This window comes from Buteo buteo, chromosome 5, assembly GCF_964188355.1.
Source record: "Buteo buteo chromosome 5, bButBut1.hap1.1, whole genome shotgun sequence".
Taxonomy (NCBI): Eukaryota; Metazoa; Chordata; class Aves; order Accipitriformes; family Accipitridae; genus Buteo; species Buteo buteo.
In genome coordinates this window covers 46758888-46884154 of record NC_134175.1, presented here as the reverse complement: position 1 = coordinate 46884154, position 125267 = coordinate 46758888, and the positions used below count along the sequence as shown (strand labels likewise).

Below are 125267 nucleotides of genomic sequence, written 5' to 3'. Positions count from 1 at the left end.
TTTCTCTTCAGAAGTGCAGAACAGTTCATTGCAGTTGCATGCATCCCATATGACTAGGCTCGTGTGCTTTACCAGTAAGACTGAGAAATGAAAAAAAGCAGCAAACACTAAAGTGTTTGTGCCCTGGACCAAATTTTAATGCTTCTTAATCATCTCTTAAGCAAGATCCACTTTCAACCTGACAAATTTTGACAAAACAGCAAACATCGCAAAATGTCAAGTAGTTACAAGCAGGATAAAAAAATAAACCTTGCTAATAAGGAGCTGCCAAACACAGTCAGGTCCAAACTCCAGCCCAACAAGCCTAAACACACAAGGCAGACATTGAACTAAAAGGAGGCTCATGAACATAATTGCATACATTTTCAAGACAGCCAAGAGGCAACTTCATTTACATTGGACCTTGCATCTAAAGTTTTCAGATGTGAATAGTGACTTTGGTCTCAGGTTCCAGAATAAGAGAACTTAAAGGGACTTAATTTTCAGAATGTTTTGGAAATTAGGCCCTTTTAAGGGTTCTGGTCTACATCCGAGAAATAAGGCTTCCAAAATGAAGTCACGTTGACATTGTGTACTCTTAAGTTTATGCTTGTTGACATCAATAGCCAAAAATATCCAAACCCAAAACATCTGAAATGTTGATAGGAGCAGGACACGGAATAGAGGCAGCACGCCAACCTTCATGAAGACTGAGCTGTAGAAACATTGAAGGGATTGAAATAAGTCCTTTTTCAGCTGGAAGTACATAAAAATTCCAGCTACAATTATTTTTCATGACCTGTAATGTAAAAGTGGTTTGATCAATTTTCTCCAAAACTTCATATAAACATTCTTTGTCTCAGGGCTAAATACAGGAAATTACAGCCCGCACCAATTTTCTAGGGAAAAAATATGTTGTGGAGTTAAATAGATATTTATAAAAGAAGTTTTAATAATGACTCCCTTTCAGACATCCAAACAAGTTGGTACAAGATTAACTCAAAACAATAAACATCTCAAATGTGAAGTTTTAAGGCACAAATGAGTGTCATAGCGTGAGAATGTAACTATTTATGCTACCAGGAGAGGGAAGTGCATTGCATTACTAGATAGGAAAAGTGTATAGAGCTATTTGAATGGTACAAGACCAAAAAAATGGTCCTACTGTGAAAGGCATGTTGTGTATCAAAGTACCTTATTTGACTCATCAGGCTAAACACTTCTTGTGCTTTGACAAAACTGAACTCCCATTTATGTGCTGCTGTCCTGTACCACCTGGATCTTGAAACATAATGCGTGTTCTACAAAAGGCCAGCAGGATTAGGAATGGTTGCAGCTAGAAACACCTAACCACTGCAGTCTTCAGTACATCTCAGTGCTAGATTTCTTTCTTTGTAGATGTTCTCCTACTTTTCTTTTTATGTCATTTTCTAAGTGTATGTGTGTGAGTGAAAGAAAAGGATTTCAGATTATAATAGGTTAAATTTGCTCAGGGAGGAGTCTCAGGTAAGATGGAAGATGCCTATTACCAACGTTTCACTTTATACCAATCCAGTCTTACTGAAACATGAGGCATGTGAGGCTGTAGTTTGGCAACCATGTGGAGGCTGTGAGTAGATTCTCAGGTGTGCTGTTATGATCTACCTGAATCCAACCTCAAGTTCATGTGGTTTTGAGTGTTCCCAGACTATGGAGCTTAAATTTTGTTTCCTTAATTTTATCATCTTCACTGTAATATCAGAAATAACATAGAATCTGTTCACAGTTCAGGGATGCGTTTTATGCAGTAATATAACTTTATTAATTAGAAATTAAAATCAAGAAATAGTAGCCTTTAGTGGAGTATGTAATAGCCAGATTGGTTCAGCTTTTCGCGTTACTCTTCCAGTGCTTTTTCCTCAGCTTTAAAAGTTATAAGGCATGTTCCCAACCAAATGAAATGTATTAAATTACTGCGATATAATTTAAGTCCTCACTTAATTCCTTTTGCCACTAGTTGCTTTAAAAATGGCTCTAATGTTAAATGACAGGAAGCTCAAATACACTCAAGTACTAGAAAATTGCTTGAGAACGCTAGTTTTACATATGTCTGTTTCATGCCATAAAGTGCATTTATTTGCTTTCTAGAATGTGATCCAAATCTGTGGAACAAATGTAGCGCATGGTTTTTGTACACAGTCCCTAGGCTTGTGTGCTTTAAGGAACCAGAAGGGGCGGAAGTGTAAAAGCCAGGAAGGTACAAATGGTCTTGGTTACATGAGTTAACACCCTGCTCACTTACTGGAGACACTAGGAAATAGCACAAAATCAGGAATAAACAAGACTAAAGCAGAAATATTTGAATTCTTTGCCCACTGTAGAAATCGGAGCCCTCTGATGCTTCCAAAGTCCTGTTATCTGTGTGGCTCATATCAGCATGTCCAGATCAAAAAAATGTAACTGCCCTTGTTTAACACAGAGGAAAACATACTTGGAAAGGGTGACCTGCCTGTAACTGTAGGCAAGTTCAGGATTAGAATGGAACTGGCTTATTACATGTTGTAATTTTTTCTTCTAGGGCAATTTGCACTCCAGTTAACAACTTGATAAGAATTAAGTATGTGCTGGGCCTTATTCCTATTCAGTGTATCCCTCCCCTCCTTTTGTTTGGATTGCTTGTGTTCTCCATGCTTACCTCTCTCATTACGTTTTCTTCTCTGGTTATTATAGGGAAAGTTTATTAAACAAAGCAAGTCATGCAGCATCCTTTGGAAATGGTTTGATTTGAAGTTAGATTTAGGTTTTGGGTCGTTCAGAATAGATGGAAGCTCTCAGCTATTGACTACTCTTCTACATCTATGAAAAAATCTTATCCTGGAATGTGTTAGCCACAGGAGGCAGCTGCCTCTCTGGGCTTTGACACCTGTCATTACAGACCTTTAATCCGTTAGCTACTTTTACAGGATTAAAACCATAATCTTAAAATGAGCACTGGAATCGGCAAGAGGCAGTGACGGAACTTGTGCGTTAATCATGTTATCTCTGTGCTATTCAGAGGAGGGGAATATTATAATCTGCGTAAGCTTGTGTTCTTAATTATCTTTGGTTTTGGGTGTAATAAACTACAACAATCCAACCAGAGGAGGAAAAAATCTATCCCCTTGTTCAAGCAGCATATTCAGTCAAGTAGTAGTGTAAGAACTCGAATGCCAAGTACCATCCTTTTGGAAAAACAGACAGAGATAATTAGATTGGTCTTTTGGCTAGGGGCTTGAAGCTGAACATTTTCCCCTCTGTTTTAGGGGAGCATCTGAGTGTTAAGTTTACCTTTAGTCACGTAAATACCTGTTGCTGCAGCATTTTGCAGAATCAAGTCCCATATACCTGATTTATTAGGCTACCTTATTCCCAGACAGGTCAGTTTTCTTCCAAATACTTCGAATGATCACATGAAGGATTTAAAAATTGACCATGCATAGGACTGTCTTGCCACTTCATATGTTTATATGTGGTTGCTCAGGGATAGGATTTTTTTGTATACAGGATGAAAGTTAATGCTGGTTTAGGCACCTAAATTCTTTACTTCTCCTCTGTAAAATATGTTCTTAAACAGAACCTTTACCTTGAGTTTCCACTTACAGAAGTTACAAACGCATCTTTTACGAAGCGATAGCATTATGAAGGGAACAAGTAGTTGCTCGTCTACACAGTGAATCAGTGCCTGTGCTAAAAATAAAATACCAGCAGCAGTCCCTTATGGTGTCTGATCAATTTCTCTCTCTTTTTACTTATATAGGGAAACATTTAAAAATGATGAAGGGCAGGATAACATAAATGCTTCAAGAAGAGGAACAGCAAGAGTGGTTCTTTGAGAAGTTCTAGTATTTGTGTTATTTTTAAGTTCTTTTCTCACATTTGAAGGTATCTAAACCATTAATACATGTTCATCCAGGTTTCAGAAGACTCCTAGAAGTTTAAACAAGTGCACTGAAAAAGTTTGTGTTTGTAAACATTTATTTTCTTGAACTGAAAAAGGCTTGCATCAGCACACATTGTACAGCCTTGCAAATTACACAAATTGAAAAAAGTTTGTTTCATTTATGTGCAATGAATCTTTAATGTCCAGTGAGCATCTGCAAATGATGAAAACTTAAACCATTAAAAAGGTTTCCAGCACTTATCAAACACAATTATCTTAGCGTGAAAAGGAAGAGAAAGAGATCCATACTGGTGGGAACACAATTAAAGTGCAAACATTTTGTCACCTGTGAAGATACATTTTAGTCTCTTCACGCTTTTGCTGAAAAGAAGAAATATTAAAATGTGATTCAGTGAACATTCTTTGTAACCTATTCATATTTCCCTTTAAATAATTATTAAACTTGTTGGATCAGAAGCGAATGCTTCAAGGGTACAACCTACTCATAATTTCTTTTGACATTGCTTGAATGAATCTCGAAAGAAAATGACCATCTAAGGAGTTAGTTACTAAAATTATGGGTTTTTTTTCTTAAAAAAAACAAAAACAAAAAACCAAAACCAAACCAAACACAAGGGACAAAGAACAGGTTAACTTGAAGATTTGGGGTAGTTTGCTAGAAAATGAGTGTAATTCCTTGAAAATGGTTCTCTTTTCCCTTCTACCAATCCTCAGGTTCCTGCCTTGGAATGGACAGCTGTGTGCTGGCTGTGAAAAGGGATTATAAAATACAAATCTGAATATGGATTTTTATGAACGTTTGCTGTACAATAGAACTTTGGATCTGATACAAGAATTCAAAAATATAAAACAAAACTACTATAAAAGTAGGGGGCATTTCAACAGCATTCCTTGTAGAAAGCTGCCTGTCTCAAAGATGATTCCTTGCTATTGTCTGGGATTAACTCTGTATATTTTTTCTTCATCTTGCTGGATCACTGGGTTATTTAGTCTTCAGTGGCTAATGTCATATGACAAAACATCCCAGGAGTCTCTGTGAAGAGAACAGAAACTCCATAACATCAAACCAATTGAGGAGAGGAGGACATGGAAGTAGTAAAGGCTGAGTGTCCACTGATGTAACTGCTACTGAGAACTAGCCCTTTCCAGAACATGAAAGTCGTAGTGCTTCTTGCTTGTTCTCAGCCTGAACTTGTTCACTGAGGTACTACTTTGTTTCTTCAATGCATTCTGAGCAGCTGACATTGTAGGGAACGTAGCTAGAACTGTGTAAGTGGAAGCCAAGTCACTAGGTTTGGATGGCTCAGTGTTCACACTACTGTCTCCGCTGCCACAGTAACGACGATGGTGCTGCTGCTGTGTTTGTAGACACTGTGAATCCCTTAGCCACCGAATCTTGGCACCAACTTTTAAAAGTTCTCCAAATAGTTTTTCTGCTTCCATACGAGTTATGCCTTCTGGCAGTTCAGTAATTTCTAGAACTTTTCCCACAACTGAAACAAGAAGAACATTGAATCTAAATTGGTCATTGTCCTTAATGATACAACAAACACAATGGAAAATGAATTATTTCATACTTGTATCTCCAGTTGGCTGATACCAAATACACAGGCATTCCATTTCTGGTATTCTAGAGAGCCTTTTGCTTTCACATTTAGCACTGCTTACAGCATACAAACAAAAGCTGAGAATACAAAGAGGGCCCTCAAGAGAGGAGGAAAAATAATAAAATAATCAACACCTAATTTCGCAGCAGGTTTGAGAACTCACTATAGCATCTCACTGGCTTTGCCTGTTAACTCTTCACACATCACTGTGCTAAAAAACTAGTTTCTCTTCTCTCACAAAATCCTCTCCAGTAAATAGTTAGAAAAAGCTGATTTAACTGTAACTGTCTGCAAAGATTTGATAGTAGGTAACACTTGCAACAAAAATTCTTTCTGGTAAAGATACAGAGATAGATGATATCAGGTTTTATTTGGATGACATCTTTACTAACTTCAAGGAGCTAATCTGTAGATCTCTTAATATGTGCTTACTTCTATTGGGGGGGACAACTAAAAAAAGAGGGCAGCACAAACTAATTTGTAGTTTATTTTTGATTTCACATTTCATGCAAGTAAAAGGAAGCAGGGGTATGTATATTTACTATAACCATATTTAATGTAACAATATAATAGAACTTATGTCGAGTAAACTGACAAACTTGCTTTTCCTTTTAGTACTGTCCAATCCTGATCTTCTCTGGTCTTTTCTCCAGCCTTCAAAACTACGCTTTTTCCTCATTTAACCTCCCTCTTCTCTCTAAATCAAGTCTTCCTCTCCATCCTTATGTTTCCAGTGTTTGCCATGTCCATTTCTGTCTAATTACTCTTCATTCTGGCCCTTTCTCACCTCTGCTTGTCTTGTTACATTCCCAGCCCATCACCATAATTCATTTTTCTGGAGGACTGTGTCAACCAGCAATTCTATACCTGGTTCTCCTGCACCAAGATCTGCTGAAGCAGCCTTCTTTGCTGGTTTCTTTCCCCTGTTTCCATGTCTGTTTCCAGGTTGACACTGGAAAGATTGACATAAATGATGTACTTTAATGACAACGCACCAGTGTCTTAACATTTCTAGTTCAGTGAAAAATGGTGCAGAGGAATATCTGGAAAATAACCCGTGCTACCATGGTACAGAAATGATTTCCATGTCCAATTTTAGCCTTGGAGTTTAGCAGTTCTGCAGTCAGGCACATTCAATCCTTGGCTTCAGAAGAAAGGGAGGAGATGATGAAAAAAATCACCTTAAATCATCCTCCCACCCCCCACTACCCCAATCCATCACATCTTCTGGCTGATCTCAGGTAGAACTGAGCGAGGTAGGGGGTCTGTGTGTCTGTCCCAAAAATTAAATAGATGGCAAAACTTTTTAGCTTTGCTAACACTAACATTCTAGTTTTGTTTTTCTTGTAAGAAACAAACCCGCTCTTTGCTTAGAAATACCCACATGTATTTCCTTTTTTTTTTTTTTTTTTTAAATTGTTATTCAAATAAAATAAAATCCTTTTAGCAAACATTCTCTCTGTGATTTTTGGAACTGCTGGTGCATTGCTTAAAAAAAAAATAAATCCATAACCTACACTGTGCCTAAAGCTAAATTTCACGAAAATGTTCCTCACTTTTTTTTTAATACAACAAGAACAAGAACAATGGAAAGTATCAACACAGAATAAAACTGTTGTTGGAAAGCAAGCACCTTCCACTCATTTACTTGTCTAATGCAATAACATATTCCTCTATTCATGGTGGTTATAATGGTAGTCCTGAGTTGTTTTTTTCAGTGTTGCCAGGAGATTGTTCTTTTTAATACCTGTTGGCTTGTTACTTGTCCACGTAATAAAGATGGTGGATTGTATTGCAGGGGTTGGCCAAGCAGTGGGTATCTGGCATCTCCTTAAAGAGAAAGGTAATTAGAAGGGTTTTTCTGTTGTATGAAATCTTCTAAGTTCCTCTTACGGTGTATAACTTAACACGAAGAGAAAGCATATAACTATGCACAAAGTAGTGTATTTGGCTAGGCTAAGAAAATAAGATTTGGCACGATTAAATAAATCTCAGTCAGTCACGGGCTGATCACAAGGTGAAAAAGTACAAGCTTTCTTGCATTTAAGGATTACACTGAAAAACACACTGAAAGTTTTTCTTTACTGCAGTCTTATCTAAAATCCTCTCATTTCAAAATGAGCTGAAGGCTAAAGTTCCTGTCAGTGTACTAATTTAATCATTTTCATGGTCATATCCCTGATTAGCGCCAGGTACATCTTCACATTCATACTTGCTCCAAGGATCCACAAAGATAATGGAATACAAATTTCTAGTAATTGCAGAAGATTAAGAAAATGGAGAGGTATACTTTACAACAGGCAACCTGGAATTTTTACAACACTGGAATACAACACAATGACAAAGATTATGCAACAGGTAAGACTATGACAAAGACAAAAAAATAAGGTTTTCTTTATCAATAAGGAAGACATACAGAATTCTCTTCAAGTTTTGTTTTAAAGTAAACTTTCTGTAAATAGACCCATTAATTGTAAGTTTAGGAACTGTACCAGGATATCTTTGCTCACTGACAAAGGGTTTTTTTTATCTTTTGGTATTTAAATGTTACCAACTATCACATCTTGGTGAAAACTCCCTATTTTCTGTTTTTTTGTTAACATGGCAGCAGAGGACTGAAATTCTTCTAAAAGGAATTTTGTTCTGTCCTTGGGTGGGTACTACCTGAAATACTAATTGAAGTAGCAGCAGTATTGGCTAGAGGCTCTAGTCCCATCACGCTAGTTTTTCTACAAAGGAAGGGAGAATTCTCGCTTAGGCAGTGGCTTGATGCAGTGCATCATCAATAAGTGAGTTTGGCAGAATATTCATCTCGACATCGCATTTCTATATCCATTCCCCCAAAAGATAATAGGCCCACCTAGTGTATTAAGATCAGCTAGTCCCACATTATTTATTTTATCTTTGTAGCTCTAAAATTACATCCTTTGTGACACTGTGTGTCAAGTTCTTGATTATGGTTAAAACTTGAAGCTGAATTACATAAAATATTTCATTAATATTTTGAATGCTGAAATGGGGAGTTTCACATATGAGAAAGCTAGTGGGTTTTACAGAAGCTCTCACAATAGCAAGATCAAAAGCTTTTGAGAATACGGGGGACGGTATCGGTGCAGAGAGATAAGGTGAAATTTTACATGATGCTTGAGTGGGTAATTTTGATGATCCTGCTTCAATAGCATTACTACTAAAGTGAGCCCCAGTTTGTCAGAAAATCCTCACATAACTTGTATTTAAAACCACTTAAATTAGAAAACATACACGCATTTTAGTGAACTAAAAATATACCTTGTCCAGGGACAAAAGGTCTAGAAAACTGGGACACGATAGAAAGAGGTGTTAATGTGGGACGGATGTTCTTCATGTTTGATAGCTGAGCTGGTGCTGGTGATTGGGCCGGTGAGGTGACAGGACTACCTAGTTGAGGACTATGCTGCAACTGGAATAAACAATAAGTTAATGTTTTAAAAGGTACCTAGTTGAACAAGCTGAACAACCTACAGCATTCAAAGACTGAAGGAAAGTTAAAATAGTTATACTGAGTATTATCAGAGCAGATTTCTATTCCCCAAAAAGAACTGTTGAAAAAAAAATGTGCAGAGATGCAATTTATGCAAATTTTAAGTCATCCTGGAAAACAAAACAAAACCCTCATACCTGCGCAGCACTGTCTAAAGTGCTAAGTTCTGTGGACTTCTGCCCCCTTTGATGATCACAGTAATACTTATTCTGTTTCCACTGTGGAGGTGAATGGTTCCGAGGCTGAGGATTGTTAGGTATATTTAGCTGCATCATTACTACTCCTCCACCTGGTGGTGGTGCTACCGCTACAAGACAAGAAATCAGTAGGCTACAGTTAGTTCGTCATACATTTCAATGTTCATTTTAGCAGAACAGACATGAATTAAAAAGGGAAATAACATAATGAATGTTTTACTAAATAAGCTGCTGAATTCTGGAAAGCTAGAGCAGTACAATTACATTTCCACTATCAGATAAATCTGTGATAGTTCACTTAGGGCTTCCCGGAACTAGAAAAGATAGTGGAACCACTGAAACTCATTATTGAGAATATTTTTGAAAGGAATCATTCTATTTTATAGCAATTGAAAGTATTCAACATTTACTGTAGTTACTGTCAGTACAATGTGTTGAAGAGGATATGGTATTGAGCAAAAATATGCTTTTTTTAAAAATAGAAGTTACCTAGTTAGTTTTACATGATATACAGCAACACAGACTCAAAATGTTTTCTCTGGTATGATAGCATACATCAGAAAGACTTGGAATCAATCTTTAGTCTGAGGCAAAATTACCCCCATTTATAAGTTCTATATAGGAACATTCTTCTGGGCAGAGACTGCAAATTGATCCCCACATCCTGTACCACTTGGCTGCTGCGGTAGCTACAGAAATGCCAAAGTTGGTGGAGAACAGCTGAACAGCCAATGCTGTTCCATGAGGTTTCGCATGAGAAGTTGTGACGACAGCCTGCCCGAGAGAGAAGCTGCCTTCCCCCTTTGACTGGCTCTGTCCCAGGTATTTATATAACATCCTGTTTACTCGTAAATGGTTGTTTGCTATTTCCTTCTCTGCTCTACCCACCGTTCACAGCATTTCTCAGAAACCACAATTAAAACACATGGTTTAAACACCATTTAATCATCCACCTTTTAAGAGGGAGTCTACAATCTTCTCAGCTTACTACCTGCATCACAGCATCAGCTAGGAGCAGTCAGATACAGATCGTAAAATGCCTTCATGTTGTATTTTTTAAAATGGACTTTTGTTTTCACTGCCCCTGGGGTCCACAAAAAGAAACAGACTCCTTTGAAAAGCAAACCAAACTGTAGAATAATGAACTCAGAATATTAAAACTATATTAGCTTTTGTAAATTGTATTCTGAAATATTTACTATATTGATATTTATAAAAATAAATGAAGTAATATTAGCAACGTTTTCACATCTGTACTTTCTGTTTAATGGCAAGTAGTTCTACCCATGCGTTACAGATTGAAATGGAAGCATCAAGACATCTGGCCAACTTTAGCAAAGGATATAAATTTAAGAATCCCTGCTCTGTCCTTAAGGGCCACACTGCAAATATTTCCATTTCACTGCACAGCAAAATAAAACGTAACTCTGTTTATGAGTATCTACTACATAATCAGAATAATATATAACACAATAGCTTCCAAGTGGTAAAGCCATAAACTGATGTAATCCCTATATGTACACCTGAGATGTACCAAACATCTATATACACACTATATTTTACACATGAAAATTGGTTTAATTTTAATTTTATGCATACATTTATAAATATTAAAAAATATACTTACATCTTACTGGTTTTTAATATTACAATATTTTATTCTGCAGCACTCGGGCATGCTTTTTTGACTTATCTCTGTTCTGTGAGAACTGAACACCCAACAAAAACATGCTTGTCTTTTGAAACCATCTACAGCACCATTTCTAAAAAAGTGTCACAACCTGAAAATGCTATTTAAACTGCAAAAGAAAACTTTGTACATGCAGAAAAACTTGTTCTTTCTATACTTCTAGTTCCACAGCATTTCAGTAAATGAAAATAAATGGAATTCTTTTCCTAAACAAGAATCCTGACAAAGTGAAGCATCATAGAACACATAAGTCAGTTTGCAGACACTTTATCACCTGTCAAAACCCATGAGAAGGGAAACCCAGAAGAAATCCTTGAAAGGCTTCCCAGATTTGCAGTCTGGTCCTCTTAACTTTTTCAAATGAAGAGAAACACAACTCTGCTGCTTGTCTGCTTATATCCTCATTGTCCTTACCTCAGCAGCCTTGACTCATCATTTCAGTATTACTCACTAAAAAGCATGCTTTTCTTTCTCTCAAAATTTGTCCTCCCTATGTCATAGAGGGCTTTCCCCTTCCCCAAACTTCTTTAAATCGCTTAAGAGGTTTAAGAAGTTTGAACCAGGCCTTCAAAACTGCGTAAAACCAGCACTTCCAAGATAGATTAGGAGAACAGAAGAACATCCTGAAATGACAGTCTTCCAGAACTAAAGCCAAACAAACTTGAAGCAGAATGGAAACAAAACAAAACTAAACCTGCCCGTGAACTGTAATACACTGCTAATCCAGCTATCTTGCCACTTAACTGCATGTTATCTATTTACTAATAAACAGGCTCTAAAAAATATCTTGAAAGATAAATGTTTGTAAGAAACACCACATCTGTAGTGGAATCTAGGTCATTGACCTAGGTGTTTAATCTATTGCTTGCTTGCAAAATACTGAGGTAGCAGTATTTGAGACTACCCTTTTTTGGCCAACCAAACCTTGAACGTATCAGATTCCCTATTGGTAAAATAAAGACAGTACCGCTATGATCACAGGATCATTCTATAACCTCGTTTGGAGGCCAAGCCTGGTGCTTTTCATTTCCTGACCAGTCCATCAATTTTGTAGTTGGAAATTGAGAGTTTTTAAGTGTTTGGATATTAACATTTATAAACATTTCATGGATACGACAAGGTCTATGTCACCACTGTTGTCACACACCATTGAGGCTGCTATTTATACACCACCTAAAAATCATCCAAATATTTTGTAGATCAAAACATTCCAAACCGGACTTAAGTGCTTCTGCTAAGCGACACTTATCTGCTGAAGGCTGCCTCCTGGCTGCCCCCGTGAAGCCGGCTATTGTTTCACTTAAGTTCCAAGTTGTCATTTTAAAAGTTACAGTAATAGCAATTCAGATGAAGAATTACAAAAAAAGTAGTTGCAGAGTCGGCACTCAAGTTGCAGCTATTCTAGCAGTTAGCCATGAAGTCAATCTGATAATTTACAACAGATTCTAGACAGAATGGCTTAGATGAAAATCCCAATAAAATATACCTTTTATTGGCTGCATGATGGAAAGACCAGTGGGTGAACTTTTACATGATGAGGGTGGAGACACTATGCTGTAGTGCACAATGGAAGCAGCCTGTTGTGGCTTTGACTTTGATGAAGGTGGCAATAATGTAGGAGGTGATGGCTTCTGACTTGAATGGTTGCTATAAACTATGAAAGTAAAAGCAGTAAATAAGGCTACCATAAAAACAAAACCACAACACCCGACACAGCTCTGGAGTATCTCATTTGGCTTTTCAGCAGGTCAAAAAACTACCTCTCTTCTCTATCCAAACCCAGAACTCTTACAGTTTTCACCCTCTTCTCAGTAACTCTTAAGGAAGTTGCTACTCCTACTCCATGAAGTGAAATCTAGAATGCTTCTTGAGTGGAAGAGCCAAGTATACTGCTTCCAAAATGTACCTTGCTTGTTCTATCAAATGAAACCCCAAATCTCAACATTTTCAGAACCATGTAGCTATTCAGGAAGAGATGAAAGTCATTCTGCTGACAACGTATAGTTCCCATGTCTGTATCAACTCACAAGCAGACATGCAAGGCATTATGATGTACATTACTGAATTCTAAGAAAGTAACTTAAGAGCTTTCAGTGATAAACAAATTGAGATGTCAAGTTAACCTGCCTCAAATATAATTTCAAAAACAGAACACAGAAGGAAATATAGTACAGTAGTTAATTCTAAATCAAACCATTAATAGCAAATATCCAATCACCCAGCATAATAATAGCTAGACATTTTTGAAGTCTTATAAAAAAAAACAACTTTATCCCCCCAACCTGCGCACTGCTGTCCTTGAAGCTGCTGTGAGCTGCATGGTGATGATGTTCTAGGAAACTGTATCTGCTCTGATCCAGGAGGCTGCAAATATCCTACTGATGAACTGTAATAATAAAAAAAAACAAAACAGAACATGACTAACAGGCATTTATGCTACACTCATTTATTTAATCATGACTGCTGCATTTGCTGTCTACACGTACTGCAAATTGCTGAGATGTTGTTAATTTTAAAGTTGATAATATTCCCACCTACCCCCAAATCTACTCATACTTCAGAAAACTGAAGTTTCACATCTCTTCCTTAGCAAAACCTTATGCCCTGCATACACACTAAGAAGCTGTACTAATTCACCTGTTTTAATATACTATTTTTGTGTCGATAGTGCTGTATCAGTATAAAAACATGTAGATTAATAATAATAAAAAGAGAATTTGTTGTCTTGCCCAATTAACTAGAATTAGCTCTCAGTTAAATGATCACCATAGAACCTGCCATGGGGATTTCAGATGCAGTCCCTCAGCTGGAAGCTGGCCCCATGCAGCTGAGCCAGCTCATTCAGCACGCCAAATGAGCACACCTCTGCTTCAGTCTAAAGTAACACAGCTTAAAGAGATGATTGCCTTTACCAAATAGGCTGTGGGAAAAGGAAGATGACTCAAGGAGATAAACAACCTTTCATTTGTTTGTAATATGTAGGAAAAGGATAACTTTAAAAGTTCATTTATGCCAGGTATTTTTCAGGGCAATCAGGGGAAAAACAGGTAAGTAACAGACATAGGCAAATTCTATCATACCACTAACTGCTCATACTGCTAGAGGCAGAACATCAGGTTGGTGGACCACAATGAGAATGGTGCCTATAGAATCCTGTACTTCATTTCTGTACTAATAGATAAAGTAAACATTCTGAGGGAATAAGAAAAAAATACTTTATTACTTTGAATTGTGGAAAAAAAGTAGCTGTAATCCTGTTAGACTTACCATTTTTACTTATGTTGTCACAAAAAGTTTGTTCCATCCTTTGTCCCAAAGTTCAATTATATAATTTTAATTTAAAGATTCCTTTCCATTAAAGCAGACGAGACTCAGTGAACACTAAACCAGATGGTTTTATATCTGCATGGGATGTGTGCTCTCACACAGCTTTTCATCTGTCTACTGATTATAGTTTTCAATAGTGACCTGTATGTTTGAGACTATTCAGTTCCTGCAGAACAGTATTCTGGTTTCCTTGTCAAAGTGCTGCAACAGAACTATTTTAATAAAAGCAAGATGCTGTCATTAGTTGCTAGTCTGCTCTGAATTCCTAACAAATGTTTCCCTGTTCAAAAGAGAGGGACATTCTAAATGACACAAAAGATCAAGCAACAAAACTTCCTTCAAAAAAAGTCTGGGTTTATGTCTACGTATGACTTCATTGAACCTCAAATAGAACTACAGAAGAAAAGGATAAAAAGAACCTTCAGATACAAAGAAGAATAATTCAGATTTAAGTAGATTAAGCCACGCAGCGATGACACAAATACTATTTAAGTCTCTGCACTCACAAGAGGATGAAGCAAGCTTCATACTGTTGCTGCTTGTTTAAAAGCTGCAAGCAAGGTATTTTTAAATGGTGCACATTTCTAAGTTCAAAAAACTAGAGAAAGAAAAACTTGTAACAAGCATTAATCCTAATTAATACTTTTAGGTTATCTTCCTATCTGTTCTCTCAACAAATACTCACATTGTGCTGGGGACACAGATGTATACACAGGGAGGTCTGTACATGTAGACCAATTTGCTGTTACCAAGGTAGGTAAAAAAAGCCAGTTATTTACCAAACAAAAGCCGAGCACAGGAAAAAGTTCCTATACTTGTTTCATAGCCAGCTTTGTGCCAGCAGGCCTCGTTAGCAGCACAGACAAATTAAGCTGAGCTCCTTCCTGACAAAGCTCCAAAAAAGGCAGTCAGTCAGTCTTTTCCTGGGATTCAAATTCTCTTTTCTCTACACCTTATTAAAGTGGTATCTTTGACAAAACCAAGTGAGTACGGATAGTCATCTTAAATGTTACTGCAAAAAGGCATTGCTACTGAACATGCTGGTGTTTCACATGTAAGAAAGGAATGCAGAGAACTTAAGATATGGAACTGTAGTAAAGTATTGCTGAAAGTGATATGGAAACAATGTTCTCCAGTCTAACCGGTACCTCCCAATTAAAGCAGTACTAGTTGTCTCAGTTAATTGCATAAGAGCAAAAATAATTAGATAATAAAGTGTCTGTAAGTCTGCCTTTAAAATACATTTTAATATATGCAATACTATAGCAAATCCCGTCAGTTACAAGGCAATTAAGCCTAGTTGCTGAGAAATCAAATAACTGAGTTAAACTCACCTTAAATTATTCTGTTGACCTGATGGAATGACACTGTAGTAAACTGGCATTCCTGTTGTGGGTAATCCTTGATTTGACTGACTGGGAATTATAACAGGCTGTTGATATGTCTGCTGGGGCACTGCTTGGGAACCTTGAGGCACCGAAACCTAAAATTGAGACCACGTTACAATTTTCTTTCTGCCTCTTAACCATCACCTAGTTTATATAAGATTTTTTTAAGAAAACAGAAACTGAAAGATGTACTGGAGTTCTCTAAATCCAGAAAACTAGTGATAACAGTAGTTGAAATAATAGTGCTTTATTAAAAAAACCCCAAACTTATCTTCTTCCCCCAAAATGGAAGTGTCAGTTCCAAGCGACTCCATCAATTAACAAAAGAGATTTTCTCTATAATAGAAAGTGGGGTGGTGGGGAGGGAAATCTTACGAGCTTTTTCTTCCCCATCCTCTGAATTGCAATTAACACAGCACTTGGCTTTCAACAGGACTAGAACTTCTACATACGTGACAGATTTTCTTCTCCCTGCAATTGTGGGGTTTTTTGTTTGTTTATTTTTTTAATTTCTGTCCCCAAAGTCACCTTTGACACCTGCTTGCAGTTTTCTACCATTTACAAAGCAATGCACTTAAAATAACAATAACAACAACAACAACAACAACAACAACAAGCTATCACTCAAACATGCAGAAGAATGGTTGGAAATTTAAGAATAAATCACCCACCTGATAAGATGGCACTGAAGGATATGGAACAATCACACCCTGAATTTGATTCCCAACATTGTTGTGTTGGCCACTGACCAGATTTTGATTCTGAGACTGCTGAACTCCGACTAAACCCTGGTAGTTTTGCTGCTGGTTAGGCAAAACCTGGTAACCTGAAATTACACATTTAAGTCTTACTTTGAAATAATGAACACATTTTATACACAGTTGCCTATGTGAAAATGTATGTGTAGCATTTTCCAATGGCTTTTTAACTCTGGCAACTTCATAAGAGTTGAACTTATCATGCATATAAAAAGAAGACAACATTAAAATTAACAGATTTATTCATTTGGATCCAGCATGAAATACTTACTATCCATACTATTTGCAATGATGCTCTCACATGCTTGCAATATTTATTTACACTCTAAGTGAGTTACATGCATTAACACCTTGATTTGATAGGTAAAAGCTGAAAGCATTTGAACAAAGCATGCTAGATAATATCAAAACCAATTAATTGTCTATTATTATGAACAAGGCCACTCTAGGTACTTTAACTTTGAAATTCTGGTTACATTAAATTCTGCTACTACCTCAGGTGCCCTAGCAATAAGGGCATCTTGACTATGATTCAAAACTGAATCACACTTCAAGAAAATTCGTATAAGGCACATGTGCACATCTTTTTAAAAAGGGCAATTTCTACTGAAATCTGTAATGCTAAAACCAACTGGGAACCGAGAAAAACCTTCCAGGTAAAAGCCATGTTCGCATACAGTGGAAGACAAGTTATATTCAAAGTTATCTTGGGGAAAAAAAGATTTTCATATTCACCCCTCTGTAGTGCCTCTACAACAATTTATTACTGCTTAAACTGGTATCCTCTGCTAACTTTCAAAAATGGCCTAAAAAACCTCCAACCCCCCAAAAAAACAAAACCAAAAAAGCCCCCCAGCGTGAGTGCCAAATAGGAAATCTGTGTATTTATTATGTCCAACCTTAGCCTCCGCTTTATTTTTTTTATTTTTTTATAAAGCATATAGTAGGTAACTGCTACCTTGATCAAAACACATGCAGAACACAAGTAAAGTTCTTTTTGTCATATTCTGTTATACAGGTATGTGCTACTTACCACAACAGCAAAAAACCATCACTATCAGTGTTTCTGAGACAAAGCCAGTTATCGCTCCAGAGTAACAAAACTGGGCTTGTCAAGATGCACTGACGGCAAGAAGAGTCTGTATTTAACTTGGACACATTCACATTCTACTGACCTTGACATTCCCCATGCTCCCTACCTTGGTATGGAACTATAACGAAGCAAATGTAGCTGCAAAAACTCACGTGGATTTTTTTTAAACTGTGTTTAAAAAATTGCACAGTCTATTTTGAAAATAATTCAGTTAACATGAAACACTTTCTTTTGTAAAGAAAACCCACCAATGCTCATTGATTACATACAGTGTACAATGAACATTGCGAATTAACAGCCTCAGCTGGCTGTCTCTATAGAAATTGCAACAACAAAGACTAAAAAAAGACTGCTAATATAATCAACTATTGCTTCAGAAAGTTAAAAAGAAGGTTCAGTTTGTTAAAACCAAGAGAGCTATTCATTAGAAATGCACAACACACTATAAATATTTTCAGAGTAGTATACAAAATTTCAGAGCAATGCATGCTTGAATTAGGATTAGTAATTAGAATTTTTAATAACTCTTAAGTTTGAACTGTGCACAAAAATCCATCTCATATCTGTAATAAACAAAATGCGTAAATGTACTTTGCTATGAAATGATCTATGGCACCTAAAAAGCAGCAGAATGTGAAGTTGCGGTATATGAGAGATCCAATCAATACATCTGCAACCTAAACCCCTCATTTCCCAGAAATTGCAATGTAGCTGTGAATATTCTTCAGCTTTTTCTGGCACTTCTGAAGATATACATGATCAATTTTGCAAGCAGAGAGAACTGGAACGACATAAATTGACTGCCAAGAAGGTTCCCCACAGTGTTCCAAAGAATGCTCTATTTTTAGCTTCACGATTTCACCTCTGCATAGAGAGTGGTCTGACAGAAATGCAGCACTCAGCAGAAAACCCACACCTGCCGTAGCAAATTGTCTCATTACACAGAAATCCTCTGAAACAGTAGATAAAAAAAGAAGCATGCTTCTTAATATTTACATAATTAAAAAGAAATCAATGTTAATGTAAGAGAAGTTAACTTACAGAATATAGAGATACGTTTTCTGAATAACACACTAAGAGTGAGAAACAGCCTTTATTCAAGAACAGAAAAGCAAGTACAATCATTTGGTTAACAAGCTATGAGTATAGCTTGATTACAACTATTACAACTACAGCGATTATTGCAACTGTAATAGTTTTATCCCTGGCCGTTGTGAAGCAGAAGCTAGTTGAACTTTAGCTGATGTTCCTACAGTAATTGTAGTTCAGATAAGATTTTTAATCAACCTCTAAGTTAGGTCTCATGGTAACTGGGCCCTCATTATCATGGCAATCGGAAATGCCGCCTTCTTAGAGTTTTCTTCTCCCAATATCTTTTGGGCAACCGAAGCATTTTTATTAAAAGTGAACGCCCTAAATATTTCACCTGAAACCCCTTTAAAATGGAAGCCAGGAAGCAGCTGAAAAAGAGACCGGTTCACTGTGAGAAATGTAAACCTCTCAGACAGTGTTACGGCCCCGAATCCAACAGCTCATAAATAAAGTCAGGCCACTCCATATTATTAAACCAAAAGTGGCTTCAGTTGCCGTGCTCTCAGCAGCTGTCATCTTTTATCTAAATTTGCGTTTGGAAAGTTATTTCACAGTTAGTAATCACTTTATAAGATGAATAAAACCCACAGCTTTTATGTAATACAGGACTTGTCAATTCTCACTTTTGACCGGACACATTGCTATACTACCCAAGTAACCTGCTGCCTTTTGTCTCAAAAACAGCCGTTGCTAATAAGCATCAACCGTTTCGGATGTAGCTTTATGTCAACTTAATACAAATATTTACAATTTAAAATAAATCTACAAGAGAGATAATTTCGAAATACACCATCTCATGAGCAGTTTACAGAACAGAAAACATGACATGGAACCTTCCATCTCTAGAATGCCGATTCAAATTTGCCTATAAAGCAGTAAATGAGAGCCAGCAATGGCTAGGTAGCGATTTGGAGATCTTGAGTTAAACACTAATTATGCAGTTGCTAGTAAAATACTTCTCTCTACCATTAGTGCTAGTAAACACCAAGTAACCAAACAGGACTGAATGGCATTATTGGCTGGACCACCCCTTCACTACTTAAACATGATCCCTTGAAGTCAGGGTTACAAGTACAAAGTACATTATCAAAGCAGTAAAGTAGCTGTCTGCACAGCTTGCTTGTTTTATTTCTTCTAGGACATAGAGGGAGATTTTAGCTACTGATGCCTTTTACCCTGTCCACATTACAGGCAGTGAAATTCAGTTAAAATGTAAAGAGCTAAAATCATACAAGAAAGAAACTTACTTACCTAATAGCAACTGTTTCCTCTCTTTGCATCTTGGTGCTGACGCACCATCACCCCACGCTTTCAAATTCAGATTGTTTTGTTTAGCTACATACATACACTGGGCTCTCTCCGATTTAGAGAGTGTGTGTGCTATTCACAGAGGGTGTCCCCAAAAACAGGGAAGTAACCCCAGTTGAGCCTCAGACTTTTTGCTATTAAGTAGTCTAGGTATTAAAAATTCTGAGGAAGGAAAGCAGGTTGTATAATACAGTTGAATAACACATCTTTAAACGCCAGTGGATAAAACAAGTTGCAAAAATGAGTAGTTTGTTTTCCTTTGGAAAAAAACATCAATATACTTTCACTTCTGAAAAGTGGTGATCTATTTGCAGCAAGCAGGTACTAACAATACTTTATAAAATGATCTGACAACCCTACCACAAGTGGGCATCACATCTTCATGATTCTGCAATGAAATAATCCCATGTAAATTTGTGAACTGAACCCCTGAATAACAACTTCAAGTGTTGCTGCTATTGGAGCACTTCCTAAAAGAACTGCAGAAGAGGGAACCATCCCTCTCTTCCAGGCTACTTCATAGAACAGCTATAAAGAAATCCAGTTCATATTTGTAAAAGCTGATCTTTCATCCTATTTCTGTAAAGCAACACATAGTTGGGGGTGGGGGAAGAATTAAAAATCCTTCTTCCTGAAGGAAACTCAAAAAGGACACTAGGTCTAATGTATTCAACTAAGACATGGTATAAAAGCCTGATTTTTAAGGGTGTCTGCCTCCAAACATCACTAGTTACTTCTGAAAGTTTTGACTGTGAGTCAAGATATTACTGAGAAGTAAATTTGTTTCAGGAATCCAAACCTTACTGAAAAAGTCATAACAGATGATCAGAATACTGGTAGCTACAGTTACAATTTTTAAGGAAAAAAAGACAATAGGAAAGAAAGGAGACAGAAATACCTTTCTACAAATGTTATCAAGCTGTAACTCAGAAGCAGTTGAAAAGTCATTACTAAAAATGTAAGGAGCAGAAAACTAATTCTAACCACTTAAGTCTCATTATATATTCTATTCAATACCCAGATACCTTTAATCCTAGGACAGAAAGACAAATTAAAACAGTATCACCAGTATCTTCTGCACAGCACTCTTTTCATGCCACAACATCTAATATTAGTATCTTTTGTTTAGAACTTTAAGGTACATATCTGCAATGTTACATCATTCAAAGGTACTAATTCATCTTACTTTGCGAATTACTAAAAAGTTAGCAACTAAGTTACAAGTTTTTTAAATTATTCAGTTCAAAACTTTAAAAAAAAAAAGCATTATCCTATAATTAAAGTTACAGCATGAGCCACTCATAGTAATGACTCAAATCTAAAGTTTCACAAACAACTGACTCAGATTTTTTTCCTACCTTAGCTTAGTTATACTTTGCATCCCATATTTGAACTTCGACTTTTTTTGAAATTTTACAGCAAAATAAGTTTAAAAAGCAAAATCAGGAAAAAACGTACAGAAAGTATTCTAACAAAATGCTGAAGGAGTTCAACAAACCTGTCTGCTGTCCAGGCTGTGCTAATGGTTGGTTTTGCTGTGTGTTGTAATGGACAGAAACAGGTCGGTATTGTTGACTGGAGTGTGGATACTGATTGGGGGTACAATAACAAGCTGGCATCTAAAAAACGAACAACGGTTAAAGAGATTCACTACCTGCAAGTTTCTAGAAGGCAGACATCTAAATGCAAAAACAATCGTATGATAAAAGAAAGATGCAAAACTTATTAAAAGGTGCAACAAATGTTAAATAGTTTCGCAATTAAAAAAAACTTATACTACATAAATTCCCTCTTTAACAGCCAATTTCTTCTACTTTCACTGTAGAAGTAACAATTCCCAGTTTCCACAAAGAAACATCTGAGACACTAGAAAACTATGCAGAACGTGAGTTTTACCAGCTACAGGTAAACAGAAAAACCTGGGTGATTATTGCTCCTCACATAAACTGAAGTCATTCATTTCAAAGCACATACGGCAGAAAAGAAACCCCAACCCCAGAATAAATGCACACAGCTGCCATTTAACACACACCATACAAAAAGCTCAGTAATAGAACAGCACGATCAGTTGTTAAATACAGCTTGTGGGAGAATGGAAACGGAGCCATTGTACCTGTGGCACAGGTTGCTGCATATATCCCTGCTGCTGGAGTACTTGCTGGTTGACGGGGTGGCTAGATGTCGAGTAGCCCGGAGCAGAAACCGGTTGGCCAGAGGGTGGTGGAGGTGGAGCAGCTGCGATGATAAAACCAGACTGCTGCGGGGGCTGGAGGACTACGGTGGACTGGAACATAGCAGTATGAGGTTCAGCTGGATCAGCAGGTGGCTGACGGGCAAGACTCATATGGCTAAATTGTGATCCTAGGTTGTCTTGCTGTAATAGTTAAACAAAGGAAAAATTACATTCACAAGCGTACCTTCAACAACAAAACAGAATAAAATAGCCAAATATCTCAGTAAGTTTCAGACACGCATATCTTAAATTACTGTGCATTAGCAACATCAGCCAAAGAACAACAGGAAAGAACAAAATGGAACATGGCAGTAGATTATCTTCAGGGCTGACAGCAGGAGAGAACATCCACAGTCACTAGAGACTTCATTCATTTCACTGCAAATATTTGATTTTTGGATTACATCTGCCTCTATCTACTTATTGTTAAGAATTCAACTGTCAAAAATAAAGTCGGAATTTGTGTCACTAACATTTTCTGATTGGACTCCAAAGCTTGAGTGAAAACATCTAACCACAGTTAAAACAGCAGAAGGCATTAGTATTGCTAAAGTAATTTTTGGTTTTAAGAACTGAAGTTAATGAGGCTCTAATCCTGAATAATGAGGTACACTCCTCTAACTTAGCATTATACTACATGCAAGGATTGATTTTTTTTTAGCCTGAAATCAAGTAACAGCTGCAAGAAATGTATGCTAATGGTTACCTACTATCTGTATTTTATGAACATCTGAAACTATGATACTGATTGCACTGAGCACTCCAAGAGTTCTGTGAAATTTGAGCTTGGGGTTAGTGATAGAAGTTTCCTTCTCTTCACAAGCAATTCAGCATCAAATTATCAACATCCTGGCAATTAGAAGCGATCACCAGTATTGTACTTTTTTGCTAATCAGAGAGATCTGGTTCATACTTCAAAAGTGGACTCTCCAAACATGGAGGAACATTAAAAACATTTTAAGACCACTTGATCTTCTCTTAGATCATCCTGAAGAAGATAGGAGTTAATCAAGACAGAGTAAGTGTAAGCTCCGTCTTTTACTGATTAGCTACGTTCACATTTTATGATGAACTTTTATAATTCCCAGGCTAAAGATATTCTTAATTACTACTGGAAATATGAATTTGCACCTGAAACTTTATTTAGAATAAATACATTAAAAAAAATTTAAACACTTTATTTTCATTAGATCAACCACCTAACTATGACTTTGGCATTTCACTCTTTAATGATGCCTATTAACGTAACTGGAATGCTTTTCTACATTGGATTTTACATTCTGCTTTTTATAATACCTGGTTTAGAGAAGAGATACTGATACTTAATTATGAGTTAATATTAACTCTAAAAACGTCCAAAGGATAAACCCAAGGAATACACATTTATTTCTGTTACACTACCAACACGAGTAAATTCTGATCCAGTCAGTTTGTCCTACAGTGATATGTGTAGTACAAGCACGATTAACCACTGAAACATGGTATTACCAATAAACAGATAAAGCAAACCTTCCTGGTATCAACTACAGATGCGTTGGATTTAGATTATGAACCAAGACCATCCATCCTTTTCACTATGTTACTTTAGTTACTATCAGCAGGAATAAATTTTTGAAACTGCCAGCACACTTAGTATTTGAACCCAACTCCTGAATGTGAAATGCTTTGAAATTATGATAAACCTGGAAGGAGTTTCATTCTCTGCTTTAACAACCATATACCTGACAATGACTGTGATTCATAGCATAGAGACACCTGAACTAGCTGCTACTAACAGCAATTTAGTCATATGCTAAACTCACATAGGAAGCTCACATTGGTTAATTAACCATTCTCATTTCATTACTGAGGAGATAAGTTATACTGACTGCAGTCCACACGTATTCAAACTCTAAAATAACAGGAGAAACAACATCACTAGTAACAAAGCACCCTCCAAGAAGTGCATTTGCTTTTTGAATTGTATACCTAAAGCACAGATAACAGTTACAATATAGTTTTAATTATATCCAGACTATTGAATTCAGATAAATCTGTATCTCTTATTAGAAGACATTTCTGATTAATGTTGAAAATAATAACAAAATAAAAACTCTGACTACATACTAAAATAGCTATTGTATAACACTGTTGTGGGTTAACCTTGGCTGGCTCCTAGGTGCCCACCAAGCCACTCTATCATTCCCCCATCCTTAGCAATACAGGGGGAGAAAATAAGATGAAAAGTTCATGGGTCAAGAAAAGGACAGGGAGATCGCTTGCCAATTACCATCACAGGCAAAATAGACCCAACTTGAGGAAGATTAATTTAATTTATTGCCAATTAATAACAGAGTAGGATAGTGAGAAAAACAAAACTAAAACCAGCTTCCCCCAAGCCCTCTGCTTCTTCCCAGGCTCAACTTCAATCCCAACTCTTCTACCTCCTCCCCCAAGTGTCACAGGGGACGGGTACTGGGGGTTGTGATCAGTTCATACACCTTGTTCCTACTGCTCCTTCTTCCTCCCACTTTTCCCCTGCTCCAGTGTGGAGTTCCCATGGGATACAGCCCTTCAGGAAGAGACTGCTCCAGCATGGGCTCCTCTCTCCATGGGGCCACAGCTCCTGCCCTCCATGGGCTGCAGCTTCCTTCAGGGCATCTCTACCTGCTCTGGTGTGGGATCCTACATGGGCTGCAGGGGGAGAACCTGCTTCACAATGGTCTTCTCCACAGGCTGCAGGGGAAACTCTGCTCCAGCACCTGGAGCACCTCCTCCCTTTCTTCTTTCTGACCTTGGTGTCTGCAGAGTTCTTTCTCACTCCTCTCCCTCACAGCTGCTGCACAGCGTTTTTCACCCTTTCTCAAATACATTATCAGAGATGCCACCAGCGTCGATGACTGACTCAGCTTTGGGCAGCACGAGGTCAATCTTGGAGCTGCCTGAAATTGGTTCTGTCCAACACGGGGGCAGCTCCTGGTCTCTTCTAGCAGAAGTCACCCCTGCAGCCCCCCCATTACCAAAACCTCGCCACATAAACCCAACACAAACATGTATTTGTTAGAGTATCAGAGCAGTTTGGGGAGTTGGGAAGCCTCAATTTTTTGACCTGGACCCAAGGCAGAAGCTGAACTAGGATAACTCTTCCCCTTTACTAGGTTTCAGTTTCAATTTGGGGGGGGGTGGGGGGGAGTGTTTATTTGTTTTGGTTTTTAAACACAAAAGACTAAGATATTTCATTTCCAGCTTCTATTTATTAAACAAGGGATGTTAATGAAGTAGAAGTGTTAAGAGTTCTGGTAAAGAGGCTAGAAAAAGGTAACCTCAAAAAACAGAACAGCTGATCCCTCAAAATGTATTAGGGTTCAGCAGAAGAAAGAGCAGACAAAGAAACAATGAGAAAGGATGGGAAAAGGTTAATCCAGAGACATAAAAAGGTACTGACTGGCTAACAAAACAATGGCATTGAAAAGCTGTTCCTTTATAAAGGGAAATAATATATATCTAAATATTGAGATATATAGGTATAGCCTTAATTATATACAATTTTGCTGAACTTGAAATAAACACATTAAAATCTCAGGAACTATTTTTCCCCCACTCAGGTAATATTTCACTGTGATTGAAAAGCTAGCCAGTCATTACACTGGTATCACACACCACTTACAAACAACCAAGCAAAGGTCAGCATCCACTAAAGATTAACCCGTGCAGAGAGGAGATGAACAGAAGGTGTAATACCACAGAATATTGCTGTGTAGAGGAGACTGGCAGGAGCGGGGGTGGATAAGAGACTGCAGAGTACTGAACAGGCTGGGAGGAAGGCTGCAGAGGCCGCATAGGCTGAAGAAATAACAGGTTTATAAACATGGTTAACATCAGAGTAAGAAGTGAAAACAAAGTCAAAGTCTTTTGTACTAGGAAAAAGCAACTATGCTCCATTACCGGAAAGGGAATGGATACTTCTTTTTTCAAAGCTCAAGACTGCATAGAATTAAAACAGAAGTAATTTTCAATATCTCAAGTCTCCCAACACAAATATATTTGCTTTATTTGTTATACATTATATTAGCTATAAGTCAGCAAATTGCTTCTGTTTAACATTTACTGTTTCTTTTAGAGATTTTGTTTTTGAAATTATAAAAACTACACATGCATTCTAAATACAAGTTGTTTCAAAGCATCTAAAGACAGAATGAATTTACTACTAACCACAGATTAAAACATATTACTTTCATTCATTCAACAGTACTAAAATATTTTTTCTAGATTGTGGTTATCTGAACATCAGAGAGGTATCATTGCTGCTAACAGTTCGGGTAGGTTCAACTCCAGTATCCATTGAGAAGGCAACCATAGAAGCAGTAAAGAATTTGTGAAGAAAACTGCAAATACCACATACACACTTCTGTAAACTAGACAGGGAGAAAAATGAGCCTTTTTCAAAACAGACCATCTATACTGTGGCATATGCAGGTATCCTGAATAGAAGATTTAAACGGGGAAAGTGAACAAAGATAAAGGTTTAGATGAAGTTCTATAAATAACTTTTTGATGAAATTTGAGAACAATTTGAAAATACCACAGGAGACTATAGCCAGTAGCTTGGTGCCCAAAATAGCTGCTGTGAAAAGAGGTAGAGGCCTCCCTTCGCCTGCCCATATGCACTCTTTGCTTTTCTTCTCTTCTCCTTGAAGGGCTGAGGTCATCTTTAATCTGGCCTATTTTACTAAATTCCTCTTGTACAAGACGAGGATAAAATATATCCTGTACTTCAGCGTGCAGGTTTTGTGAGTAGAGCAAGCCAAAGTGCTACTAAAACAGTGTTCATACTCTACCAGTCCTAAGCTACCTCTTTTGTGCCATGAGTACTGCTTGTGCAGTACAGCCCAAGAATTCACCTGGCTGAAAAATAACCTTAAGACAAGGCAACAAAGATTTCAGATGGATTAACTCTCTTCCCAGATTGCTGACTGTATTAGTGTTAACGCCAGGGTTAAAACAACACAGCATGACTAAGGATGAAGGCAGAGCCTCTTTTCCAGAGCAATCTAGGCTTGGGATGTTCTTGATACGTAACATTTTCATACTAAAATATCTTCTGTATTTTTAAGAAAAGGCTGCCTACCGTGGTCAGTTACTAGCAGAACTGATAGTTTTGAGGACTGTGGGGGAAAAGTCCAGTTACCCGTACCTGTGTAGCTATTACTTCTTAACCTATGCTTCAGCAGAACAAACCTGCTGATCCCTTGTTATCAGACAGCAATGTGACAGTATCAGTGATCAATACCAGGATCATGTATTTGACATGTGCACCTGTGAGAGGATGTGGTTAGCTGCTGGCTGTTGCTGAGGTGGTGCGGGAAGAGGTGGCTGTTGCGGAGGTCCAGGCACTTGGGTCCTAACAGGTTGCTGAGGCATAGGAGGATTGTACACAACTGGAGTGCCATCTGGATTAAGGAATGGCTGACCTGACGAGTTGAAAGAGAACAAACACAACCAAATGACAACCAGCTACATCATCTAAGTTTGGAGAAAATAAAGACAAATGTATTTACAGTAGGCAAAATGAATAAAATACTAAAAATTTGAAAATAAGCAATCATACTGTTTTATATGACAGATTTATGCCAAATCCCCACAACTACATTTATAATAGCAATGACTAAAAAGGCCTCACTTGAGAAACTACATGCAGTTAAAAACCAAAACATTTAAGGTAAACAAAGATACCCCAATCTTTACTTAGTGAACACAGATTAATATTTGCTGTATCCTGCTTGTCCTGAAAACTCATTTTTAATTAAATGGATTGAAAAGGGCAGAAGTAATAAAGGAAAACCCTACTAAAAATACTATTTTAAGGACCTTTTAAAAGGCAATTAAATGAATTTCCATTAATCAGTTTGAGGACCAATCAGAACACAGGAGAGCTTAAAGGCAAATATTTTAAAAAAATATATACAAAGCAGTGGCTGCAATGGTATTCCCGTAACTGCTAATGAGATTACCGTTAAAGGACTCTCTTCCCCTATTCATAGATGAATTGGCTTTTAGCTTTCAAATTAAATAAGATAGTACTCTCCTATTTAATAACTTGCAACTTAAATATTACAGCAGTGGACTAATGAAAAACAATTAAAAAATGAACTACTTTAAAGTAAATTATAAACAGACAGTGATTTATTTTGGTGCCTGGGTTGGGAAAAAAACCAAAACAAATCAAAGGAACAAGAGATTAGCTAGCAAGGACCTATGTCTAGCTGCTTAATGACATGTGTCTTGCATTGGCTTATTTTGATGCTTAAGGACCAAATACCGATGTAAATTTTTCTCCCCTCCAGTATAAATATTTTCTTGTTTGAGATTCTTTCCAAAGGTACAAACTGAGACTAAAGCCTCTGCACCCTAGCCAGGGCCCTGTCAAAGTACACTAATGCTCTTTCAGACTTCTTCATCCCATCATATTTAAATGCAACTGGCCAACATAAAAGTGTGGAAGTTACCGACGAGAGGACTGAGGCAATTAATGCAAGAGACAGACAGGAAGCATGAACAGACTTGCAAAAATAAGCTACATATTATGCAGCTGGACTGCAGATGATCAAGCTATATTCAATTTACCTTAATGGATTTCTCTTTAACGTTCAAGAATTGGGAATGTTCACACAAACAGGGGGTCAGATTTTCTTATTTCCTTCTACCACCTACTGGTAATCATGGGAGCTTAACTTGTTTTCAGTAGTGGCTGAATAAGAACTGTCTTTTCCCAATTATTGTCTTCAACTACTGAGAAGAATGACTCTGTTGACCTAAGGTCACGAGATCCTCTGTCAGAAATGCTGAGAAACTAATCTATGTTATTTGAACTCTTGACTGTCACTTGGAACAATAAAGCCAGATGAACAACTACAGAATATGATGATTCAAGTACATTATAAGTCGAAAGTTTATCTGAACCTAGGTATTCCTTGTTCTGGAAGTGTACTTTATCTTCTATTAGCCACTCATTAGATACTAACATAATCTTCTGTTATGAAAGACTATTAATGACTGGTTTAAATACATTAAAAATGGATAAAACGTAGGAAGAATCACAATTTGGAAACAAAGCTAATTTTAATGGATATCAAACAGAGTCAAGTCTACAATTCTGCTGCCTTTTCTGAGGGGGTTGCAGGTACAAGATGCTTTCAGATGAAAAGCTTTCACAATCACATTTGTTTCTCTGCCCTTCCCTGTTGCTAAGTGGAAGTCCCATCAGTGTAACAGGGAAAATGACCAACAGTACAGGAGGAAGAAAGTGAAACTTATCACGTGCAAAATATTGACAAGCACATAACTGAAATGAAGATGACTCAAAACCTGCTATTTTTTAAAGGACAAAACTGTGTCATGTTTTAACTGAAATCACTTTCAAGCCAATGGTATTGTTTCAGTGCCTGCAGTATCCGTTTTGCTGTACAGTAACGCTAAAGATTTTAGCATGGTCATGCTATAAACTCATAATATGAAAAACGATAGCCAACATTCTTCATATTTAATGTAGAGTACAAAGTACTCTAGCGTATACAAACACTAAAACCACTTATTTTTCTAGCAAAACTTGTTCACTAATCATCATATTTGTCTTCAGATGGTCAACACACACAATGGAAAATTCATGTATAAGATGTACAAATATCACATTAGAATTAGAAAAACTAAGTCAATAATGCTCTTGTCCAGAACCTAGACTTAAGATAGCAAATACATCCTCCTCCAAATCCAGTGGTTATCTATGAAAATTAGATGCTACAGCTATTCATTTGTAACAAACTATTTCGCAGGGTTGGCTTAAGCTATTCATTTATACAGTAAGGCATTTAAGAGAAACCTTAGGCAGCATATCAATATGCAGAATCATTAAAAAAATCTCAATTTTTTTATACAGTAGCAATTGATTTATATTAAGGAAAAAGAGAAATTTATATGTTTCAATGTTAAACCTTTTAGTTATAGAAAAGAAATTTCATAAACGATCATTTTAACAACCTCAATGAGAAAAATTTAGTTTAAAACATCACATGCAGTTATATTCAAACATAATAAAGTCCATCTACAGAATGATGGGAAATATGTATTTTCTTTTCTACAAGGAAAACAAATCTTTAAACTAAAATTAAAATATAATAATTTTCCAAAGATTACGATGTATTACATAAAAGGTAAATTGAAGTTTTTAGGGTTTCTTAACTTCTACAATACAGTAAAAGTTTGCCCAGAGAATGCTAACTAGTCATTTAATCCAGAAAAGTAGTTAAACACCTCCTTGCGTCTACATTACGAAGTACCAGTTTCCTACCACTTACTAGAAGTATCAGTATAAGCCAATTACACCAACATTACTTTAATCCTGTTTTAAACTGACAAACATAAGTTTAGAAATAGCATGTAATCTCATGCTTATTTCTATGAAAGATGATAAATTCTTTCAAGTCAACGTGAATACTTCTTGAGGCTCTCCCCCCTCACTGCAACTGCTTTATAGTAGCACTGGGAAAGACTTTTCCCTCTCCCCAAAAAAGCCAAAACAATTAATTTAAGTTATTCTGCGTTCTGGATAATAAATCATAGGATTTTCATATTTTGTGCAAGTCACTCATTAAAATTTTACATATAAGTTAAAACTCTACTAGAGAAAATCAAGTGAATTTACTTATTCCTTTGATCCTAGAGTCATGCTTTCTTTTTAAATTAAGTGCACTGAACAAACACAACCACAGCAAAAATAAAGAGAAAAAGCAAGGACAATACAGACATTCAGTCTTATGTAAACACTCGTGCATTTTTCTCCAAGTTCTCAATTGTAACAAAAACATCCACAAGCATGTACCAACCTGTTTGAGGGTTGATCAGAATACTGCCAGGCGGTATGCCTGCCGCTTCCAAGGGAAGCAAAAAGAAGCTAGTGCTAGTAGGTGCCACTTGCCCGCTTATGCCACCATCAAAGGAAAGAGAGTTACTAGTGCTGACAGTTGGATAGACGGCAGGCGTGCCATGAGAAGGCTGGCTTAGAGCTGGCACTGGAAGAGGCTGCTGGGTGTGAGAAAGAGAACCCGTGGATGACCCTACACTACTAGAAGACTCTGAACCTAGGAAAGGAGTAATGAGAAATTGTTTTTACCTAGAGACAGAAACATCATGCTCACTTAAAATATATACTTGTAAATGCTTACCCTTAAAGCTCAGTGTTAAGTACATTATTAAACAGTGGCCTTTTCAATGAACTCCGCCCCCCCCCCCCCCTTCATCTCCCCTGGAATACCATTACAAGACTCCTTCTGTGACCCGAGGGTCAATTCAGCACTGCTTTGCACTGTAAAGTGAGGCTTTCATATCTAGCTCTGATTTTCTGGACAGAAAATACACGCCTGTACATATGCACATGTGCTAATGTTCAGTTCATCTGCAGTTCATTTCAGTGATTGGTCACTTACTCCAAAATGATGCATGCACATATATCAACTGGATACACCGAAGCAATGAACACACAGCCTACAACTACTGCATATGTGCAGGCCACGGGGTAGTGCAGATGCAGTGGGCCCAAAGTCCCTTCAGATACGCTAGCTAAATTCACATGCTCTGTAGACATAGCCTGCATGCAAGCAATGACCATTTTCTTTTTACTACCAGATGTCAGAGATCTTCTCTGACTCACCTGCTGGACTAATTGTAGAACACTAAAACCCCCAAACCTCTTTTTTTCCCTCCTCTGACAATTTTCAGACCAAAAATCAAGAATACAGCTGGAAAAAATGATGGCAACATGGTAGCTTTAGCCTAGTTTTATGCAACAATTCAAAGTTCAAAAGGACTATGAAATAGCTGATTGAAAGCAATAATCATTTTACAGATATGAATGACTATAAACATTGCAAGGCAGTGGAGAACTGGACCCTGAGCTTTCTGAAAGCCAATGCATGCAACTAAAAGCAATGTTCCAAAAGTTCAATAGGAGAGGTCTGTAAAACTGCACTGTTCCTGGATCACTGTATACCTAGGTCTCTAGGTATACAGTTTATCATACTTTTTATTAAGTCTTTGCTATGATACTTGCAGTACTTGGAAACAGAATATAGTTGTTTAAATTTAAGAACTCTTCATTAGCAGCCTCTATACAATCTAGAAGAGAAAGCAAGACTCAAAAAAGGCTGTGACGAAATTTATCTACTGTGTGAAGTTACTTTGCAGTCCTTCATAAAAATTTCTGATTGTAACCCTTTTACTTGTATGTATGAAAAGACAGCATAGCTTGAAGCATTTGCTGATGCTGACTATTATTAACCTTTTTTGTATTTCACTTCATCTAGCAATAGAAAGCTATTAATTGTAAACTGGGCAGAATAGCATATCCCAGCTCTGTAAAACAATCTTCACCTGACCAGTTACTTTGATTAGATTTGATTACAAGTGTATCCACTTCTAGATTATGTAGAGAAATTAGGCTGAAGCCATCACAATTAAGAGCCAATTACATCCTTGATCACAATGAACAAACAAAACCAAATCTCAACACATGCAAAATCACCACAACCTGTAACTGCAGTGAAGCAACAACCATCAAGATAGGCATTCTGAACTTTGAATGTTAACTCACAGGATGCCAAAATAAAGTTTCCAGGGAAATTTTAAGAATCCATTTATGTTCTTGCAATTCAGAAAACAAAGATTTCTAAGAACATATTTTATATATACACTATTGTCAGGTTGTAGTTTCTTTTCAAGCTGTGCCAAATATTATTACTGCATCACTAAATGAAATAACTCAATATGATGGCACAATTTTACAGCATACGCAGAAGTATCTTGGAATGTAATTTTTTTTTTTTAATACAAGTATACAATGGACATACAGAATTTGTAACTGGTTTACTGCAGTAAGATATAGAAGTGTGGTGATATACCTATAAGGTAGTGGTGGTTTAAGGGAAAGCAAAAAATTTAAACAGATCCTCATTAGAAACAAGTTTTATAAATGAGATCAAAGCCAAGCATAATACAGGCAAGCAATAATATTCTGCTTTTTTATACTTCTACTTCATATTCTGCAGTAGTGCATCCGTAACCCATCCATGTATTACAAGCCTCAAAATCCTCCACAACCAAGATTATCTATTGGATCAAATTACATTGGCATTTGGAATACAAATATTTACTAAATTTCATTTCTGACCCACAGAATATTTATATCGCCACTTTATGAGATTTTGTTTTGACATTACAAGTTAACACACCTTTGAAACCCAGACTCTTATGAGTATTTTCCTCCAACATTTCTGAACCTTAAAATTAAACAGTACTCTTTGTTCCACTGATCTGATTTTTCAGCAATCTAAAAATTAAGTAAGCTTTTTAGCCATATTCATTTAAATTTAACAATGGCACTGAAAGATAACATAACAAATATAACTGACAATTCATGGGCTTTAATGCTATTTTTTCCTAGCTAGTAGGATAGCAGCGCACAGTTTCCTAAGATTGCACAATGCAGCTTTCGCCAGACTGAAACTAAAGAGTTGAACTCTAAATTTTTATTTTGTATAAAGTACTTATGTTGGTGTTTTCAAATCCTTTATGAGATGAAATGTATTTAGCTTAAAGCCATCTATAATGCACTTTAAAATTCTACTTCCAAAGTCAAAAGTCTTCATTTAATTTGTTACCTGAATTCTAGCTCTCCAAGGCAGTTACACGGCTAGGTCTGTAGTCATTCTACCCACTGTATCCAGAGGGAGTTGTATGCATGGAGCACCTACGAGACTGAGGCCTCTACATATGTACACATCTGCAATATGCATCAAGTATCAAACCACCAGGTACTTCACTGCTACGTAACTATGTATTTGTACAGATTTTATTATACCTGTCTTAGACAGCCTGCCTGTGCTTTTGCTGCTTCCAGAGCTATCTCCTCTTGTCAGAACTGATATCCCACTGAAGCTGCTGGCTTTCGTTACAGCTGGCTTCAGATTGCGGATGGAGCTATCAGAGTCGGTGCTGCTCCAGGGACGGGGTTCACAATACTTCAGCTCATTCTCAGTACTGCTCTGATGGCTGTTGGCTGATCTCCCTGATGTTTCCTTATTGATTCTGTAAGTTATAAACTAAACTTTTAGCACAAGCATCAATTGCAAAATAAGGGAAAAGAAAAAAAAGAAAAAAGAAAAGAAAGAAAAGAAAAGGTGAAATGCATGCAGAATACTTTGGGATTTTTTTTTTTTTTTTTTTTTAAAGAAAGCATCAAATACCTAAGTATCTGTCGTCTTTGTTGTGTACTATTAGTTTCTTCCTCCTGGATTCTGTTGACATTTTAATAAGATAGCTTAATATTTATTAAGAATATAGGAAAATGAAACAGAATTAAACTGCAAATTTTCTTACCTTTTATCAGTGAAATAATTCTCTTGGGAACACAGGGACTGAGGGGCAAAGAAGTGTAGAAATTAATATGAATGGCATCTAGAACCCCTACTACAGCACAGTGATGAAACATGCTGCAATTTGGAGTCTTTTGTATATACGTGGACTTTACAGCATCCTCTTTATATTAAGCTGCCTGAAAACTTAACCTCTTTGGTGGATAATTTCCATGTTATGGGAAAAGACAGACAATATAAAAAGGCCCATCTGCAGAAAATAAAAGTTAGCATTAGAATAGTTACAGTGATGACCATTTTGTTCATATCGGTATTTTTCTGAAGTTACAATTCTTCCACTGGGCCTTTGCTGCCTTACATAACTTCCAGCTGATGTGTGACTTCACAAGTCTGTTAATACCACCTGAATTGCCTTGTCTTCTGCTTGAAAGTGTGAAGTAGAAGATGATGCTGGCTACTGCAATAATTGCACTGAATTCTCTGGGTACAAGTACATATATGCTAAAAAGCAGACAAAATATACAATCAAAAAGGCTATTATTAACTTCAATTATGTTGTCCTTGACTGTGACCTCTAACATTTGGCACAAAGCTTCTAAGGGTACAATACATGGTAAATGAGTATGCAAAAAGAAAAAGTAATTTTATATTCAAAAGTCCATTCTTTCTGTTTGTAACTAAGGTGAGCAAAAAAAAAAAAAGGCTTTTGGATAATATTTGGATATAGCAAATTAGCCTCTCAGAGCTCATTACTCTTTCTTCAGAACAAGAATCTGGTTTTAGATGTGTAAGAGCTACAGATAACTGCCAGAAAAAGTGGATTATTAAAAGTAATGCATATTTTTTGAAGACATATTTGTCCTGTTTCACTCAGTATAATTAAATATCATCACTACTTGTGACTGAATTATAGTTTACAATGTTGTCCTGCTTGATAACTCCAGCCAAGAGAGACTAGACTTCTAGGTTTCTGACTGAAATTTCACATATGGGAACTCAAATCATTTTACTGTGACCAGTCATAAGATGTGTTTGGTATAGACACAAAGGAAAAAACCCAACATTTTGGGGTTTTTTTGTTTTGTTTTGTGTTCCCCCCCACCAATTTTGTTTTGGTTTGTTTTTTTTTAATTATTATTGCTCTGAGCAACAACTGAAATGATTGCAGTACCAAAACTCTAAAATTTCAGAAAGGGCCAAAATAATGCATTGAAGTAGGTAACGCTAGATAACGCACCAAAATAATTCTTGAAGGTTGCTAGAGTCTCATACAGTAGTGATTAGAGAAAACAGGTGATTTCTTGGTAACTTCAGTATCATTTAAAACTCACTCAGGCCACACTAATGATTCTTATCTGTTCAGTCCCCTTCAGAAATAGACAATTTCCTGGAAAGAAGTATCTTTTAACAACAACCACATGTGCACGTATGCGTGTGAAGTATTCATACAAAACACCGTAAGGTTTTCTTTGATACATACATCTTGTGCAAATATTCTTTCTCTAGCTCTCTGATACTCTTCTTCGCGTTCTTCTATGGATTTACTTCTTCTGTCATCTTTTAATCGTATTCTCATCTAAATTAAGTGATACAGTGTCACCTTCTACAGGAAAATAGTATAAATACACAGTCAAATACAGCAAGTGGAAGGAAATAATCCGTATGCATTTTACCTGGTTGTCATCTTTGTCTAAACTAGAGTTATCTCTTTTAAGGATGTACCGCTTCTGGAAATCATCACTCTTCTCATCCTTTATATGCTCACAAAACTTTTGGTCAGGTCTGTGAAAAGTCGTTAGAAAGAAAAGATTTATTGTTTTGTAAACATATACTATACACAGTGGAACAAACTGAAATATACTCAAGATTAATGTTAAATATACTTAATATTCTAACTGAAGTGATAGATTTTGGTTGTCCAGGCAATAGAAAAGGTACCGAAACCATAAGATGATGTGTACCCCTGACAAGTCCTGTTCCTGAGACATAACAAACCTGCTTTTAAAAACCTCTTCCTCCTTCAAAGCTTTTGCTTCAATTTCCAATTAAGGTGGCAAGCAAACCACATGCCCTTGGGGAATCAGAAGTGCTCTTGAATCCAGACTGGTGCCATGCAATGGATACTGGGCATGCATGGAAGTGAAGATAGGTGCTTTCTGCTAGAGCTGTAATACCTCAGAATTCATTTCAAGGGAAAACAGAAGATAAGAAGATAGAGGAGAAAGCATTGAAACTTACAAATTTCTAAAGCAAAAGTAAGTAGAAATAAGCAGGAGCAGAACAACAGTACAATGCAGGCAAGCAAGAGCTTCACAAGATCACAGTGAAAGGATGAAGCAACAGATTATATATATTGTTTTGGTATTTTATCTACTTTGTGAAAGAAAATGAGATATTTTTCAAACTCTTGTTATTAAAAATAGATACCAAGCACCTCGACAATAAAACTACTACTATCATAAAAGAAGTTCTCAGACAATCAGGAAGTATTTGTCTAATAAAAGACAAAACATATGTATACTCTTCTCTATTTCTGTTTCTTTATTCATTACAGAGGACATCTGTATAGAGTCAGGAGATCTTTTTCTATAAAACAGCCAAGCCTAACTATTAGTTACTGGATGCCCAAACATAATTAGCAGGCATTTCAGAGAACCTTTAGACTGTCTTACCTCTTTCTTTTAAAGGTCCCTGAATTTACTGCCCTGCAATCACCAACTTCCCACTCCACTGAGACGTCCCAGTATGCACTGGGTTGTTGATGTCAGTAACATCACTGATCGGCGATGGAGCCGGGAATCTGCCTATGAGGAAAAGGTAAGTTTGGTTTTATTCAACATGGAGCAGATCTCCAAGGTTTTCTTTCTAAATTCTTATTTTATATCCAAAGTGATTTAAAATAAGAATATTGAAAACATTAAGAATCTTAATGTCTGCAGGTTAGATGAAATGCCTGCTAATTAGTAACTACACCTATAGGGGGCTTCCAGAGGCCATAAGCTATTTAAATACGGTCTAGGGAAAAAAACCAAAAAAGCATAAAAACGAAGAAATCATCTTTTAGTAGTACTTATTCCACACTTGAAGTGCTAGACTGAAGCTTCAGTCTAGAGATGCTGGTAGACGTAAAGGCAACAGATTTGAAACGTATGGCTTTATAAGTCAATTTAAATAGAGAATGTGTAGCCAAAGCAAAAAAACATACATGAATATGTAAGTAATTTAACATATATTTAGGCTCCGTATATTTTTCTAGAAACTTTTGAGGAGGAAACAGTTTACTTAAGTGAAATTTCAGTGTGGTATATTATTTCAGTTCTACTGACTCTAAAATTAGGGTGAGTAATAAGATTTTTTTTTTCTCCCAAAGCTATGGAGAGTGTACATAGAGACTGGGATTAGGATGCAGGCGCCGTAAACTCCTATTTTCTTGTTCAAATCATACAGTACTAAAAAAAATAAATCACAAACAAAAAAACAACCAACAAAAAATGGTGTCAGGCAAATGCTTTAAGTTAAAACTAGAAACTAGGCAGCATAAATACACCAACACATTAGTCCTTTGTCTTTGAGGCAGAATGAGGAGACAGAGAAGTGCAGAGGACAGAGAGAACAGCTGGGTCCTTTGAATGAAAACATCAACTATGCATGGGTTTTGGAGTTGCTGTGGCCCCAGTGCTACTTTTTTTGTAATTTGGATTTGCCTACTGGTTTCTGCTCGCCAGCCCTCACAGTAAAGTAGCATGCCACGAATTGTTAACCTGGTTGACACTTCCACTGATACGATGTCTGTCTTTCCTGCTACGTTTATTTTGTAAGGCCATGTGAGATCTGTAAGCAACATTATTCCAACAAAAGACTTCAATGCCTGAATTTTCCCAGTAGATTTTTACAGTACAAAAGCCAAATTTGTGCAAGTCTTGTCCCCTCCTTTCACCAGATCAGAAATGACCCTGTTCTACGTTAAGGCCTCATTCTGCTTTCCAAAAGAAACAACGAATGTACTTTGTACACTTTACTGGTGTAAACCTTTAAACAGATAAATAGTTAATATAAATCTATAATTCAGGGAAACAAAGTTAGAAATGCATTTCTGTGAGAAAAGTAACAAAAATTCTTAATTTACAGCTAACATTCTTTTTTTCCCAAAAACATTTAAGCATGAAACAGATTGCATTATTACCCAGCACTGAAACACAAACAGTAAAGGTCTTGCAACTACCTCTCCTTGATGCAAGCTTCCCATTGAATAGATAGATCCCTGATGCTACAGATGCATCATATAACCCAGGTGTTAAATCTATGCATCAAAAAAGTTTTTTCAAGACTTTTTACACTTACATTCTTGTATTGCTAGTTTTATTTACTATGACTGACTTCCCACTCTGGTCCACATTGTGCTCTAATCCAAAGTAAGCAGCTACCCTGTGCAACAGCATTCTATGGTAAGATGTCATTGGGGGAAACTTTTTCCTTGGAATTCTGGAAGAAAGGAATAGTAGCTTTATTTAATAAACAGGAATACTCTTGAATTCTTTTTTTCCTATAAGAGTACAGTACTTACTCATTATTACCAATGAAATCTAAAATTTCCTGTTCTAATTTCAGCAGCATCATTCTGTCCCTGAAAATAAAAACACAGCAACTCACATATGAGACACTCCAATAACTGCAGTTGTATTCATCTTAAGAATACATAGATAAGATCTGTGATCAAGGGAATATGGCAGACTAAATTTGACCACCAGGTATCAAATGCAGTATTTTTAGGACAAAGTATTCATTTTTCACTAGGCTATATCATCTTGAATCCACCTAGTGAAACCTGCTGTTCTCCTCTCAGAAATCAGAATACAAAAATCCTCCAAATAATCTTTTCCCAGCAGCCTCAAAAGAAAGTACAGTCATTGAGAAGACAGTCTCAAGAAGGAAAAGCAGTGACTAGGCTGTTTCTTGATGGTTAGCATGGGTAGTAACATTTGCTGAGGCCTGAACTGGCCCTTGGATTGTGAAGCACATCATGGGATCATTGAGACACAGTGACGGGAGGCACTGCTACAATATACCAACAACCAAGTGGTTAAAAGCTGGCACACACTGCAATGTGATGAGATATTAAGAGAATATGAAAAAGCTAAAACTCAAGGTGATAGAAATTAATATTAGTCTTAAAAATGCTTATGCCAGTTCCAGTAAATCATTAACATGTAATGAAATTAACTGCCACACAGTTCATAATTTGTGCACATCAGATAACTAAGCTTCCCAGTTACTGCACGTGTAAACCCACAGCAGACCTTCACCTACAATTTCTGGTTGTCACTGGGATGCTTTATGACCTCAAATAGGAACAACGTAAGAGTATAGCAGAGATCTGTACTTTCTAATTTTACTCTATAGGACAAAATGGTGTTGGCCTGTTACTATAACTCATTTTATACTTTTTGCAAATAAAATGGATTCCCAATAAATTATCACATTGGAAATCATAACTATAATATGAATGAATAACAAATAGCAGTGGAATAGCTTTTGTGACAGCAGCACAATTCCACCCAGTTAATTTCTTGCCTTGTATATATAGCCACAGACCTAGTATGAAACCCCATTGAGGAAAAGAACACAAAAGAGACAGCAACATACTGCAAACCTCTAAGCAACAGAACCATGTCGACTCTGTTGCTAACAAATGATGGACTTGAGTTAGGTCAGATTTGGTTTCTGATGTGCAGAGTGAAAATGTACATGTCCAACTATGGCTATATGGTACAGCTTAAAAAAATTCCTTTGTCTATAAATTCAGTGCAAGACAGATTAAAGTAAGAGAAGGCAGTTTGGTCTCTAACAAGCAGATGCTAAGAGAGTACAAGTTTTAGAGACACAGTATTAAGAGTCCCTTCAGGGAGAGAATTGCACACAGACAGAACTCATTATTTGCTTATTAAACATTAAAAGCATTTAAACCATTTCAGTGTCCTGAACCTCTGTTCATATAACACACAAATTACAGAGGACTGGTGTTTCAGATAGCTTGCGCAACAAAATCTCATCCTAAATAAGTGACATACAGTGTTAAGACATTTAAGAGGGGGAAAAAAACAACAACAAAAAACCCCAGGTGGTGTGACATCTCAGGCAACAAGAAGAAAGAAAAACAGGAAGTTGATATTACTGATGCTTACCTGGGATTGTTTTTTAATGTATTTACTAAAAATTCATGAAGATCTATACCAGTGGAATCTGTATACTCTTGGCTGGAATCTAAGAGTAAGGGGGAAGAGAACAAAATTACGCTTTGAAAAAAACACTAATACAACACACTAATACTATTTTTTTTCCAATTATTGCTGAACGTACTATTTATGGATCAAGACTATATAACTATTAGGCATTTTATTCCCAAAATGAAACACTTCCAGTTTCCCCAGAAAAGGCTCACAAGTAAAAAACAAAACAGAATACCCAACATTGCCCCCCAATTCCCTAAATTTAAGTGTAATACAGAAGCAACTGCTAATCTATTAACAAATTGCTATATATTTTGAAGCAGTGTATCACCTTGAGTCACCTGATTTCCATCAACCTTTCAAGTTTTCTCAATGTACTACATTGCACTGTTGTATACATTTCTGTGCATCAGCAGATCTACAGAATTACTAGATATTGTCTGAAGAAATATTGTAACTTAGAATGTAACAGTTTAACCTTCATGAACATTATATTGTATTATTAAAAATCCTTGTTGGGCTTTGTTTTCACAGCATAATGTTTAGAAGTGTTCAAAAAGAAGTCTGGCAACCTTCTGCCTCCTTTCTGGTTTCCGTGAAATAAAGTATTCAAAGTTACATTTTGTTCTCTAAAATCTGTCACTGAAAGAAATGACATAACACCAAAGCTTCCCTTATATGAGCACCTTCCAGAGTTCCAGGTCTGAGAATTCAAAGCTGTAAGTGTTTTCACAATATTTTTGGAACTAGATTTCTTCCAAGAACTACTTATGTGTTAACCTACTCTCAAGTTAGGCACAGTTCAAACTTATGCCTAGGTCCTAGCTGTTACAAAGAAGGGTAGATTCACTGAAGACAGAATCTATGCAGGCTTTTTCATTAGAAGCAACAGTGCTGGCAGAGCAGCCATCTTCAGAAATGTGACCTAAGTTTTTCCTGGAGAAAATTCAAGTCCTCCTGAGGACAGAGAATCTCTAGTTCCCTAAAGAAGAATGATAGCGGGTTCCTTTATCTGCAGAGCTTGTTATGTTATCAATCCTGCCCATATATTATCAAGAGAGTATAAATGAAACCAAGTAAGTTTGAGCATTTATGGTTTGGGATTATTTTTGATTCTGAGGAGGGGAAAAAGAGGGGCAGGGGAAAAAAAAAAAAGGTATGTCTGGTAAAACTACTTTAAGATCAAATAATTATTTACTTTAATTTTCTTAATTTGCAAGTGAGCAATAATTGAGTTATAATCACTAGAAGACTGATGCTTAAATTCCATCATTTTCTATTTTGGCATGTCCTAAATTGGGAAGTAATTAACCTCCAGAGGAGATATTGGGTGAATTTAGAACAGCTACCCCTACCTTAGACATTTTGCCACTTTGCTCTCAACTCCTCATCATTACCTAAGATGTTGGGTATTTTTTTGGGTGGGAGGTGGGGTTTGGGTTTGTTGGTTTGGTTTTTTTTTTTCTCCTTAATTTTAGAAGGTGGGCATGTACTTTAAAGGTTGAGCAAGTCAGCTCTGAAAGAACACCCTATTTTTTTAAGGCATCATTTCAAAGACTGAGATTTATAAACACAGTTAAGTTCTCCATCCCAGTGTTTTTTATGTCACAAATACCTGGCTGCCAGCTGGGACAAGATGCACTGAAATGCCACATTGAGGAAGGCCTTATGGAATTGAGGGACACAAGATGGACAAGTGCTACCTTTCTCAAAAAGGATTCTAGCTTTAAAGATATGTCCTACACACTGGTTGATCTCAGATGTTTAGATAAGCATTCTGGATCCTTTATTTAAAGGAAGAGCTATACAATGATTTCCCAACTTAAACATATGAAGCCTTCTACCTTTAGGAAGCAGTAGGTAACATGAACAGAGACAGGCTGAAGTCATTAACTTTACAGTTCTATTTCAGGTTAAAAACCAAAGACTTTCAGCAGATAGAATAGATCTTCAATCCAGAATACATGAATATTAGAAGTGAAAACATAATATTTGTCATTTCTACTTATGTAGTTCCACCCTTGCTCCAAAATTTATATAAAAATTCTAGATACTGTCAAAAGTAAAATATATAAACAAGAATATTGACTTCTGTTGAATAAAGATAAGAAAAAGTATAAAGGTAGTTGTCATTCTCACTTTTTTCAAAGTTTCACAAAACCTGTAACAACAAAGTCTAGGAATAAGATAGTAACTTCTACTGACTAGTAAAGTCAGTTTTCCAAAGAACACTTGGACACAACTGACACAATGCAACTGCTTTTATGCTGGTCTGCGTAGCTAGACAGGCGAGAAAGGAAAAGCATTTGCTGGAGTACATGTGTTTGATGAAGCCTTGAAAGCATATCCTCTGGGACCAATTCCTTCTCCAGCTCAGAGATGTCTGATCTACTTGCTTCATTTGCTAAAAAAGCCCCAATGTTTATGCAATGATGACCTGGAAGCAAACTGTTATTTTCTCTAAATATTCTTTATCTACACAGTACATTTAAAAAGCACAATGACAGATAGCAAACCTCTTGATAACATTTTTCTGGACAGTTTATCACTGGATTTTTCCTTTTCTGTTTCATCTTTTGCAGGCTTTTCTTCTTTTTCAAAAGACTGTGACAACTGGATCTGAATTTTCTCCTGTCAAAAGTAAAAATCAGTCATCACAGAAATTATTTCAAACAATACCTGCAGGAGAACTGTTTTGTACTATACCACCTGCAAAATAAAGAAGTAACAAGGAAAATAATTGCCTTCATGTTCTTTCTGATCCCACATGTACTTTATGCAACCACAAAATGAAATTATTTACCAGTAAACCAAAAACTATAGAAAAGGCATAGAAACTACCATACACATTTTCAATTTACACACACTTCCAGGCCCTGAATGCTATTTCAAAATTAATCCGAAGTACCTTATTTGATACACATATGAAAATATTCCAGTTTTTCAGATGTATAAATTTTATACAGCTTCTAAATTTTTAAGTAATGCATCATCCACAATGCTTTTCCCCCCTCATTCTTCATAGTTCTTGACTATAAAAGCTTGTTTCAAGTTTCGATTTGGTTTATACAAAGAAGAAAAAAAATTAAAAACAAATGTTTCAATCTCAGACAGACCAGCATTCCCAGATCCACAAAAAAGGGAAATATTTACAGTACAATATATCAATGCAAAATTTGCAAACCTCACTGTCATCAAGGCTTAGATCCCTAACTTCCTGTATATTTTGACAGAGTAGCTTTGTGTGTAATCATCTCAAAATCCATGTTCTTATACAAGTAGATGAACTATCATAAAACCTGTTTCCCAAATACAGCAAAAAAGATCTTCCCTTTGAAATTATAGTGACATAATGGTCCCCTAAATAGTGGAAAATTGTGATTTGTTTTTCATGCCTCTTTACTAAGACTGTCAGTGAACGACTAACGTATTTCAGACAGCAAAAATCAGAGGAGGTAGGGGGAAATGGAGACACCACGTGTCTGAATGACTCCAAGAGCATGAGTGGCAAAGTCCTGTAAGAGCGAGACTCCCCCATTACCTTTTATCTTGACCTCCCTCAAATGTCAATTTTGCTCCCCCAGATGCCAACTGAGTTGATGCTGTCACCACCACCACCCTCCCGCCCCCGAGAATATCTGATCCTTCCCAACCTGAAGAACCTGCCTCTCATCCATTCTTGCCTATCACTCTGCTATCCTGCACCTAATCCCTTCCCATGCAAGTCCTCACTCTTCCTGCAAACCCATTCTTACCCATATCCAGGCACCTGCTCTAAGCTTCAGCTCGTGTGTCATTACACAGCCTTGATCTCACTCATGTAAGCTGACCAGAGTTAAATATAGTCAGGATTCACCAAGGCTAAAGACTGTTTCACACGCAAACACATCCTTGCACAACCTGCAGTAATGCTCCTCCCTGCCCTAGCACACCAAACTGCTCCCTACCTTTTTCCCTGCAGAGCTGGGCAATGGGAACCCTACACTAATGAGGTTATGGTTAAAAACTAGTTTCAATGTGCATTTGTGGAATAACAACTTTTTCAAATGAGAAAAGAAGTTTAGCTGGTAGTTTTGTCAGCTCTCCCTTTCATTATGATTTTTTCCTCACATTAAGTGTTCTAATTAAACTTATTAATTCATGAACACCCTGCAAAACAGCATTACAAGTGTGAGACTTCTCAGGTTTTATGAGATTATCTATAACCAAGTCTGATAAAAACCATTTCCAATCACTAATAATGAACTTTTGCATAACTGTTTCCTAGTCTTGAGAATTCACTTGGCTACAAACCTTAAGGAGTCCAAAACAAATCTTTGCATTCCTCACATCACTAACCTGAATAGAATTCAAATGAGCAATTTATTTGTCACTGCAAAGTGCATTACATCTACTGTTCACCTAGCAGCTGTGTAACAGTTTCTTTTTCAAATAACATGTTTATGTTTTATTAAATTATTTCTGACTTGGATCCACCAATACCTTATTCTCTATTTTACAATAATACTCTACAAAACTACCAGTAAACTAAGGAAATTTTCATAGTCTGATTTTCCTTCACTAAAAAATTGAGTGACTACATATTCTAAACCCATCCAGAGTAAAAGCATACAGCAATAGTTTAGTCAAAGGATTTCAGCAAGTAATCGTTTTCATACTTCTTTTCCCAACGAGAGCTAAAAAAAGGAATAGCCATCTGAACAGCCAGTTCTACTACCACCAATTCTACTTCAAAGTGTGATACAACAGAACTGTGCAGCAAAGGGCGCTTCCTTGTGATTTCATGCTATAAAAACTGTAGCATCTAATTAAATATGACCTACTTGACTGGAAAGCTGCTGAAAAACCTTTTAACTTCTATTCCCCTAAAATTCTTTTAATCCCACCCTGTTTGTAGCAGGTCTCTGCTGGCGTATTGATTTAACTGACTCCTTGCTATAACTCAGATCCTATCTGAAGTCCTCACTGTAGCAGCAGAAATTGTCACCAAATCCTGATTAATCAAGAAAAAGCCAAACAAAAAGCAAAAGCCCTAAAACCATCAAAACCCGATAAATTCCTCCAGCTTAAAACACTTGAGGAAAAGGCAAGAGTCAGGAAACATTACAGAATATTACTCAAAGACCCTATGTCCTGGGGTCTTGGCTTTTTACCAGGAATCTCTAAAACCAACAACCTGAATTTACACAAGTCAGTATAAACTAACATTATAGACCCTGGTCTTCTCCCCTGAATCCCCCTCCTTTGGGTTGTTTTATTTTGCTAAAGAAGAAAAAGTTCAATTGTTTGAAGGTTTATTTACTTGTTACCCATAATAACAACTGTCATTCATATGAAAGCAGCCCTTCCTTAAAAAGAGCTGAAATGGATCATCCTTTGCTGGTGTTTGTACTTTATATTAGAGCATAAAGAATCAGAAGAACCCAAGCACCTAATAATTAGACAAAGTTCGGCAAGAGAATAAAGAGTTACTGTATTTACAAAGACAAAAGATCAAATAAATCAGTTATGTTCTTCCTCCTGCAATAAATTGATAAGCTTGTACTTTCATAGCACCTTTTAGTAAAGGGTTGCCAGTGCTTTTTAACAATTAAGGCTTAAAAATTTGTGAGCATTTATCTAGGTTTCTCAGTAGGAAACAGTATCTTTTTTCATGTTGCAATTGCTCAAGAAAATATAAACAAGTGTATCAGAAAATAAATTGATCTGCTTGAGACAATTCCTCTAGTCTGTCAACCTCTTTCATTATAGTCTTCTGAGGAGAAGCAGCCACCAGTGGCAGCAGTGCCTTGCTAAGTGACTTCCACACCTGCACATGCCTAGGAGTTTTACCTTGCTAAGAGCTGCTGTACACACTAGTGTGGAAGGGGTGACTAACAAACAGTCACACGCAAGCCTCCAGAGGTATCCCAAAACTCACACCAGTTCCTAGTTGAGTAAGTATATTTTACGTCCTATCAAGGCTAACACTTTCTAACCATTAAAAATGTGGATTCTTCAACTGTTACCAGCAACTTTATCCTGAATTTTATTCTTCTTAACTCTTAAAAACCGTTTTACTTATGAACACAAAACTGGAAGCCATTTTTCAGTTGCAGTCACTGATACAAAACCACAGTGACTTTTCCAGCAAGGGGAAGTAATCACAGAGGTTGTTCTCGTACTGCTAGTGAAGGCTGGGCAAGACAGTCACTTCACCTAGCCACTGGACCTCCCACATGTTCCAAGCACAATTAAAGCATACACATCATGCTTGGAAGTGTGGGGCTTGAGGCAGTCAGCAGCTGTTTGGTGCTCACAGAAGAAGTCTTCCATGCCATTCCCAAAGATTCTTTGGGAAAGAAAGCAAAATGGGTGAAGGAATTGCCTGTATGAATTGTTACAAGGGGTCATGGAAGACCTGTGCCCCATAGGATGTGCACTCCAGTGCCAGAACTTGCAACAAATTCTTGTTTCTAACTCTTCTCTTCAACACGTATTTCTCCAGTCTACAGGGAAGAATTAAATTTGTTCTCTCAATCATTTGCATGGTTATTGGGATTCATAAGCCATTTTTTCTAGATTACTGTTTCTAAAGAAAACTCAGAGCTAGATCTAATTTTGTTTCTTAATATACAAACTGGTTTACGGTATTCCTTTTGTAGAAACTTAGATTATGACACAATTCAATTCATTCTGTAGAACTGGCCTTTACATCTCTTCTACTACTGCAGTAATTCCTTTCAAGAACCTTGCAGTACACAGCTAAGGATCGATTCCAGAGGACATGGTAACAAATGCTATCCGCAGAGAATGCTTATTATAGATGTCTGACTTTAAACCATTAAATACATGGTGTTGTAGAGTGCTGGAGACTTTTTAAAATCCTAATGTCTCTTATGTTTGAAATATACTGTGGATGAACAGCCCATCAAATTAGGATTCTCTCTTCCTGTAATTAGGTACAGTGACTGAAAAAGTTAAATCCTACTTCTTCAGACTAAACATCTAAGCCTGAACTCAGTCAATTTTGTTAGTCTTACACAAAACATTATGACAGGGTTGTAAATCATTGTAAATAGCATTAGCTTTCCTGTTGTCTTTTCATTTCTCACTCTGCAGCCTATACCAATCTAAGACTTAATTTTTCATCAAATTACCAGGCCCAGTTTCAAATTTTCTCTAGTCAACTCTTCAAATCCTGGCATATTAGTGAAAGACTATGAAAAACACTATTTTCTGTTTTCCCAAGAAAAAAAACCCTAGATACTTTGTGGTTCAATCTTACAAAATTTTAATTAGCTTGACAAATGCCTATATGAGTTCTCAACCTACCTCCCTCCCCAAAACTGAATTACCACTCCCCCAGCAAAACCCCCTCACGCTCTGCTGTTCTACTGGTTCCTTCTGCTTCTTAAAAGTGAGACTTTTCACAAAAAGACAGTTTAGAAGCTTTTCAAATAACAGCAAGATAAGTCAACATGCTTTATGAGTAAGCCACTAAGAACCATTTCAGTTTTGTTAGGAGTGAAAAAAAGAAAAGCATTTTGAAGCCCCACGTTCATGCATAGAATTAAAACCAGCAATAGTATCTTGCTCTAAAAATACAGACTGGTATGAAGGTAAAGTCAGGAAAGCTAGATTTTGTTTTAAACTCTCTAAGGTATTTTTACATATTTTGTTCAGCATTTAGGAACTTCCTTAAGCGTGTTATATCATCTTCATAGATTAGTCTTCGGAAATACTTCAGGCATGTGTTAATAGAACTACCAGCAATTATGATGAACATGCAGGAATTCACTTAAAGCACCAGAACTTACAGCTGTTTAAATTTTCTATATATAAAAAGCCAATAAATTATGCTGCATATTAATCATCATTTTGCTGTCTTACCGATGGCAGACAACACTTAAGCAGTTTAAGACTGCCTCAAGTGCACTGTAAGACTAGAAATTTGAAACAACAAAACCTCTCTTCCCCAGACAGGAACCATTATAGTTCAGAAAAAGAAAGCAACAAATTCTTCATCTGATACTATCACCTCTATTAAAGCTATATTAAAAAAAATTAAAATCATATGATGTCTGCATATTTAAAGAGTACCCAAAAGATTTTCTTTTGAACAGTTAAGTTACTTCAAATTGTTTCAGAAACTTCAGTAATGTGATTTTTACCTGGAGGTCCTGTGATATTTCAGCTGTGGGAGGTGGTGGATATTCTTCACATACAGCAAGGCTCCGAACTAACTTTAACTTTGTGTTTGACTAAAGGAAAGTATGTAAAATTAAAAACTATGGCTTATAAAAATGATATAAATATACCATAAGCCGTTATTTTTCCATTCATTTTATGTAAAACAAAATGGCTGAAAACTGCATTTTTGATATTTTTGATAGAATAAATAATTTCCTCTAGGATGAAAATACCCAAGCAACTGCAGCTTTTGAAGGCACTGTCAGCACAATAGAGCACATCTAATGAAAAGTAAATAAAATCTTTGGGAAAGTGTTTCTCTCCATAACAATAAAAAGCCACCAAAAATATAAAGGCAAACCACAAAAGCAGACAACTAGGCAAGACAAAAATCCAACAGAATAAAACAAAGCTTCAATGCCAAAAAATAAAACTAAAGGCACTTTTCACAAAGTAACAAAGCTTCATCAAGCATGAAGGGCTTCCTTAGCATGCCAGCACACAAGTCTACTGTACCTTCGACCTTTTTGCTGTCTGTCCAAAAGACTGCACTGGCCGCTGAATGATAGGCACAACAGAAAAGGTTTATATTAAACTTAATAGTACAATTTTATTAATGCAAAAGTCTGTATAAGAGAAAGCTTTAACAGTTATTACTGACATGATGGTCAAATCTGTGAAAGGAACAGCATGTGCTTTTGACTGAAGGATTATACCCTCTCCCAATTTCATCGTGCTTGTCCTTGATTTCTCTTCTTCATTTATCAACAATAGATATTACAGGAATTTAACAGGAAGCAAGCACTATTCTTGCTCAGTAAGATCGAAGCAGTTTACTCTCTCAGCCTCTCCTACATTTTAAATTCTCGTGTCCTAGTTTCCTTGGCAACATGACATGGCTTTTATAAACTTTCTTCCTATTCCTGAAACCTACCTGAAAAAATAATATGGGGGGGGAGACAAAAAAAAAAAAGCAGCATTGCCTCTACCAGGGAACAGATGATGACCTATCATAAGCAGGTTAAAACATATGTGTTTTTTTCTTTCATCTTGGGACTTATGAAAGCGGACTTTAAAATGGGCCACTGGTCAATTTGTTTTCTTTAATTTAGCAACTTACCATGCATTAATATGCTTTTCCTCCTCCCAGAGCCATTTTAGTTACTTACTATGCATTCATTTGCTCTTTCTACTCCCAGATCCCTTCTTCTATTACTATTGTTTCTTTTAAGAAGCATTACCAGAATTTTACTAGAGTATGCATGATTGAAAGGTACATTTGAATCAACAAAAGTGTTTAACAATTCCTTAACTGCGTAGTTAAAACTAACTCAACCCTCTGTCACAGTTACACAGGAATAGAAGCACTTACAGTGGCATAACATAATTTAAGTATTGGTTTCACTGTAGAGCTAAAACTGATGAATAGATGAGCCTTTAACAGAGCTGGTTTTACTAAGCACAGGCCTAATATTTGTAAGGAAAAAGTAACACTGGTAATATAATTTCAAATGTTGTTTAATGGACAATATTTCCTCCTTTATGAAAGGGGTATCCTTTCAGAAGGAAACTAAACAAAAACTCTGTTTAAAAACTACATAAAGACAGCCCTCCCTGCCCTAGGCTCACAGGAGCAGATGTCTATCAAGTGCCTTAATTTCTAGCAGAACATATATGTTGCTAAAAAGAACACCTAACCTACAGTAAAAGGTTCTACCACATAAAGGCAGAAGAACCGCTATTTCTCCAGTTTTCTCAAGTCCCAAATGTTTTTTTTGGATGTTGCACCAGCTTAGCTGAAAAGCAGCAGAAGGGGTGCTCATTTAAGCTCATTTCGCTATGTAACAGGATTTTAAATAGCAGCACTGAAAGCTAACTGAACTCATCATCAGTTTTGTAAAGGAAGCTTGCTGAGATTTTGAGCAGCAAAGACAGTTCAAATGTTCTCATACTTGGAACAATACAAAGACTTTAAGTTTTGCTGTTACCTGCAAAATATTTTTCTTCTTTCAATCAGCTATGTTGAAAGCATACATTGGATATTGAAAGCTGGCATTCTGCATATCCCTGGCAAAGCTTCTATTATATCAAGCTACAGAACTTTCAAGAACTGGATGATTTCCCAGCCTCATATCAGTTACTCCAGCATCAATTATCTTAGGTGGGTTCAAATCAAGTAGTGTGAACTTAAAATCAAATCAGCACTTCCAGTGGAGTCCTCAGTTCACTGTCAAAACAACAGGCAAAAGAATCTACGCTTGGGCAATTGTTTACTTTTCCCAAAATTTTGGAAGCTTTGAAGCCAGTATATAACTGAAAAGAGTATATGAAAGCAAATACCTTAGATCCACCACTGGGGGGGGTGGGGGGTGAAGGCAGGGCAGGGTGGGGAGGGGACAGGAATCAACTTAGTTATACAGGACATAAGACATTGTAAACTAGCCAAACAGAATTTCTAATACTGTCAACAAAAACTTTACACTTAACTAACTAGTGAGCAGTAACTTAAGACATACATATTTCAATTATTTTTAAATATGATTAAAAAAAACAACAAACAAAAAAACAAAACAGAGAAGAGACTGTTGCTGGGAAGCTGGAACCGTATCATAACTAAATTTAATTAAAAACTGTACAAACCACGTATCTCCTCCTCACCTTACCTCAGTAAAGTCTCAGGAATCCATTGCAGCCAAAACTCAAGTATGCTTGTCCGTGCCAGATAAAGCAAAGCAAATGCCTCAAAATTTAATTGAGATACTGAAATGATCTAGTATCAAATCTGAATTCTTTGTAAGAATATTTAAAATGAATGTGATTTTTGGATTTCAATCACAGTAGGACAAGTTTGATGGTACATTCCTTTAAGTGTTTTACATGTGTTGTATCTCATCTTCCATTTTGCTTGCAGAATCACAGTTCTGTTTCCAGGTTGGAAAGGCAACCCAACTGACACTGTCAATTATGCTGCATTTAAAGTTTTTTTTTTTTAAAGATAGGTGTTTGCAACCTATGGGGAATAAGTTCATCAAAACAATATAGGATATTCAGGGTAGTAAACTAAGGTATTTGAATACCATGGTGCTCAACTTCATGAGCACCTGACAATTTTTAGGGACCAAACCCACACCAATAACACTAGGGAGAGATGGGGGGCCACTGTAGGAGGAAGATTCTCCCTTTACTGAAATGACTCAAACCTCAAAATTACACATGAGATAAGTGTCATCCCACCCATCATATTAAGACCTGCTATCTAGAAACAGCTGCCTTGTAAAACAATCCTTTGATAGGCATGGATTCCTTGCTCTTCTGCATGACTTTAAGGATGTCAAAACCTGAAATACAAGCCCCCACATCCAGCTGTAACTGTAAAGAATAAGCACCACACACCTGACAGGTAAGAAGCACTAGAATAAATCTGGTATGGCTGGACTGCAGGGACAGCTAATGTGAGAAAAGGCCTATGATGTAAGGTCTGCACCTGGAAATACAAAACCTAAAGTCCTGTTACATCAACAGTAACTGCACTCACAAAACTTAGAATCTGTGCCCAATCATCATCTTCTCAAGCAAAACCATGCCAGCTGAAGATGACTACATTTCCACTGCAATTCCAGGACAATAGGTAGTCAATGCATGTTGCAGCTGTTAATGCACATTTTCTCTCTTTTCAGGTCCGTGAATTTTAGTTCTCTCCTAATTTCTCTGCATTTACTAAGTTTTGCTCCTAGAGAGCAACTTTATGTTCCCCATTTGTGAAAAACAATTTATAGCTACTTTAGAATATGTAATCATTAGTGAGTGCAAATTAAGCAATTTCTTTATATTTGCAGCTCTCAAAGACTTTTACTGACTTGAGAAAACACTGTGTTAATGAAAGCAAGATTAAAAATAAATTTATGCCCCATTTAAAGTCATTATGGGCATGATTTCAAGACAGTCTTTAAAAGCAAGTATTCCAAGCAATAGCATAATGAAAAGAATGATTAGGGTTTTGTCTCAAAAAAAACCAAACCCAAACCAACCAACAACTTGTAAGACCAACTACTATGCTTCATTTCCAACTACAAAATAAAAAGGTAATTAAGATAAGAGTTTACCAAACACATATAATCATATACATCCAGGCTTTCAGTAGGAGTATTCGCCTATTTTATTTTTTCCTAATTACCTCCATACATCATGTATATTAAATACAAAGTAAAGATCTGAAGCTGTTACACACCTTCCTCTATCATCACTATACTGTCTAAACAAGTTGGATAAAACCAGGTCAGGCACAAGATAGCAAACTTAGAAGTGTGATAGGTTTTTGGAGAACGTACTACATCTATTTCTGAAGTACCGTTTGGACATTTCAGAAGACAGGCATGACATGAGAGACCTGAACAAAGTGTTCTAAGGACATTCAGTTTCTCACCTTTCTTCTAAATTAGGTCTCAATTTTAAATCCAGTTAAGGGCTACAGTCCTAACAACCACAGGTAGCTTTGTAAGACTGAAAGAACAGCATGGTCTATGGTTACTTGCTGTCCTGTATTAGTGAGTAGTGACAGCAATTTTCCAGGAAACAATAGAGGAAGACTGATGGAAAAATAGTTTCCTCATTGGACACAGAAGTATTTTAAACAGTTCAAAAGTAACCAAACAGAATCTGCCCAATCATCTATCTACTAAAAAGTATTAAGTCACATATTTTGGAAACAAAGACAGGTAAATCCTGACAAGACCAAAACAGCTGGGGAGGCAGCAAAGAAAGGCTTCAGAGAACTCAAGCTGTGGAACAGAGAGAAAACAAAGCTTTGTGCTAGTACGGAGGGAAGAAACTTGTAGGAAGAGAGACGTCTAGTTGCTAAGTAAAAAAAAATTAAGCCAATTCCTCCAAAGGACAGCGATATCTGCTTAATTAGCATAAATCCAAAACAGATATACTCACTTAATACATTTGCCTTGCCCATATCATATGGTGGATGCATACAACTCCTGCATTCACACACCAGCCTCCATCCTTCCGTGAGGCCTTTTTTGTTGGTCATATTTTGGTTTTATTCTCCACAGCTTGCAAGTGCTTTTCCTGATACAGTGATATGCAGCTTGCTTTCTCTCAGTCTTTTACTGCCTTGGCCATCATCATCCCATCAAGGATCTTAAATCTACTTATTAATGGTTATTTTTCAGTGCAGAGATGACAGCATTTAAGACTAACATTCTTTCTCCCCCCAAACCCCATACTGCGTGGATTGTGGAATAAGAACAAACCTCCTTTTCTGGATTATACATAAGCCAACATGAATTGTTATGGAGATTTTAAATATTTGGGGGTTTGAAAAAAAATAAATCTTCCTCATAGTGAACAGAAGGCACTATCTTGTAAGATAAATCCAGGCTGTTTAATTTTCTGTCAGTATTTCCTGACACGTTAACTTTGTAACAGCAATCCTTAGAGTGGATGAAGTATTGCCTGTCTCACCACCCAGTGACAAAGGCAACAAACTTCAGACCCCATATTCTACCTAATTCAGAATTAGTATATTGTCACCTGACCTGGATAAGATTAACAGGTGGGAGACAACAGTGACTGGTGAACCAACACCTTTTTGATTACAAAAACTACCAAAGTGCTGACATGCAGAGGACTTGGGTAAAAGTACTTTTCAAATGAGTGCCTCTTGTTTCCAGTTCCATTTAAGAGTTACTTCATGGTCACTTCAAAATACGGCAATTCAAAAACCTTCCCTAATAATCTGTGTATCAATTACACTACTCTCACACTGCTTAAAGAAATTGGGAGCGCTAGCCACGTACTCTAATAAGATATTTTTCTCATTCATATTGTACCTCCAACAGTGTATGCAACAGCAAATAGGTTACTAATGCACAACATCTCAAAGTAATCTGGAATTCAGAGCCACAGTTACATTTCAAAATATCATCACCAATTTCTGGAACCATGAAGATCCAGAAACATAACTGAATTCAAACCATGATAGGTTTAGACAGAGGAAAGGTCATAGCCTGTTTCTTACTCGGCTGTAAAGAAGTTAGAAATCAAATGATAACTGTACTCAGGTATATTATTGTAGTTTACCAATAGATATGAAACCTATTAAGCATTTAGCTACTAGCTAGGAAAGCCAGAACCAAGCCCCATATAACTCCCACCCCCCAACCCATCCTCTGATATACTCAATTAGTAAACAAAAGAACACAACAAATTCCAATCCTCTGATAATCTTCTCTAACATTTCTCAGCAAATCCTTTGCTCTTTTTCCCACCACTACAGTAACATTTAACCTGCACTTAATGAAAAGCAGTACATCCAGTGAAATGTCACCAAACTACTTAATCATCCATTAGTTAAAAACTTGCTGACCACTCTACTGTTTCCTGAAGTTTTGTTTACTATGGACAGGCCAAAATTTTAGTTTTGTATTTTAGCATAAAACATGCTTTCAGTGAAAAATATATGACATAGATATTTACACTAGCAGCTACCACAGTACAAGTGACATTAGCTTTTACTGATTTCAATTGTTGCAAAGGGCTTACATTAGCAAGGTTCCACTTTGTAATTGACTGTCTTCCTACCACTCTGCAAATCAACATCCTCAGCCTACAAACACGGTTTTTAATTACACTACTCATGTAACAGCAACGTTCTGATTCTGATGGAGACTCCTGGACACAATGCTAACATCAACACTAAATGAAGACAACAGCAAAGCTGTCTCCATCAAACAGCCTTCATTACACAGTTGTTCAGTTCACCTTGCGTATGCTACGTAATTATTTCAGCCACCAGCTATTACTCCTGTACAAGAACAAAACAAAGCAACCAACCCCTTCACCAAACCCCACAGCCATTGACAGCACCAACAGATTAATTTCTCTAGACTGACTATGCAGCAACATTTGTTTGCAGGCAGATTTGCCACTTGAGTCTCATAGAAGTTTCCACACTAAAATGTGTTGAATGAGATTTGTTGAATGAGAAAACATGAATGAGATTTTTCCAAATTACTGAACTGTATGAAAATAAACAAACCTTAAATTAATTTTTAAGCCTCACTACTAGGACATTCCATTGATTAAAGAAAATACCACCTCAGCTATAACATCTAGCAGTTTTTCAGTAGCAGTTATTTCTCACATGTCACAGGAGAAGTATTTCATTTTAAAGATTTATTTTTTCCATGAAATTATCTATTTACACTGATGCCAGCCTTAATAAAGCCAGCAGATATTAAAGTGTAAAACTGTATTGTTATTACAGTGGTCTACAAGATTTATTTGGAAGCAATTCAACATAGCAGATAGAGCTTACTTCACTCAGTGGAATATTGAATTGTTAGTCTTGAACAGAACTACTCCCAAAAGAACCTTTCACTCAATTCTCAATAACAAGAATCTAATAAGCTACTGTCCTGTTTTTGCAATCCACAAGAGAATACTGCCGTATTCATATCCCAATCAGGATTTTTATCAGAAAATTGTTTATTATTAACCCACAGACACAAAATTCCTATAGAAAACTCATTTTTGTCAAACACAATCTTCTGTGTTTTCTCTTAGAAATTTGTCCCATTTTCTAGGTTGCGCCAGAAAATTATTTCAGTTGCTTTCCTTAACTCCTCACCTCATCTAAGACACTTACAGTCTTCAGTGACCAAGTGGACAGCCTCAGCCAGGAGTTAGCTAGTTTGTCCCATGTGAAAGAGACCCATCTTTCAGGACTCTTGAGCATAAACACTAACTGCATAACTAAACCTCAGAGGTATTAAATCTGCTGCCTAAATCCTTAACCCATCCTTATTGGGGTGCTCTCCTTTAGCACAAGATATTTTCATACTATTTCCCCCACCTCCTTCTCACTTGAAATTTGATGCCACATTTTCTTTATAGGTACATCTCCCACCTTGCAGAGGCCATTCATTTATGTGCATCAGCTCTTCAGTGTATGCATGAGGTCTGCCTAAGCTTTCCTACCTAATAAATCACATACCAAAAGTGTCAAGCAGTGAAGAACGGAGGAAAAGGGAAGGTATGGGGAATACTAGCTAGCAGCCAAGATGGGAAGATAGCTCACCAGCTCACTCCACCATTGATGTAGGGAGAAGGAGGCTGAGGCTGGACCTTCTGCTGGTGGCTAGGGCAGGACCCAGACCTAATGGCCTCAGAAGCTCTGCTGACTTGATTCCTCTGACACCTGGGGATTTGGATTACCTACATCTGATTACTTTAGTCTTATGCTGTACAGGTCTGCTGTAAAAGTTACACCTGAGCCACCTGTAAGCTGCACATAGCTCAAGAGCCCTAGATTGGTCACCCCTACTCAGGGCAGACATGCTGAGCTGTGCTGTAGTGCTTCGTTCATACAAGCAACACTCAACATTTTAGTGTTTTGGTCAAACCACACTATTACTATACAGCATATTCTTAACACAGCCCAGTCTCTGAGACTTTGTCAGGATTCAGCAACAACAAACACAGCTCGAGTGCCGAGTTTTTCCCTTGTTCTGCTGCAATGAAAAGACTCAACTTCACATGTGCGCTCAGGAAAACACAAATATGGACAAATTGTCTGGTTCCCATTAAAACTGCTCATGTACTTCAAACAATTAAAAATGACTGGCTCTCATATTTACGTGAATATAAACAGAGAAGTGGGGCAAAGGAGGAGAGAGGAAGCAATAATCATCCTACTTGCTTCCCTAACACTGGTCAAGTTTTCCTGACCTGTACCAAAGAAACACGTAAGAGGATCATGAGAAAGGGAGAAGAACAAGACACAGACTTATTTAACATGATATATTAGTGAAAGATAAAGTGAAAAGCTTCTTACCGGCATATTGTTTTTGCTATCAGGACAATTTTCATCCTTTTCCGCTTGAATCTGCTCCTGACTTCCTGATTTTATAAGGTTTTCAACTGGGTCTGTATCTTTAAATTCACCTTCTGAACCCTTCATTGCATCAGTTTCATCTTTTACAGCAAGAATATCAGACATCCTCATTAGAAAAGGTTATTTTAAAATTCTACAAGAAATATGGAACCTTTAGGACAAAGAAAAAGCAGATCACTGAGTAATTTTAAATTAATTTTAAGAAATTACATACCAAAATAGCTACCCAAAATAAACACAATTTTGCTGCAAAAAGGATTCCCCCTCCTGTTATATTTTTTCCTGCCTTGTATCAGAGGGAGAGAGTGATCATTTTCTTTTTAACCACTTTTACCAAGAGGCTTATAATAATAGACACCTATGCAAACAAGAACTAAGAGCTACACTATAGGATAGCGCTTGCAGATTTTCCATTCTGTATTTTGAAATAAACACCTGAGCATTCAGATACTCCAAATCAAACTAGCTTCCAACAGAAACAAAGGAAGCTTTTCTCATTTGAAAGGAAAAGAGAATTGCATATAAATTTATTTTAAAAGGGTTGAAAGTAAACAGATGAATCATAATGCACCAAGTGTGCAAACGTTCATAAATTTCATTAAAACTTTGAAGTTTCCTAGCTGCCAGGTAACAACTGGAAAAGTTCTGAATGCAGGAACTACCTTACCTACTAAATGTCATGAAACTAGTCTTCATAAAATTAAGCACACTCTCAAAAGCAATAAGAAAGAAAGAAAGAAAGAAAGAAGGAAAGAAAGAGCTTTCGCAATTAAGATAATAACAATCATTATCAGTAATTATAACTTATAAAAATAGTTTTAAATACTATATAAAGATAACTCTAAAAAAATTAAAGCTGTAACAGAACCACCCCAATTTTCCCTAAGAAAGACTTCTTGTCATTACTCAGCTACAGTGCAAGATGTAAAAACAAAAATTTTCCATTTCTTAAAAGAAACAAAGAATAACATCTGAATGCTTAAAGTCCTGCATAGAAAACAAATAACAATCAACTAACATTATGGAAAAGTCTAATTATCTGATTTAATACCTGATATGTCCTACAGTTTGGGGATTGTGGTCTCCCACAAAAATAAAATAAAATAATCCAAAGTTCCTTTTCACAGTTGTCAACCAAGATGTCAGTTGTAATGAACCATCTGGAATCTGGCAGGAGGAGTCCCATGTCCTTATCCCCAGTGTAGAGTCCTGGACAGAACTATGTTGTCTTGAATCAGCAAGAACATCCCTCTCAAATGCCTAAAAATCAACAAAGGAAATACATGATACTTTTATATTTGGGGCAGGATGGGAGAGGGAACATGATTACTTAAGTTTTTTGGTGTCATCATTTCAAGGAAAAAAGCACAGAAGAAATCAGCATTTGTCATATCTGTTCATTGTACTCGCTTTATACAGCAGCAATAATATTTTTCATTAAACTTCCAAGATATTTCTGTATTACAGAGTCAACAAGTAGTCATAATAAACATTTTGTTGGCATTCCTAGTGAAACCGTTTCTATAAACAAGCAGGTATCTTCCAGAAGAGTCTGAAAAGACAGTTTGAAATAAGCAGCCCAGCAGGTGTGGAGGAGTAATAGGCCATGAAAGCTCACAAATGCATAGCAGCATTTTTCTCTTTGTCATCATTAATAATCTACAAGCACAACACATAACCAATAATTCAGACAACTTGAATTACAGAAAACAATTTTATTTTATTCAACAAAGTAATTGCCCTTGAATGAGGTTTTGCAAATTTCTACAAACCTGACAATGTTCCATCTTCCCTCTTTCTCAAATTTGCCTTTCTGAGAAATAAGTAGTATCACCACTCACAAGGAAGCATGCACTTGAAGTGGCAGACAACAGACATCTAATAGCAACAAAATGTAACCTATGAACATAGCAAAAATATCCTAAAGCAAACACAAATAACTATCTTTCAAACCTGTGAAAGGTATACTGAAATAAAATAGCTGAAAAGGATCTCTGTATTGCATTCCCCAAACACTTTTCTCATGACTAGTCAGGGGCTTATAAAACCAGTACAAATGAAAATAAACATCAAGAATACCTTCTGTCACCTCAGTTGAGCTACTTAATTGCCATGTAACATGACAGAATTGTTTCAGGAAAACAAAGAAGTGAAAAACAACAGAATTGTTTGAAGTGAAATGAAGAAACAAATGAGACATTTACACCATGTTTATAACCACAATAATGTGGTTTAATTGATGTAGGTGAAGAATCTGAACTAAACTGTTCTCCTTCAAAGAGTTGCACTACATGCAGGAAGAAAGGATGGAAAGACAAGTTGTGCAAGATCTTAATGTCTCCAACAAGTTGCTTCTTAGCTGAAAGAATATGAAAGCATTTAAGCATTCTGAAGTATGAGGTCACTAGAAAGCAAATAATATCAAAATTACAAGGTTGGGCTAGGACAGTGCCCAGCCTTCTATCAGTTTTAATGTTTTGTCAAAACAAGAGAGTTTAATATAAAATAACATAAGAGAAAACTAGCTAAATATAATACTGACTTTCCATGAGAGAAAAGCCATATCCTGTTTGAAGAAAAACCTGCAGAACTGAAGATGGGAAGTAGGATTTACAATGAAGCAAAAGAAAGCAAGTACTTTGTATTATCTACATTCCACAACAGTATCACCAGCTTGTATTCAAACTGTTTTGTATACACATCAGGATACTGCAATCTCTTGATCCCTTCCTGGAAAACAACTATAAAAACAGCAGAAAGCAACACTTCACAAGATACATGCACATAAAGAATGAAGAATAATGTACTTCCCCCACTCCCCCCTCCCCCAATAAACCATGCAAAAGAGATCTGGGTAAGAAGAACTTTAAATTATCGTTTAAACAGTGTATAGCATTTAACGCATCTTCCTTTAGTGCTACAATATTTTAACACATCGTAAATAGTTACAACTCTGAGGAGAACACCTCATCATCCTGCACTACTCCCTCAACGTGACTGAGAAGACTGCGATGGCATGGAGCAGCAGCACAATGGCCCACAGACTTCCAGGTTTCCTTGCAGCTGAGATTAACGCCCGACTACAATTACTTTTCTAGATCTGAAGAAACATACAGTTTGATAAGAGATATGACATACTATAGACATTTTGACTTAAATCTTGCTGCAAAGAAGTATGGAAAAGAAAGATAAAAGATGGGCTGTGATTCAGGTCTGTGCAAGACCCTATTCACTGAATCTAATGGAGGGGAAAGGATTATAGGTGAAAGAACAAATTGGAAATAAAAATGTGCAGAAATGCAACAAAGGATATGCAGTACTGTTTGGTTGTTGAGTTAGTTTTTCCAGATGGTGATTTAAGACTTATGAAGAAGGTCAGATTAACAACCTTTACTGTAAACAAGACTTGAATAGAGATGCTGTTTGTTTTTGTTGACTGACATATGATTTGTATTGTATTTAGAGAAACGTTTAAAAAGATTTCCTGTCTGAAGACAGGAAAAAAAACATTTCTGTCCAGTTGCAAATACAATCTTGGAAATTAAATGTAATTTAATTGCTACTCCCTAGACAAGTCGCAATGTAGTAACTGTAACCAACATCTTTAAGTTTTTTCTTTAATTTGATCAAACTCACTAAGGGCTCCTTGTCCCTTTGCAACACATTTAAAAGAAAAAAAAAAAGCTACCTGCATACTCAGTTAGCGAAACACATGCTGCAAACATATTTTCTTGCCCACGCCAATCCAGAAAACAGATGCACAAGAAAAAAGTCCTTGTATTTTCTACAACTTAACTGTAAAACCACTTATAACTTGTTATGAACAGACTTTTCACCTGCAGATAGATTTAAAGCCTGCAGATTTCATGCTACGTAACCTACGGTAAAAGGGACAGAATCGAGAAAAAGCTGTGTAGTTTCAATTCACATGAAATAACACATATTTTTAGGTTTTACAGAATGTAGCTATTTTGAGTCAACTGGAATCACTGTATGCACACCCACAAGTAAATGACAAACCCTATGCTTCAGATTAACAGCAAGACACACAAAATAGAAAGACGAATCTTTGCTTACCTGAATATTTTTTTTTTTTTTTTTTTTTTTTTTTTTTTAGTAATAACAGCCATAGATTCATTGAAATCGTAATGCAACCTTGTGTTTGTGACCCACCATAGTGAGTTTCTAGTACCTGGATAACATTCCATCCCCAAAGTTTCCTCCAATTCAGACAATTTTCATAGCTCAGATATTTTGGTTCTAGTTTCTAAACTTGCACAGATTGGATTAAAAAAGACTTGAGGAATTTTATGTGCTGCATACAGCCCATCCTTACGCATCCCACCTCCCCATATATTTGGTTATTAATTTCTTGTGTCCCATGCAGGACAGGAAAAAGAAGAAAGCAAGAAGGTAAACCTTAGGACTTGCTCTACTGTTTGGAGAGAAAATAGCTTTTAGTAAGCAAACTGATTAAGTTGATTTACACCAAATCCCAACATTGGCCATAGATTGGATGGCAATATAGACCAATATAGGTTAACAGATTTTAATAAGAGGGACATGATACCTCTGCCCTAAAATTATCCAAACAGTTGAAAGGACTGAATATTAGAAGAACATAACGTGGTTTTGCACTTAAAAATTCAAGTAGCTAGCAACAGGTCTCATGAAAAAAGCCTTCCAGTTTTACTGTCTTTCATAGGTGACAACAATAGGCACCTACTTAATAGGCAGGAAGTACAAGGACTTGGATGTAAAAATGGAGGATAACATGTCATATTTATCTTCTCTAACCTTCAGGATTGCTGTCCCCATCTGAACACTTATTGTTGAAGTGTATGCTCTTCCCCTTCTTCATTATATTGGTTACACTATACCACCACCATTCATCCTAAATTCTATTAATTCTCTTTCTGAGAAGTGGTAACCACTTTGTCTAGGCGACTATTCTGAATGTGCCCCTTTTCAGAGGGAAACCTGTTATTATCAGCTGTGAGGTGGAAGCCTAGTACTATGTAGGCATGTGCTTTTCAGTCAGAAGATCATAAAAACTGTCAATACGGTGTTCTCATTGCTTTCTTTTGCACAACTCGGAGGAGAAGTAATAAAAAAGAAGACATCAAGCAAAGCCATTGCTGAGTTTTATGACAGAAGCCTCCTGAATCATGATACATGGAAAACCACTGGGTCCTTTGTTTCAGGTTCAGACTTGAAAAATCATCATATGCAAACCTACTAAATTGACTTGTAATGAGTGAGGATATTTCTGGGAACAGGATCTACTCAGCTTAATCCAATTTCCCTAATAGGCATCAAGACTTCCATCTCCTTGTTGGCAATGCAGATAGGAAGTTTTGCTCTGCCCATGACAGAAGAAATCGATTCTTTTTCATTTAAAAAGGAGGTAAAAGACAGAAAGTGATTTTTTGTTGTTGTTTTGTTCTTTGTTAAAGCTATTATTGATATCATTGCTGTCAAAAAGACCCCAGGAACAGCTGTCAAAATACCTGGTGTCAATCAAATTCAGGGCAGGAAATTGGATTAGAAGGGTGGGGGTGAAAAATCTACACTCAACATGCAAAGTGGACAGACACATTGTCAGTGGAAAACTAAAATGAAAATTTATTTCTTAAACAGGCTTCTGTTCACCAGACATTTCAACAGAATTCTTGCACAGGTCTAAAGAGTATTCCTTGTTGTGGACAATATCCACCTACTTCATTTTTACTATGATCATAAGTAGTTTACCCCCTAACATGACAGTCAAAATCAGTCAGTGCTAAATTCCCAGTGAGGCTTGTTCCGAGTCATTCAGAAATCTCCAGACTGTATGCAGTGCCTTGTCTCAGCTCAACATTTGTTCTAGTTACATGTAAAGCTGTACATCTCTTCAGAAGTTGCTTTAACTTTATTATCCCAGCACTAAAGGCTGGAACTTAATTATCTGTCTGTATTCTCCCTGAAACCAGGTCGAGTTTATGTGAAACAGTACAGAGAAAGCCATACTTGCTGTACTGTTAGAGTTTAAACAAGAGAAAGCAAAAACAATCAATGTATTAAAATTTGAAGCAGGAAGCAGCACTAGTTGTTTGTCTATCCCAGCACCAGAAGGCTAGCAACCACGGGAAAGACAGATGAGATACAGGACCAAGAAGCAGCTGGGGGGAGGAAGTAAACATTAAAGCACAGAGACAGGCAGTAAGAAAGTCTGGTATTTGCCCCAGCTTTTTACATACGCCTGAAAAATTTGTATAGTTTTGTTAAACTTGTTATATAGTTTCCATATGCTAAAGTGAGAAGAGATACAGACAGAAACTGATTGTCCGATACCTCTAGATTTCCTGTAAGCATTCCTACAACACTTCATACTTCCAAAGTCTTTCACGTCCTTCAGAAAAGCAGTCCTAGGGAAGACGAACAAAGGATGTAATACAGAAGACTTCTGACCAGCAATCAGGAATCCTCCATTCACAACTACAAGAACCAACTTCATAATCAGACTAAGTGAAGAGGCTGGGAACATGCTCGTAACAGTGGGGACAGAGTTGAGAACAAACTATATTAATCTAACAAAATGATATCTACAATTAGACATTTTTTCTGTTGCTTTCATTACATTGTATTTCTTAATTCTCCTAGCTCGGAGTCACAGAGCTGACATTCCTCTACTTAGAAGAAAGACTCCTTTATGCATGCACACATGCCCAGAGGAATCACAGCAGTACATTATTTTCTGTACTCTTTATGCTGTATTCCATTAAACTGAGAAGAATCAATGTTGGGTTTACTTACTTCTATTCTGTCTGAGGCAGGATTATAAGGATAATCTTCCCTAGAGAGGAAGTATCAGAAAGAGGAAAAATGCATAAAAGATGCTCTGCACTAAACAACAATCACCTTTACTACAGAAAGACTAGACCAGTATTACCCTCATCAGAAGCTGTACTGTCTACTTAAGGGGAATCTACAAATTCACCTGTTTTTCCTCTCGGAGACCTGAGCTTTGTATAGGATCCATGTTATTTCAAAAGCACTGTTACAGAAGTAGCTGCATGAGGAAAACAAAACCCCAACAAACACTGGCCTCTTAGCATTACTTACATAGCAGCTTCGTGCAGCAACTCCCTCCACAGCTTAAGAACTGATTGATGAGTATAGCAAACTCTCTGGGAACAGAGTCTTGCCTTACCCCTAGCATATTGGTGATACAAGCCTTGCTTGGATGTGGAAGCGCTAATTTTTTTTTTGTTTGGCTGTTTTTTTGTTGAGAAAGGTCAGGACCTTCCCTAGAAAAAGAGATCTTTGAAGACTCTTATATAAAAGACTGGCCACAAGAAGGGCTTTTCCAGCTATTTTTCACCTTACTTATTTTAGGAAATGTTTAAACACAATATAAACATATTTATATTAGCATCATAACCTCAGGGTTCCTGTGATTAGAACAAACACCAACCCTCCCAACCAACCAAAAACACTCACAAGTAGTTATATATGTTTCTTTGTTAGGATTAAAGGGGAAAATGTTTATGCCTTAAGCAGAAAGATACCGATCAAAATTATCTCATTCTTACATTAACAACAAAAACTATGGGTAAAACTAAAAGAGAATTACTGCATCCAGCTACTGCTTAGTTCTTGAGGACCACTATCTATCAGTTCTCGGAAACAATTAATTTTAGCAAGTTAGATCGATGCCTCAGACAGCTAAATCAACATGAGAACTCACTGCTGTCAAAACAGGGAGGTCCTGCTTCTTCCTTGTTCTCCCTGTAGCCTCTGCCCCGTGCTCTTGAAGCGTGGTCCCACCCTTGCATCAGCTCTGGTGCTTGCTGAGCTTTTCCATGGTGTGATTCCACAAGAAGTGACCAAGAACCATTAAAGCTCTTTTGCTAGGGTAGTTTTTGTTGGGCTACTGAGCTATGGTGGTGCACAGAAGTTTATATGAGCACTAGCCAGCATGAAGAAAGCAACAAGAGGAACAGCTGTACCTCATTCTTTTTGCAGTGGTGACTTTTCTATCAGCTCTGCCCCAGTTGTCAGTTAAGGACATTTTTCAACATCACCAGACTAACCAAAATAAAGCTATGTGAAGGTGCAGATTAATACTTTTTTTCTGGGGGGTGGGGGTGATGGGATAAAATTATCTATTAACTGAAAGCCTGCAGGTGAATGCTGTGACAAAAGATGGACAAGCTGATAGGCACCTATATTTGGAACAGATTAGTCCCTTCTGGGAAATTTTATTTAGGGGAAGGGCAGGAAAAGGACTGGAAGAAGCTGCCTCGGGTGATAAAGGAGAGGAAGGGAGAAGGAAAAATAAAAACCCCACACAACCTTAAAAATCCTGACTTGGAGAGCAAGAGGGGATTCCAGAGGGAGCAACAATTCTCCTGCCCACAAATGGACCAAGCTATGCTCACAGATGCTCCGAGAGCCATAAGCCAGAGTCTGCAACCAAAGTTTCCCTCTCTCAATTAGTGCTTTACTTACCTCTGTGGCCCTAGGATCCAAAGACTTTTAAGATCCACCACGCAGCTTTTATAAAATTGTAGCAGCTGATCTTAAGATTACCATTCATTTAACAGAAAATTCAAAGCAGCTCTGTACAATTATGAGAGAGAAAAACTGGAATTACGAAGAGGCAGCTGTTCCCCTTTTCAAAAAAAAAAAAGCCAACACACACATAACTCTATGCACACGCTTTCTGCATGTTATCTTAGGTCTAAAGTTTGAGACCCATTAAACAACTAACTAGGGAGCAAAGAATCCTCCCTACCAAACTAGGATATCGTACAGGTCTAATCTTAACAATAACATAGCATTTAAATGAGAAATTTGTCCATTTTTGAAGCATGAATCAAAAAAATTCCTTAGTCTTGTTTACATTTATATACTGGAAAATGCTGCACAAATGAATCCATGCTGCACTGACTTAAATACACTTAAATCAAAGATTTATGCTTTTCCCAATGATACTATCTATACAGGTTTTAAAGTTATACATTAATCAGTTAACAACTGAATGCTATTTTACTGCATTAGCATTAGAAGATACTTTCTATTTGATTCAATTTACCAAGCTATTTAGTAATCAGATTTTCAAAGAAACAGCCTAGAGAGAAGAAGGAAAGACAGAGAGACATTGTCTTAAAACATGGAAGCAAGACTCACCAGAACATATCTGCCAAACACCTACTTCAAATCTATATGCCCTTCGGACAGGTACATGTTACCAGCACTATACTACCTGCACAACAATAAAGCTGCATATCAGAAACAAAAACTGAAGCTTGCCCTCAGTCTTGTAGTTCATTATACTTAAAGACCTCCTTTACTGAGAAGTTCTGCATACTACAATCTCTCAAACAATTTTAAAAAACAATATAGTGCCCCTCTTTGTCACACTCAGGCTATAAGATAGGACACTACCATTGTTCATAAGATAGTTGACAGGCTTTTAAAGAGGACACCTTTCACACTAATAGGCATATGAGAAGCCAAGACACTTTATTAGTAACTATCCCTCCCCCTTTTTTAATATTTTAAATTCTGAGCAATAATCTAAGGTTCTCTAACCCTGCCTTACCTTCTCCTGTGAGTCCACTACTGAATGCAATAGAAATGCTTAGCTGACAGTGACAAAGAATAACAAGATACCTCCTTCAGCAATACAGTTGCATACACGAGAATAAGAAATTTAACTACCAGCAAGACTAAAGTGATCTTTATTCTACATATTGATAGAAAACTACAGTATTTAGGTACTTATGGAGATCAGCAGGAGTTTGTTGTTGGCATTTGTTATCCATAAACTCAAAAATTCTGTCCTAGAAAACTTTAAATGTACACTGGTAGTCTGAAAAAACACTGGCACTATACAGTGCTTCTTCAGAGTAATCTGGAGCACTGGCTCCTTTGGAGGGGCAGCCATTCCATTCTGCATAAAGCACTGTCATTCTTATATTAGTTCTCTTCTTGGAGTTCGCTTTGGACTTTTAGGATGCAAACAACAAGAGCAAAGTACATCAAAGGAAGTAAACAACTTTGTCTGGTTTCCTCATGGCATATGAAACAGCCCTCAAGATGTAGCCCCTGCTACAATGTATTGTATTCTTTCTATTCAGGTATTCTTTTTGTATGGTGCCAAAACATGCACATTTAATTAAAAAAAAAAGAAAAAAGCAGGCAATTTAACCACTTTAATAAAAGGAAAGGGTTGGCATACTAGGATACCACCTAAGGAAAAAAAAACAAACCACACCCCCCCCCCCAAAACACACTACAATCCTTGTTTTGACTAGGGGATCTACACAACATGAAGAACAATGGAAGTCCTCCTGACAGATCAGGAAAGTTCAATCCACGTTTCAACAGATGCAGGGTTTCCAATGAAATTACAGTTCTAGCATTGAACAATCCGTGTTTGATGAAAACTGACTTGGCTAGCATATGCATATTGTTATAAAACACAACTCTGTGGCTAGTCCACTCTCATTAGGGTAACTAAAATAATCTTAAATGGTTTATACACTATTTAAAGTTGTTGCTCCATTAGGATCTGTTCTCACCTTTTTTTTTTTTAATAATTGAAGAGGGAGAGAGAGTGAAAGTAATTTCTGAAACGGACTTCAAGACAGTTAACTAAAAACTATTTTTTATATCATTGTCTCACTGGCAAGCATCTGCACCAGCTTATGTATGTTGGCAGACAAAAGCCATTTTAGCCTGAAAACTATTATAGCATTAACCTTTCAAGAATGACATACCTCAGAAATAGCAAACCATTAGGTTAGTGGAAAATACATATGTTGAATGGCGAAGCCCCTCCTCCCCCAAAGAACATGCCTGTCTAAAAGAACTATTTAGAAATGCTTATCAAATACAACATGACATATCTTAGTTTTTGCTAGCATAGTTCTATTGGCTTGGGGAGCGAAAAATGAATGCCCTTCTCACATGACATTGCTGTACCAGCAAAAGCTCTGTAGAAACAACTATGCTGACAGAAGATTTTGTTGGCTTAGCTTACATCATTCAGAGAAACATAACTGACAGCAGAAAAAGTCCTCCTGTCTCTTAAGCCGTTTCTACTCTGGGAGCTCTAAGGCACATATACATACAGTTCTGTATCCGTGTCCCCACACCAGCACCCTCCCCCAGCTTCAAGTCATTTCATCTTTCAAGCAATCCCCAACTCTTCCCTTTCGATCCTTATTTTGTTTATATTGCATGCTCATCCATCATCCTTCATCAGCTCCTTTTGCCATCTTGCATAATTTCTTTCCATAAAATTTTCACTCATTTTCAAATATATATTTGGAAAGCCTCCAACAATTCCATGAAACAGTCTATAATACTACACAGCACAAAACTCTGCATCGCCGTATAATACTGTTCTGTATTTAATAGTGTTAGGTCATCGAGTCATTCAGATCAAGGACCCAAAACTGAAGCATCTACCTGTTTTAAACTATCAAATAGAAATAGTCAGTTGTCTTATTAAAAACAGCTGTGAAAAACTGAAGAAGAATCACTTGTTATTAGATCATTCCCTAAAGCTAGATTTCTAGCATTAAGGCCTTAAAATGGAATAGAAAGAATCACAATATGCTTTTCCTGTGTCTGTTGGAAATCAAATTATTTGTGGGGAAAAAAAACCAAACCACCACCAACCCTGATTTTCCATTTACAGTGTTATCAATGCTTACTAAATGTCATAGAGGTTTTACAGCACAATAAAGTATACCCTGAGCTGTTTAAGGTTGCTTTAAAAAAAAAAAAATAAATCAAAACCTTGTTTTATGTTACCAAACTGTAAACTAACCAAAGGTATCTTCAAGAGTCTTTTCAGCTCAGCATTGATTAATATTAGCATATTAGAAACAAGATAGAAGAGTACATAAATGTTTTCAGTTCAGATGCAGTAAAAAAATCTTGCTACTCAAAACACTTAACAGAAAATATGTAACAAATAAAGTACATGCAGAAAACACATATCATCAAATAAAGTGCATGCCATATACACGTCCTCAGATGATACAGTAGCAAACTAAAACCTCAAAAATAGTCAGATTGATTCCCCCCTGCCAGTTATTTTAAGTAACTAAACTGAAGCACTGCCTGTGACTTTTTTCAGTGGATATCCTTCATATAGCAGCTTTCTCAAAAGATACACATTTTCATTTCATTTAGAAAACAGCCATCCAGAACTGCACACAGCAACTAACAATTTTTTACATGGAACTCAGGTTTTATTCTTAGAATATATAAGTTTGTTTTTCCTTCGGTATTTCCATCAGTAACAAGAGGAAAAAAAGGATCTCTAAAATAGGCACACAAAATTCAACAGTGGATGGTAGGAACAGACTCCCAGAGTTAGCAGGTCAGATTAAAGATTCTGTTTAGGGCCCTAGATACTCAAGATTATGAAACAGACTTGGTTTTCAAAAAAGTTATAAAGCAAAAGCTTCAAATACAACAGTTACTTTCTTTCCCCCTTATAACAAGGATCACTAACTTAGTGAATTACTATACCACTATGGTCTCTCCCTGCATAAAGTAAAATATAGATAAAACACACCAAAGCAAACAACAACAAAACCGTGACAAAACTTCCCATGGAGCGCTATCAGTACTCTCACCTATGTATTGTTTCCATAGTTCCAAAAAATACTACATCACATCGACAATATACATACGTACATCATCTGGTAGCTTAAAAATCTCATTATAAGCATCATGTAACCACAAATCAGAATTTTAAAACTGTATCAGCAGTGTATTTTCGCCCAGTTTATAACAAAGCCATAGCAGTTCTGATGTCTGCTTTGATACCACAGAAACCTGAAAAAAAAAATTTAAGTGACCATTGATCTTCATAGAATCAAGTGTCATGATTTTTAATAGCCACCCAAAGTTACTTGTTATCTCAACAAAAGGAAATTTGGTCCTCAATACAAAAAGAGAGTCATCAACATCCTGCATAGGAAAAAAAAAAAATTATGCAGCCTACTGTAAATACTCTTGCTATTTTCATTTGAAATCCATTTTTCAGTTCAAAACTTATCTTTATGAATGCCATTATTAAATGAGATGATATAAGAAAAAGTCTTTTTACAGTCAGTTTTTCAAGAAAGAAGAGATTTAGGGATGCTGATGATCTCTGTTAATTGATTAGGTCTAAAATGGCTTTTGTGGAAAAAAAAGGAAAACCACATGCAAACTACAATTTGTCTACAGACATTTTATTCTTCTCCTTTCAGACAGTGTTTAAATACCCTATTTGAGAGCTCACATACCTGCATCATATTGGCATTTTGCTTCATTATGCAGTTACTGAAGACGTGCTTTCCATAATTTCTCATACAAGGCTCTGCGTGCGCCTTTAGAGAGCGTACTGCACAGACATGCTTAGCTGATCACTCGGCATCCGTAGGTCCGCACTGAAGCAGTCTGTTGAGGCACTTGCTGAAGCCTCTGAGACAATAGAAAATCAACAGCTGGGCACCGTGCTGTCAGTGACACCCAGCCAGTCACCACACACAGCCACCAAAATGCGCAGAGCCTATACTGAGCTCTTCATTAGCAATTCACAAGCAACTGATGCAAAAGCCTTCTGAAGCTGTGAATGTGCTATAAAATGGCTGTACAGATTTTAATCACTTTCGCCATTAACAGACTACTCTCAAAATGAAAGTTTATACCACACTACAAAAAATTCCGATGTGACACAGAAGTAGGACAAAAATGTTCATACTGTAAAGATACTGATTTCCTTTCTAAACATTTTTATTTCTTCAGTTTGATATTGTGAACACAACTTAAAAACCCATCAGTAAGTTATTTCACAGTGTCAGCAGATCAAGGCAGTTGCCTTCAGCAGTATGAATGCCATGACAATTTTCTGGACTGGCACATAACTGCTATCAGAACCCAAATAAGGAAGAACGACATTTTCTGAACAGAGGGGTAGAAAAAAAGCCATTTATGATATCCTAATTATCACACTTCCAAAATCAGTATCCAGACCAGGGGTCTATAATTTTCTTGCTTGTGAGAAACTGCTATCCTACCCCATCTGTAGCATTAGCACAGTGCTCAGTCGTACTACTGCAGAATGATAATCCTCCTTCTGTACTTCTCTAGCAACCACGCTGAAGAATCTTGCATACCAAGTAAGGCTGGAAGGCAAACAGAGCAGTATTTTTCATTTGGGGGCTCCAGAGAGGGGAGGTGTGATCTTGGGATCCTATAATTCTTGATCAACAGGAGATTAAGACCCTGTATTTTTAAGTAACAAGGTTAAAAAAAAAAGTAATAAAAAAAAATATACACGTGTATATATATATATGTATATACACACACACACACACTTCTATAATATAACACGCATAGGAAATAATAAATGACAAAAAAACAACCACAGGAAGATTTGGACCTGCAGCAGCATTCTCAGTACCAAAATACCTTTTTATAAATATAAACAAAATGCATATAAAAATATTTTTTGGTATTGAGACAGCTACAGTCTGTGAAAAGTCTAAATCTTTCTATGCTTGTTATTCCCCTCTTCTGCTACCTCTGTGCTCCACCTTTAAAGCCTCCACTCTTACTGGCTGCAAATGGCAGTGGCGCACACTCCATACATCTCAGCTGTCATCCCTGACCAGCAAGATTATATGGGGGGAAAAAAAAAGTAATCCTTTTTCCTTTAGCTGAAATTGGCAGCTCCTGGAATACCTGTTTTTTTCTTGTGCATGGCAGGTTCAATGTAACTGCTGGCTATCCCTCTTCTCTACTTGACAGTTACCTCCTTACATTAGTACACAAGCCAGCTATATTTCCACCCCAGGCTATGGCTTCAGGTATGCAGACAACAGATAATGCTGCACCACCTCACACGTGTTGCCTCATTAACATGCCCAATTAGCTCCCAACAGACAAGTCCACAACAACTCAAAGAAAATACATACAAAAGGCGTAGTTCTTGGAGGCCCACGATATTTTCACAAAGGTCTCACCTCTTCTCTTTCATCTGGTCTGCCATGGGAGCATTATTTGTCATGGTAAAGACTTCTTTGGCAGGATGTCAGAGCAGAAAATTCTGGTTTGGGTGGTTTGGTTTTGGGTTTTTTTGTTTTGGTTCGTTTTTTTATTTTTTTGTCATATAATGAATTCTATATAGGTGAACACCTACGTGCAGAAGCCATTCATTGCAGGGTCTGTACTCTGAATGCTGCCAAAGAGAATAGTCTTTAATTTTTGGACACATTATACAGATTACATTAATGTCAACATAATCTTTTAAGTAGTCTCCTTACACGACACCAGAAAAACATGTCGGTGTGCGCGTGTGTATCTAACTACTGAAATAATCAGATTTGCTATTCACATACATCACAGCAGAGAACCTAGGAATACTTTTTTCATCAGTAAGATCAGCAACAAGGTACAGCTAACCCCAAACAGGAAATAAAGCAGTACCCAAGGGAAAACGAGAACTGGGCAATGAACTACTGTTATACTCTACACTGCCCCTTAGAATATTTTTGTTAGTTTTCCTAAAACTCAGACCCACACATTAGAAAGAGTTGTGAACATATCAAATACCTCTTTGGCTTTTATTAGCTTCTGTAACTCCTATCCTGAAGACTGTCATCCCGCAGGAGAATATAGACTGGTCTGGGTTTACTTTCTCAAAAGCAAATCAAAACCTTTTTTCACCCTACACAAATGTATTGGTCTGCTCTAACTGATGGATTAAAAACGGGAATACCAGTCATTATGTTCACCCACCTGCCCACCTCCCTGCCACCGTAACTAGAAGCTTATCCTTCAGCAGGAGCTTTAAAAGAAAAAAAGTCTCTTTGAATTCCATGAGGCACTTGCACATAATCCCCACCTTCTAGATGTCCAGATTCTATTAGATAACACTCCTCCTTTCCAGGAGTTCACTGTTTCTCATTATTTCCAGTAGAAGAGAATCTCTAATACCTTTCCCTCCTGGAAAAGGTTAGACCACGTATCTAATCAGAGAGCAGAGGAGAATGCTATAAGAAAAAAAAAAACAAAAAAACGGAAAAAGGGGAAGTTCCAAGGCAAGAACAAAGCAGGCTGGTATACACTATTACACCCTACACGCACTAGCACTACAGGCTCCTCTTGTGACTTCAGATGTGTGTCAGAACTATGGAATAAACTTCATCTTAACACTTCTGAGTTTCCGTTTCTGCAAAAGGGCTGTATAAATTGTAATCTTGTTGAGAACAATTGATAATTAAAAACAGACTCTTAAAAAAAAAAAGTCGACCAACCAACCCACAAGATGTGCTGTGTATCCATGGCTAGTTAAGTCTGTTAAGTACCATTGTTACTGCCCTTTTGAATAAAAGCATAGAAAGGTAAGACATATGGTCAAGTGAAAAAATTTATACTAGGAACCAATATAATAAAATTGTCTGCATCTTTAAAACTGCAGAATTTTAAACAAAAATGAAAATGTCAACTTAAAGGCATACCACAAAGCTATCAGTAAAATTTGACAATTAGTACAGTATTCAATGAAACCTTCTGTAGTAAGTTTTCATAAGCTGCACTCTACTAAAAGGTGCCTCTTCTGCATATTATGTTATGAATACAAAAGAGGGAGATAAAAAACAGATTTTGTTCCTACAATTTTAAAACGGGTGGCCGGAGGCATTAACACCTACATTAAGTAAGTGCAAACTACGAAGATTTAAGATCTTTTCTACTCCATGGCTGTAGTAAGAGTGGATTTGAATCCCTCTACTAAAGTTTGTACAATCTGTTGTACTTCAACTCTACTTTCCTTCCCATCAGGTTTTCTTCCTTTCAGTTGCTGCTGTTCCATATAGAGTGGTGCAGGAAGGTGTGGGTTTTAGTGGTGGATTTCATTAAAGTGGGAAATGGGAAAAGACTGCTGAAGTGAGGGGAAAGAAAAAAAAACAGAAGCAATCTATGGTGGAAGATCCCAAAATGCAGGTCTAGTTACTATAATTACTATTGGATTAATCTTTCAATTCCTTCACAGGGAGGCTTCTTTACACCCACTACATTGAAACCACAAGAAAACCACCAATGCCTACAACAACCAAAGTTTTCCTTAAAGATATGAGAAATAATTTTTAGCTTAATATTAAAAGTCTTGAGGGCTTCTGTGCTTAACATTAAAAAGAAAAGAGGATTTTGACAGGAAACAATAGTTACCTGAAATATTCCTGCCTAGGAAATGTACTGCATAAATGCTTGTTTGATGTTGTATCTACAGCTCTATGAATGCCTTTATACAGAGATTTTGTCAAATGCAACTATGTGTAAATGAACATAGAAATAACATATTAACATATATGAAACAGGAAAATAATTTGAATCAAGTATCGTAAAAATAATGCTTTAATGCTTCTCTTAAATGACATAAGACACAGAATTAATATGCTTAAGATACATAAAAAACTTATCCTGGAAACAGGAGTTGGAGCTCTTGGGGATAGTTTATAACTTCATTAGCAACCCTGACTTAGTTGATCTTCAACTCAGAACATGCATAAATCAAACACACACAATTACATTTGCTGAAACACTATCTAACAGAATAGGTATTATAAGCTCAGAAACAGATACGCAAATACAAAGTTTCAATTCAATTTCAATTTCAAAGCAATTCCACATATCAAGCATACAGGACATATTCAAGAGATAAATGAAAAAAAAAAATCTAGAAAGCAATCAGATGCTTGCTAAAGGAGGAAGGATTCTCTGGGCTTGCTCGAGAAAAGAAAGTGAAGATATGTAACACAGCCACAACCACTTAAAAACCATTTTCCTAACAAAACAATACCCTCTATGATAGTTGTACTGAAAAACCTCGATACGAGTGATTGTGGAAATTGATTTTTTTTTTTTTTTTTTTTTTCAACTCATGACAAAATTACACATCTCTGTAAGGGGCCAAAGTGCACCATCAAGTCCCCAGTAGCTGACTCACAGAAGAGAGGTGACTGGACTGCCCTGAATTAAATTTTCTTTACAACTTGAACAGGAGTATTGATACACACAGAAATTCAAACCGATTTAAAACAGCAAAAAAATAGCATGCTTTGTTACGTAGGTTATACTTGGGAAGCAAGTGTTACTGGCTCTGCAATAACCAATCACTTGAGGCACAAGGGCCCTATATTCCCCCAAACAACTCACAGTAAGATTTACAGGCCTGTACATTTTCAGGGCAGGAAAGACAGGACACAAACTCCTGGAGAAGGAAGCACACAGCTAACAAACTGAAAAGTTATAACTAACAACAGCCTTTCCTTTTAGAACAACAAAGGAAGAGAAAGAAAATTAGTTCTTTGAAGACTCATAAAGAACAAGCTAAAAAGCAAGCCTTTGGACCAACCAAAAGACATTTAAGAAAAAGCTTGAGAAACAAAAAGCTTAAGAAATACTAGAATGGGATACTTTAAGTAAACTAATTATCACAATTCCAAAATGAAGTTTATCTATAAACCTAAAGGAAATAGAGCAGCTTTTCTCAGTTACATGAGAAAGGGAGACACTTAACAGTGTAAGAAATGTTTGACCTATCTACAAGAACTTAACATGAATGCCTATTCTGTATTTAGTTCATATAATCTCCCTATAAAAACCTCTCACTTCCAAGAAAGCACAAACCCTCAAGAACTGCAATTTCATTCCTTTGCACCATAAGCACAGTTTAAACAGTACAGTGATGAAGCTAAAATAAACATCTTTCTCTGGTGGTTTTACTTTTGTTCCAAGAAGTGAAATGTATCCTCATTCTTACTAGTATAAATGAAACAATCCTACTGCTGTCTAGAAACTAGTCACCAATTGGCTATGGTTACTAGATAATGCCAAAGTGTTGTCCAAATCCAAGTACAGCAGACTTTAAGCTGAAGCCCTAAATTTAAACAATCCCAAAACACTGACTGTGCAAAGCAAGTCTTAAAGACTAAATGCAATTAAGTTTCAAATGCATTCTGGACAATGAATACCAGATGACCAAGTGTCTGTCTGGTGGGTCCATTTGTAGGGCTGATTGCTGATGAAAGACTAACTTGTTAATTAAAAAGTCTAGAGTAACATATAAAAACAAGCTGAAGAAATACTTCTAGCAGTCACAGAACTGAAGACTAAAAATCTCTTTACAAGTACTCACTATAACAATCAACTACAAAAATATCAAATATATCTCTGGGTATAAGTAAGCTTCTGGTGCTATGCGGAGTACAGAAATTCTAAATAATTAAATAAACTAACATTCACATGACAGTGAATGTTAACATTCAGTTAACAGTCACAGACTTTTCAAAGGAAAAAAAACCCCAACCAACCAAACTGGGCATCTCTCAAAGTAAAGAGAAGGTATTACTAAGAATGTGTAAGGGATGTTTTGGGGATGAGGTGAAGAAGCTGAATGATATATTCTGTCCAATTCTTCCCCTCTTGAACCAGGCAACTCTAATCTCTTGTTTATTTCAAGGAGTGAGGAAGACTTAGCAGAAAGAAAATTCTAGCAGAAGATGATCCTACAGTTATTGAGGTAGTCATTCACTTCATTAATTATGGTCCTTAAAGTTATGCTTAGTGAAGCAAAAAAAAAAACCCCAAAACCAAACCCCCAAGTCTTTTTCTTTTCCTCTAGAAAGCATATTAGAACATATTTTAGAAGGCCATATTTCTCATTTTCTGAGAGCTAGATAATTGTGTTACACGACAAAGGGAAAAGAAAGACTACCAGTAGAAGCTCTAGCCTATCTCCATAATTTGGAATAAGAACCACTCAGATTACATCCAACCACAGACTGATTTTTGAGATCTAGAGAAAATATTGCTGCTTAATAAACTAAACAAAGTATGGCTTCTGCAGTTTAATCAAACAACTGAGAAATGTCTCATGCTAAACAATGGAGTGAATATATCACAAAGCCAGACTAAAGATCAATTACTTAGTTTTGTCAGATACATGTTTTATCACTGTAATCTCCGTCTTTCCACTCCCAGCTGTTCCTATTACTGAACATTCTCATTCACTGTTACTTCTAAAAAACGGGCCTATAACCCTTTCAAGACCTTTGTATTTTCTCCACAAACAACCTAACCTATTTCATTGTTAATAAAAGAAAAAAATTAAAGGAATTGTAAATTTAGTCTCAAGATGATAAATGCATGCAAACCTAATGAACACACTATGTCTAGTTTTGCATTCATATGTTCATATTAACTTTTTCCTGAACTGTAGTTTAAATTCAGACTGTTCTAGACATTCTGCTTTTAAACGGTCTCATCCAAATGCCAGACATCAGCTAAGCAAAAAATTAAGCTACTCACTTGCAGCTTGGAGTTTAAGGTTATCCTAACTGCCTGAAAGCAAAAACTGTAATATCCTCTCAGCCACATGAGGTTCATTGTGTTTTGGGTTTTTTTTTTTTAATGAAAAAGCAACAGTCTGAGCAAAAAATAACATCTCTGATACATTTCCTCTGGGCTTCCCCACAAGTGACCCAGTAAGTGGACCGACATAGTGGGCCAGGCATATGAAGGTCCCAGATGCTGAACAGGAGATTTTTAAAATCACAGTATCTGCTTGAAGTACCAACACTCAAAACAAACTTGTGTTGTCTCACTGGACATATTTTTCCATTTTTCTCCCAATTTTTTTTCATAACAAAACCTGGTCTCCATAAGGTACATGATATGCAAATAATCATTCTTTAGAATGTACTGATTTTGAAACCATGCTGTCCAGAACCCATGAGCAATTCATACAGAGCTATCACACTAGGCAGGGGAGGGGAATGTTGAAGGGGTGCAAAAATCAACCTTTTTTTTTTTTTTTTTTTAAAGACACTACCCCAAGCAACCAATAAAGCTAAGTTTTTGTCTATTCTAGCAAAAAGCCACAATGAGCAGTAGTTCTGTGAACACAGAAATGAGAATAAAGAACTGTAAGAAACTGTTTATGCTAAAGCAGAGTTATTTTCTGCAAAGGGACAGCTGAAATAAAAGTTCCCAAATAATAACGCCTACCCCCAAAGTAACAAAAACCCAAACAATAAACCTTCTCTCATGTTTGTAAAATTCCATCTTTGGGTAGCACAACAAATTGTGTTATCATCCCAAAGAATTCTAAACAACTATGAACAGGGCTTCAGCGCCAGGTGCCTAAAAGCAAGAAAAGATGGGAAAGGGGGAGGCTTCAGCTAGAATCATGATGAGCAATACAGTTGTAATCCCACATTTCTCACTTACTTCAGTCGTTCCCTGTCACTAGTTATCAGGTGCCTAGATTAAACGTCCTTAAGACCACTATAAGCCCAAAACAGACAGTTCTTGAAAATAACAATATTAGTCCAGCCTTCTGGAAAGCCTGTGATTTGTCAGAAGTCCTTCTGTTCTGTGTTCTCTCTCTCTGTAGTTCCATATACTCTGAAAACATTGCAAACTTGTAGTAATGGCTGCCAGCATGCATTCATGTCGCGAAGCAGGCACAAAGAAAACCCTTAAGAAATCACAAAACTTATCTCATGAATTCCAGCCCTCAAGTACTTCAGAGGCAAAAGACTAACAAATGCATTAGTTTAAACCAAGGGAGTCATAAGAGTCTGGACAACTAAGTATTTTTCTAGAGTGAAGTTTGACTACAGCTTGCTCATTTAGCAGAAGTCTTTATTACTCTCCAGAACTCAGAATCTGAAAATCAACAGGTCAAATAAGAGTGACAAGTTTCCTCAGAGCAGATATGTTACCTTCCACCCATACAGAAAGGAATGAGAGTAACTGTAGGGTTGAACCAAACAAATGATAATGAAACACAGAAGAAGGACCTGAACCACATATAAAAGAGGGACTAGGGAAAGGGTTGCAGCTTTTCTCTTTCTTCATGACAACGGAGAGGATTGGGGAAGTTGGATATTTTTAATGTTGTTTTTCAATTTATTTTTATCTCTTGAAAAATTAAAATCCAGACTATCAGCTCTACTCCTCAATTTTGTTCTAAAAGTAAATGGTGTTGGTATGTCTTGTGAGATAAATACGTTCAACCTAAAACAGTGAGAGCTGAAGTTGAGAGAGGCTTCTTTGGCTGTGGCATTAGCAGTTTCAAGGATTTTGTTAACATGACCCCTACGTCCGCCCCAAATTTGGCTAATGTCAACTTCATAAGCAGAAAGGAAGATCTTTTTAAATCCCAGACTGTTTAAGGTTAAACAAGACCTTACTTGTCATGTAAAAGTCAACAGGGGGAGGGAGAAAGGAGGAGAGAGATGGGTAGGAGATACAGCGAGTGGCCCTGAGAACACCAGGAGTAAACATGGGATTTTTACTTTCTTGCATATCTGTACAGTCAAGCATCTCTAGTCAGATAATATAATGGTATTATCAGACCCTAAAGGGACTTTAAGGAAAATCAGCATCATATTTAATATCTATGACTAGTTAAAAAAAAACAAAAAACCAAAACCACAGCACCCCCCCCCCCCAAAACCCCACCTTCAAACCCACAATTTTCAATTAATGCCACATAAAAGGAGATTATTATTTTTTAAACAACTAGGGCTGGGACCTGGAGTTGCCACTTGAAATGCATCCTGCAATAATAATACAGATTGTAAAGTGGGCTTTGCTAGATAAACAAAAGCTTTTTCATAGATGCAACACTAATTTTCAGAATGTTGCTAGGGCAACAGCAGACTGTAACAAGAATATCTGAATAATGAGCAGGTGGCAATATATGAAGACCTTAGTCTCCTGACTGAATTATTCATATGTACTCCTGAATAGCGAAATTTATAAAAGCAATAGCCTTATTTCATCACCACAAATGGAAATACTACATACCTGGTCTAGAATATTTATTGGAGTTCTAAACATGCATCTCTCTATTGTTTTAACATGATATATAAGGCAAGATCACTAGCCTGAACAAAAAGGGCTCACGGCTCTAGTCTAGAGAGACATAAGCAGTTATTTTGCATAAAATACTGTTACACAATCTAAAAGAATAGTTTTTCTAAGCCACAGCTAAACCTAATTCTCTAAGTTTTTTCTTGTACTGATTCAACAATAATTCCAGAGGGACAGGAAAAAATCTTGGCAATTATGAAGTAAGGACCAGACTAACTGAGAACTGGACACACTTTATCCATCATGCACATCCATAGCAGGAATTTTGCCACATACAAAATGCTATGGGGCAAAGCCTTATGCACAGCCTAGAGACAGCCTATTATTGCAGTTGAAAAGCAATGGCAGCAAGACTTGGCAAGATTTTTGTTAATTGAAAACTTTAAACTCTGAAAAGTCAACACACTACTAAAACTGCAGAACTAACATAAAAACCTTCATTTGGCTTTCCAACAAAGTCTTTGATTAGCTGGTCAGTTATGATTTTAGTATCTGGACAAGGCCAGCTGTAACATTCTTCTGCTGAATATGACAGAAAATAACTATTTCAACTTATTCTAGGAAAGAACTGTTCCTCCCTGAGAAGCTGTAATGAGATACGAAAAAAACCAAAACCACCAACCAACAAACAAACTACACCCCATCTTTTGGGGCTTTTTGTCACAGATCTCAGATCTCTGTTTTAAACACCAATAAAACAGTAAAATTTGTAGTCACTTTAAGCAAAGTTCCCAATTTCTGGAGATTAACATAGTCTGTGTATTAAGATATAAATTCACATGCCACAAGATGACTGTACAATAATGTTTGTAACTACAAACTACAAAGCTGTTTTACAAAGCTGACATTATAAAAAAAAAATTGCAAATCCACATTAAAAGGTGGATAATCTAATTATTTGATATTGTTTTGATAAATACTCTTCAATTCTCCATGGAGTGCCTCACTACAAGAAAGGCATTGAGGTGCTGGAGCATGTCCAAAGAAGGGCAACAAAGCTGGTGAAGGGTCTGTAGAGCAAGTCTTATGAGGAGCAGCTGAGGGAACTGTGGCTGTTTAGCCTGGAGAAAAGGAGGCTGAGGGGAGATCTTATCACTCTCTACAGCTACCTTAAAGGAGGTTGTAGCAAGGTGGGTGTCAGTCTCTTCTCCCAAGTAACAAGCAACAGGACAAGATGAAATGGCCTCAAGTTGTGCCAGGGAAGGTTTAGATTAGATATTAGGAAAAATTTCTTCACTGAAAGGGTTGTCAAGCACTGGAACAGGCTGCCCAGGGAAGTGGTTGAGTCACCATCCCTGGAGGTATTTAAAAGACCATGTAGATGTGGCACTTAGGGACATGGTTTAGTGGTGGACTTGGCAGTGTTAAGTTGATTGTTGGACTCAATCTTAAAGGTCCTTTCCAACCTAAGTGATTCTATGATTTACTAAGTACAATTGTTTCAGTTTAGCTGATTTTCAATTAACGTGCACTAATTTCAGGACAAGCCCTGGAACAAATTACACATTTAATTGTCTTATCAAGTGTGACAGTTGTACAGATCTGAATACCCCACAGACAGCTAGAACTAGTTTTTAAACTGAAGTTCATCCAATGAAATCTCACAGTGATAAGTTGACATCTAGTCAAGTTTTACCAGCAAAGCCTTCCATGTCAGCAAAGCTTCTTGAATTAGGTTATAGCTAAACCTGTCTTCTGTGGAATCCACAATTCAAGCAGAATGTTCAGTGGAGACAGTCTAAATTGCAGAAGATTAAAGTATCCGATTCTTACAGCTAGTCTTCCTGCATTGTTTATAAATAAGCTACTGTCATCTCCAGCAGCTTCAGTCTAAATAGGTTTAAGATCCAGTGCTGAGCAGTTCCCTGCATTGCAGTTGAATCTTGTTAATTCCTTTGTTCAACTTTCTGGTCAGAGGGAGGTCAGAAGACAATTACCTCACTAATATGATGGCCTCACCGAACAGCTATTTAAGCATGATTTTATAGCTGTAAACTGAAAATCCTGGTAACAAAGGAAAGTAGAGTAAAATCAGCATCTCACTACTTCCTAATGAACACTTCTGAAAGTACGTCATCAGAAGAAAGCAGCTTAATTGTCTGGACCCAAGCACAAGGGAGATGGAGAGCTGGTTCTTCCTTTCCCCAACTGAAAAAACATGGAGCATCATTTTCTGCCACCTTGGTACTCATACCTTTCAGCAATATTTCATCTTCTTAAGATTTAGAGGGTTCAGTCAAGGAAGCAATGCTAACATTTACACTAAGTACCAATTTTTTTGTGATGGCGTATCTTCCTCTTTCATCATATAATAACTGAAACAAGAGGGCTACGCATTAAAAAAAAAACCAAAACCTTACCAGGATCAAACACTGTATCTCTCTTTAGAGAGGGAGGAAGGAAATATAAACTTAATGAAGATTTGGTTTATAGCATGATGGATTTTTTTTTTTTAAATTTAAAAAAGGTATGAACATAGGATAAATACTGCCACCAGCAAGTTTATATTCGGAAGGATCCCTGTAACTCTTACATCTTGAAGTTTAGATAAGAAACTAATACAGTTCATTAGAACTTGTTGAATTTATTTGAAAAGTTTCTGGAAAAAAAGTTTAGAGACAAGTATAAAGACATGAGAGAAATTAAAAATAAGCACCATTGTTTTCTTCAAAAATACCTCAAAGACTGCATGACCAAGCCATTGCAAATTTGACAGGAGAAGAAAACCCACCCTCAAAATGCAAATACCAAATGCACCTCTCCCTAGCTGCGCACACACACATACCTATCCAAGTTTGGGGGTATAAAGGTTTTGAAAGCTTAAGAGAACAGGAAAGAAAATCTTGCTGGAAATCAGATTTTTCATATTTTGAGGGAGTTTGTTTACAACTTGTATTATGCTTTGCCTAACATAGGAAGTGTGACCAGACCAAAAGATTAGTCCTACAGTCATTCTCTGTGATACCAAATGTGGGATAAGGAACAGAGACGGTTTAAAGAGACAGCAAACATTAGAATCACAGAATCATTTAGGTTGGAAAAGACCTTCAAGATCATCAAGTCCAACCATCAACCACGTCCACCAAACCATGTTCCGAAGTGCCTTGTCTACGTGCTTTTTCAATACCTCCAGGGATGGTGACTCAACCACTTCCCTGGGCAGCCTATTCCAATGTCTGACAACCCTTACAGAATCATAGAATCATTTAGGTTGGAAAAGACCTTCAAGATCACTGACTTTAACACTGCTCTACCACTGAATAGTCAATCCTTAAGAATCTCAGTCATATAGTCAAAATACTCAAGGCTGTACTTTATAGGCTATCCAAAACAGGGACTTCGATATAGCCTCAGCTACAACAACCCAGGGATTGAAGATACTCAGGCTGTCCTTGATGTATCATTTCCTTATACAGATATACAATATACAGTTACACTAATATATATGAAAAGATATTGATGAATTTTATGTAGTATTTAACAATGTTATCTGTGTAGATTACTTAAGGAATCTTCTCTAAAATACATGTGGAACTTGCCCTCACTACAGATTCCCTAAGGCAGAGGGAGAAGGGGCTGGGAAGGGAGGAGAGCCCTTTAAAAGAATTAACCACAAATTTAGCTGGATGAATAAATGCAGAGGAAGCAAGAAACCAAACACACACACACACAAAAAAAAAGCCTCCCCAAACCAGGCTGACCAACCAAAAGGTAAGCCTTGGAAGTCAGAAACACAAGTTACCCATCTCAGTCAGAACTTGCTAACAAAAAATTCATTATCCATACAAATAGAAAAAGAACAAGAACACAAGAAAACCACTACAGCACATCTGAAATTGAATTTGAAAGAGTACATTCAAAGGAAGAACAAGATTCACAATGTAAATGCTGAAAACAGTGTACCCACTAACTACAGAAAATTAGAACTATCTCATCAGATCAGAAGTCCCAAAGCAGAGATTTTTTTTGCAACAGTACAAAATACACGATGGTTTAATTTGATGTTAGAATGACAAGCACAGAACTAAACATATGGAAAAAAAATAACTGTATGCCTGGCTTTTGAACAAATTCTAGAGGAAAAAAATTAATAAAAGGCACCAAAGTCAATGGAAAATTAGCTGACGGGAAAACACGTGTAACAGATTACACCAAACAGCTCTATTTAATAAAGTAATATTTCTTCGGAAAAACAAATGGAGTAGGCCTAATCTATCTGAATTGTATGTGGTATTATACAGGAATGGATAAAGTAGAGACAATGGAGACTAACAAAAATTATTTTAGTAATTAGAAGGCTTACTAACAAAAGGTATTATAACAAGGGGTCGATTAAAAGAGGGGACAAATGAGTAAAGCATTGAGGGGAAAACAGGCAAGGGGTTAGCAATGGAGCCTTGTTTCATTTCAGTCCTACTATGTGAGATGTAATGCTAAAATCTTTGGATCACAGCTGTGGGAAGTACCACCAGCAGGGGCAAAAAGATGATCTTAAAGATACTGGTAACAGTACTGACTGTTACCAATGATGGAAAATCTTAAACCAATTAGTCATCCAATAGAACCAAGATGGAAGGGAAATGGTTAACCAGTCCTAAGATGAGTATTGATTCTGTGACTAAGCTCACAATGCAATGTAGCCTTGAAAAAGGTAAATGCAGTAAGATGTACCTACCATTCAAGTTATTCTCAGAAAAGCTACAGAGGCATAAAAACCATTCTAATAGAGCCCTGGTGAGACCTTATATGGAAGATGGTATTTGCACTGGTAAAAACTTGTATGGAAAACATAATTTCACTCTAAAAAAAAGGCAGCTGAAGGAGAGATTGAAAAAGCCCATCTAGCTTAATCAAAATACAGACTGAACAGGACAGTTCTTTATTAGATGGCACATATGGTTGTAGTAGATAACAGGTGGGTAGAAGAGCTACTTAAGCGAGAGGAAAATGTTGCCACAAAACCACGTGCTTCTAAGTTTGCCACAGTCAGACAGGCTGGAGACCAGGAGACATCACAGAACCAGATTTTACAACTGCTATTCAGCAAGAAAGACGACAGCTAGAAATTTAATTAAGATAAAGTTTGACACAGTTATGAAAGGATTATTTCCTGTAAGAAGAAGGGACTGGACTAAATGACCCACAGAGTCTCTCCTTTCAGTCTTCAGGCACATTCATGCAGTGTACAGTGCATTAAGTTGCATATTTGTCCACAAACATTCCATTATTTTACAGATACTTACTGCTATTTAATACCAGAGTACCTGGATGGCTTAGGTTCAGTGGGAACCAACTGAAAATCTTTTGTTCATCCAACTTTCCTTTCAATTAGCCTGGTAAGAAGCCTTCTTAGGATCAGCAAGAATTTTTCCTTAAAGCTAAAAGAAACCAGAGAAAGTCTACTTGTACTTTATTTCTAAAAATTTCAAAGAACAGTTTATATCAATTTTATGTCCTCCAACATTTTCTACGGAAATCTATCTTATAACATCAAACATGTGAAAGAATCCATCTTCCTTATAGTAGTCACACCTACATTTAACCTATATGTAGTACATTGGCATTCTGAATTCAAACATAGTTTAAAAGTTCTAGAATCACTCCCCTTATAACCATGTAACTGCAGCATATGCAGATATGAATAAAATATGAATGCAGAAAACAACTACTGATACTGCAAACATAAGAGTCCCAAGGTTAATAAATTATGAGCAGTATTAAAGCTGAATGCCTGTTAACTTCATGCATGAGGACTTTCTTACTTGTCATATCAAGAGCTAGTCAGTTGCCCAGATACGACACAGATCTACAAGAGCCTCTGCTGCCTCTCTGAAGCAGCACGGGGAGACAAGATATTTAGCCAGACAACCAAGAACCCCATCAGATCACTCTGATCTCAGTCAAGCAACAGGCTTTAGAATTGTCACCACTGATCTAAAATATGCTTGAATTCACATTGTCTGATCACAGATTAAAAATCTATTCAAGGTCTCCCACTCCCAATTATTCCACATGTTAAAAATGGGCTAAACTGTTTCCTGCTTAAAATTAGCCTATATTTCGTTGCATTTTGGAAAACAGGACAAGAAAAAGAGATACTAAGAGAATACCTACACATTTCTTGATCTTTATGGAATGTTGTAATTTTAAGCCTTCACACCGCTGTAGACCAAGGATGACAGACACAGAAATCCAGCTTCTAACATTGTCCAATATTTCAGCAGAAAAGGCCAGACAAAAAGCTGATTATATTCTGTGCTGGGACAGCTTTCACTACTATTTTGATATGCAAGTCTTAATAAGGACTACTGCTCTTTGTGCTTCTCAAATTAAACTTTACAGTGTCAGTAAAGACAAGATTAAGTAGCAACTAATGGGATGTCATCGTGCCTAATGATGAACAGTCAACTATTGGAATATCATACATTGCAATAACTGGGTTAGCCCAGTAACATCTTTTATTCTGTTCATATTACTGCTTTAAGAATTTTGTCTAAAGGTACCATTCATAGCTTAGAAATCTTAGTCAAAACACGGTATTAGTTATTACACTGGATGAAAGCTCTTCTGTATTTAAATCATTACTAGCTAAGCTCAGTCTGGACTCAGTTGCTTCTCCCAGTAACAAGAACGTCCACATAAATACAGGTGTTCCTCTCCAGAAGCCACTATTTGAAAACAGAAAGGGAAACAGGACCTGTGTAGTGTTACCACACAAAGCATTAGGATGAAAATCATAACATTTTTATAAATTAACACAATAGTTTGTGTGAAAGATTCATATCCATTTACTAGACCACAAGTCTAACCAGAAGGCATTAGTACTCCTATGGCAGCCTCCATAAAGTCATTTAGACTTTGCATGTTCTCTGCCTCCTCCCAATCCATACCACAAGGATGACACCTCAGAGCAATATTGGTACTGGCTTGTGGTGCAGCTTTAAACCCTTGAAAGAGTAGTTTATTTTTCCATGAGAATAATACAACATGCAATGAAACACATGCCTAGAATCCTTTTTAAAGATTATTTGCAATGAAAATACATTAAAGATCACTTTGATGTGCTTGAAAGAAAAAAAGAAACTACAACACCTCAACTAGCAGACTAACAATTTATAAACTTCATTGCAAGTAAAAATCAAGGACTCATTACTTTCAGTTCTAACAGTAGAACTACCATCAGCAGATACTATGGGTATCAAATTCTTCATTTTACCACAGTTTCTTCCACTGAAGTATATGCAGCTGTCATTAACACAAGAAAACTAGTCAGTTCCCCTTGGTTTTCCCTTTGAAAGCCATTAGGTGAAAGCTCTTGTTCAGGAATAGTCTGGCTTCCCAAGTGTAAGAAGTATAAGGATGCATCAACTCAAAAAGACAAGCCAAGTTTTATTTTGAGTCAAGGTACTGACATTCTATGGAGCTATGCTAACCAACCAAGCTACTTTTAAGGGAAGACAGAAATTGGCAAGGGTTCAGTTCCTGCTTTAAGTTATGGAATAGATTCAATAGATTATAAAAGAAAGGGAAGAAAAAAGAATCTAATCCTGGCAGCAAGTTTTACTCTTTAAACACCTACAGAGCACATTGAACTCGAAATGTATAGCTTTTCATCCAAAAGATAGAGGGATTTACAATGCTTTAAAGGAAACAGCCTTTTTACTCTACCTTCTGTTGAAATGATCCAAATCACACTGTGATAACATGGACAAGAATTCACCACAAACTGGTTTTACTAATTTTGCTACTGCACCAATTGGGCACAAAACCTGAACATTTGATCAAAGTCTAAGTTATAAGGGTCAAAAATTTTCCAATGCCTCTCAAAACTCCTACTGCATCTCCACAAGAACATATCGAATTCTTCTGAGCTCACTTAGAATAGGAAAACAGATGGAAATCTTCTTGTGGATCCAGCATGCCGGTCAATGATGCAACTGCTCCCAGCTACTCACCACCAGCAGGAGGTTTTTATGCCCAAAGCTCTGACATCAAAAAGGACTGTGAGAACACTCCTCAATCTGCTGTTGGCAGAAGCACTCGAATTAGTTCAAACTTCACTCACCAGCTGCACACCAACAGCCTTTTCTAGATTCAGCTGCGCTAAAGAAGTCACTGATCTCACTTCCAGTTACCATTTCCTCCATCTGCCAGTTAAACTGCTCCTGTGAGTCTCCTTATACATGTTTCAATTTGATACAATAAGAGACCTACACCGTACACAGCTGAAAGTGAAACGTTCAGAAACGCCTCACAATAACAGCTCATTTAACAGATCAAAGGGGGTGATAGGGGGCATGAACAAAAAGCTAAGGATATGTCAGTATGATGGCCTCTTTCACAAAGGCAGATATTTGCAAGGAGCACATCTATTTATATCCTGCTTCACTGCAACGTAAAGTAAGATGGTTTAGTTCGACACTAACAGAAACCTATTACACCTCACTTAGCTGCGAACATACTTCTTCAAAACAATTGTGGTAGGTTAACTGCTAGCTGATCATACAAAACATTTTTTAGAAAAATACAAAACTCAGCACCGGATCTTTGCTAAGAATGGTCAGCTAAACCAAATCCATCAATGACATCTTCTACCTCTACACCTTTTAGAGGTTATTTTTTGATCTGGTTATGGAAGTTATCCAAAACTATGCTTTCAAAATGAAGAGGCAACTAACTATGCTATGCTATTTAGCTATAGCTTTAATAATATTTAAGATGTTTGTCTTGACAAGCTTCAGCCTTCAGACCATTGTAAACACGATTGGACAAAGACCTTTAATAAATGGCAGCACAAACTTGTTAACAAATAAGCCTGGGGTGAGGCCAGGGGAGATAGTGGTGAGGCCAGAGGAAATAGTGGTGAGCGTTAAAGGGCAAAATTCCATTTTATACATAAATTTTTCAGTTATAAATTAAAGAATAACAAGAATTGATGTTGGGAAAGAGATAAAAGAACAGAAAAAACTTAGCAGCAGATGAACAAAGACAGGTGAACAACGCAGTATATAAACGTTCATGCAGAAACCAATGGCTGCAGAGACATAATGCCCCATTCCCTTCCAGAGATCCAAGATAAAGAATAGAAAAGAAACCCTTGAATAAGCATCCCACAGCTATGCTCTTCAAATCTACAGTTTGCTTCAGCAGGCTGGATACAAATATACAATAACCAAAGATAATATTCTTGGAAACTTAATTCTATATATTGGAGAAGAGTTCATATCTTAAAATGACATGTTGACAGGATTCTCATAATACATTAAACTGCAGGAGACTAACTCATGCACAAGAGTAGCAGTGGAGGCTGTTCTGTAATTAAGGCAGCTGAGCTTCCATAAATCTGGTTTCAGACATTATTTCCTCTAAAGCACTCCTTCAAAAAGTTCTGAAATCAAAATAAGATTATAGGCAGGCTGAAAGTACAATTGTCCCAACCATACTTAATCATGATCTGTTGCTGATTTATCATCTCCTAGAAATAGAGCTTTTCAATTCCGCTTTCAAAAATCTCTTAACATTGTTATACAGCACATCAGTCCTCCACCTCAAAGAAAAGCCAACAAAGAAACAAAGAAACACACAAAACCTACTTTAATAGGCTTGCATAGATGCTACCTATCATCCAGAGTAAACACCATATTAAGGCATTCACATAGATTCTACTTGCCTACAGAGTACGGTGTGAATGACCTTATTATTCAGGTCTTGCATTGCCAAACGACTCTTCTTTCCATTACTAAGAGGCTCAATTTCGAATGCCGGTGTTTAACAAAAGCCCTTAGGTCATTCCTATCTACCCACTACTAGGTGGAATGTTCATGGGAAAAATGCCACCAAAAGCTTAACTGGGCTCCCAAACCCAACACTCCTGCAGTCCTTCCAACCTAGCAGTGCCAGGATTACAGAACATTCTACCACTTCTATGAAAGCTCCTTAGATGTCACACCCATGAATTACACTGTTTTATTTTTACTGGCGATTGCTTAACTATGTTCATATCTATGAAATAAGAAGAATTAGAGTATGCTGGAAAATTTCAGAATCTATACACTTTAATAGTAAATTTATTGGCCATCACCAATCAGGACATCCAAAGTTGTTGCTATTTTTATGCAGGTAGTTAAAGTTATCACATAAGAGCTCACCAAAACTGAATAATGCTGTCCATATATATTAAAAGGTTTTTAAAAATTTAATGTATGCTACACCGCAGCCAATTCAAAGTTTATATTGCTCCATTAATGTTATCTGACAACCCACTCTTTACAAACATGCTGTCAAAAGTCCCATTTTTCCCAAAGAGTCCAAAAAAATGCAACTGTATCAACTACTTTTAAAAGCCTAGAATACAGCACCTTGAAACTTTAAACGTATCATCATATTTTAAAAGATGTGGCACTACGTTTCTCAGTCAAATTAACTCTGGGGAGAAGTAAATGTGTGAAAATGGTGATACAAAGATATACAAACTTAAGTTAACCTAGGCTACTGGAGGAAACTGACAGCACCTTTCAACTGAATAAAACACAAATCCATGATATTTGTGTTTCATACCCAGAGCTATACCTAAAGCACTTCACCTAGAACATACAGCTACTTTGAAGCAGCTTCACAGACAGACTTTAAGCAAGTAGTATAAAATAAGTAAGACTATGATGTATGGCAAATATTCTGAAACATGAAAAGAAATGAAAAACAAAAGCTTAATACACAGAAGAAAACAAGCATAGACAGAATTACACTTAAGAAAGAAGAAAGCAGTAGGATCATTCTCCTCAGAGTCTTCTTTATTCCTCCATACACACACACAAAAATATAATCAGAGGACCACTGCAACAGATCTGAGTAACTCACCCTTCCCAAATCTTTAACAAATAGTTTCTGGAAAACTGCTAACAAACATAACCCAGTACACAACACACCTCTAAAAACGACTGGTATTTAGTCAAACCCATTTTTATTCCTGAGAAAAGTAGTAGTTGATCTTGATAGCAATTTACAGTTTTGTAAAATGAAAAGTGACCTAGCAATAGTGAGCAATGCAGTTACAAGTACTACATTTTTGACCTTCCAAGATTTAAAAGACACAACAAGACTTCATATTATCTTTACCATTGGGGCTTTTTTTTTTTTTTTGATTGAGGAGTGCAAGCTATAAATTACAGATTTTCTAAGAAACACTTAAATCCTCGACATCACAGTATTACTGTAAAACAAATGTTTAACATTAGCTGCCTGCCAATAATATTATCATTTGTAACAAACAATGGAAGACTGTCGAAGAAAACGCGTTTCCGCTGCCATTTCTTTCTCCTGAATAGCAAATTGAGTAAAACCTTTTGAAAAATAATTTCAGAACTTTATTGTTGAAGTGAAAGCAACAAAAATGAAGACATATTCCTAATCTAACATTCACATGAAATTCTGCACTGTATGATTGCCATGATCATGTCCTCTGCTTAGTATTCAACCAAAATGCAAGTCTCAAGTACAATACTCCTTGTAGTAGACAAGACATGAGAAAGTAACATCGTTGCAAATTACAAGTTAATGCTTCAAAAGGCTAGTGTCAGACACTCTGTAAGAGAACAAAAATACCAAAACATTCCCTATGCTGCATTAGGCACACAAGATGTCCCTAATTTCAGGCTAATGAAAAAAGGGCATCAATATTAAAAATTGAAACAATTAAAAAAAAACACTCCAAAGAGCCACACACACTTTTGCAGATTATGTTATCTGACAGTGCACCCTAAACAAAGTATCCATCCCTCATTTTGGGTTTTTTTTTCCATCACCTTCCTAATCCAGCTTTCTATAGAGATCACACAAATCCGCCGACGTGTTTCTTGTACTACAGGCTTAATTACAAAAAATAGAATTTGTGCAAATCTCCAAGTGTGAATAATCTGAATTCTTCTTAGACTCTATGTACTAAATAGCCATGCCTCACTTTTTTTTCTGTCTCGCTCATAAAGTAAAACCCTTCTTCAGTGCTGAAAACTCATTTAAAAACGTTATTAAAAGAGACTGTAAAAAACAGGCTGTGACACAGTTTGCTCTCGATTCTACTTACACTTTGGATTATAGCATGCTAGATATATCCACATGCAGAATTGTCCAACATGCGACAGAAAAAAAAAAAAAGAACATAATAGATTAACAACCCTCTTCCAGCACTATCGCAGGCAGCACGAACATAACATTTTCCCCCCAGACGACATAAGGGGAGGTCTAAATAGGAACCCACGATGGCCGATACGAGCGCAGCACGCTCGCAAACAACTACTGCTAACCCGAGGGGCTAAACCCGAAAAAAACGCCAACCCCGCAACACTCGGCACCCCTAGAACCCACCGCCTAAAGGGCTCGGAGCGCTCCGAGGGCCACCAACCCGCTCCCTACCCCCGGCTCCCAGAGAGGGCGACTGCCCAGGGACCAACATCCTTCCCCACAAGTAACCGCGACGGCGCGGCCGGGACAGACCCCAGGCCAGGCCGGGCCGCCTCAAGGCTGCAGCAGGCCGAGGGCGCAGCCCCGGGGCCGACCGGCGGCCCCACGGCGGGGCGGGGCGGGAGCGAAGCTCCGGGCCGCCGTGCCGTGCCATGCCGTGCCGTGCCGTGCCGTGCCCCGCTCCGCCGGCGCCTAGCCCTGCCTATATTAGGGAAGGGAAACGGGGCCAGCCTTTCCCCGCCGGACCGGGACACCCCCTCCCCCTCCCCGTGCAGGTGCAGGCGGCCCCCGCCGCCACCCGGCCCCAACGGCCGCGGCGCGCGCCCCTCCCCCCGCCCGAGGCCGCCCTCCCTCAGCGGCTGCCCCCCGCTCTCCGCACTGCGGGCGCGGCCGACCGCCACCCCCCGCCTCCCGCTCTCCTCAGCGGAATGCGCGGCCCCGCCGCCACCGCTCACCCACCCACAAAGGCGCCTTCCCCGGCGGGGCGACGGGCTTCTTACCGCGGCGGCGCGGCCGGCGGGCTGGGGCCGGCGCGGCGGCGGCGGGCTCACACACGAGGGGCGCTTAACCCCATCGCCAGCCCCGACAGCCGCCCGGGTTCCTCCTGCTGCCGCGGCGGGGAGAAAGGCCCGCCCCGCCGCGCCACCGCCGCCAGTAGCCGCGCGGAATGCTAATGATTAACGGCCGCGAGGGCCAATTAGCGGCGCGGCGCCCTCCCCCGGCGCTGCCGGTGAGTGGTGCTTCTCGGCGCATACGCGGGCGCAAGCCCGCCCAGAAGACCGCGGCCAATCGGTGCGCGCCGCCGCCTTGACAGACGGCCGTGACCACCAATAAGAACCCCGCCTTGGCGCGGACACCGGTACCGCAACGCCCGCCCACGGTGGGCAGCCGACGGCCACTGGCAGCGCGGCGGCGCGCAAGAGGGACTGCTCCGGCGGCTAATGACAGCCTGGGTGTCCCCTCTCCCTTGGCTCCCCCCTCCCCCGGGCGGCGGCGGCAGCCCTCCCTTCACCGTAACGCGCCCGAGCAGGTCCGCTGCCGCCTGGGATGCGGTCCATCCCGAGCAGCAGCACCCCAACCGCGCCGGGTGCCCCCCCCTCCCCCGGCAGGCGAACCAAGAGCCCCTCGCCCCCGACAGGGCCGGTGCAGGGCAGGGCGGGAGCTGCAAGTTACGGCTTGGCCGCGCACCCTTTCGCCCTCCGGGCCCTTCGGCCTGGCTCCAGCCCTCAGCCGCTCCTCCCGCCAACCTCTAGAGCCGGCGGCGCTGCCCGTCCAGCGGGCCCCTCGCTTAGCTCGGCCCTTATTAACGCCATACCCGGCACCTGCCACCCTCTCCTCCCAGCTACCCAGCCCGCCCGCCCCTCCCGGAGCGGCCTCTGCCGTGAGGTAACCGCGCCGCTCTCCTTCCCCCTTCCCGTCCCCTCCGGCTCCCTCAGCCCTCCCCTTTTCCCCCGCGCACCATCCGAGCGAAGCAGGGGCCGGTACGAGGCACCGCCAAGCAGGAACGTGCCGTTTAACTCGCTCCCGGGGAAGCGGGGGCGGGAGGGAGGGGGTGTGAACAAAAAAAAAAAAAAAAACAACCAAAAAAACATAAAGAAAAAACCGATCGCCGGGCCCGGAAGCGCCGCGCGCGCGGCGGGAAGCGCGCGGGTGCGTGCGTGTTTGCCCTCCCCCCCCCCCCGTTAGGTCGTGCGTCACTTCCGGGCGGCGGCGGCGGTTTGAGGCCGGAGCCCGCGAAGGTGTGGGGCGGCGGCGGCGGCGGTCGGGGCCGTGAGTGGAGCGGCGGGGCCTGGTCCGGTCCGGCCTGGCCTGACCTGGCGTAGTGGCCCTGGCCCTTGAGCGGCCCCTCAGGGGAGCGGGAGGGCCCGCTTCCAGCCTGTTCCCTTGCGGGGGCCCGTGAGGAGGCGGGCAGCGGTTGTGAGGGGCGGCCTAGGCCTCGCCTGACGGGGTGTCGCGCGGTGAGGGGCTGCGCAGTGAGCCGCGCCGGGGGGTGCCCCGGGTGGGGACTCGCTCGTTGTAAGGGGACGAGCTTCCAGGTGACTCTTGTTCTTTCTCAGGCCGCGTTTGTGCCAAAAGGTCTCGCTAGTTCTGTTCGCCCTGGCTGCTGCTGCTGGGTTATCACAGCATGTGCTCGGGTAGTCCTCCTTTTGCAGTACAGGAAATTGCGTAAGTCAAAAAAACCTTGCCCCGAGGCAGGTATTGAGGTTTTCCTCAAGCCCAGTACGCAGGCCTGCTGAAAAACTGTTGTGTGCTACAGAGCTTTGTGATGTCCTGTGTGCTGTCTGATTGGGTTTTCTTGTAGCATTTTATAAAAGGCTGTATTCTGAAGACTTGGGTAGTTTTTCAGTTCTTTATTATTCCGCTGGTGGAAAAATGGTTGATGAATCAATCAGCCAAGGTCCCCTCATTTTCTTAGAGCCTTGAATTCCCTATTAAGTTTTATTGAACATATAGTCATGGAGCAGTTAGGACCATCGAGAGGAAGTTTATGAAGCAAACTCTTGATGGAAATGCTCACTTGTTTTAGGAATCTGCTGCTGAGCTGCATTAAAAAGCTATACTTAGTGGCCTGTAAAAATAAATGGTGGGTTTATATTATGGTAGCAGCTTGTGTTGACAAGCAGCTCTTGCAAAACTTAGGTAGTCAGTCCTTGAAGTTCTCATCAGTCTTGTACCCAACCTGCCGATAAAGAAACATATCACCCTGGGGTAATATCCTCAACCAGTTGGGTCTCAATGCATACCTCTGGAAGGATTAGTGTCTGTAGTGAAATGCAGTATAGCGGCAGCAGTAGTGACAGAAAGAATTCCAGATTTTTTTGGTTTTAAATTTTATTTTACTAGTATTTACACTGCCCTTATCCTTTGGTGGTTACTTGCTTTTCCAGATCATTTATAAATTCATTGAACATAACAGAAGTTGGAGCAGACTCCTTTGAAATATTGCTGATGTTGTTTCTCTCATGTATGAACAGTCTACTTGCTTGTATTTAAAAAAAGTTTCAGTGCAGTTTTTCACATGACAGCTCAGTTTTCTTAAAAGTTTGAGGGACTTTCTCAAAAGTTTTCCTGGAAATTATAATTACTGTACAAATATGTTTATAAAACTTACTCTGTTTTAATTTAATTGATTTTGAAAAATAGTGGACTGCATCAGCCAGTTTATAGGTGTATTGTTGTAGATCCCCTTCAAAAAAACTTCAGCAGACTTGAAAGATAAGACTTACCTTTCCAAAAGACATGTTGACTCCCACCAAATAAGTGCATTTATCCTGGTGTTCACAAGTTCTGCACTTCATAATTTTTTACTGATTTTTATGCCCTGTAAGTGAATCATGCTGTAGTTCGATGAGTCTTCCCCGTTCTTGCTTTTAAAAGTTGGGATCATTTACCACTAGCTAGTCCGGAGATACTGAAGCAATTTTAGATTAAAAGTTAATGCGTTTAGTAATTCAGCTATTTCATCCTTGATTTCCTTTAAAACACTTGAGAAAATACCGTACAGTTTTTATTTTTTTACTCATAAAACTGCTGTAGCTGAATGTACTCTGAGTGAGAAGTTAGGTCTCCACACCAAACCTTTTAAGTCTGTTTTGTCTGAGAAAACTGAAGTTCCAGAGCTTGTGATCTAGAGATGTGGTAAGGTTGATGGGATGCATTTTACAATGTATTAAGCACACAGAAACAAATGAGAAATTGTAGTTAGAGAAAACATGCACTAATTTTTCTCTCTTTAGAGCTTCCAAATGTGCAGTGGGTAGAAAAACAGACACAAACTGGATTTTTTGCTACACTGACTAAATTCTTTTTTTCTTTTAAAAAAGGCTATTTTTATTTGTCAACATTACTACAGTGGTGTACATAATTGATCTGTCTCAAAACAAAATATAAATGACCACCACTGTCAAAGTCATTATACACAAGTAAGGCATCGATTCTCAGTATAATTATTACGTTAGCAAATCAATAAAAGGCAATTTGGTGGAATTAATTTCTTTCTCTGTCTTGTTTCATCACTGTTCTTTCTCATTTTCTACACAACCAAAATAAATCTTTCATAGGGTCGATATACCTTTCATAGTGCCTTCTGTAGCTTTGGATATCATAAAATAGTGTTGCAGGTATGAATATAGACTGAATATGGATTTCTGTCACTGCTGTTTAGTCAGAAATTGTGACAGAGATCTTTGAATCTTCAGGGTATGAATCTTTGTATGATCATTAAAAAATGCATGTTCACAATAATTGTAGTAAACTTAAGAGGTTTGGGGGAGAACTATGTAAGTGTTGCTTTAAAAAAAAAAAGTGCATTTTAGTTATCTAAGTTCTTAAAACTTCATTCTGAAGTGCATGTTCTCAGGCAATCATATCTTGAGCATCAAATATTTTACCTGACGTATTTTTTTACTTGCCGTGAACTCAATAGTAATCAACCATGAGAGCGGTAGGTTATATATGCACAGCAGATGGCAAAGGCCATCTTTGAAAGCTTGTAGTCCAAGTTAAAATAATAGGGTAGATAATTAGGAGAATATTTGGGTAATGTGATTATGCACGCTACTTTGCCTTTCCAAGGAGCAATGCGTGAAATGTTTAGTAATGTACGATCTGTATCACTGTCTCGTCTTGTGCTCACGCTAGTCGTTGTATATGTTTTTATAACAGTCATTGTTCACTGCATGTGGACTACTTTAATTATACACCTATTCTATAATTATTCACCATTCATTTCTTTAATTATCCACCTAGAGAAAAAAAAAACAAAAACAAACTTGTACATATGTGGTAGTTAGTGCTTTCTGTGTTGCTGTTGCTGCTTTTTAAGATATATCTGCAAAGTCAGTTTTTGCCTTATTAGTGACTGATGGAGAATCATTTTTTATGGTAGTATCGCTGTGTACTGATGAATCATATGTGCCTCCTCTAATTCAGATTTATGCTTCTGAAACTGCATGGTTTTTAATCAGTGTTTCAGTGAAAGAATCTTGTCATAATCTAGTTCAACAGAAAGTTAATTATGTTAACGTTTCATTTTCATAGTGTCACTCACAACAAGCTATGTAGCAAGCTGATCAGAAGTATCTAATTTTCTCTGCTTTTATAGAATAGAAAATCATCCCAGAAAATGAGTCAGAAATTTTCTTTAGGGGTGAATCACAGAACTGAGTGTTGAACAGGTTTGTTGGGTCCACCAATCCTGCAGCATACTTTTTTAAGGTTGGCTCTACAGAAATGTTTAGTGTTTGTTTTTTGCCAGCAGTCTTGAAGTACCTTAATCAACTTATAAGAAGACAAAAAAAAATCCTCTGGGGAAAATATTGTGATAGAACTATTGAAGTGATTATGATTGCTTTCCCAACAGTTAGAGCTGAAACATTTCTGTTTGCTCAACTGAGAGATGAAGTGGGTATTTACCAGAGCTTTATGACTTATGAAATGCATCTCTTGGGTATACAGGGCAAGCCAGAGGCTTTCCTTCTTCTGTTAAGCAAAATTCAGTGATGCTGATGATATCAAAGAGTGTTGGTACTGATCATAGTACTTTTATCTGCTGTGGAATGTTCCAGAGGCCCAAGATAGAAGAATATGGTTTCTTTAAAGATATGAGAGAGATTCCATTATAAAAGTGGGGGGAGGAAGCCATAGTTAATTGTGCAATCACACTTAGATGACACAGAATGTCCGGTTTGCAAAAGAAATCAGGACTTCTTTTCTCTGTAACTGGCCATTTCGCTGACATTCAGAATGTGTCCCTCTGTCTTTGGACAAGTTATGTTCTAGAAGGTCTTTAGTCAGAAGTGTGTGTCAGGAGGAGGTTTAGCAGCACTAGGCTTGTCTCTTGTTAAGTTAGCATGTTGAGTGCATGACCTGATATGAATCTAGGGAGAAAAGATCCTGTCTCTCTGTTGGTAGTACCAGACTTACTTGAGATCTGGGCTTTCTGTACCTTAATCATGTTATTGGAAGCACAACAGCAGCCTCTCTGCAGCTGTGGAGTTCTTATTGCTGTGTGAATCACTTGCACTCATCCAGTGAGTAACATCAGGTGTTCAGACCCTTGAGTTACATGTTTTTGAGACCAGGGTTGAAACCATGTTCATACAGTAGTCCTTAAGTGCGTGTATATACATGCACACACATATCTATGATTCCAGTTAGGATCGTTGTTTTCATACATGTGCAATAATATTTCCAGGGGTTAATATGTGGGACAAAGGATAACTCTTCAAGAATATGCTTCTTAAAATAGATTCTCTAGCAGCTAAGTAACTTAATACAAAATAGAACAAAATCCATAGCAATGGTAGATATAGCCCTTATGCCTTGAGTGTTGCTCGATATTTTAAATTTAAATTCACTTCCCCCACCCCCCTCATTGTCCAGCAGAATAGTACATCAAAATGGTTGTGGTTACACACCACTTCGTTGTAGAAGTGGCAACAGATGCTATGTGCAGCAGTTCTGCAATGTTACCCTGTTCAATACTTTCATGATGACAATCTCATAGAACTTGACCATAGGCTCGTCTGCAGCATTTTCTTTCCGGTTCTCTGAATGTCCGTGATGCGTATCTTAATAGGTATGCCTATAATTCATCATATAACCAAAAAAAGCACTTACTCATTTTCTGTCTGTCTGAATGTCCTCAGACTGGTGATGCCAGTGACAGGATACTCCAAAATCTTCATTTTTCTAGGGTTCTACAACAGTTCAGTGGATTTGAGTGATCAGGTCCTTCCCCCCCCCCTTTTTTTTTTTTTGGGGGGAGGCAGTGGTCCTTTTTTTCATTTGGGTTTTTTGGGGGGTTGTGGGTTTGGGGGGGGGGGGGGTTGGTCCAGTTACAGACATTTTTGTCAACAGTACTGACAGTGCCATTCCCCCCCCCCCCCCCCCAAAAGTGGCAACTTCCCAACAACTTATTTTTGCAGTGCCCTCTAGGCCTCTTTTCTTTCCCTTTTCCTTTGGACCTGCCCGATTTTAAGACAATACTAACTGTCAGACAGGCCAGGAGCCGGCTGAGAGGAGTACAGCAGGGGGTGAGCGGATCCCACTCCCGCACCTCCGCCCCGCATCCTGCAGCACCACGGCCAGGGGCTCCGTGCGCCGCCGCCCGCCGCCCTCGGGGTAAGCACCATGGAGAGGGGCTCTCGGGGGCCCGGGACCTCCCACCCTCTTGGAGAGCTTCCAGTAGGAACGAACACACCCCCACCCCCCCCCATCCCAATGGAAGGATTTCTCAGTTTTAGTCTAACGTAGGCCCGTGGAAGATGGAGCGTTAGATGTTTGTGGAGTTGCGCTAGAACAAAAGCCCAGGCTCTTTCAGCTTGGGCTGTAGATCGGTTGACGCAGTGCAGTAGTGCAGTGGCAGCTAGATTCTCTTCGCTGAAGAGAATGTAACGTCAGCTGGAAGAGCGTACATCGAGTTTTGTAGCTAAAATTTCATAAATGGAATTCTTTAGGAATACAGAGGTGCTGTTCTTTCTCTGTGGCATATAGTTTCATCTGAATCAATCTGTTTTACCTCCTCACCTGTACTCCGTGACAATAGAAGGAAACTGTTGCAAACTCTGTTTTGCATGATCACGCTTTATGATGTTGATTACTTTAACCATTGGCATTGTCCCCAGGTCTATCTTACTTTGTAACCAGTCAGCATGAAAAAACGGGTGGGTTAGTCCTGCAGATCCATGAAGTGAATGACTGTTTAGTTTGGCACATTTCTTCTTGTGAATATAATGGTTCATCCCACCAGATCATATCTAACTTCTTCCAAGTTGCTTCAGAAATATGTCAGTATCAAAAAATCTGAGTGCAACATGTCCAGAATTTTGCTATCAAATGTGGTGGTACAATCTCTACTGTTAACAGTACAGGAAGCATATTTTGGCTGATACTCTTTGTTCCTATGATCATTAAGGTAATCCTGCTCTTCACACAGGCCATGAATCCAAAATAATTAGGTAATGCTTTGATGTAAAGGTTTGTTGCTTTCCTTATGTGTAGTTAATGGACTGCTACTAAGCTTTTTAACCATTTGTTTGTTTAAAGTCTGTTGAAGTTATAGGAGAACAAAAGCTAGTGTTTTTTCTCTGACCCTGTCCCCTTGGACAAAAATGAATGAAGAATCCACATTTTTAGTCTGAAGCACAGTGTGAGAATTTTCATTGATTATGTGGTTTAAGATTGTTTCTTTCTGAGGGGAATAAAGTTCCTTACTCCTTTTTTTTTTTTTTTTTTTTTTTCCTTTTCTTCTTCCTTACCCCCACTGGCTGTATTTGCCCTTTTTTCCTGATTTAATTCTTAGGATTAAAAATTTTAGAGGACTGTTAGTTCCATCATCAGAAGTTTAAATAACCTTTTTTTTCTGTAACTTCTCTGAAAAATCTTTACTGAAAGAGTCATATTTCATTGTCTATAAGTAAGCTGTATTTGAACGAGCAATAACTTTCATCCATGAACAGGGGACTTTCTTAACTATTTCATAGCATTGAGGAATTGATACATGCTGACCTCTTCATACTGGAATAGTTAGAATATTTTATTGATAGTGATGTGGTGGACTCTTCCTCCATCATCTGCATTATTTTATGCTTTCTAGGGAGAATTCTCAAGACTTCAGAAAAGTTGTGTAGATATTGAATGTTTCAAGACGGAGTGATTATTATTGTTCCATGAAGCTTTATTCTGTAATGTATTGCAGACCTGTCTTAAGTAAGACATCTTTTTTTGGTTTTGTTTCCCTTAGGTTCAACATGGCTAGTACATTCCAGGAAACACCTACACTTGAAGCTTCTTATGCAGAAGATGTCAATGCTAAGCTGTCCTTTCTACCTGAAAGACTGAGAAAGAAACTGCTTCCTTTTCAGGAGAAAGGCATCATATTTGCACTTCAGAGAAGTGGCAGGTAAAATACTTATTGTATCATATGCTAAAAATTATTTTAGATAGACATAAATTAATTTTTACAAAGGCTGTGCAATACCAGCAGTTCTTAGGTGAGTTATATTACAGAAATCTTTCTTAAACTGTAAGATAATGTGGTTTAACATGAGGGGTTGATTTGTTTTTTCCCCCAGAGGATGTAGAAATGTTTAACAATGCATTATGCAAAAGGGGATTGTAATAGCAAAGATCTCCTCATGTAAGAGGAGGTTGATATCGGTAGGACCATCCTTTTTTTCATGTTAATAGAGAATTCTTAAAATAAGTTAATTCACATTTGTTTCTTTAGTTCTTAATGGCGTGGTAGAGCTGTTAAGAGAATGACTAACAGATCTTGATGCATCTGTGTGATATTCTATTTTAAACTTGGTACAATTCTGGTATGTAATCAGGGTGTTCTGGATCTCACTGAGCTGCAATAGCAGACCAGAAGCAGCATTGCAGAGTGCTCGGTTAGCAAGTGCAGCAGCTGATAGACTAGGCATTCAACAATTAAGTACCTGATAAATCAGAAAAATAGTTTATGCAGCAGAGGCTGGAAATACTTTGCTGAGTAAGAGCCTGTTACTGAGTTACAGGGGCAAAGGAGAGCGAAGGAGAATGCTATTTCCACGTTTATAAATTTTAGAAAATTTAGGCAATTGCAACCTAAAGCCATGAAACTACTGTATGTTGTTCTTTTGGAACACAAATGAAATTTTGGCACAAATGAAATTGTTTTAGCTTAGGTTTTAAAGAAGCATGAAGTTAGTTTCTGATCATTTCATCATCTTGCTCAGAACAAGAAGCTTAGGGTCTAAGGGGGTTGCTTGCTAAAGTTTGTGATTTCTTGCAGGAGAAAAGAAATGTGCCTCTCTTTCTCTAAAGGTGAAAAATGGGAAAGGAAATGTTTATCATCAGTTCTTGCAATTATATGGAACGTTTGGTCAATTAAAATTTCCTGTGAAGTTTTTTGCTTTAATTCTATGCATTTGGCCAAAAACCTTCAGCAATTATAGCTGCTGTCTTCAGGGAATGAAGCAAGCCATCTATTTTATGCTGCCAGACTAGGTAGCAGAGCAGAAAAATGAGCCCAGCCATTAACATGCAAGCCTGAGATTTAAAAAGCTTTATGCTGTATTGGTATTAACTTCTCTGTGACCACTGGTCATATTAGGCACTTTCCTGCTGCACAGTGTGACTGTGAGAATGAATGCATACAGTTTTAATCGATCACTAAGACTTTGATAGAATAGACAGCAAAGTCTACGTTAGAATTGAATTTAATAAATCGAAAGCCCTTTGCTACTGTATCTCTGTTGATCTGATTCTAATAAGGGACAGTGAGATTTTATATAGTATGCAGTTGAGGTGCATTTGTATATACAAATAGTGAAATAACAGAAGACATTAAATGTGTATAGTTTCTTTAATGTTAATTAGTGTAGGCTAGTGGATGTATTTGGAAGTAGCATAATCTTTTGCAGCCTTTTATATAATATGGAGGTTCCTCAGGAAGCAGCTTAACTGTAGGACTAGGTAAATTTTAATCAGACATTTCTTTCTTCTTTTTGTTTGAGAAGTAGCAATTGCCTGCAATAAGTGTGTAAAAAGGTTTGGAATACCTAGGCTAATGACTCTCTGTCAAGGAGGGAATTATATTATTTTCATTAGGGTTATGGGCTTTATGTTGTTTTCTTTTTTTGAAACCTTTCACTGACAAAAGACTGTTGAGTAATATGGCACTGATGGTTTTACTGTGGCATGGGTATGAAAGTATTTTCACAATGATCACAAGAAATCTCATTCCTTGACATAGCAAATTCTATATGTTAGCTGGGTCAAATTGAGGGATTGTGTGCACACTCTCAGCCAACCTCTGTATAAAGTAAAATGTATTAAATCAAACTTTCCTGAGGAGTGTGTTTTTAAATCTGTCCCTTGCTCAAGCAGATCCAATTTTCTTTCTGTTCCAAAACAGAGAACAAGAGCCTCTGCTGCTTGTAGCTGAATTTTCTTATTAGTTTGTCAGCCCTTGGCTCAGCCAAGTCTTTCCCTTTTGTGTACTCCGTAATGATTTAAGCCTTCTTTCAGTACTTTTCCATAGAAGTGTCTTTTCTAGTTTTAAAAATATATAAACATAGGACTTGAAGTAAGCAATATGTGCATCTCAGCTCTTCTTTCTTCTCTCCCTCAGGCTACTCGCTCCCTTTGCAGTCATCAGTTAATCCACGCTTTGCTGTAGTGGCAGGAAACTGGTGTAGACAAAGTGCTCTATTGTTGGCTGAAGAGATTCAATTAATATTATCTTAGGTTAGACAAGCACCCAGCGTGAAAACAGATTTATTAGTAGAACAAACTTTTATTTCTTGCATGGAAGGGGCTGGAAGTAAGCTATTAATTCCCTCACCTTTTCCTGGAGCATAAAATAAATATGCTGTTGTGATTTGTGCCTTTAATTCATTAGTAAATGAATCAAAGGCTTTTTCAGATGCTCTGAAGGCATTGTCTAGACTAGCAGAGACTGTGTAACACTTTCCTAGGAAATAATAATTTGAGAGCCAACAAGACAGTGTATAGTTCAACATATGCTAAGATACCTTTTAGCTCACACACGCGCCTTAAAGGTAAATAACTGCATGGCTGCTTATTCCTTACTAGAGATTATTCGTCAGAAGTGCACTTGGGAATAGGTACCTAGGGATGGAAACAATGTTTGGTCTTTATTTATAACCGCAAACACTAATGTGCAGAAAAGATGGGTGCACATAAATTCTGTCCTTGAAAACTATTTTATTTTTATGCTTTTCTTTCAGGAAAAGTGTAAGTTGCTTTTAAAAATAGCATTAATATGTATTTATTTTTTTATACATGCTTTAAACTGTCTCTTAAATAGAAAGCAACAAACTTGTCCCTTCCAGGAACATAAGCTCTTAGCAATGGGCTTAGGAGCGGTTGTCGGGAGGTGAAGCTACACAATTCTGTTTGCTCTTTGCTGGCTATTAGTCATAGTTGGAAGATGTGGACAAATCCCCATTTCCTAAATGCTCAGGGTAACCTAGTTGCAAGTGAAGAGGCATAAACCGAAAAACTTAAAGTAAAGGTATTATCTTGCTTTTTGGGTTTAGTTGTTCTGAGCAACAGAGTATAATTTTCAGGCCTATTTTATTCTTCCATGTAAAATCTGTGAAGTATGCAGGAGGAGGCTGACTTGAGAATGAAGGCCTAAACAATACTGAGAAGCCACCAGCCAATGGTCAGGTGTTAGTGAAGAGGAGGTGGCAGTGTTGAAGCACAATACTCTGGAAAAAGTGGTAGAAGTTTGGGCAAAATATCCAAGATGCAGAGGTGGATGGGCAAATGGCTTGATTGTACCAACAATCTCTTTTGAGCCAACGTCTGTCTTTGGATATTAATGATTTTTACTGTTGCTCTTCACTAACATAGTACTTGGAAACTCACTGTCTCTTTCTACCATGTATTATTGTTTTATGTCCTCTCTTTATAGAAGTGTGTGACATCTGTCTTGTATTACAAACAATTTGCTCACCTGAATATACTGTAAAAGTCAGAGGCATGCTATTGTTTGAAAGTTAGCTCTCTTGCTACTGGGTAACATGTACAAACCATAACACTAAATACTTTATCAAGTTTTATAATAAAAATTGTCAGCATGTGATTTGCAAACATCATTATTTAGCATTGCTTGCTTTGTTGATGGTATCCAAAAAAGATGCCTTCAGACACACAGGTATCTTTTTTTCTAGAAACGTTGGCAGAACGATTTGTTTAAGCTATCTTGCTTGTGGGTGCAAAAGAGGACTTGGAGATATTTACCACTCATGAAGTGAGCTTTTTCATTAAAATTGTATGCTCAAACAGTTTTACTGGGGTAATCTAGTTTCATTCTATGTTTTCTTCTAGTTTTCTTACATAAGGTTCAAGCGAATTACCATTGTAAATTCTATTTTCGGGGGGGGGGGGGGAATATATATATATATTTATATATACATATATAAATTTATCTAAATATTGAAATGCTTATTGGTACATTTACCAGGATCTGTATTTTACCCCAGTGTTGATTTATAAATAATTTTTGCTTTTTAATGGTACTTTTGTAAGTTTTAGAGGTAATATATTAGCTTACATTTATATGTTCTGGAGCATGTGATTTTTAATATTGTTTATTGTGTATAGACACAGTAAAAAAGAGGTAAATAACAATGGATTGCAGTAACATGATATGCAGAGTTCATATTTGGCTTTAAGAGCTATCAGTTTTCATGAAAGATTATTTGTTTTGTTAGGCAGTCATTTTCTAGAGTAAGAAAAATTTGTATAGCATTTAAAATTGTTTTGAATAGTAGGCTACAGAGAAGGGACTGCAAGTGTCTCTTATTATAATAACGAGTCAGTTGCTTGCACTTCAAAATAGTACTTTTTTTTTTCCTCATTGACAGTGGCTCTGATCTCTGGCAAGCTACACAGGAGAAACACATAGTTAGTTCTTCGTTAATTAAAACAGATTTTTAGTTCAAAGACTTTATCAGTCTTCATAGAAATTAATTCCCCTCCTCCCACCCTCAAAAGTAGACTAGAAAAACCGATGCTCAAAATTTTTCTCAAAGCTTATGAACACAGCTATACGGTTCTAGCTCCAGTTCCTCACTGGAAAGGTAGAGCATATAAAGTGTGCTGAGTTTTTAGTAGCTGAATCATAGAAATGGTAGTTCTTGGGCAGGAAGCAAATAGAAAACTTTAGAATTCCCAGGCACAGTATAGCCCTTTGTCGGTCCAGGAATTTCTGATAGAAGTCATATTTAAATTCTTGGGCAAATTTCTACACAAATTTCTTTAACTTTCTGGGGTGGTAGTAGGAAAGAGTGATGAGAATGCACAGAAATTGAGTCTAGATATCTGTGCATCACAGTAGACTAAGATTATTATTTTTTTTAATCCCCCCCCCCCCCTTGAAATTAAAAATTCTCAAGTTCTCAGAAATCCTTATTCTGAATCCGCTTTGTGGTATCTCATTCAGCCTGCCTGAACGTAAAAAAACCCCATCCTATAGTCTGTATGTCCAGTGTGTTGGGGAGGGGTGGAAATGTGTCTTTTAATAGAATGTTTTAGAGCTTGAGAAAGAGGTTGAGCTTTCTTTGTCTAGACTCAACTAGATAGCCTGAATCAGGTGAATTCTTCTGTATTAGTAGTATGAAAGGTATCATTTCCATTTGAGTTGAGTGTCTAAGGGAGTTACATTTCTAGCTTTCGGAAGCTGATATAATGAGAGAAAATATGTTCAGTCTATGTTTGCTTCCATGCACATTTTAGTTTGTGCTAGAGCAGTGTTGAGGAATTTTCAGTTATGGGTTTCTCTAGGTTTGCTTTATTAACAACTCAGAGTTGGGCCACCACCGCAGCGAATGGCGAAAGATAACTCAAAAATGCCTTCTATATATACGATTTTACAAAACAATATGCAATTGATGATTTGTCAAAATAAGTTCTTGGTGTTCTTCCATGAACTCTCAGTTCTCTATTCTCCAGTGGTTTCAAAAGTCCAATACATTTTCCTGTCTCAACTGATTCTTATTGTCTTGTCCCAGTTCTTCTGAAGTTAGTGGTCATAGGCAGAAGGCCTCTGGTCACCACAGTCACTTATCTTCTTACACATCAAAGATCACCTTTGAATTTCTGAGACTCACTCAGGTTGTTCTATTAATTCATCTTACTCTAAAGTTAATCACTTACTCTTATTTATTCTTATGTCTTAGGTCTAAGATGTATGGTCCTTTTTCTGTTGATTCAGCATGACTGGATTTTAAGCCAGCCATGGTGAGGGCTACACAAGGGACAAATAAGCAACTTATGCATATTGTTTTATAAGCACCTGCATTCTATTAATCACATCTAAAACAATCTCTAATCATTAGTTATATGTCTGATATGAATAGTCTTAGAAACAATGAAGCTTAAGGCCTAGTTCACTTTACAAACAGTAGGTCCTTTTCTCTTACACTTTTGTTTAACTGTTTTTCCCATTCACTCTTATTTTTGTCATTTTTACTGAGTTTGGTTCTGGTTTTTATGTTGTCTATTAATCTTTCTTTCTCCTTCTGCGTAATGCCACTGTTGCTTTCTGTCTTGTATTGCCTTTTGAAGTTACCAGAGCTTTTGTTTTACTTTGCTTTTGTCTTTACTATTTTTTGATCCATGATTACTGATTGATTTGTTTTTTTCAGTGTATTTCTTTTCTTCAGTTTCTTATCTTTGATAGTAGCTATGAATAAGAAAATTTCAGAGAAGAAAATAGATTTTTCTTCCATTTTGAAGCACTAAGCCTAGATGCATGTTTACGTATCTGTTACTGTCTCCATCTAATTTTTCTGTCCCTTGTTTGAGAGGTCAGATGTTGCTGCAAGTCTATGTTGTGATTAAATGCAAGACCAAATGCCTTTTACCATTGTCTAAAATCATCTCTTTTTTTTCAGAATCAGCTACATGGTTTAAAGGAACACTTATAAAAATACTTTGCAGGCTACTGTTGGATGTTGGATTGTCCCTCAGTATTATTTCTCAGTATTTCTCTTCTGGGAGATGTGGCATTGTTATTTTCAGTTGAATTTTGCTTTACTGTTTTCTTGTCTCTTTTAAGTCCTCACAACACTACAGTCCATTAGTTTACTTAATGTCTTAGTTTAACTTAACCAAGTAGCATACACCTTCATTTATGCAGTGAAAACATTAACCATTAATTTCTAAAGGCAGAAAAATGTAACAGAAATGGTTGACATGGAGATTTCATATTTTATGGAGCTATAGCTATTTGATAATTATCAGTATATTATCAGTATTTATACTGATAATATTATAAGATTATATACTGAGTATGTATACTGATAATTATCAGTATTGTAAGTATTTATGGAGAATATTTATAAGAAGATTTTTTTCTTCAAGTTTAATTCATATTGAGCCATTTTGTTCTGAATAAGTTGCTGGAAATCTTGGTGAACATTCTGACTATTTCCTTGTAAGCACATAACAATGACTATCTATCATTCTTATATGCTGCAGGTAAGGATGTAGAACTGGTGTAAGTTCCAAACAGAATATCCTTTATTGACTCCACATTTTGTGACATCACTGTTGTAGTGAGACTGGAGTTAATTCAATTTCTTTACTGAACTTGTGACCAATTTAATCTTAAGATGGAGAGTTCAGAGTTTAACGTGAAGAAGATAAATTCAAGAACAGGCAAGATGAAGTTAATCACAGTCTTTTCTGGAAGATCTACTTATTCCCTCTGTTTTTGTCACACGGACTCTGATAGATGCCAAATTAATTAAATTTGCATATTAGAAAATGAAATTCCCTTCACGTTTGTTTTTTTTAGTCATGTCTAGGAATATTTCTATGAATGTTTCGTTTTTATTTTAATTTGTACTTGGTGACTTGCAGCATCAGGTGCCATCAACAAGTGTCTCTGTTATTTGTAGATCTTCATATCAGAACTGGGAATAAAAATAATTGTAACTTTTTAATGTGATTTCTGTCTCTAGTCTCAGTAGATTGGGGTTAGATAATCTGAAAGAGATGTTTGAAACAGGGCATAAGTCTTGCTAGAGTAAGAAAGAAATCTTTTTTTCCAACATTCAGCAACTCATTCCATATTTCTGAAATAATTAAAATTTTGTGATAAATCTGAGTCCTTAAATCCTGCATAATAATAGATGAGCAGCTCTTACCAGTCCTGGAAAACAAAGCTGAAAAGTAATCCTTGGGGAAAAAGAATGGAATGGCTATTTAATGAATATGTAGAGGATGAAACAGTTAATTTAATACATTTCTGCAATTAAATACAGAGTAGTTCTGTGAGTACTATGTTTTTAAAGAAGGGTTTCTTTTTTTAAAGATGTTGGTTTGTAACGTTTCAGAGTACATTTCACATTTGAGAAGTGCCAAACGAGAGAGAGAGATGATTGATGAAGATGCTAGCTCACAGAATGAGGTTCAGATGCAGGAAGTATGAATGAGAGATTGAGCCAAATTCTGCAGAGCTTTCATGGCCAAGGAGGCTTGTTTGGAAGTGATGCTGGAGGAACTGGGAACAGTTCAAATGGAACAAAAAATGCATTTTCAGTAAGTGAATGTAGAATGTCATTCAGGAGAAGAACTGTGTAGGGTTAAAAAAAAAAAAGATTTAAGAACAGAAAAAAGCGATGGTAGTAATCTGAGAAATTACCTGGGCTTAAATGTGGACTGCCAGCAGCAGGAATAGAGAAGAAAACACAGATTTTTAGAAATGCAGGGCACAATTTTTTAGAATGGAAGAGAAGAACCAAGTGAGATAAAGACTACCAGTGATGGAGAAAGAGGAAATGAGTTTAGTGTTACCTGCATGCGATGAAAGTCTGCAGCAGGAGAATCCATAATGAAAAATTGGTGTGTTTAACTACAGCATCAGAGAGAAGGCAGAATGAAAGTGATGGTTTTGAGTATCTGACACAAGCCACTTTAATGTGAGTGAGAAAAAGTAAGGTCTTAAACAAGTATGAGTCAAATTCTGACTGACTTAATGGAAGTTGGAAGGAGAGGAAGAACATAGGCAGAGGAGAAAACTACCCCAAAGGTAGCTGGATAAACAATTTAAATCCACATGCTTTATCTTGTCTATGAACTGCGTTGAAGGGGGGACAAGTTAGAGTAGAGGAGATAAATCAACATAGAAAAGATCAGCAGAATTGCTTAGTTCAGAGATATGTGTCAGAAAAGAAGTGGGATATTCTGTCAACAGTTGAATGGATGGTTGTTTTTGAAGTATTTGGAAGGTACAAAAGTATTTTCAAGGATTGGTATGAAGAAGGAACCAAGTATAGGAGAAAAGTAAACACTGGTTTTGAGAGCTTGGGGTAGAGGAGGGAAAAGACACTGAATTTGGGATCTATTGAAAATGGAAAGACTAGTGATGAGACATTTTTCTTGGTAATTCTTTTCCCTGTTGCCTGATTTAGCTAACTTTAAAGAAAGAAGACATGAAGAGAGTGGTTCTGAGATCTTGTAGTGCAGATTGCTGCAGGGGGAAGGTCACTTGGGAAAGCAGAGTTTATTGGAAAAATAATGATAAAGTACCTAAATTTCATTGAAAGTCATTAGACTACGTACTAAAGAAGAGCTACTGTTGATCACAGGTATTTCAGTCGTGCCAATTAATACCAAGGTTAAAGTTTGTAGCCTAGATTGTCAGTAGTTGAAATTGGTTGATGTTATTCCAACTGTTCCAATTAACTGAAGTCAATTTTTCTTGCACTGAGTCAGCTGGTGAACCAATTTGTCCCTGAAGCCAGTGACTGAATAGGCAAAGAGTTTTCACAATCACTATTAGGTGTCTTCTTGACTAGAATTTTTATCAGTTAACGGTTCAATTAATATATTCTAAAAACTTCTTGAAGTGTTTGAGCTTAACCTTCAACTTGACCACTTTGATATGTGTTATTCCACAGATCTTTGTCAAAGCTAAAATACTAGATTATGTTGGCAAATGTGCTTTCATAGCTTTCAAAACTTAATAAAGCATTTTAGTTGTGGTTTTTTTCAGTTACGTGTTGAGGAGTGTTAGAGAAAAGCATAAGACAGCACAACCATTCTCCTCTACACTCCTTTAGAGAATCATTAACACTGCAGATGTGGCAATTTAGTGCATCTTACATTAGATGAAAGGTTGGGGTTTTTATTATTTAAGTTTTTTTAAAATACCTAGTGTAGTTCAAGAGCAAGGGTATAATCTAGCTTAAATCTTCTGGGGCTCTATTTTTGGTGAAACAACCTTGATTATTTTTGCAAGGAAGTCATCTCTCTTTGTTCTAGTTTTAGGACTGCGTGCTGTGATTACTGACACACAAATGTAATGGTTGCTTGCGCAGTTTTATATAAAAATGTACTAAGTTCAGATTCCTTAAATAACCCTTGGTTAAGATGTTAGTGCTAAAGTGTTGGCTTGTGAGTAGGAGGTAAATTATATGTTGTAGCGTTATATAAAACTGACTCACATGAGTAGGTGAGAATCCCAAGAATATCAGGACACCCACACTAGTGAAAGAAAGATGCAAGCTTCCTCTGTACAACATGTTCCAAAGACTGCATTAACAAAACCAGCTTTAATTTCTTTAATTTGTTTGAGTAGTAACAAAATTTTTCAGTGTTTTAAGAAATGAAGTGATACGGCTTTGACTGTTTGTCTTGGAAAATGCATTAAGAAGTGAAGGAGTTTCTTCTGAAAAAGTTACCTGCAGTTCTAACTTTTTTTTTTTTTTTTTTGGATAAATAGCTGTTGAAAATTAATCAAGAAGTTAAATTATCCCAAGAAGCAAGCAATAGGTGTGTTAGATTGCTATACCCCTTTGGCTTTTAATCCTCCATATAAGGAAGCAGAACTGGGTATTATTGCAAAGTCTTTCTGTAGTTACAAGAAATCTCTAGCACTGACTGTATGACTTAGTAGGATTCTTGGTTATATAGACCTTAGATACGTGGTAGCGTGTTGTTAATTGGTGTTCTTGCAAGACCAAAGTTCAAATGAGATTCTTTGCCTTTGCAAAGGTATCTTGCTGAAGTAGTGATAATTAATATAAGAAACTTTAACTGTATTGTTTGCTTGGTTAATATTGCTAACATTTCAAAAGGGGTGACCTGAATGTAGCCCAGACACACAGAAATAGAATTATTTTCATTTAAACATTTTTTTCCTTCCCTGAAACTCATTTTGTGAAAGTGTTTTATTATTATTAACCTCTTTCTGATGCAGATTATTTTCTTGTGGCTGTATGACACATGCCACATGAGCTTAGCCTCAATTTCCTTCTGCTTCTCCAGTGAACTCGTCTGCATAAAATTTTAAAGATCTGCTTCTCCTTCTGCTTTGCAAAGTTGGTTCCAGTCGTCTTGACATCAACACAACCAGGAGCTCTTTCTGTGCTCTTTGAGGTTTGAAAAATTATGCTTTCTGTCCTTCCAGAGGCAGAATATTCCTGACCAGAGCTAGGTTTTAGGTTTCTTCCTTAGTTTCTTCACCTGTCTTTTGCTAACTTCTGGTTTCTCTCTAAGGTTTGCTGTAGTAAGAATCTGTAAGTGCACCTTTCCTTGGTGCTTGATACCTTTACAAGACTGTTCTGATAGTGCATGCTAACTTGTGAATGTCTGGTTCTGGGGTTCTGAATCATCCAGCTTTGTGTGGTCCCTTTAATTATGTGATTCTTTACATTTAGAAGAAGGCTTCAAACACAGTGATGGGTTTTGTGTATGACCTCAGGTGCTTGCATTTGTTCTCTTTTGTGTGGGGATCAACAATAAGGTTTTGGACCTATGTGCACCTGAGGTGAACCAGTACAGTAGACTTCTTGCTCTCTTCTCTGCGTGCATATTCACTTACCAGGGTATGTTCTCACACAAAGCTTCCTGTTTTGCTCTTTGCGTTACCATTATAATGGAAAATGTAGTTTTATCTTAAAGCTAATACATCTCAAAATGAAAGGGTTGTTAAATCCTAGTGGAGACCAGACTATGTGGTTCCTTTCTATTTATGAAAGATACTACTGTGTCCAAAGCCCATTGCTAACCCTACAACTGCAAAAGGGTTATGAATAGTAGGAAGATTGTAGCAGCATGTGCAATGCATTCCAATGAGATTCTGGTGCTTTCTGTTAGGAAAAAATAGCAGGCTTCCTTGATAAATGGACAGAGATTCGTATGCTGCCCACAGGATTTGCTATGAAGAAGGGAAACATTTAAAATGAAATGGGGTAAGAATCTGAAAGAATTCGCCCTTGACTGTGGTGCTTTTTGCACAGTTGGACTTTGCGGCTGAGAGTAAGTGTAACTGAGACATCCAAAAAGATTTTTTCCCTGCTTTTCTGAAACTTTTGACCATGTGGGCTGAGCTTGTAACAGGATATGAAACTGCGTATCATAGCTCTGATTTATATTCTTGGATAGAGCTATTATTAAGGTGTCATATGAACAGATGGGATATGAATGATGAAGCTCAGATTGGGTAACTAGCAGTTGAGAGGAAATGACTAATTGAACTTCAGAGAACAAGAAGTCTGTCTTCTTGCAGTCAAAATACATGAAACAAAAATACATATTTGTCCCTTCAATGTAGCTGAAGATCTGTTTCTTCTGCTTTGACAGCATGGAACCTTTATGTTCATGTTGGCAGCTTGTCTGACTGCAATAATATAGAACATACTAAAGTTTGTTATAAATAGAGGCTGCATATTCTTAAGATTATGTAAAGTATTGCTTTTTAACAGCTTAATGCAGCTATTAGATATTGTAAGTTCTGTGTGATCTGGGCTGTAATGATGGGGAAGTTCTTTACATTTCACATCTAATTGTTGTGATTATAAACTGGAAACACTTGATGATTTTCCTCTCAGTAATATAAGCTATTTTTCATTGCCTTAGAGCCTAATGTAAAAATTTTGGACTTCTCATATTTTGTAAATACATTAAGCAGGCATCTTTAAGGGCCTTATTCTAAAACTGTGAAAGCTACAGAGGATGAATGCTCTGAAATGCATTAAGTTATAAAATAATTTTAATATCCTCAATTTCCACTTATATTAGTTTTATCAACTTCTACTTGTATCATAAACTCATCTTTTGTGCCATGTCAAAACTTTTATCAAGTGTAACTGTCAATAATGTTAATTAATTTGCATAAATCAGCAATTTTAAAACAATAGCACCTCAGGAATTTGAGTATAAACAGCGTGGCTCAAAGCAGTGATTCGTGTTGCTAACTGTATCATAACAGAGGACTTAACATGTTCAGATACTGTAACTGGAGCTTTAAAAACAGTTTTGTGTACCTGATTCATATCAATCTGTGATGTGTCTAGTTGAATGTGTAAATGACTAAAAAAATCTATGGGTTGCAAGTAGAAGAAGAAAATCTAAACTACTTATGACAAAGCTATTTCATCGTTGGGTGGGAGAAGAGAATGAATACTTAACTAAATAGCAAAATATCACTATAGATACATAACTTTTAAGCCTATGGGTGTGGAATCTCTATTTGTATTTGTACTGCAGAAATAAGGAAGATAAAATGGTGTTGATCACTTTACCATGATTATCTTTTAAGAGTGGTTAGGTTATGGATAAAATGATGGCAGTTACTTTGTGCTTCCATTCATTTATCAGCAACAAAATGATGAGTTTCTATAAGTATTTAAAAGCCAGCAACTTTGTCACTGTTACATAGTAAGTTTCACCTTAGACATATTAAGTTGCTGTTAATAGACATGAAAACAGAAGATGCACTGTAGTGGCAAATATTCTATGAGCACAGTCTGAAAATGAGTGCGAAGAGAAAAACAGAACAACTTCTTATTCTTCGGCAGATACTCAAGTCATCAAAGTTTAAGTGGCTACAGTTCACTCTAATGAAAAAAAAATAATCTTGTTTTATGGAAAAAAACATCTGTTCCTGTGGTTGACATATTCTTAAGTCTTTTTATTTTAATTGCTATTCAGCTTCTAATTGTCAGAGCAATTTGTAAATCACTCTGGATTTCTTCATCTTAGCTTGTTATCCTGAAAAAAAGAATGGGGTTCCAAATAGTCAGTTCACATATGCCAAAGAACAGTGCAATAGGATCTTATGTATTCTCACTTTGATTTCTGTGTGTCTGAACTGGCATAATTAACATTTTATTACTTATGCAGTTCTACTAAACTGTAAGTTGATATGCTGAGAAATACTGTATTTGTCAGCACAAGTTGGCAAGGCACACTTGTATTCCTGTCCCCTTTACCACATTTCCTTACTGCCAGATGCTGCTTGGATGCAATATACTCTTGGTTATTGCTGTATTTCTACATTTGTTCTGATACTGTTATATTAAATATACTATATTGTTGAAGAAGGTCTTTGGTTTATTCTTCAGATGCCTCTGCTCTGTAGCTAATTGCTGTAGTCTTACTCATTTTCTGCACTTGTGTAAGGAGTTTAAAAAACCCTACAACACTAGGTTGTTGTGCATTCCAATTCATTTCAGGCTTCAAACTGTTTTAAAAAACATTATTAATGTACTGAAAGAAGCTGGCCTCTGAAAGAATCTGCAAAAAGAAAGATTTGTTTTGTAAACTTCAGTTCAAGCAATTAACAATAAGTATTAAATGCAAAAAAAAAATCCTATTTGAAGTGAGCAAAAACTGACATTATTTTAAAATTAGAATTGTGTATTAGTTGTCTGCAAATAAGTATCTTTGCCCAGCTGCAAATCACAGAGATTAAGGCCCCACAATCATGAGCAGCCATTAAAAATAATTCTTTTCCTGCCTTATTTCCTTTGTAAATCTGTGCAGACATGGGGGTTTGTTTTGTTATGTTTTCTTCCTTTGTTTTCATCGCTCCATCCCTAACAACTTGGGGGGGATGGTGGATTACAAAGCTATTGCAAGTTTGTTACTTATAAAAAATTAAGTTATATAAGATACAATTTGAGTTCTTTTTTACCTTAGTTGAAAGAAACTGGTGGTAGACAGTGGTAGACTTTGAACTTTACGCTGGCAGGTGGAGTGAGCACCAGCAGTAGACAATGTTTCTCGGAATATCAAACATTTACCTTGCACATCATGCCTGAAAAGTGCCAGTGTACGCTTTCTGTTGAGATTTCTATTTTGACCACAGAAATGTCCGTTTTGGCCCCATGGCAAGATGCATGCTATTAGACATAATGACAGCTCTAAGTTGGTGGTGCTGCTACAAGCATTAATCATTAGTGTGAAGTGGCTGGCTTTTGTGCAGAAAAGAAGACTTCTGTTGCGGTTTTGGGTAGCTACACTAACTTCAGAGTACCTACCACTAAAAAAGCAGTTCTGTATTACTTTAAAAGATTTTTGTTATCAAAATACAGAACACTTACATCTTGGTGTGTTAAATTTTATTATAGACATAAAGACCTGGAAGATCTTTTCCATTTTTTTCATGGAAGGAACATTGCATTTGAGTTACATGGTGCAGTGGGTGCCTATCTAGTTATGTGGCATAGCAGTAGGAGAAGTTTCAGTTTCCTTAGAAGATGCAGTGGCGGGGAACAGACTAGGAAGAAGAATTCACCCAGAGCAATTCATCAAGACTAGTTTACATCCATCACTGGAAGCTGCTGGGGATAATAAATGAACAGCACAAGGCAGAAGGATACTTGAATCAGGGGGAAAACAAGCAGAGTGGCCTGTAAGGTTTATTCCCTTCCAGAGCTTGAAATATTTAATCATTTCTGAGACTTAGCACTTTTTTCTGTCAGTAAACATTTATAAATCCTCAAGCAAAGTGAGGTATTGCATAGAGCTGTCAGTCTGTTGCTGTCACTTAGTTCAACCAGCAGCACTCACTGCTGTATTTCTCCATCAGTGGTTTGACTAAGCCCATGCCCTTTGTGTGGCACTATGATACCAACTGGTGGGAGTTATTCTTCCAGTTTGCTTTATATGTCAATTTAGAAATTATACAATGCTTGAAAAACTTCCCAGATTACTTAGTAGCTGGAGAATTCATCCAATTGCCAGTTATTTAACTGCAGCCCAAGCAGGTATTGCTATTGAACTCTGACAATTCTTATGAAGTTACAGAAGTTAACACTTTGTGCATGTTTTAGATCTTGCCTTGGAATTCCCGGCATTGATTCTGGTCAGAAGATACTTACTAAACCTGTATCTTCATGCAGTCCAGGGTTCCTATAGGAGAAGAGGGAACTTTAAGTCATCACCCTGCTGTAAGACTTGAAGGGAGTAGGTTGTCTCCTTGCCTCTTTCTTTATCTTCACAGTTTTTGCTTGGACTCGTGCCTTCCTCTGAATTTGTTAGTGTGTATCAATGTAATATGTGTATTTTATCTACTAATTAATAGAGGTAGAACAAGCTCTGTAATTCTTTAGAGAATGCTTTTCAATCAGATAGTCTTGTTTGTTATGTTTGGGCTTTTGTTTGTTTGTTTTGTGGGGTTTTTTCCAGCTTGGAAAAGTTTGTAAAGTAGTGGAGGTAAAAGTTTGTGAAATAGCTGAGGGTACACATTTTGAGAGATGCAGCATGATCCATGTAATGGCTTAATTAAATGTCCATCAAATAATTTCTATTTTCCTTCATCCAGTCTCAAAGATTTCATGAAGAAGCTTGGTTCTAATACTTTAGCTAGTACAATTGGTTGGGGAGAGGGAGTGTCCGTTTCTATTTCAAAACAAATGTGATGGCTCTGGAAAGCAGCTTTTTAAAATCACTCTGACATATAAATAATCCTTAAATATGAAGCAGCAAAAACATCACTGAAATACAAAAAAAAATTGAAGATGCACTTCTTGCCTTGAAAATGTCTCTTAAGATTACAATTAATATAGCACTAGACCAAAACAGCAGTTCAGTTTCACAATGCAAGTTCTTCAGTAATGCTAACAAAATGAATATAAATTTTTAGAATAATTGGCAAACTTACTTTCAAATTCATACCGAATTTACTTTTTGTAGTTGGTATCTGTAGGAATGAAGTCTACCTTTTTTCCTTCCATTGATTCAGTAAATCCATAAATTTAAGTTATAGTAAACAATTTGTAAGTATTGGTTTATCTGTTATATTTACTATTAATTTCTGCTTTTTTTCCCCCTCTCTTCTTGTTTCTTATTTAGGTGTATGATTGCTGATGAGGTAAGTGATGTTCCTGTTCCTCTAACACCATTTTTCTTGTTCTAATGTACTTCATGCAGATTGTTTGAGAAATGTGGGCAGAAAGGTTGGTAATGAAAGCAGCCTAATTCCTGTGATTTTCAGCAGATATTCTGAAAATATCTAAGTGGGGGGAAAAAATGAAACCTGACATAAGCTTAAAAGAATCTTTGAGAAAACTTAGAAGGTTACTTTTAATTGTATTTAGGTAGGTTAAATCTCCTGTATTGTTAAATCTTAAAAATATTAACTCAGTTGATTTTTTTATTTGTAGCATGTATAATTCCATAGCTAGCTATTTTTAATGGATTAGGAGACATTCCTGGCCCAAAGAGGTGGATTTTGAACAAATATGCCTTCCAAAGATGAATTTTCTTAAATGCGCTGTAAAGTAGTAATAGTGAAATTCGTTACTTCCATACATTTGAAAATTTATATTTTATTCCATATTAGGGAAATTTGAGTCCAGCATTTCTTCCTACAGATACAACATTTTTGTAATACAGTATAATGTTATTGATATGTTGTCAGTATAAAACCTTACTGAAAAAGAGGTTATGTTTGGGGATTGATACAGTCTCCCAGTTCTAATTTGGGTTTTCTTGAAACACTGTGGAGGAGAGGGAGAGAGAGGGAGAGATGGATTACTGGGATTAAAGCATCTCCTTATACTATAAAAATCTCATTGCAGCTGGAGATAAATATCCTGGCATAGAATGTGAAATTTCTGGAAACTGTGGAGAATACAAAAGCATTCAGGGGAGGAGAAAAGGGAAGCTTGGGTAAAATCGAAATATCAGCAGTAGCTATTTGTTTATTAAAACAAACTTTCTGATTTCCTTCCTTGAATGAGAAAATAAACTCTGTATAATTATGTTAGCAGTAAAAAGTACTGCAAGCTATATTTATTCCAAAGTAAAAAGTACTGCAAGATATATTTATTCTGAAGTACATAATGTATTTTTCGTAATGAGAATAGGTCTGGCACTGGAGGAAGTATTGTGCAGTGGTGTGTATCTTGCACTTGTTGACATATCTCTAAGAAGAAAATGTTGGTAAAAGAAAACGTCAGTATTTTGAACTTGTATACAAAAAGAAGTTATGTATGAACACTAGAGATCATATAATTGCTGTACATATACCTGGATTATGTAATTATGTAAGGATTAAAATACAGTAACAACAGTATCTTTTTGAAAGGTATTCTAAAAATACGTAGCCATTCTATCTTGGAGTGGGGACAGACAACATTTTTCTCCCAAAATTTCAGGTTTTCAATGTCATCCATTTCCATGAGTGAGAAAGATGTGTTTAAATCAAAAACCCAGACCATAATATTTTCTACAGTTTTTCTTGTCTCTCACATTCTTACTATCTAGACTGGTGATCAGCTGTATGGGATCTAGATTCAGTTGTGGGTGCACTACTGCCAAAAGACCTGCCTTTTATTCCCTGCTCATTTTTGTCTGGATCATCACCAGTGCACCAGCAACTGGGCAGTCTGACTTAGGGAGATGACGGTGGCAACAACCTAAAAATGAATGTTTTGTCTTTGTTTTTTTTTTTACTTGGATTTGTTTTCAGCTGGCTCAAGCACTACTGGTGACACAAGGAGGGGTTGCAGGAAAATTTTAATGAAAACTGGGCAGTTTTTAATGAAAACTTAGTGTCACAGTAGTTCTCTGATTATTTTTCTTTCTAGTATTAATAGAAATATTCATTATGTTTTCTTCTATACCTGGGAAGTCTCCTTGTGATATCATTACATTAGTCCATTTAAGCTCAATACTGAGGATATAAGTAAGTTATTCTTTTATGTCTCTACTATGAGTAGTTAGATAGCAGCAAATCAACTCAAATATCCACTGGCCTCTGTAGAAAACCTGAACAGAATATTTTAAGGCCAGTCTCTGCTTTAGTGCTTAACAGGAGTCTGGAACTATCTCTTGCCATGTGAACAAGTAGAGAAAATAGCTGCATCCCTTGATAAAATCCTGGGGACTTTATTTTTTTAAACAAAACCCTAAATTCTGGACCTTATATTCATCTCTTGCTATGGAGCATTCCTGCCTTGACAATATGAAGCAAGTACTTTCTTGTTAAATATATATCTATGTATTGTACCTTTACCCTTCACTGTGTCTGTAAATCTGAATTCTACACTAGGTGGACTTCCTCTTCTCTGTTACAGAATAAAAGAAACTATTAGCTCTGGGGAATGAAAGCACTAGTTTCTTTTCCTTGACTTACTGGCTCAAAAGCAGACGTCTTCATACAGAACTTCCTTCTTCAGTTGCCTGTGCAACTTAGGACAAAGTTGTCATTTTTATGTTGCAAAGACATCCTGTATTTTTCTTTCCTTTGCATAGTCTTTAAAAAATGTTTTTGATAGCTTAACAAGTTAAGGAGTTTGATCTTTATAGTCTACCCTACTGAGGCCCTGAACAGAAAATCTTCTGAAATGAATGGAAATGCTTCTTTTAGCTTTAATGAGCTAACCAGGTATAACATATGTATTAATCCATTTGAAGAGAAGCATCTTCTTTCATAAAAGATGATCTGTGATAACAAATTGACAATGAAATAGACACTATGTAACTAGCTCTTTGGCTTTGTTTACTTTATTTTGTTCTTTGTAAAACATTTTTGGCTCTTCTGAATTGAATGTGCTTTCTGACCAGAGAGTTCTATTTTTAATTTTTTTTCTTTTCTTTTGTTTTCTTTTCCCAGATGGGGCTAGGTAAAACAATTCAAGCAATTGCTGTTTCCTATTACTATAAAAATGAATGGCCTCTCTTAATTGTAGTGCCTTCATCTCTGAGATACCCTTGGGTTGATGAGATGGAGAAGTGGATTCCAGAACTCTCTCCAGATGATATTAGCATCATTCAGAACAAAACTGATACTGGGTGAGTAAAGTTTGTTATTCTTCTATAGAATGGCTTGTTCAACACCCCCTGCTCAGGCAGGGCCACCTAGAGCCAATTGCCGAGGACTGTGTCCAGGTGGGTTTTTGATATCTCCAAGGTTGGAGACCCCACACCTCTCTGGGCAACCTGTTACAGTGCTCAGTCACCCCTGCAGTAAAAAAAAAGTGTTTCCTGATGTTCAGAGAGAACCTCCTGCTTTTCAGTGTGTGTCCATTGCCTCTGGTCCTGTCACAGGGCGTGACAGAAAGGAGTCTGGCTCCATCCTCTTTGCACCTTCCCTTCATGTATTTATATACACTAATAAGATACTCCCTGAGCCTTCTCATCGCTAGGCTAAACAGTCCCAGTCAGCCTTTCCTCATAGGAGAGGTGCTCCAGTCCCTTAATCATCTTCATGGCCCTTTGTTGTACTCTTTCTGGTACATCCATGTCTCATGCTGAGGAGCCCAGAACTGGACACAGCACTCCAGGTGTGGCCTCACCAGTGCTGAGTACAGGGGAAGGATCACCTCCCTCAACATGCTGGCAATACTGTGTGTCATGCAGCTGAGGATACCATTCACCACCTTCGCTGCAAAGGCACAGCGCTGGCTCATGTTCAACTTGGTGTCCACCAGGACCCCCAGCTCCTTTTCTGCTAAGCTGCTTTCCAGCTGGGTGGCCCCCAGCATATATTGGTGCATGATGTTGTCCGTCCCCAGGTGGAGGACTGTGCGCTACTCCTTCTTGAACTTCATGAGGTCCCTGTCAGCCCAGTTCTCCAGCCTGTCGAGGTCCCTCTGGACGGCAGCATGACCCTCTAGTGTATCAGCCACTCCTCCCAGTTTTGTAGTATTATAATGTGGTAGTTACTCATCTCCTTTGAAATGGAGAGGTCTGGTTTTGGCAAAGTAGCAAGCGCCTCTCTGCTGAAAATTAGATTACTTCAGTGTGTCTCAAATTGAACATATGCAGTTATTTCTCAACTCTGATGAATTAGCTTGTATTCATTAGCTTCTGTAAAACATTTTGAACACATTTTTTGAAAGTTTCTGGTATAACATTACAAAATAAGGAAGTAATTACTGTTAAAATTCTACTTAGCGCACTGGGAAAATTTGTAAGTTAGAATAAGTATTCTCTAAATAACTGAAAATGTCATCATGACCTATACTTTCTATCTTTAGACTTAATAGCATGAATTCATCAAAGAGAGACTACAAGTCTTGTGTGTTATTAGAATAACTCTCCTATTACACTGAATTACAAGGGTTATTTTTTAGTCTGCTTTACTGTAAATTACTTGGTTGATTTCATGGTAATGTCTAGATGTTGTTCTAAAACTTCTGGATATGGGAGACTGATCTTCATGTTGTCTGCGGAGTATCAGAAAGTGACCTGACTACCAAGATGTGCAGATGAGACAGTAGCTTGGAACCTTCCTTGTGGTAACCAGAGAAATCCAACTGAAAATGCATTTTAAAAGCTTAATCAAGGCATAGTTGCTACTAATAGTCAAAATTTAAGTTTATGATAGGAATATGGGAACTAAAATAAGGATCCAATGAGACTTTTTTTTTTTTTTTAGCTATTTAGCTAAAATGCACACAAACTTAATGCTTTTAGTGCTGAAAGCAGAAAGCAGAAATGTGGAATAAGGGGAATGATGGCAAAAGTAAATGGCAAACAGAATTCTGTTCATTTTATCATTTAAGATTTTTAAAAGGAGTAGATCTTAACCATTATCACTTAGTTTTATTCAACAACAAGGGAAGATGGAAACTTGGGTTTCTGCTTGTTTAACTCCCAGGAGGCTTCCTAGCTATAAGTGAGGTAGCTGTTGAACTAATTAATATTTTAACATTAAAAAGTGTTTTATACATTTGCAAGAAAATACAAATGCAAAAATACAGTTGCCAGACTTGGTTTAGCGTTTTGTTAAATTCTGCTTCCATATGTTCAGCTTTGATTTTGCTCAGTTCAATACTTTGCTTTTCTTCAAAACTTCAGCAATGAAATTTACTGCTTGAACCTTGTTTAACTTCTTAATTTAAACAGGTTAAAATATACCTAGGCATCAATTTAGGTTCTTATAATTCCTAACTAAATTTGAAATTGGATGTTTCTTGAATAAATTGATTCCACTAAGAATAAAGAATTTTATTTGTAATTTTTTTTTATCCAACCTTCACATAGGAGTAGGTGAAATTCTTGTTTTCCTGGTTGCTACACTTATCTATATAGTGAGTAACAGCCAGAGTCTGTAGTGCATTGACCACAGTGCCAGTGCTCTAACCATTGCCTCTTCTTCCATATCCAGAAGCATGAATGTGCACACGCACATACTTTCTTCCTCTTAAATACTCAAGGAAACTTCAGCTTAGTTGGTTTTTTGATCTGTTGCTACTGGAGAACAAATAAAAATCATGCCAGCAGAGCAGTAGTGTCTGACGGATGGGTAAACTAGCTATGACTCTCATTCTGGTGACTTGTTTGTCTGAGAACTTTAAGAGTTCCTGTGCTGCTCAAAGGCTCCTGAAGGGCCACAGTGCTCTCTAGTGATTTTTAAAACCAATTCGTGCCTTGGGCCTATATATGTCTTTAAATTTATTGTAAGAAGTTTCCTTCCAACTAAATACTAATTTTTCATCTTGTGACTTGTTGGTTCCCTGCTTCCAGTTTTCTGTTTTCTTCATATTCTGTTCAAGCAAAAAAGCTGGATAGACAGCTCTGATATGAATGTTTTTTTCAGGTGGTGAGGTTCAGCCCAGACTGTACTTTTACAGTACCCAAATACTCAGAGACAGTCTAGTTAGTCATCTTATGGTGCTAATAAGGTGACCTTTTGTACACAAAGCAGTAGATAGCTTGCATAGAGACATTATTACTTCAGGTGTTTGGGTGCTGTTTACATAGTGTGATCATAATGATCTGACTTGTGTGTGTAACTTTTTATCCAGAAAGTGGATTTGTCCTTTGCAATACTCTGGAAAGGAGCAGAAGTTGAAGCAATGCAACCAGATAAATGAAATTCCTTTTAAATGTAATATATGTCTTCTGAAAATGGTTATGAAACGTGTGTGATTTACAAGTGTGAGATGCTGGAATGTTTTAAACCTCCAAAGCTATTATTATCCGCCTGACAGCCCACTAATTAATCAATCCAAAAGGTGTTGTACATACCTTCTTAAAAAAAGTTAGTGTGGTATAATTCCTTTGCTGTATTAATTTTCCTACAATGAAAATTTACTAAGAGAACTTCTGCATTTTTTCTTTTAGGAGAATATCAACCAGCAAAGTAACGATTCTGGGGTATGGCCTGTTAACTTCTGATGCACAGACTTTAGTAGACACTTTGTACAGGCAGAACTTTAAGGTAGTTGTGATTGATGAATCACACTATATGAAATCCAGAAATGCCACCCGCAGCAAGATCTTGTTGCCAGTTGTACAGAAAGCTCTTAGAGCTATTCTTCTTACTGGAACTCCTGCTC

General features: G+C 37.3%; 2 protein-coding genes across 25 annotated transcripts in view; one reads left to right on the top strand and one right to left on the bottom strand.

Moving 5' to 3' along the window:
* Positions 1–3691: 3691 nt before the first annotated feature.
* R3HDM1 (R3H domain containing 1) lies at positions 3692–59006 on the bottom strand. 16 transcript variants are annotated; one of them, XM_075028908.1, is made up of 27 exons: positions 58868–59006; positions 57757–57967; positions 49428–49469; positions 48893–48982; positions 43256–43370; positions 40695–40773; positions 39077–39136; positions 38854–38994; positions 36186–36294; positions 35993–36088; positions 34517–34554; positions 34384–34434; positions 33999–34225; positions 30970–31224; positions 27407–27561; positions 25832–25933; positions 21992–22252; positions 21377–21497; positions 16299–16453; positions 15574–15722; positions 13195–13298; positions 12399–12566; positions 9163–9332; positions 8794–8944; positions 7253–7332; positions 6373–6457; positions 3692–5391 (listed from the first exon to the last, which is right to left on the bottom strand). In XM_075028908.1, exons 2-27 carry the CDS (start codon positions 57925–57927, stop codon positions 5024–5026), a joined length of 3543 nt encoding a protein of 1180 aa, XP_074885009.1. In that variant the 5' UTR covers positions 57928–57967; positions 58868–59006; the 3' UTR covers positions 3692–5023. The 16 variants fall into 16 exon arrangements, with proteins under 16 accessions (XP_074885009.1, XP_074885016.1, XP_074885008.1 ...); XM_075028907.1 differs by having other exon boundaries at positions 3695–5391; positions 7253–7335; positions 25835–25933; XM_075028906.1 differs by having other exon boundaries at positions 3696–5391; positions 7253–7335.
* A 35891-nt stretch (positions 59007–94897) lies between these two features.
* Positions 94898–125267, top strand: part of ZRANB3 (zinc finger RANBP2-type containing 3) — a 53507-nt gene continuing 23137 nt past the window's right edge. For 2 of the 9 annotated variants that reach the window (XM_075028930.1, XM_075028923.1), the window contains exons 1-4: positions 101195–102121; positions 118828–118846; positions 121595–121773; positions 125053–125267. The exon at positions 125053–125267 is cut by the window's right edge and continues 17 nt beyond it. In XM_075028930.1, coding sequence (XP_074885031.1) covers positions 101889–102121; positions 118828–118846; positions 121595–121773; positions 125053–125267 — 646 coding nt within the window. In that variant the 5' untranslated portion in view covers positions 101195–101888. The other 7 variants (XM_075028926.1, XM_075028925.1, XM_075028927.1 and 4 more) reach the window with 7 other exon arrangements.

Excerpts from the sequence above, each read along its gene's own strand:
- R3HDM1 (XM_075028906.1), bottom strand. The coding sequence starts at position 57,927 with ATGAGGATGTCTGATATTCTTGCTGTAAAAGATGAAACTGATGCAATG. Across the intron at positions 36,089-36,185 it reads TAGACAAAGATGACAACCAG|ATGAGAATACGATTAAAAGA; the intron begins GTAAAATGCATA and ends CACTTAATTTAG. Across the intron at positions 8,945-9,162 it reads CTTTAGACAGTGCTGCGCAG|TTGCAGCATAGTCCTCAACT; the intron begins GTATGAGGGTTT and ends TGTTTATTCCAG.